General features: G+C 50.8%; 2 protein-coding genes and 1 long non-coding RNA gene across 9 annotated transcripts; 1 reads left to right on the plus strand and 2 right to left on the minus strand.

Annotated features, from left to right (window-relative positions):
- Positions 1-4,004: 4,004 nt before the first annotated feature.
- ZBP1 (Z-DNA binding protein 1) lies at positions 4,005-20,919 on the minus strand. 4 transcript variants are annotated; one of them, XM_054467522.2, is made up of 8 exons: positions 20,716-20,919; positions 16,685-16,909; positions 15,954-16,022; positions 15,329-15,502; positions 13,603-13,770; positions 12,127-12,330; positions 10,548-10,766; positions 4,005-5,145 (listed from the first exon to the last, which is right to left on the minus strand). In XM_054467522.2, exons 1-8 carry the CDS (start codon positions 20,747-20,749, stop codon positions 4,949-4,951), a joined length of 1,290 nt encoding a protein of 429 aa, XP_054323497.1. In that variant the 5' UTR covers positions 20,750-20,919; the 3' UTR covers positions 4,005-4,948. The 4 variants fall into 4 exon arrangements, with proteins under 4 accessions (XP_054323497.1, XP_054323498.1, XP_054323499.1 ...); XM_054467523.1 differs by having other exon boundaries at positions 13,603-13,767; positions 20,716-20,893; XM_063659509.1 differs by lacking the exon at positions 4,005-5,145 and adding an exon at positions 8,646-9,115.
- Positions 20,920-47,296: 26,377 nt separating this feature from the next.
- PMEPA1 (prostate transmembrane protein, androgen induced 1) lies at positions 47,297-110,636 on the minus strand. 4 transcript variants are annotated; one of them, XM_063659383.1, is made up of 4 exons: positions 110,489-110,636; positions 58,454-58,608; positions 51,951-52,004; positions 47,297-51,517 (listed from the first exon to the last, which is right to left on the minus strand). In XM_063659383.1, exons 2-4 carry the CDS (start codon positions 58,565-58,567, stop codon positions 50,972-50,974), a joined length of 714 nt encoding a protein of 237 aa, XP_063515453.1. In that variant the 5' UTR covers positions 58,568-58,608; positions 110,489-110,636; the 3' UTR covers positions 47,297-50,971. The 4 variants fall into 4 exon arrangements, with proteins under 4 accessions (XP_063515453.1, XP_063515452.1, XP_054323813.1 ...); XM_063659382.1 differs by lacking the exon at positions 110,489-110,636 and adding an exon at positions 109,621-109,795; XM_054467838.2 differs by lacking the exon at positions 110,489-110,636 and adding an exon at positions 108,635-109,177.
- On the plus strand, positions 109,370-111,946 carry LOC129021874 (uncharacterized). Its single transcript, XR_008496164.1, has 2 exons — positions 109,370-109,775; positions 110,098-111,946. It is a non-coding gene; the product is annotated as an uncharacterized LOC129021874 (long non-coding RNA).
- Positions 111,947-142,338: the final 30,392 nt, after the last annotated feature.

The following is a 142,338-nucleotide window of genomic DNA, read 5'->3' on the forward strand; positions in this document are numbered from 1 at the left end:
AAGTCCACACGTGTTTAGTACAGATGCAGTCATCTTGTTTTTCAGATATTTTCGATCCTCAGAACCCACACATACATAACCGACTGTATTTTTAAAAATCTTATTGGTTTCATTTTTCCCACTTGGAACTTTATTCCCACATTCACTCAGCCTTCCATTCCAGGCCAGACCCAGTGGCTTCATAGGTTTTCTGTGCAGTATCAGGCCTCAGATTCTCACAACTCCCCATGCAGGGTTTTTTTGTTTTTGTTTTTGTTTTTTTTTTTTTTTTTTTGAGCCTTCAGTGGCTGGGGCCCTGTGGAGAGAGCCTCATCAGAGAGCCGGAGAGAAAGAAGCCTGAAAGGAAGGCTTCAGCCTCTGGATCCAACCATTCCTGAATGTGAGTGTCCCTTGATTCCCCAGTTGCATGAGCAAATACATTCACCATTGTGCCTGAGCCTGGGGAGCTAGGCTTCGGCCATTCAAAGCCAAAATGCCCTTGAGTCCCTCTGTAGACTCTTCTTCCTGCTCTAAGCGTCCAATTTTGGTTGCCTGGTAAAATCCCACAAGTGAGGAGTCCTGTCTGGGGTCACCCAGAGAGGAGGAGAGCAGCTGGAATGAGAACATAGAATTGCATCTGTGAGCAGTTTGGTGGTTTCAGAAAATCATTTTCAACTCCTGGAGCAAGTTCCTCCTCCCCGCATCAAGCTCTGGGGGTTGCAAGCTCCGTTTGCACACACCATTGCAGAAGGGAGGGGCGGGTAGGCGGGCTAGCCACAGCACAGGCTGAGGGGTGGATGGACTTAATCATTCTCTGCTTTTAATGGTATCTAGTTAATTTCCTTCCCAAGGAGACTAACACTGACCTTCACCTCTGGCCCCCATTAACTGCTAGCAATGCTTTGTCAGCGTATTTATGACAAATTAATTACACAGGGAAAATCTTGCTGGGAAAATGAGTATTCTGGTTCAGGCTGGGGGTGGAAGCTGCATTCTGATTCCTCATTGACAGGGGGCCTGGTTATCCACAGAGTTTGGCCAAACTTTGAGGCAAGCAACTGATTTGCAGCTCCATGCAGAAGGAAGACACGCCCAGAAAGAGAGCCAAACCCCATTCTCATCCCCTCCTGCCTAGTGACTCATGTTTGCAAACTGGATACTCCATAAGAAAATACTCTGGGGATCCCAGATCAGCATGGTGGTTGAGATAACTTTGCCTACAGTATGGCTGAGCAGCTCCGGTCCATGGGACAAGATGCCCTATCCCCCAGAGTCAATCCAATGGCTGTACCGACCTTGTTGCCTAGATCTGCCCAGTCCTCCCTGTGGGCTGGTTTGTACAGCAGTGTCTGGTCCAAACTCCCAAGCGGCCATGGTCTGGTCACCACCTGCCACCCCAGCCAGCCTCCCTCCACTCTTCTTTGTGCTGGGCTCTCCGGCAATACCCAAACCACAGTGGTTCTCTGAATAACTCAGCTGGTTCGGATCTCCATGGCTTTACCCCAGCTGTGCCCCTGCCTAGAGCACCATTCCCACCCTACGCAGCCTCCTCCCTCTGCCTGGTCTTGAAAAATGGGCTCTCAAGAGTTTTCTCCTCCTCCAGGAAGTCTCCTGAACCCCTCTATGTTGTGTCTGGGCCCCTGTCCCACACTCCCATGATTCTCTGTGATTGTTCCTGCTCTGAACTCCCTGCCTGTGTGTGTCCCCCTCCTGGCTCACTGTGAGCAACTATCAATGACAGGGCTTTGTCTCCCACTCTCAGTAGCCCAAGGGCCCAGCACAGGGGTTAGCCTGCAGGATGTGGTCAGTGAAGGGCCTTGTCCAGCACACATTGACCCTGGAGGTATAAGAGTCAAAAGCCAGGGCCCCTGAGCCCAGTAAATTCCTCATTCGAAGCTGGGGAGTGCGGCGGACTTCTGAGGTTCTAGCCTGTCCAGCATCCCTTTCCTGGTAACTTTAGAAAACAGCTGATCCATCACCCTTAGGCCATGTGACTGGGGGTGGCTGCTCCCTATCCTGGTTCCAGAGATAAGCTATGTGATACCAGTTGGCCAATCACTGCATTCCATTCCTCTGGCCAATGACTGGTGGGGAATGGGCATACAATTAAAGCCATCTGTTGTGGCTTTTGCTGTCGGGAAAGTCATCCGTCTCCACTGGGTAGCTAAGCTAGTGGTGTGGGGGCCTGGAGCTGCCAGGGGCTGTCTTTAAAAACAGAGGAAAGCAGCAGGGAGGTGGAGAGAGGCTGAGTTCTAAGACATCACCTGAGCTCCTGGATCTAGACATTCCTGAAGCAGCTGTATGCCTGGACTTGTCTGTTAGAAGAGCCAGTGCATCCCCTTTTGTGCTGAAGCAGGTCTCAGCTTTCTGTCATCTACAACCAAATGAGTCTTGATGGACATAGAGCTAGACTAATGACAAGGCAATGTTAGGGCAGTGAAATATGGGTTTGATGTGGGGAACAGAGGAGGCTTCAGGAGCAGACAGGAGGCATCCAGCTAGCCTGGGAGCTCTGAAATCTCCCGGTAAGGTCATGCCTCAGGTTGAGTAGCAGTGAGCTAAGAGGAGTGGGTAGGGGAGGTGAGGGGGCAGATGCCCATAGGAAATGGAAATCCCAGTGGAGCCGGCTTCAGCACTAAGGGGACATCTTAGTTCTTCTAATGGGTAAGTGCAAGGATAGGTTCTGCTTCAGGAATGACTGGATCTAGGAGCTCAAACAATGTCTTACGAATCCCCTTCAAGGGATGAACTGTAAGTTCTATATATCAGTCTAGGTTCTGACCAATATGTCAAAGCATCCGCCCTAAAGATCCTCCCAGTCGAGTTGGGCAAGGAGATATGAATTTGTTCAATAACTGTTTTTACTGAGGCCCTGTGATGAGCCAGCCCCTCCCTGCCAAGGTAGACATTAGCCCCAGGGGGCATCAGCTTTTGGGTGTCAAATGCCAAGGCCAGTGAAGGAGACATAGCGGAGTGTGACAAACGCCCACCTGAGGACTGGGTGTGGCATTGGAGTTGGGGGCAGCAGAGTGCCTGTGTGTGTGCATGTGTGTGTACACGTGTGTGTGCCTGTGTGTGCATGTGTGTGTGTACACGTGTGTGTGCATGTGTGTGTGCACGTGTGTGTGCATGTGTGTGTGCCTATGTGCACATTAAAGGATGGACAGAGTCCTTGTTCCACAATCACCCTGCCCAGCTGATCACCACCTCCCTCTATCCCCCTACATCTTCCTCCCACCCCACCCCGTGGTTCAGGAAATGTTGCAGAATCCATAGCCCTTCTACGGGAACTTCGCCCCTAGTGGGGTGGTCCGGTCTGGTAAACAGCAAGCTGACATGGTTTGGCTGTGTCCCCACCCAAATCTCATCTTGAATTGTAGCTCCCATAATTCCCATGTGTTGTGGGAGGGACCCAGCAGGAGATAACTGAATCATGGAGATGGTTTCCCCCATACTGTTCTCGTGGTAGTGAAGTAAGTCTTATGAGATCTGATGGCTTGATAAGGGAAGCTGCTTTCTCTTGGCTTTCATTCCCTCTCTTGCCTGCTGCCATGTAAGACGTGCCTTTTGCCTTCCACCCTGATTGTAAGGCCTCTCACAATCAGGAACTGTGACTCCGCTAAACTTCTTTTTCCCTATAAATTACCCCGTCGTGGGTATACCTTTATCGGCAGCGTGAAAATGGGCTAATCCACAAGCACTCCCTGCTGATTGGCCAGAAGAGGTCACCTGACCCATGGGTCAGCCAATGTCTTCCACCAGGGCCTGGGGACCCAGCATCGGGGTGGGAAAGAATTTTCTCTTTGGGAGTCCAGCTAAAAAATCCTGAGAGATCAAGGCTGAGGAGAGAAGATTCTAGAAAGGTCGGGTGATAAGGAGGTCAGGTGGCCACGATGGGCCTTGAGGAAGTCAGACCTCAAGTGAGAAGAGAGTGGGGCAGTGTTTCAGTTGGCTCAGGCTGCTATAATAAAATGCCTCACCCTGGGTAATTTATAAGCAACAGGAATTTATTGCTTACAGTTTCGGGGTCTGGGAAGGCCAAGATTAAGGTGCCAGCAGAGTCAGTGTCTGATGAGGAATTGGTCTCGGCTTTAAGGATGGCATTTTGTTACTGCATCCTCACATGGCAGGCAAGCAGGACTAACAGACTCCCTCAAGCCCTTTCATGAGAGCGCTAATCCCACTCGCCCTCCTGACTCCATCCCCTCCAAAAGGCCCCACCTCTTCATACCACCGCACTGGGGATTATGGTTTGTTTATTTTTTATTTATTTATTTATTTATTTTGAGACGGAGTCTCGCTCTGTCGCCCAGGCTGGAGTGCGGTGGCGCGATCTCGGCTCACTGGAAGCTCCACCTCCCGGGTTCACGCCATTCTCCTGCCTCAGCCTCCGGAGTAGCTGGGACTACAGGCGCCCGCCACAACGCCCGGCTAATTTTTTGTATTTTTTTTTTTAGTAGAGACGGGGTTTCACCATGTTAGCCAGGACGGTCTGGATTTCCTGACCTCGCGATCCGCCTGCCTCGGCCTCCTAAAGTGCTGGGATTACAGGCGTGAGCCCCTGCACCCAGTTGGGATTGTTTTGATATGAATTTTGTTGGGACTCAAACATTCAAACCACAGCAGGTAGCCATGATGGAAGGTAACTCCAGGGAGGCGCCCCGAGCCCAGGAAAGAGTGGAGAGTCCCCTGGGCCCGGGGGACCGAGCCCCACTCCCGTCTACCCACCTCCTCTCGGCACACCAAAGGTTCCCCAAGGCAACTCCCTGTCATCTACTCCTGGCCATCAAAAGACCTGGCCTGAACCCATCCCCATGCCAGGTCCATTCCCCCAAAACTGACTCATGCAAGTTATGTCTGGAAGCAAGCAGGTCAAACAAGACGCTAAGGAATGCAGAGAGCAGCAGGCTAGTTTCCCTAGCATGCGCCCACCCCCAGCCTGTGTCCAAGCCCCACCTGAGGCTGTGCACTAAATCCCACCTCCCCACCAGCTCCCCTCGTGTGAGGCTTCATCCACACAGTGGCTGCCTTCTGCAGCTTTGTGACTCCTGCTTCCAAGAGTCATAGTTTCCAGCTTGGGGGTGAGCTTCGAGTGGCTGGGAGTGATGGACGGACCAATGTCTCGAGGAAAGTGACTTCTGGATTGTGTGTCTGCAGGACGAGGACCTAGGGAAGAGAAGATGGGGAATCAGCTTCATGGGCACGTGGCCTGGGCATTTCCACAGGGACCCGCTCTTGGAAAGATTTCGAGCTCAGCTTGAGCCTTTGTTGTTACTGTCTTTAGATTTGTACTAAGTGTTGAACAGGGAGCCCCACCTTTTCACTTTGCACTGGGCCCCCAGATCATGTAGCCAGTCGTGTCCTAGTTTCACAGCAGTGAGATGGAGGAGCAGAAATAACACCAGAAAGCCCCCATCCCAGGGCTCTCCCAGTCCTCCCAGGGACCCCAAAAGACGGCTCTACATGCTCTGGCACTGACAGTCTCCGATTAGCAATTTCCTCAAACAAAACAAAACAAAACAAAACAAAACAAAACAAAACAAAACAAAACAAAAACCATTCCAGGCCTTACACATCTCAGGATAATGTCCCGCCCGCCACTCGAGGAGGAAGTGACAGGCAGACCTCATTTTATCTCACTTTACCTTATTGTACTTTGGTTTATTACACTTCATAGATATTGCATTTATTTTTCACAAGTTGAAGGTTTGTGGCACCCTGTGTGAAGCGAGTCTATCAGTGCCAATTTTTCCAGCAGCGTATGCCCACTTCCTGTCTCTGTGTCGCATTTTGGTAATCCTCACAATATTTCACACTTTTTCATTTTGATTATATGTGTTATGGTGATCTGTGACCAGCGATCTTTGATGTTGCTATTATAATTGCTTTGCTTTGGGGTGCCACAAATATCACCTGTATAAGATGATGAAGTTAATTAATAAATCTGTGTGTTCTAACCTGTCACTGATCAGCCGTCTCCTCCTCTCTCTCCCTCTCCTCAGGCCTCTCTATTCCTTGAGACACAACAATATTGAAATTAGGAAAATTCATAACCCTACAATGGGCCGGGCGCCATGGGTCACGCCTGGAATCCCAACACTTTGGGAGGCTGAGGCGGGCGGATCACCTGAAGTTGGGAGTTCAAGACCAGCCTGACCTACATGGAGAAACCCCATCTCTACTAAAAACAAAGTTAGTCAGGCGTGGTGGTGCAGGTCTGTAATCACAGCTACCCAGGAGGCTGAGGCAAAAGAATCCCTTGAACCTGGGAGGTGGAGGTTGCAGTGAGCCAAGATTGTGCCATTGCACTCCAGCCTAGACAACAAGAGCAAAACTCCATCTCAAAAAAAAAAAAAAAAAAAAAACCCCAAATGGCCTCTATGTGCTAAAGTGGAAGGAAGAGTTGCACGTCTCTCACTTTAAATCAAAAGTGAGAAATGATTAAGCTTGGTGAGGGAGGCACGTCCAAAGCTAAGACAAGTTGAAAGCTAGGTCAAAAGTTAGCCAAATTGTGAAGGCAAAGGAAAAGGTCTTGAAGGATATTAAAAGTGCTACTTCAGCAAACACATGAGTGATGAGAAAGTGAACCAGACTAGTGGCTAGTGTGGAGAAAGTTTTAGTGGTCTGGTTAGAGGATCGAGCCAGCCACAACAATCTCTTAAGCCTAAGCCTCGTCTAGGGCAAGGCCCTTGCTCTATTCAATTCTAAAGGCTGAGAGAGGTGAGGAAGCTGCAGAAGAAAAGTTGGAAGTGAGCAGAGGTTGGTTCATGAGGTTTAAGGAAAGAAGCCATCCCCATAACATGCAAGTGCAAGGTGAAGCAGCAAGTGCTGATGGAGAAGCTGCAGCAGGTTACCTGGAAGCTCTAGCTAAGATCATTGATGAGCGTGACTACACAACAGAGCAGGTTCTCAATGTAGATGAAACAGCCTTCTATTGAAAAAAGATGTCATCTAGAACTTTCATAACTCGAAAGGAGATGTCAATGCCTGGCTTCAAAGCTTCAAAGGGGACAGGCTCTCTTGTTGGAGACTAATGTAACTGGTGACTTTCAGCTGAAGCCTCTCCTCAATTACCATTTTGGAAATTCTAGAGCCCTTAAGAACGATGCTAAATCGACTCTTCCTGTGTTCTATGAATGAAGCAACAAAGCTAGATGACAGCACCTGTTTATAGCATGGTTTACTGAATATTTTAAGCCTAGCCTTGAGACTTACTGCTTAGAAAAAAAAATATTCCTTTGAACATTTTACGGCTCATTGTCCATACCACAGGAGCTGGGTGTTCAGGATCCTGGGTTGAGGGCCAAAAAAAAATTTTTTTTGTTTTTACTGCTCATTGACAGTGCACCTGTTCATCCAAGGGCTCCGATGGAGATGTAAAAAAGAGTTAACATTGTTTTCATTGTTTTCATGCCTGCTAGCACAGCATCCATTCTGCAGCCCATGGATTAAGGAGTAACTTCAACATTCACTTCTTATTCTTCAATAAATACATTTTATAAGGGCATAAGTGCAATGCAGAGTGATTCCTCAGATGGATCTGGGCAAAGTAAGTTGAAAATCTTCTGGAAAAGATCACCAATCTACATGCCATTAAGAACATTTGTGATTCATGGGAGGAGGTCAAACTATCAACATTCACAGGAGTCTGGAAGAAGTTGATTCCAACTTTCATGAATGACTTTGAGGGGTTCAAGACTTCAGTGAAAGCAGCAACTGCAGATGTGGTGGAAATAGCAGGAAAACTCAAATTAGAAGTGGAGTATGAAGACGGGACTGAATTGCTACAATCTCATGAGAAAGCTTGAACAGATGAGTTGCTTCTTACGGATGAGCAAAGAAAGTGGTTTCTTGAGATGGCATCTATTCCTGGTGTAGATACTGCGAACATTGTTGAAATGACAACAAAGGATTTAGACTGTTTTATAAACCTAGTTGGTAAAGCAGCAGCAGGGTTGGGGAGTCTTGGTTCCAATTTTGAAAGAAGTTCTAGTATGAGTAAAATGCCATCAAACAGCATTGCATGCTACAGAGAAAGCTTTCATGAAAGGAAGAGTCCATTGCTGCAGTGAACTTCATTGTTGCCTTATTTTAAGAAATTGCCACAGCTGCCTCCACCTTCAGCAACCACCACCCTGATCAGTCAGCAGCCATCAACATCAAGGCAAGACCTCCACCAGCATAGAGATGATGACTGGCAGAAGACAGGTGATGGTTAGCATTTTTAGCAATAAAGTATTTTAAAATTAAGGTATGTACATTGTTTTTTAGATATAATGTGATTGAGTGCACACCTAATAGACTAGAGCATCGTGTGAATATAACATGTGTATGCACTGGGAAATCAAAAATTTGCATGACTTGCTTTATTGGGGTGGTCTGGAACTCACTCCTAATATCTCTGAGCTATGCCTGTTGATGTCTCTTGGGGACAAAGAGAGGTGGGTGGGTCAGGGCAAGGGGCAAAGATGTCATCAGCTCCTCTGCTGGGACCTCAGGGAAGAATGTTAGGATGTTGCAGGACAAATCTGGGAGTGTGGCCATTTTTTTTTTTTTGAGACAGAGTCTCACTCTGTCACCCAGGCTGGAGTGCAGTGGCATGATCTCGGCTCACGGCAAGCTCCACCTCCCAGGTTCACGCCATTCTCCTGCCTCAGCCTCCCGAGTAGCTGGGACTACAGGTGCTCACCACCACGCCTGGCTAATTTTTTGTATTTTTTAGTAGAGACGGGGTTTCACCATGTTAGCCAGGATGGGCTCGATCTCCTGACCTCGTGATCCACCGGCCTCGGCCTCCCAAAGTGCTAGGATTACAGGCGTGAGCCACCGCGCCCAGATATGTGGCTATTTTTTAAAAACATAGTGCTGTGTTCTTTCCGGAAAGAGGAGTCTTCAATGGTCTGGCTTGAGACCCACAGGGCTCTGCAGATGGCCTGTGCTGTGGGGTCCTAAGCCGGATCCCCATCTGGTGGCACATGCCCTCCCAGGGGTCCCCAGTGGCCTTGGAGGTTTCAGAGACTCCCTTTGCTGCTGGAAGGAAGTCCGTACTCCCAGATGCTCATGGCCTGAGTCCTGAGGAATGCGCTCCTGGTCCCTGTTCTGCAGGTGTCACAAGTGCATGGGGCTCCCAGGGGTCCTGGAGGGAGAGTTTGAAGACACGTGGGGCCAGGGTCTCCTCAGTATGCTGGGACAGCAAGGACATGGCCCTTGGAGTGAGGAGACCCTCTGGACTTCCAGGACATGCATCCCCTGGGCCTTCAGGCACTGGAGGGTGGATGCCGGCCAATCCTCCAGATGCCGTGAATCCATGTTTTCTACCCACTGGTGGGACTGGGTGTGATCCCTTATTCCAGATCCCAAAAGGGTAGGAGCGGAAATCCGCCTTCTAATTCTTTCTTCACATGGGAGGCAAAGATCCCATCCTGCCCCTCTCCTGCTCAAAGCCCCCCCATGGCTTCCCATTGCCTTAGCGTCGACTGCAGCCTGGAGCCAGGCCCTGGCTCTGCTCTCCACGCTCAGGTCACCCTCAAACCCCTGTGGGTTCCCACACCGTCATGTCCTCACCTCCAGGCCATTGTCCACACTGTTCCACACACCAGGTACACCTGCCCTGGCCCTCCCCACCTTGCGTGGACCTGCCCAACTCTCCAGCTGCCCCCACCCGAGGCCCCGAGCTCCCTTCTGCAGAGTTGGGATCGTCAGGCTCTGCAACCAGCCTGTGCAGCTTCCAGGGACCAAACGGTGGCTGGGACGGTGAACCGCACTGGTTTCCCCTCTCCCCTCTTCCTGTTGGCAGTGGAGCCCCCTCCCCTGAGTCTCTGCTGGGCTTAGACTGCCTTGACACAGGCGGCACTTCCCAGACCCCCCTGGTGAAGTGCAGGCCCTCAGAACAGCACAGATGCAGTGGGTGGGCTTGGTCAAAGACAACAGCGGCTCTCTGTACCCTCTCTCGCTCCTATGCTTGCTGGTGCTAAGTTCAACCCCACAGATGAGGACGGAGCCCAAGGGACGACTCAGCACTGAGGTAAAAGAAACCCTGGTCTGCTACCCTCGCCCGGACATGAGACTTGGGCTTCAAGCAGGCGGGGCCACCATGTGTGGCGTCTCCACTGCAGCAGGTCAGCCTGTGCCCTGATGCAGAACCTTATTTGCATGGCAACCCAGCACCTCTCTCGGGCCCAAAACAATCACCACAACAATGATGAGACAATAACACTCCTATCTCCTGAATGCTGGCAGGGTTGGTGTAGGGCTGAGCTCCGCCTTCAGATTTTACCCCAGTCTTGCAACCACTGTAGGAGTTGCTTCAGGCTATTCTTGCCATCCCACTTTAAAGCTAAGGAGACAGAGGCTCCTGGGTGAAATGACTTGGGTGGGTCCCTCCACTAGGGGGACGGAGCCTCCACGCTCTGACTCTAGAGCTGCTGCTCCTCGCTATGGGTGGGCACTGCCTCCAGGCTCCGGGAAACCAGAGATTAGCGAATGATCGATGAGAATGAATGAATGAATGAGTGGAAGGTGGGGAGAGAGAGAGAACACACAGGGGTCCACTCTGCCCCCTAGCTCACCTGCGTCCTCCCCTGGATCCCCCTCTCCAGACCCTGCGACTCCTCCTGGGCCAGCCACCCCTGGGCTGATAGACATTTTGTTGCTGTTGCCGATGGTGGCGTCCTCGAGAAAGCACGATTTCATGTGGATTCTCTGGGCAGCTTCCCCCTCGGGGTGAGCTCCTGGACTGGGCATTCTTGCTTCAAACGAAGCTTCTGGGCCGGCAGCAGTGGCAGAGACTGTGGGTCAAAGGGAGAGAGGCCTGGAGCCAGGAGCATCTGGACAGTGGCCGGGAACCCTGACCCCCAGCCTGGTTCACCCTCCTCCCCAGACCTCCCACCAGGGGCCCACACCATCTCAGGAGCACCGTCTGTGCCTGCCCGCCACACCTCCGCCCACCACACCTCCGCTCGTGCTGTTGTGCTGTCTGGGAAGCGTCTTTCTGCCCCACTGATCCCGCAGTAGGTCTGCCCCACTGATCCCGCCCAGCTGATCTGGACGTCAGTGTCTTCCTCTGGGATTCAGCTCCTCTCTCGTCTGCTGCCTGCTTCCCACTGCGCTGGAACACTGGCCCCCACTTTTGGTTGAAATCTTATGGGGGCTCCCAGCCTGGCCCCAGCTCCTGCCATCTGGCTCTGCCCTTTCCCACCCAAACTTCTGAAGAATCATCCACACTGAGTCCCGCCTCCTCCACTCCCGAGACACCTTCTGCTCCCTGGCTCCCAGAAACCACCCCCTCAAGGTTACAACGACCCCTCTCGCTGAACCCCACAGATGCTTCCCTGGCCTCACCAGCCTGGCCCCTCTCTGGAGACTCCTTTCCCGGGGCCTCTGCTTTCCTCCTTCCTCTCTAGCTTCTCTGCTGGTTCTTCTCCCCCAGCCCATCTCTGCATTCCCAGTGCGGGGGAGGCCTCTGCCAGGGGCCCTCTGGTCACTGCGGCCACAGCACATAGTACGGCACCTGTCTTCCATCCTCCCTAAACACCATTCCAGTCTCAAACCATCACCCTGCTCCAGCTGGCCCAGCCTCTGCTTCTCTGCTCATTTTACAAATGAGGAAACTGAGGTTTCCTGCAGTGGGTCGTAGGGGATGGAGATCCAGAGTGCTAGCTTTATTTTATTCATTTATTTATTGAGATGGAGTCTCACTCTGTCTCCCAGACTGGAGTGCAGTGGTGCGATCTCCATTTACTGCAACCTCCGCCTCCCAGGTTCAAGCAATTCTCCTACCTCAGCCTTCCGAGTGGCTAGGACTACAGGAGCACGCCACCATGCCTGGTTAATTTTTTTTTTTTTTTTTGGTATTTTTGGTAGAGACAGGGTTTCACCATATTGGTCAGGCTGGTCTCGAACTCCTGACCTCAGGTGATCCACCTGCTTTGGCTTCCCAAAGTGCTAAGATTACAGGTGTGAGCTCCCATGCCCAGCCTAGAGTGCTAGCTTTAAAAGCCCCACCTGCTCTACTCTGGTTCAGCTGCCTGGTGGAAGGAAAGGAATTTCCCATCATGCTTCTCTCCCCACAAAGATTCTGGCTCCAGTTCCTTCCAGTGAGGACCCACAGGGTGACAGGGTTGGGTCTGGCCTCTAGATCCCAGTTACCTGGGGGGCTGCCAGGGGGACTGTGGGCAGGGCCCTCGGACGGGACGCCGTGAAGCCTCATCTCGTTGCTGTGTCCCAGCTGCACCCGTCTGAGTATGGACCGCTCCATATGGATGTCCTGGGGCCCCCAGGGATCAACTAGGGTCCCCCGAGTTGAGGAATCACCTGGTGCCATTGAAGGGAGGTGGCGGGGACCGGTGGAACCTGGTAGGGGACAGTGGCACAGCCTCACCGGAGATGACTGCAGGCTTCTTCCTTTCCCTCCCCACCACACACAGGCCTGTCCTCTGAATTCTTCCTGGACACCATCGAACTGGGGGCCAAAGACTTCAGGCTCTGGCTTAGAGAGCAAGAGGACCTGGCGGAATAGCTCATTTTGGGGCTCCCTGAGTTCTCAGGACCGGGGCTGGTCCTGGGTGTTGCAGGGACACTCACAAACCCAAACAATGAGCTCCTCGTTCTGATTCCCAGTCACTCCCGAGCTTCCGACCTCATGAAGACAAAGTCTCCTTTGGTGCTTCCGACCTCATGAAGACAAAGTCTCCTTTGGTGCTAACACCAAAGGCTCAGAGCCTCCCGCAGTTTTAACTGCCAGGGACAACATTTGTTTTTATGGTGATTTTCATGGTTTCACTTAAAATAATACTATAAAATTGTTTTAAAATAACTTTTTAAAAAGATGCACTACTCAACAACATTAATTAAATAATCAGGCATGGGTATGGCCAGAATCGGGAAGGTGGGGCTCAGAGGATTAAAGCTAGGGAAACCATGATCTAGATTCTAGAACAAAGTTCCTCATTTCACAACTGGGGAAACTGAGGCTGACAGTGGGGAAAGGTTCTCCCAAGGTTACAGGGAGTGTCCCGACTTTGGGGCTGATGCTGTCACTCACAGGTGACAAGGCTGGGCTGACAGGTGGCTGTGTCCCCTCTTGCCACAGTGCCCTGCACAGGGTAAGTGCTCAAAGTGCAATGCCGCATTTCATCCAAATTAGGATGCCACAGGTGGTGAGATGCACCCCAGTTTCTAGCCTGTTAAAATGTGGGGGAAAGTAGCGTGTCTCAGAACAAATACTGTACTACAATAACCTCCTGTGTAGCATTCCGTGGAGGGAGAGGCAATTGAGTTGTTTCTCACGAAAAACACCAGACCCCATTGAAAATGAGGCATAAGGTCAGGCGCAACACAGAGATACCCCATCTTAATTTTAAAATTGTATTAGAAAAATAAAAATTAAATTAAATTTTAAAATGAGGTAGAAAGTATCAGAGTACAGGGAAATCAGGAGAGCTTTGATCCAGGTGTCCTCATTCTCAGGACGGCCATAAAGGTGGACTGTGGGGGTCTGGAAGCAACCCTTTCCCCTTGGAGGGCTGAATCCCCTCGCTCCCCATCCCTACCCTTTGCCCCCACCCAGTGGATCAGGTGGTCCCCCACTGAGGTCCCCTCCCCTGGCTCTCTTGGGTGACTCACCGTCCTCCCTGGAGACTATCTGACTTGTAATGATGTTCCCATGTCCAATCTGGATGGCTTCAGAGTTTGCAATGGAAATCTGGCTGTTCGGTCCATTCTGGCAGATCATGTTGATTGGATTGTGCTGGTACATAATTAAGGCCGACTTTGCTCTTCTTCCAGAATCTTCTGCAAAATAATATTCAACTCTATCCCTTCGCCCCTCTCTATGGGTCAGGGGTTCCCAATACCAGTCGGCAGCACCAAATTCTCCTGGGGAGCTTGTTACAATACCCTGGGCCTTCCGAGTCAGTAGGGCCAAGTGGGAGGCCAGAGCTGGGTGTTTAACAGACACCACAGGTACCTTAGAGGGAGCCTCACTTGAAAATAGCCACTGTGAGTCACCCTACCTGTGTCCTTTGCTGCCCCATGGCTGGGCCGCCATGATTGCTGGCTGGGAGGACCACAGAGGCCCCACACTGCTCTCACTGGGGGGCAGCCACAGCCCGGACCCCCGAGCACCTGCACCATTGCCCTTCTCCCTTGAGTAGTGGCCAAGAGACAGCAGCCCATCGGGCCAGATCGGTTGTGTTTGGCTCCCATGACATTTTCAATATTTGAATTTGTCACTAGTGTTTAAAATCTGGTGGCTGTCATGCATTATTCCTTCCTCACAGCAGCCCTAGGATGCTGAGACCCCTTCGGGCACCCATCGTGAGTAGCAGAGTCAGCCCTGCAGGGGTTGAGGCAGGCACCTGCCCAGACTGTGCAGGGCCTATCACCATCCTCTGGGGTCTCGGCTCCTGTGCCTTTGTGGGCCCTTCCCCCATACACAAATATTTAAATTACATTGTATAGCAAGGATAACCCAGGCTGGATTTTTTAATTTAATTTTATTTATTTATTTTTTTTAGGACAGAGTTTTGCTTTTGTTGCCCAGGCTGGAGTGCAATGGCGCGATCTCAGCTCGGTGCAACCTCTGCCTCCTAGGTTCAAGCTATTCTCTTACCTCAGCCTCCCGAGTAGCTGGGATTACAGGCGCCCGCCACCACGCCTGGCTAATTTTTGTATTTTTAGTAGAGACGGGGTTTCGCCATGTTGGCCAGACTGGTCACTCCTGACCTCAGGTGATCTGCCCGCCTCGGCCTCCCAAAGTGCTAGGATTACAGGGGTGAGCGACCATGCCTGGCCCATTTTTAGATATTCATTATTATTGTAGTATTCATTTCTTCTGATTTTAAATAAAATTAAAATTAAAACATTTTCAAGGACCCCTGAGAGTGCCATGCACCAATTGGATCTTGGCCCTGTGTGTGTTAGATCTCACGGGGAAGCTGACCCTGGGCTGATCCTGGGGCTCCACCCGGTAGGGGTCCAAGCCTAGTCTTGCCTTCTCTTCTGCCAACTTTTAAACCCCAACTTGGGCAAAGTGCTCAAAGAAAACTAATCCCAAATTCAGACTGATCCCTGCACCCTAGAGCTGAGAACATTGGGAATGGGCCGCCTCCATCCCATTCACTGGCCTTCTGCAACTGCAGCCCTTGGGCCACACCTCCAAAAAGCTGTCCCTGGTTAATACTGCCAGCACATCCCTTCCTCCTGGAAGCCCTTGCAGTGAATTGTCAGTAGGACCTCCAGAAGCTTCTAGCAGTTTCTGGTGAGCTGCTTAGCAGAGCACCCAGCAAAGACCAAGCGCTAGTGTCATGGTTTCCCTCTGCAGCCCAGATACAGGCAGCCGGGGGCCTACCTGGGCGGTAAATCGTCCATGCTTTGGACTGCTCATCCACATCCAGAAGGTGCCTGCTCTTCATCCTGTACAAGTCTCGGTTCACATCTTTTGCTGTCCTCATTCCCAGTGCCTGGGCGATGACCAGGGCCCTCTGGGGACCATTGTCTTTGAGAAACCTGTAGATGTCTTCCTCTGGGAGGCAGGATGGCCAGGTGGTTAGGGAGGAGTCCTAGGGTTTGCATCTGCCCCACCGCTTCCTAGCTGTGTGGCCCTGGACCCGGCCCCTCGAGGCCTGGTTTTCTCATCTGTAAAATGGGTGTCATGATAACGGGGTCATAATGACGCACTGCAGAGGTGCCCTGAGGGTGGGGGATGTGCACAGAGTGCTCTGCGTTGGGCCTGGCACGTGGCAGGTGCGTGGTGAGGGTCAGCTATTGTCTGACTGGAGAAATCACTGCTCAGCCATTCAGATTCTCCCGCTGTGAGGGCTGGGTCTTGGCTCTGAACACTGTATGGGAGCCGCCTGGTGGGTGGGACAGGGCCCCTGAACACTGGTGAGATCTTGTACCCTCAAGGAGGGCCTGGGGTTCCTGGGGAGTGGGATCCTGTGTCCTGAGAGCTGAAAGGACATGCAACAACTTACCCCGTTGTTGGCTGAACTGAGGGCCAGGGGTCTCTGGAATTCTAGCTGCATATTGCTGGGGCCTCTCGGCTGGAGAAAGAAAGATGGGTCAGAGGGGTGGGGGACAGAAGATAGCACCAGGCCTCCACCCCACAAAGGTGGGCAGCTCCCTAGGGATAAGTGGCAAGGCCGGTAGTTGCAAACTCAGACTCCAGAGTTAAACACACTTGACTTCAAATCCTGCCTGCGCCCTGGCAGCTGCGGCTTCCTGCTGATTAACTTCTCCGGGGCTCAGCCTCCTTTGCCTCCTGGGGTTGTGTGAGGGCTGGGTGAACCCCCAGACAGTGCCCGGCTAATCTTAAGTGCATGATAAATGGCAGCTCTTTCTGGCTGTGGGCTGTAAAGCTAGAAAAGGGGGGCGGGTGGGACTGCATGTGTTCTGTGATTAGGACCATTGCGTCGTTGCTGCCTCCATCATGATGATTTTCTATTATTTTTGTTAGTGTTCTGCCGAGTACTTCCTGTGTGCAGGGCTGGGCTGAGCCTGACACAGGGCCTCCTCTCAGCAACCCCTACCAAGCAGCCCTGCTGTGAGCTCCATCAACCAGAAAAAGAAACCAAGGCACAGAGAGGAAACCTGTGAGCTCCCATGTGGCAGAGCTCAGATTCGAACCCAGGCTCAAATCTGTGCTTGTCCATTGCCAGGATGCTCCCTGCAAGGGTCAGACCCGCCTCCCCAGGGTGGCAGTTACCAGGGCTGGACAAGGCCAGCTCTGCAGGACCCTCGCCTTCAGGATCAGTCCCGCCCAAGCGCCAGGTGGCGGGGGCTGTGAGGGAGACTTTCAGCTCCTTTTTCATTCGGTAGAGGACTTGGTTGAGCTCCCTCTTGGGCGCTTGGCATTCCTTCACCAGCTGGGCAAGTTTCACCGGGGAGCCAGCCTCTGTCAGCACCTGCAGGATCCTCTGTTCAAGGTGGCCTGGGAGAGCGAGCGGGGGACAGAGAGAGGAACTGAGTCTCCCGGGTCCCCACAGTTGAGCCCAGGCTGGAGGCTCCAGGAGGCACGTAGGCCCCTTTTTGAGAGGGGTCCAGGGCAGAGAAAAGGGCAAGGACCCCACTAGATGCCCCCTAAGAGCAGCAGGGCAGCTGCCCCTGCCCAGAGAGAGGCATGCAGGCTGATCAGAAACAGCCTTGGCTGGGCAGCCTGGCAGCCAGAGGAGGTGCCACCTCTCCTGTGCCCTCCCCGGGTGTGGGTTCCAGAGGGTAGTGGGGTTCCTCAGCTCTCAGGTGTCCTCAGGGCGGAGGGGAGTAGAGGGCAGAAGGACGGAGCCAGACGGAGCCAGGTCGCAGAGGACCTGGGAGCGCAAAGACAAGTCCTGCCTGGGACGCCTGCCTGGGTGTACCTGATGCCCATCGCCATCCTCCCTGGGAGTCCCCTCCTCTCAGCTCACCATCCATCCATGGCGCCACCATCCATCCAAGCCAGAGACCGACCAGACATCAGAAGCAGACCTTTCCCCCAGTGCCCAGTCGTGGAGCCCTGGAAATGCCATTCCTGGATTCTCTGGAATCCCCCCACTCCTCTCTTTTCTGCCAGCACCACCCCCTTCCTCTTCACCATCTCCTAGGTGCAGTGACAGGCTCCCCGTTGGCCCGCCAGCTCCAGTCAGGTACCCTCCAGATCTGGCTCTGCCAACCACCCAGCTTGGCCTGCGCCTGCCCCCAACTTCCCTCCAAGTGCTGGCCTGTCTGTGCTCCCTTCAGCCCCACTCACCCCAGCCCCTTTGTGCACACTGTTCCTGCTGCCAGGAACACCCTTCCCTCACGCCCCAACCTGTATAATGTCTACTCAACCTCCAGGCCTCCTCAGATGCCACTTCCTAGGGAAAGCCTGTCCCTGTGCCCCAGAGTGGCTGGGATGCTGCTTGTGTGTGGGTCCCCTGCAGAACATCCCCTAGTGTCCCCTGCTGTGCTTGCATGGCTCACTGTTGTACCTTCAGCATCTAGCACAGTGCTGGGCACACAGTAGGTGCTCAGGAAATGGCCGTTGAATGTGTGAGTGACTGAGTGAATGAATGAATGAATGAATGGGGCCAGGAGTGGTGGCTCACACTTATAATCCTAGCACATCAGGAGGCTGAGATGGGAGGACCCCTAGAGGCCAGGAGTTCTAGACCAGCCTGGGCAACATAGTGAGACCCCCATCTCTACAAAAAAAGAAAAAAATCAGGTAGGTACGACGGCACGTGCCTGTAGTCCCAGATGCTCAAGAGGCTAAAAGTGGGAGGATCGCTTGAATCTAGGAGGTTGCAGCTGCAGTGAGCTATGAATGCACCACTGCACTCCAGCCTGGGCAAGACCCCATCTCTGGGAAAAAAAAAAAAAAAAAAAAAGGACTGAATGAGTGAGTGTCTGTCTCTAGGGACAGACGTTTACCCAATAGACCCTGGGCAGGGCCCAAGTAGCTTCTCCTTGGCCAGTTGGCATGTGCTGCTGTTTCCTGGCCTGAGTTTAATGAGGACTAAGCAGGACCCCAAGAGGTTCGAGGAGGAATTCTCCAAATGGCCCCTGCTCCTCCTGAGGCAGCTCTTAAAAATCAAAACCATTAGCTCACACAATAATTAAAAGATCAAAGCCAGCTGCTCTGCCCGGAGATGAGGCTGGGGCAGACACAGGGTACGGGCAGCACCTGGCAGCCAGCAGCCTGGGAGAGCCACTGTGGGCGGGGGCCCCACCTGTCACCAGGAAGCTTCTGCTTCAAGGAACCCGAGGGCAGTGCATGGGAGAGTCCTTCTTGGAAAGACCTGAGTTCCCCTTCCAGGACAGTGACTCAGTCCTTTGTCGTCTGGGCTTTCTTTCCTGTTCAGAGGATTCTCCAGGTTTGCCCAGGGTTCCTTGGTCACAGCACTTGTAGGGGAGGGAAGAATCAGTTTGTGCCTCGCCCTGATGGTTACAACGCTGACAGGCTTGCCATGTGCAGGTGAAGAGCAATTAGAAGACCTGGGAATTCCCACTCCTGCCCCCACCAAACTCCCCCACCAGCAGCCAGCAGCACCTCCATGCACCTGACTTCACACCTGGCTTTGCCTTGTCTCGCAGAGTTTTTTGTTTTTTGTTTTTGAGACAGAATTTCGTTCTTGTTGCCTAGTCTGCGGTTGCAGTGGTGTGATCTCGGCTCACCGCGACCTCCACCTCCCGGATTCAAGCAATTCTCCTGCCTCAGCCTCTCAAGTAGCTGGAATTACAGGTGCGTGCCACTACACCTGGCTGATTTTTGTATTTTTAGTAGACAGGGTTTCCCTTGTTGGCCAGGCTGGTGTCAAACTCCTGGCCTTGGGTGATCCCCACAACTCGGCCTCCCAAAGTGCTGGGATTGCAGGCCTGAGCCACTGTGTCCGGCCGCAGAGTTTTGATTCTGGAAGGCTGACCTTAGGGAGCCACTACCTCGGCTCCACGGACCCCAGAGCAGATGGGGGTCAGAGGTGTGGATGCAGGACGAGCACGGGCCCTGGGCTGGCCTCGACCGCTGAGTCCCAGGCTACTGTGTCTGAAAATGGGAAATTGTAAAATGGAGCAGGTGTAGGCAACAATTTGGTCACAAAAGGAAAATCAACTGGGGAGGAAGACAAGAAAAGCCAGCAAAGGCTGAGTCCGGAACCTCTGTCAGCACCCGTGAGTCCCCAAAGGGGAAGCACCACAGGAACTCGGTGGCCAGCCCGGCTCCTGGGCCACGCCCTGACATTAGCCCTCCGGGGGCACACTCTGGGTTGTTTTTTTAAAATTCTGATGGCTGATTTCCTGGGTTTGAGCTCCTAGCCCTGCCAACTACTAGCTATGTGACCTCCCCCGCCCGGCTTCAGGTTCCCCTTCAGTGAAATGGAGACAATAATAACTACTTCAAAGATTGTGGTGAGGATTAAAAACAAAACAAACGCATCCCCCAAACCGCAAAACCACACTTCATCTACAGTCCACAGCGCTTAGTGGAGACCCTAGAGAACAGCAATTACTCGATACACTATTGGCTTTCATTGCAGCTCTTCCAGGAATAAAATGAATGAAATATTAGTTGAGGAAAGAATGCAACAAGGGGGAACAAAGGTGCACATGTATCTCATCAAAGCAAACCACTTTGTTCTCGATATGACTGTGACATGGGTGTTCAGACGCTAGCACCAGCGCTCGCCAGCTGTGCTACCCCGAGAGTGTCATTTCACCTCTCAGGGCCTCAGTTATTTATAGAATGGAAATGATATGGCACTTGTCCCTGCAGGCCATCAGGAAACGCTTGGAAAGCATGTTTTGAGGTGCCTGCGGCATAGTCAGCTGTCGAAGGAGGATGGCTATGCTGTCCCTTTCTATTTTTTTTTTTTTTTCTGAGATGGGATCTCACTCTGTCACCCAGGCTGGAGTGCAACGACGCCATCTCAGCTCACTACAACTTCTGCCTCCCGGGTTCAAGTGATTCTCCAGCCTCAGCATCCCGAGTAGCTGGGATCACAGGCATGCACCACCATGCCCGGTTAATTTTTGTATTTTTAGTAGAGATGGGGTTTCGCCATGTTGGCCAGGCTAGTGTCAAACTCCTGAGTTCAAACAGTCCACATACCTTGCCTCCCAAAGTGCTGGGATTACAGGTGTGAGCCACCACGCCCAGCTGGTCTACTATTCTTTAGGATACTGCCGTTGTCATCATGATCTAGACCCAGCAAAGCAGGAAGAAAGAGAAGTGGAAATCTCACCCCAGGAGCTACTGCTGGTCCTTGGAAGGAAGAAGTACTGTACCTTCTCTGTCCGGGTCAGCAGGAGCCTGGGCCATGCTGACAGCAGCTGCAAGGAGCCGGAGAGACTTGGCAGGTGGTGCAGGCTTCTGCACTGTGGCCTTGAGAGGGTGGGCTAGGTCGAGGCTGGGGCTTCTGAAGTGGCCGAGCCTGGTGCTTCTTGCAGCTCTGAACCCACAAGGAGAGAGATGACAGCTTCCACCGGGCATGTGTCAGCTGCTTACAGCCCGGAAATAGATGCCTAGCCAGGCCGGCCAGATTAGGTTTCAGGAGAAAAAGAAAATGAAACTTCTCTGTTTGTCTTTTGAAAGAAAAAAAAGTGGAAGCCGGGTGGATGAGCAAGACAGAGTTGGGGACCTGACTTGATGTTGACAGGGAGGAGCTGTAAACTTGGCAAGACCAGAGCGTCCTCCGAAGAGGCCTTTGAGACAGAGGACTTCCCTCACCTTCCCCGTTCCAGGCACAGCCCACCTGGACCTCTACATTTTAATTTTCTGAATCAGCATCAGAGAACTGAAAAAAATAAAAATAAAAAAAAGAGCATGCACCACCTGGAGGGGGGATGTCAGGGTGTGGCATCACTCTGATGATGTCAGGAGCTGGGGCTGGTTACCTGGTTTCTGTGTTTTTGTTTGTTTTTGAGACAGGGTTTCTGTCATCCAGGCTGGAGTGAAGTGGCGTGATCATGGCTCACGGCAGCCTTGACCTCCTGGACTCCAGCGATCCTCCCACCTCTCAGCCTCCCTAGTAGCTGGGACCACAGGCCTAGACCACCATGCCTAGCTAATTTTTGTATTTTATGTAGAGATGGGGTTTCATCATGTTGCCCAGGCTGGTCTCAAACTCCTGGGCTCAAGCGATCTGCCTGCCTTGGCCTCCCACAGTGCTGGGATTCCAGGCACGAGCCCCCACGCCCGGCCCCCCTGGTTCTTGTGGTACTTCCTCCTTGGGGACTCACAGGTGCTACAGAGGCACCGTCCCCAGCTCTCAGTGGCTTTTCTTGTCTTCTTCGCAGTTTATTTCCCTTGCCCACACTAGGGGCAGAACATTTAGGTGGGTGAATGCCCTGAGATTTTTCTTGTGTGTATCCATGTGAACCTCTTTAATGAACACCTACTATGCGTTTTCCAATCCCAAGTACTCCTCCAACCCATCTACAGGGTAGGGGCCAGTTCTGTCTTCTTCTCAGGGGGGAAACTGAGGCTAGAAAGGCAAGATCACTTGTCCAAGGCCACACAGAGTCCATGACAGAGCTTGTCCTGTCCATTCCCCGATTGTGTTTCCTGATCTGTAACACCCAGAAGTCATTGGTGAATCACCCTTAGTGCACAGATGGCATGGTGTTCCCCGCCTCATCATAAAACTTGCTTATTAATTCCAGAGTCAGATGCCTGGGGTCAGCATCTGAGAACCGGCAGCCGAGTGGTTCGGAATGCAAGCCTGAGGTCAGCATGCTTGGGTCCAAACCTGGCTCCGCCATTTACCGGCTGTGTGACCTCAGACAAATTATTTAACCCCTCTGTGCCTCAGTTTCCCCATGTGTAAAAGGACTTAATCAAAGGACCTAGCTCATGGGGTCGAGGTGAGGACTTAAGGGGCTAATCCAGCCCAGCTGTCGGGCTAGAGCCCCAGAGCCATCTGTAGTCACGGGCACCGTGGTCACCTCACAGGAATGCTTCTGGGAGAGGACCCATTGCTCACATCATTCTCAAAAGGGCCAGTGACCTCAGAAAAACTCAGAGCCACTGTTCTCTTCCAGATCACAGAAGGAGTTGCTGAGGCCCACAGAGGTGAATGCTGTGTACAAGGCCCTCCAGCTTTTGGCAGCCAAGGGGGTTGAGAGCTCAGCCCTGAAAGTCCCTGGACTTGGGGTCTGTGTCTCATCCGCAGAGGGCTGGGAGGGCTAGAGAAGTCTGTGCTCCTTGCAGACCCCATTTATGCATTAGGAGCAGCTTAGCAGCAAATACAAATGGAAAGGGGGTCTGGAGGTTTATCCTGAAGCTATCTGTCTTTGCAGAGCGAGCACCTGGAGCCCAGGTCCTCGGCCCTGCCTGCATGTTAAGGGTTTGAAGAAAAAAAAAGTCTCAACGCCCAGGCCAGCCCAGACTAATCAACTCCAACCTCTGGGGCTGGGGCCCGAGGGCGAGATTTTTTACACTCCTGGGTGACTTTTCCTGCTTCCAGGTGGAGGACCAGTAAGTCTGGGGCAAGTCAATAACAGCAAACTGCAGGATGCTTTTATTCTCCTTTAATGTAAAAGCGAAAACTGCGGGTATCACCCTATGAAATAACAGTAGTGCTCTTTAAATGGGGGGTAGGTGGGGTGCTGAGGAAGATGATGAAGGTGCCCTCCGGGAGGGGCTCCGGCTGAGCCCGGCAAGGCTGAGTCCCTTGGGTGTCTGGGGTGCCACGCCTGAACTGGCCACCAGGTGATGCCGCTCACCAACCTGGGCTTGAGCCCCCCTTGGCTTCAAGTTCCCTCTGATCTGCAGGGAGGAGCTCCCACCCCAACCCATGGTTGGACTCCAGACTTGACGGCTCACGGCTCCAAGACATGCCCACCCCTGCCACTGCCTTGTCCTGCATCATCTTTTATCCTTCCTGTCTCTTCAGTCACTCGTCATGGTTTCTTCACTCATCGTTCCTGGAAGGAGTCAGATTCCAGCTGTTTCTCTGTGAAGCCTCCAGGCAGTTCTTTGTGCTCCTCCGGGCTGGCCTCCCGGTGTTGGTCTTGACACAGCCCACCACTCCCCTGTGGGGAAACCGTCTCTCCCCCTGTCTCCAGGGCCCATGCTAGCTTCTCTCCTTCCTTCCCTGGCCTCTGCAGCTCAGGCTTTGACCCCAGGTTGCTGGTGGGCTTGCAGGTCAGGTTGAGGGATGTTAGCTTGGTCTTGGGTGCCAGCCTTCCTTCTAGCAAGATGGCTTCTGCTGCAGGGAGGAGGCTGGTGCCCCTCACGGCTGGTCTCCATCCAGACTGTGCTTGGATGACCCCTTTCTGTCCCCGTGGCCACATCCTGAAGGCACATGGAGCCCCTCTGGGCCTGAGCCATTTTTAGGAGTCTATAGCAGGGACCACCGTGCCAGCAGAGACCAAGCGCCTCGGGAAGTTCCCTGGACAAGGATTCTGTCTTGTCTGCTCTCCAGGGCAGGTTCTCCTTCCCAGCTGTGTGGCACTACCTCTCTGAGCCATGGTTTCTTTAACTATAAAGCAGAGATACTAAGAAAAAGCATTTTTGACACTTAGTATGTGCTCACAACATTTGCATAAGTTAGAAAATGTGATGCATCTCCACAGTATCTCTTTAGACACCAAACAAACAAAAGGGAGCAATAGACAAAGAGAAAAAAGAAAACATTTCACGCGGGTGGGTTCCACCTTTCTTTATATTCCATGGTACATCTGGAGATGAAGCCAGGAACCTGCTATGTGCTTGTCACCCACTGAGTGGGAGTCTTACTTTTAAATACTTAGATTGTCTTTATTTCTCTTCTCTATTTAAGAGCTGTTTCAGTTGAGTTTGAACCTAAGGATTATCTTTAAGCCTAAATACCAGTGGCTAAAACAATAGAGTTATGTCTTTTTCTGGAAAGAGTTGTAGGCATTCCAGGTTTAGTGTGGTGACCCGGGGTCCTTCTACATTGTTGGTCTGCCATTTGTGGCCTTCATTCTCAAGTTTGCCTTACATTTTAGAATGGCTGCTCAAGCTCCAGCCATTACATCTGCATTCCTTCCAGCAGGAAGTAGGAAAGGGAACAAGGGCAGATAGCTCCCTTTAAGCACGCATCTTAGAAGTTGCACACACATTCCACTAATACCCCATTGGTCAGTCTTCTGGCTCTTATCTGTAAGGGAGGCCTGGAAAGATGGTCTGTATTGTGGGTCACCATGTGCTCAGCTAAAATTGGGGTTCTATGACTTTAAAATGGGGGACAGTAGATATTGGCAGAGACCTAGCTATCTCTGCCATTTCAAGGTTCCATGGTGTCCCCAAGGAAGGAGCAAAGATACCTCCCCTGTGCCTTCAGGTGTGTCCATTCACAGGGTTTATTTATTCAGCAGTTGCTGTGCCTCCTTACTCTGCCTGGAAAGGGCCTCAAAGGCCGCAAGACTTCCAAGATGGCACCGCTGCCTGCTGGAGTCCACATCTCCTTTTGCCTTGGAAGGCGCACTCCCTGTTCATGGCTTGTGTTTTTCTGGAAACTATTAGAGCTCTCCGCCCAAACTAGATGATAATTACATGTTACTGATCTTGAGTCTTTAAATTTTTCTCTCTTTCTTTTAAAAGAGAGATATTTTTACTGCACATTGTGTTGACAAAATCCAAGTCTCCTTTCTACCAGGCAGCCCGGATTTTATTTTCAGATTTCCTCTGTGAATTCATGCAGGGGGAGGAGGTGGAAAGGTACTGAATGTGAATAATAACATGTCTTTGGTCAGGGACAAGGGTCAGAGAACCAGGGGTGGCTGAAGAGGGGAATGGATATTGCCCAAGGTCACAAAGTCATCCTCCTGGGGTGGAATGAAGACTGAGTAAAACTGATGTGTCCAGGAAAGCAGGCTTTCATTGCAGTCCCTAGAGGAGTCTGCCCTGGCCCTGTTCTCTGCTTTTCAAGGCAGAGCTGTTGATGGGGCCTCCATTGTTTTTCTGTGTCCATTGGAGTTGAAGAGACCTGGGGTTCTGGTCCTGGCACCCACCTTTTTAACTCTGTGCCTTGAGCAAGTTATTGCTCTGTCTGAGCCTCAGTTTATGTCTTTGTAAAGGGGGTCATAGAAGTACTTACCTTCTGGGGTTGTTGCACAGGTTAAATGTGATCGTGTACCTGTAGGTCCTAGTAGAGCACTGGGCACACAGTATGTGCTCAATAAACAGGAGCTAGTCGTGTTATCACCATGTAATGCTCAGCTGTCCCTCTCTCTGGTAATAAAGCAATCCTATTCACTCATCTGATCATTTGCCAAATACTTTCTCATGCCTTCCTTTTATCGGGCCACAAGCTGGGCCCTGCAGGGCATGGGAGAAATGTCTCTGTCTTTGTCTGTTTTCTGCTGCTATAACAGAACATCACAGCCTAGGTAATTTATAAACAATAGGATTTTATTTGGCTCATGGTTCTGGAGGCTGGGAAGTCCAAGAGCATGACACCAGCCTCTGGCAAGGGACTTCATGATGTATTATCTAATGGCAGAAGGCAGAAGACAGAAGGCAGAAGGGCATACAAGCCTATGAGACAGAGAGGAAAGGAGCTGAACTCCCAAGATAACCAAACTACACTGGCAAAAAATAGCATTTGTCCATTCGTGAGGGCAGAGCTCTCCTGACCTAATCACTTCTTAAAGGTCTTACCTTTTAATATCATCACAATGGCAATTAAATTTCCACATGAGTTTTGCAGGGGACATTCTAACAATAGCAGTTCCATTTGCTGATTCCTGCCTCCATTTCCCACTCTGGCTGCAGAAGAGGCCACAGTGCCTGGTCCTAGGATGAACAGGGTGGCTCAGACCAAGTCCTAGGGCCCCAGCACTGACTGGTAAAGGCAACCTGAGCAGGGGGCAACAGCACCTGCTCTCAAGTACATATGAGGTCAGGGAAGTGGGCATGGCCAGGGCATGGACAGTCTTGGTAGAAAACTGAGATTTTTACCCAGGAGGCAAGGGAAGGGCCAGGGGAAGATTTTCATCGAAGGCAAGTGGAAGATTTGGAAAGGTGGCCCTGGTTGCTGGGAGAACAGGTGACAGGAAGTGGGGAAGGGGCGAGGGAAGGCAGCCACTTCATATTTAACTTTTATTATAATCAAAAGATCTTAAAAATCATTTTGCTTCCAAAATTATTTGCCTTCAAAAAATTCACTTAATTACAATTGGCCACAATTTACCAAGTATTATTCTTGGGAATTCTAGCAAAATGAGGAAAATTTCACCACCTATAAATTCTTTTCAAATATAATGCAGTGTCACGAAATTTTTATGAGAACTAAATGGAACAATTAATGAACTTGCCATAATGTTAGTTTTCTAGATGTTTAATTAAACATTTATTGATGTTAATTTTGCAGTGGGGTTTTTTTTTCTTCCATATTTTTGGGCACAGACATTTTCAGAGGCTCTTGAAATGTCTGTCGGTCTGATGTTCTAAGACTTTCACACCTAAAAGGCAAGATGGAGAAATGGAAGGACACACATCCAAGGGACAGGTCCCTGGCCTCCCAGAATAGTGGACAGGGTGTGAATGTGATGGTGGCGTTGGGTTTTGCTGAGTGTGGGACACAAGACAGGGCAAGGGGAGATGCGTTTACATGTTAATGTGTAACTTCTTTTCATTTAAAATGGGTATCCTCCTTTGAAATTTGACCCAAAGACGGCCCCTAAAAGACTTGGTAACCCAACAGCAACCTACATTTATTTGGAGCTTACTGTGTACTCAATTTCCAGTGCCTTACACTATTTCATTGACTTCTTATAGCAATGCTATATGGTAGGTAATTAAGATTAAATCTGCATTTCACAGACAAGGAAACTGAGACATGGAGAAATTACCTAGTTGACTGGCCAAGATCATAGAGCTAGTGAGCATTAAAGATGGGATTGCTATGAGACCCTAGAAGCCAAGCTCTTAGCAATTCTAATATTGCTAGGAACAAATCTGTTGTTATAATTCTGCAAAGATAAGAAGATGTGCTTTCTATGCCAGTCAACTCTGCTATCTAGCATGGCTTTTGAGGTCTGTCAGAAAAAATAAGTTGCAATGTCATTGTTTCCTAAGGTTTCTTTGACTGAATGTGCCCAAGGGAACAGGACACTATGCCAAGTACTCAGGGGCATAGAAAGCTGACCAGCTAGAAGAAGAGAGTCTAATATTTAAGATTTTTTCCTCATTATGATTTTTAAAATATTGACTACATGTTGAAACAATATTTGATATATTGGGTTAAAAAATCATTAAAATTTTTAAAAATAGAACAAGGTGACTATATGTGCACACTGATCTCATATATGCAGCTCCAGACACACACATAGCCTCTCTGTGCTTTCTCCTCCCTGAGCCCTTCTCCTCCAAGGTTTTCTGACTTTCTCACTTTACTGACCACTGCTTTCTAGTTTGTCTGAGGCTGAGCACTCCCAGAAGCACACTCTGAAGGAGAGCTTTGAGTGCAAGTTGGTTATTTGAGAGGTGGTCTCAGGAAATTCTGGGAGGTGGGTGCGGAGGTGAGCCCAGGAAGGATGGAGAGCAGTCAAGGATGTGCCATCTGCTGATGACTTCTGCGGGCAGCTGGAGCTCAATCCTGCTGGACAATGCTGGGAGAGCACGTGCCTCAGGGTGATCTACCCATGGGGCGAGGGAACTGGGGTATTGATCCACCCACTCCCATCATCACTCAGTGAGGTTGCCCCTGGCGGGGGGTGTGAATTCCCTGGCACTCTTGGCCTGCTGCATGGGGGCCAGAAGAAACTCCAGGCAAGGCACAGATGCCTTCAGCTGGAAGCTGGACCCATGTGGACAGAAATGCAAAGGGCCAAGTGGATGTGGGTGGGATACCAACTACACCTGTGACAGATTTCTGCGTAAGTTATTCCTTATGGCTGCTGAGGCCTGGAGTGGTTAAGTAGTATGCTGGGGTTGAATAGCTGGAAAGGGGCAGTGGAGAGGATTTGAATTCAGATTGTATGCCGCAGAGCTGGAGTCCCTGACCTCAGGCTTTGCAGCTTCCTCTGCCTTTGCCGACTCCTATGAAGGGCAGGCAGGACTCTAACTCTGTGAATTTTAAAAATTCATTTTTAAACTCACTCACTCAATCAAGTTAGAAGCTTTTAAAGACAAATTTAATAAGTTTGAACTCAATAAAAGCCTTTTAATAAGTTGAACGTCATGATTTCAGCCCTCTGCTCACAGAATTATTAGGCAAGATGGTGAGGGGGACGGGAGGGGCAGGAAGGGAAGTGGGGGGTGAGGGTGAGAAGGGGAAGTTAGAGGAAGTGGGCGAACACACACAAACAGGCACACACACAGATGTATGTTTCTTTTTAAAATTCATTTGCACATTTAAATGGATGGTTTGTTTCAAATTGTTTGATTGTGAAGCTTTTATAATATTTTGTTTTATTTTTAGAAACAGTTCTTTTACTTCAGAACAACTGTACAAAGTGCTAAAGAAAATGCATTGCTGACTTGGCACGGGTTTGCTGTGTGTTCTGCCTCCTCGCTGGCTCACACATTCTTCCTCACACTGAACGTTCCGTCTAGGCCTGCGACTGAGACAGGAAGCCAGACACACACGCTGAACTAATTTCAACAAATATCAACTTAAAACCAACTTGAAGTCGTTGGAAATGGACGGACTGATTCAGACACGGCTGCCTTCCCCAGCTTCATGCACAGGAAACTGCACTGTCTACACAATGCAAGAGTGTTGCCATAGCTAGAAAAGTCTTCCTGTTTTTCATGATTAATCCATTTACTTGTCCAGTGCTGTGAAATCTGTTCTTGCTAGCTGCCCAGCACCCAACCCCTTTTTCTGGTAAAATCACCTCAATTTTCCTTTGAAAACCTCCTCTCCCCTTCTCAATCCACGTGGAGCTGACTCTGCCTCCTAGGTTCAGGGCAGGGGATGGGACTCAAGCCTGGCCAATTAGAGCATTCCATTTTTGTGGCTGCAGTGACTGGTCCAGAGATGGACATGTGACCTAATCCAAGCCAATGAGCTTCAATTCTGAGAGTTTTGCGGGAAGGTCTGGGGACTAATTTCTTCGGGGTGGATTTAGAAGTGTAAGGAAATGAGCCTAGAGAAAAGACAGTGCCAGGAGGGGAGAATTTGAACAGTAATCAGTAGCGACAACAGCAGTTTGATGGTGGAGACGAACTCCTCCCTAACGCCACCGTGAGCATGTCTAGATCCGGTAGCGTATAATCTAGCCCAGCTCTAGACTGTGGCTTTTCAATTATATGAGCCAACAATGTCCTTTTCTGCTAAAAGGTCTCATTTAGGTGTAGGTCACTTACTATAGAAAGATTTAACTGATACATAAACTTATTTTAATTTTGTTTTAACAGAAAACCAAAATGTTGAATCAACTGGTTCAAGATCACTGGGTGAAGGTCTAGGGATGAAAAGCATTTTTGAGAGAGTGTAGTCAGTCCAGAGAATGCCTGTGTCCCAACCTTGCCATGTGGTTTCGGCTTGTTCATCCTCAGTGATGGGCCATTCGCTGTGTGTGTAGCAGTGCTAATAATCAGAGTTCCTTTCTTTTATCCTAGAGATAATATTACATTGTTCAAAGATGTACGCATGAGATGTTCATCACAGGATTGTTTACGAAGGCGAAGGAGGCACAAACAGCCTAGATATCCAAACAAAAGGGATCAGTTCAATGAATTAGGAAGTCTGTACGGTGAAATGCTCTGAAGCTATGAAAAATGGGATCTAGAATTGTATTTATTGATATGGAAAAGTGTTCACAGTATATTGGGAAAAAAATGTTTATAAATTGTATGATTCCATTTTAAAATGTCTGTGATTATCCATAACCCAGAAAAATACTGAGAGTATGGAGTATGTCTCCGAGATACATAGGTGATGTGTATTCTAGATTTTCTTTCTTTCTATAATAAAAATGGATTACCTGTGTTTCTTAGTCAGCTTGGGCTGTCATAACAAAATACCATGGCCCGAGTGGTTTCAGCAATAGAAGTTTCTTTTCTCACAGTTCTGAAGGCTAGAAATTCAGGAGCAGGGAGTCACCATGGTCGGGTTCCGGTGAGAGCTCTCTTCCTGGCTTGCAAATGGCTGCCTTCTCATTGTGTCATTGAGAGAGAGAAAGAGAGAGAGAGAGAGACCAACTAAGCTCTCTGGTGTCTTTTCTCAGGGCACTGATCTCAGGGCACATGATGGCCACATCCTTATAGTCATATCTAAACCTAATCACCTTCCAAAGGCCTTATCTCCAGCTACCATCCCACTGGCGCTAGGGCATCTACTTACCAATTTGGAGAGGACACAACTCAGTCCATAGCACTGTGTAATAAAAATAATAGCAAAAATCAATTATTTACATTGCATGGGACTTTGCAATGCAATGAACAATATCAGCATGGTCACAATGTAAACGCCATTTACTGAGTTTCAGATTTAGGAACATCTCACGGATAAAGCACAGATGATTTCATTATGTGGCAGGGCAGAATCCAGATGTCATTGGTGTTGAAGAGTTGGACATAACAATGAAGAGGCCAGAGGAGACAGTGAGGCAGTGAGCTGGAGGCCAGGGTGGGGTTCCGGATTCTGCACTGGCACCATGGGGAGTGTAGAGCCGCATCCCCTTATGTGGAACAAGAAATAGAGTCTAGATGAGGCAGGGAAGTGAAATTTTTCCCCTGAAGTTTTGGAAAATTGACACTATAAAACAAACTGAGAGTAGACAGATTAACTGGAAAAAAGGAATACAAATGTGTTAGGTGCACTGTGTGCACAGGAGTCGTACAAAATATGAAAACTCAAAGAAATGTCCAGATGGCTGATGCTTTTATAGCATCGTGAGCTTACAGAAAGAATAGTTTGGCGCATGGAACACACGTTATAGTGGCAATGCAGGTTATGAGGAGAGAAGGGGAGGAAAGGCATGGAGCAAAGACAGTCTTGTTTTGCAGATGAAACTTCACCTCAGAAAGAATAGATGGTAGCCGGTAGGAATGTTTCTCTGTCAGAACTTTAAAGGTGTCAAATTCTCAGTTAATTTTTTTTTAGATGTGGACAAGATGGGCTTAGACAGAGCCTGTTCACATCTGTTGTTTACTTCACTGTATTTCCTCTGCAGATGCAGATCTCCCCTACGAAAGACATCTTTGCAGGGCTAGCCTTAGGTTCACAGGACCTCTGAATAGCCATCTAGAAATATGTCAGATAGATATATTTTGGGGTGAAATATTTTTGGTTTCCTTTAATAACAGGCATGTTTAGGAAACCCAATCTAGCAACAAGAAATACACATCCTTCTCCAGGGCAAGTGAAAAATTCTTCAAGATAGACCATATATGGCAATTATTTCTTTAACATGACACTGAAATTTTAAAAGGAACCAAAGGAAAAAAATAGCTAAATTGGACTTCATGAAAATGAAAAACTTTTATACTTTTAAAGAACATTATCAAAAAGATGAAAAACAACATAAGGAATGGGAGAAAAATTTTGCAAACCATATATCAGATAGAGATACACTATCTAGAGTATATAAATAAGTATTACAACTTAACACTGAGAAGACAAATTGCCCAAGTAAAACATGGGCAAAGCATTGAAAAGGCATTTCTCCAAAGAAGATGTACAAATGATAAATAAGCACACAAAAGGATTCAGAGCATCATTCATCGTTAGGGAAATACAAATCAAAACCTCAGTGAGACACCACTCTGTACCCACTAAGGTGGCCATTAAGAAAGGAAAAGGAAAATAACAAATGTTGGTGAGGAATTGGAGAAATTGCAACCTTTATAAATTGCCAGTGGGATATAAAATGGTGCAGCCACTGAAGAAAACAGTTTGTTTCTTCCTCCAAGAGTTAAACATAAAACTACTGTATGACCCAGCAATTAATTCCACTCCCAGGTCTATATCCAAGAGGAATGAAAACATATGTCCACACAAAAACTTGCACAAGAATATTCATAGTGGTATGATTTGTAGCAGCCAAAAAGTAGAAACTACCCAAATGTCAATCAACTGGTGGATAAACAAAATATGGTACATCTATACAATGGAATATTATTCAATAACAACAAAAAGGGATGAAGCACTGATTCATGCTACAACATGGATGAACCTTGAAAATATGCTGAGTGAGTGAAGCCAAACACAAAAGACCACATATCATATGATGCCACTTAGATGAACTGTCCAGACAGGCAAATCTACAGAGATGGAAAATTGATTAGGGGTTTCTAGGGGATGGCAAAAGAGGGAAATGAGGGAACAACTTTTAACGGGAATAGGATTTCACTTTGGAGCAATGAAAGTGTTCTGGAATTAGATAATGATAATGGTTGCACAATTTTGTGAATATGCTAAAAGAACTCTGAATTGTACATTTCACAAAGGTAAATGTTATGGAATGTGAATTGTGTCTCAATTTTTTTAATTAAAAATAAAAGAAAGAAAGATGGCCAGGCATGCTGGCTCATGCTTGTAATCCCAGCACATTAGGAGGCCAAGGCAGGAGGATCACTTGAGGTCAGGAGTTCAGGACTATCCTGGGCAACATAATGAGACCCTGTCTTTACTAAAAAATAAAAACTAAAAAATAGGCAGGTGTAGTGGTGCGTGCCTGTAGTCCCAGCTACTTGGGAGGTGGAGGTGGGAAGATTGCTTGTGCCCAGGAGTTGAGGCTGCAGTGAGCTATGATTGCACCACTGCGCTCCAGCATGGGCAACCCGGTAATTGTGTGCACCCAGCTTCATAACTGTGGTCATCTGAAATACTGTGACAAACAACTGAAGTCTTTGATGAGGTTGTTCAAAAACCACAGTGGATTACCACTACACCTGCAGATCCTGTCTCAAAAAAGAAAGAAAGGAAGAAGAAAGAAAGTGTTGCAGGAGAACTTCCATTTTCAGCTCTGACATGCTAACAACTTAGAAGTCATCACTCTTAACCCTTACAACAAGAAAATCTGAACACACTGAAAATCAATAACTTTTCTTTGACTCCTCAGAAAACTGAGGTCAGAGGGCAAACAGCCACCCTAAAATATGCAGAGATGACTGAATCCAGTGACTCCCTGCTGATATCTGTTTACCTGGGGAAGAAGCTTTTGGAATAAATTGGTAGAAACACTTAACTGGTAATTTTGGTGAATTGTCAGAGGATGAATGTGTGCTGGCAGAAAGTTAATCCTGGCAGCTGCAGTCTTAGGGGGCCCCCACATTTTCATGGGTTTTACCTCTAGGAATCCCTCCAGGTTTTTAGAGTAAAGAAGTGAGAAGGATCCCCAGCTGGGCTGGCAATGGAAGGGAAAGAGTAGCCATTGCAATTCACCCAGAGTGTCCTCCACAAAAATGTCCTGCTCTCCAGGGAAAAAGACTCCACCGGAGTGCTCAGCCTTCCTGCCTTACCTAAGCAAGGAGAGAAAAAGCTAAGCAACACTTGTGAAGGTCACGGCCCAGGAACAGCAGCACACTAAGTAACTCAGATTCAATCATAAGATTATAAAATACTTATCTTCCCCATGCTATAGCACCACACCAATAGGGCTTCAGGAAAATAGGAGATTTCACCCGGAAGAGCAGGAAGACACAGGCTGTCTTTGAGGAGGAATACTTAGGAGAGCCCTAAGTGAACAGGGATAATGAAAACAAGGACACTAGAGGAATTTGAAGTCTCTGGCACTACAGCTACAGAAAACATTAAATACAGCCCAACTCCTGGACAGAATAACATAAAACCTCACACTTAAGGCCTCTATACCTCAATTCTTACTACCCAATACTTGATGTCTGGTTTTCAATAAAAAATTACCACACATGCTGAAATGCAAGAAAAAACATAATCTGAAGAGACAAAACAAGTATCAGAACCAGATTTAGCAATGACACAGATTTTGGAATTATCAGGCAGAAAATTAAAATAACTATGATTAATATGGTAAGGGTTCTAATGGGAAAAAAAGTAGTTAGGCAATGTAAGCAGAGAATAAAAATTCTAAGAAAGATGCAAAAGGAAATACTGGAAATAAAAAACACCATTAACTGAAATAATGAATGTCTTTGATGGGCTCATCAATAGAATGAATCCAGCAAAGGAAAGGAAGAGCTTGAAAATACATCAAGAGAAACTTCCCAATTGGAAAAGCAAAGAGCAAAAAGAATGGAAGAAAACAGAATAGAAAATCCAATAACTGTGGGACAATTTCGAAACATTTAATATATGGGTAACTGGAATACCAGAAGGAGATGAAAGAGAAAACATACCAGAGGAGATACTTGAAGCAATAATGGCTGGGAATTCTCCAAAATTAATGACAGACACCAACTATTTGATCTTGGGAGTTCACAGAACATCAAGCAGGATAATCACCAAAACATCTACCTAGATATATTCAAAGTGACAAAAAACAAAGATAAAGAGAAAACAATGAAAGAAGCCAGAAGGGAAAAAAGCCCCATCTTACCTATATAGGAACAAGAAAAATAATTACATCAGACTTCTTTTCAGAAACCATTCAAGCAAAAACAAAAACAAAAAAACAAAAAAAATTAGTGGACTAAAATAGTTAAAGTGTCAAAAGAAAACAACTACCAACTTAGAATTGTATGTTCAGTTAAAATATCCTTCAAAATTAAGAGAAATAAAGACATTCCCATATAAACAAAAACTGGAGAAATTATTGCCAATAGACCTGCTTTGCAAGAAATATTAAGTTCTTCAGGGAGAAGAAAAATGATGCAGGTCAGAAACTCAGATTTACATAAAAAAATGGAATGGCACTCAATAAAGTACAAGTGGAGATAAAATTAAATTTTATGCTTCTTATTTTGACGATTTAATAAATAATTGTTCAAAATAACAATAGAAACAATGTGTTCATTGATAATAACTTTACAGAAATGTTGTAAAGAACAGGAGGGAGGAATTGGAACTCTGTGCTGTGGACCGAATGTTTATGTTCCCCTAAAATTCTTATGCTGAACTTCTAATTCATAATGTGATAATATTTAAAGATGAGACTTTTGGGAGGTAATTAAGAGTTAGACTAGGTCACGAGGGTGGGACTCTCATAATGGGATTAGTGGCCTTATAACAAGAGGAAGATTTCTCTCTTTCTCCCTCCCTCTCTGCTCTCTCTGTCTTTCTTCGTCCCTCTGTCACTCCCTACCTCCCCACACACATGCACTGAGAAAAGTCCATGTGAAGCCACAGCAAGAAGGTAAGCATCTGCAACCCAAAGAGAAAGCCCTCACCAGGAACCCAATCAGCTGGCATTTTGATCTTAAACTTCCTAACTTCCAGAACTGTGAGAAAATAAATTTCTGTTGCTTAAGCCAGCGAGTCTATGGCATTTTGTTATGGCAGTCTGAGCAGACTGCTATAAAGACACTCTGTTACAAAATACATGCACTCTACATGAAGCAGTCCATTTTTAGAAACTGGACTAAGAATAATTGTAAATGTATATTGAAAACTCTAGAGCAACCACTAAATTTTTAAAAATGAAATATTGATTTGTTAAGAGAGGGGAGAAAAATGGAATCATATAATGCTCCACTAAAGCCAAAGACATCAGACATCAGAAAAACAGGAAGACAAAAAATGAAATAAGGAATAAGTACAACAAAGAGAAACAGCTACAAACATGGCAGATATTAGTCGAAATACATCAATAATCACTTTAAATGTGAATGAGCTAAATATACCAGTTAAAAGACAGAGTGCCAGAATAGATTTTTTAAAAACAATATCCTTTTATATATTGTCTACAGAAACCCACTTTAAATAAAAAACTTGAACAGGTTAAGAGTAAAAGAATAGACAGAGATATACTATACTAACACAAATCAAAAGAAAGTTGGAGTAGCTATGTTAACTTCACAAAGGCAGACTTCAAAACAAGGAAAGTTATCAGGAATAAAGAGGGACGTTACATAATAATAAAAGGGGTAGTTTTCCAAGGAGACACAACAATCCTAAACATGTATGAACCCCACACAGAACATAAAAATATTCAGGACAAAAACTGATAGAAATGCAATAAGAAGTAGAAAAACCTACTCCTACAGTTGGACTCTTCAACACCTCTCTTTAGTAATTGATAGATCAAGAAGGCAGAAAATCGGTAGGAATAAAATTGATCTGAACAGCAGTGTCAATCAACATGATGTAATTGACATTTATAGAATACTCCGTCTGACAGCAAATTACAACATTCTTCTCAAGCTTACATAAAACTTTCACCAAAATAGACCAAATTCTGGGCCATAAAACACATTTTAACACATTTAAAATAATATAGGAATCATATATAGTATGTTCTCAGACCACAACGGATTTAAACTATATCAATAGTTATCAATGTCTGGATGTAAACAACATTGATTTGGATCATAATTCCAAAAGACACAATCCTGAATGCCATAATCCCAAATGTTGAAATCCTCAAAGATAAAAATCTCTAAAGTCTAAATCTCTAAAGTCTCAAATCCCGAAAATCACAATCACAGGATGGTTGCATCATGTCAGGCAGAACTATTACCTTGTTATTGTCTTTATTTAAAAATTAAGTATGGCTTATGGAGATGTGTATATGGAGCCAAATTGACCAGGGGTGAAATTTTAGACTTAATTTTAGGTGTTGATTTGACTAGATTGAGAAATAGTAGATTTACTAGAATCCTAGTAAAGCATTATTTTGGGTGTTGCTGTTTGATTGCCAGTATGTTTTCTGCCAAATCTGGGGTTTGTATGTAAGTGCATGTGAAATGGGTTTTTGCATGCCCAAAACAACACAGAAGTATGGCACAGAAGATAGGAAAATATAATCAGGAATGCTTATGTCAGTGTCTATTAAGTCACAGAATTTCAAAAAAAGTGGCACCATACAGAAAGTGGATGTGAACATCTTTTTGAGGACAGTCATGTGCTAAAAGGAAAAAAGCAGCTATTCATCATGATGTAAGACTTCAAAACATAGTTAATGACCATGAAAGCCAGCCAGCTCTTATGGACTATTCCTATGGAATTACTCATAATCTATACCTGAGATACCTTTTACTTACATCAATTTTTTTAGGTTTTTAGGTTTTTCTCCTTTTTTTTGAGATAGGGTCTCACTCTGCCACCCAGGCTGGAGTGCAGTGGTGTGACTCCACTGCAGCCTTGATCTCTCTGGCTCAAGCAATTCTCCTACCTCAGCCTCCAGAGCAGCTGGGAATACAGCCACACACCACTATGCCTGGTTAATTTTTTAATTTTTTTTTGTAGAGATGGAGTCTCCCTATGTTGCCCAGGCTGGTCTTGATCTCCTGGGCTCAAGCACTCCTCCCACCTCCACTTCTTAAAGTGCTGGGATTACAGGCATGAGTCACTGTGCCCAGCACTTTCTTTTTTCAAGTTTTTTTTTTCATTATTTTAAATTGTCAGCATCCATTTTTACAATTCATTATGCTATGTATTTCATGTTTGAATCATTTCCAATACTGAAAATATAAATTGTATAGAGACTTTTAGGGAGCTGTAATTCATTTTACGCATTTTTTACAAATTTGACCCCATGAAAGTGCACTATCGCAATGTTGACTTTGTGTGTAAGCATTGTGCATGTATGGAAAAATGTTGAAACTGTCTCAATAAACGAAGAGATGTCCTTTTTGTACGTCTGCATTTGTGAAAGATAACATTTCTTGAGATCTTGGCTCTTTGGGAAACTATATGCAGTGGTAATCAATTGCGGGTTTTTAACAATCTCATCAGACTTAGATGGTTTGTCACAGTATTGCAGACAACCACAGTTAGAAAGCTGGTTGCGTACAATTACCAACCATAGTGATACACGTTTATACGTTCCCTTTTTGACCTATTTCTTTACGCAGTTTGTCTGCTTATAACTGTTATACCCATGTGGCTGTCTTTAGTATACCTGCTTGCAAAAATATGTGTTATTATTGCCTATTTTATTGTGTAAAGTGGCCTCTGAAGTGTTCTGTTATGTTTTTATGTTTCTCAAATAATTTCCTCTTTAAAATTTCTTCTTTAAAATGTCTTTTAAATAAATTTTTTTTCAGAATTATATTTTTGAAATTTTGATCTTTTGGGATTGTAAATTTTGGGATTTCAGACTTCGGTGACTTTTATCTTTTAAGATTTCAACATTCGGGACTGTGTCTTTGGGATTATGATTGGCTCTCAAATAACACATTCCTAAATAACCAATGAGTCAAAGAAGAAATGACAAGGAAAATTAGAATATACTTTGAGGTAAATAAAGCATGAAACATACCAAAACTTATAAGCTGCAGCTAAAGCAGCACTTAGAGAAAACTTTTAGCACTAAAATGTAAAGATCAGCAAAGAAGAAAGATCTCAAATGAACAACCGAAGTCAACACCTGAAGAAACTGGAAAAAGGAGAATAATTTAAGCCTAAAGCAAATAGATGTGAAAATAAAAATCGTAAAACAATTTTTAAAAAATCAACAAAACCAGATGCTGGTTCATTAAAAAAATCAATAAAGTTAATAAACCTCTAGCTAGGCTAATCAAGAAAAAAGAGAGAAGACATAAACTACCAGTATCTGAAATAAAAGAGGAGTCATCATTACTGATTCCATGGACATTGAAAGGATAATAAAAAATATCAAAAATTGTTGGGCGTGGTGGCTCACACCTGCAATCTCAGCACTTTGAGAGGCTGAGAAGGTGGATCACTTGAAGCCAGGAGTTTGAAACCAGCCTGGCCAACACAATGAAACCCCATCTTTACTAAAAATACAAAAATTAGCTGGCTATGGTGGTGCATGCCTGTAGTCCCAGCTAAGAGGGAGGCTGAGGCCCAAGACTCGCTTGAACCCGGGAATTGGAGGGTGCAGTGAGCTGAGATTGTGCCACTCTACTCCAGCCTGGGCAACAGAGCAAGACTCTGTCTCAGACAAACAAACAAAGAAATTAAAAAAAAAACAAAAAACAAATTATAAACCTACAAATTTGGTGACTTAGGTGAAACAGACCAATTCCTTGAAAGATAGAAACTGCAAAAAACTCACAAAAGAATAAATAATCTGAATACCTATGTCAACAAATAAACTAATTTATAATTAATAACCTTCCAATAAAGCATCAGGCTCAGATGGTTTTCTTTGGTGAATTTTGCCAAACATTTAAGGAAGAAATGATACAAATTTTCTACAATCTCTTCCAGAAAATAGAAACAGAGGAAACATTATGTAAATCATTCTATGAGGCTAGAATTACCCTATTAACAAAAATTTATAAAAACTTCACAAGAAATAAAAACTATGAAACAATATCTTTTTTGAACATAGGGCAAAAATCCTTAACTAAATAATGGCAAATTGAATCCAACCATGTATAAAAAGAATTATACACCATGACCCACTGGTATGCAAGACTGGTTTAACACTCAGAAAACCCAACATCATCCACGCTAACAGGCTAAAGAGGAAAAATCATATGATCATATCAGCGATACAGAAAAAGTATTTGACAAAATCCATTATCCATTCTTGATAAAAGGTAGTAGGAATAAAGATGCAATAGACAGACTGTGTATCCCCAAACGTATATGTAGAAATCTTAACTCTTAAGGTGATGGCATAAGATGGGAGCAGGAGGAAAGAGCTTTCATGATTGGAATTAGTGCCCTTATAAAAAAAGATTTCAGAGAGATCTCTCATTCCTTCCACCATATGAGTTCCCAGCAAAATGACAGCTGTCTATGCACCAGGAAGCCCTCCCCAGACACTGAATCTACCATGGCTTTGATCTTGGGCTTTCCAGCCTCCAGAACAGTAAGAAATACAGTTGTGTTGTTTTTAAGCCACCTAGTCTATGGCATTAATGTCATAGCAGCCCAAGTCAACTGAGACAAGAGGAGAACTGCTTCAGCTTAATAAAGAGCAGCTATACAAAGAACTTACCGTTAACAGTATACTTAATGGTGAGAAGCTGGATAACTTCCCTGCTAAAATTAGGAAGAAGGCGAGGATAAACTTCTCACTAGCTCTGTTCAGTATCATTCAACATTGTACTGAAAGGCCTAGGTAACTACATAGGACAATAAGAAAATAAAAGGAAATAAAATGTGTACAGATACAGAAGAAATAAATAAAACTGTTTTTGTTCATAGATGACATTATTGTCTACATAGAAAATCCTAAAGAATCAACAACAACAACAACAACAAAAAGTACCTGCAACTAATAAGTAATAATAACAATGTCTTAGGGTATCAGGTTAATACAAAAGTTAATTACTTTCCTATATACCAGTAATGAACAATTAAAATTTGAAGTTAAAAATTAATATCACTCAAAACAGCACCAATCAAAAATGAAATACTTAGGTATAAATCTAGCAATATATAAGATCTATATGTCTAAAACTACAAAATCCTAATAAAAGAAATAACAGATCTAAATAAATGGATAGTCTGTGCTCATGAACTGGAAGATTCAATATTATTAATGAGTCAATTTTTCCCAACCTGATTCATAGAGTCAATAGAATCCCAATAAAAATCCCAGCAAACTATTTTGTAGATATTGACAAACTGATTCAAAATTTTATATTGAAAGGCAAAATATCTAAAATAGCCAAGACAATAATGAAGAAAAGAAAAAAGTTGGAGGGCTCACACTAACTTATCTGAAGACTTACTATAAAGCTGTATCCATCAAGATAGCATGGTATTGGCAAAAAAGTGGACAAATTGATTAGTGGAACAGAATAAAGGTCCAGAAAGAGACTACACAAATATAGTCAACTGATCTTTGATGAAGCAGCAAAGGAAATTCAATGTAGAGAGGAAAGTCCTTTTTAACAATTGGTCTTTTTAACAATTTTAACAATTGGAACACTTGGATATCATGTGCAAAAACATCAACCTAGACACAATGCTTAGGCTTTCCCAAAAATTCACTCAAAATGGAAATGGATCCTGGACCTAAAACACAAAACCATAAAACCTTGAGAAAGAAACATGGGTAGAAAATCTAGGGGACCTTTGGCTTGGTGGTGAGCTATCAGATATAACCCTAAAAGCATGATCCATGAAAGAAAAAATTGATAGTTATTGATAAATTGGACTTTATTAGAATAAAAAAATCCTGATCTGTGAAAGACAATGTTAAGAGAATAAAAAGACAAGTCACAGATTGGGAGAAAATATTTGCAAAACTTATATCAGATAAAGGACTTGTATCAAAAATATACAAAGAACTTGTGAAACTCAACAATAAGGAAACAAACAACCCCATTTAAAAATGGGCCAAAGATCTGAACAGATACCTCAACACAGAAGATATACAGATAGCAAATAAGCATATGAAAAGATGCTCAAAATCATTTGCCACTAGGGAATTTCAAATTAAAACAACAATAAGTTACCATCACACATCTATTAAAATAACTAAAATAAAAAGAAAACCTGACAATACCAATGCTGGCCAAAATATGGAGCAACAGGCATTCTCATTCTTGCTGGTGAGAATGCAAAATGGTACAGCTACTTTGGAAGATAGTTTGGTAGCTTCTGACAAGGCTAAACATAGTCTTACTATGTAATCTAGCAATTGTGGTACTAGGTATTTACCCAGAGGATCTGAAACTTATGACCACAAAAAAACCTGCATATGAACATTTTAGCAACTCTGTCTGGAATTGCAAACTAGTGATTATGAAACAACAAAAATGTCCTTCAATAGGGGAATGGATAAACAGAACATGGTATATTGATACAATAGAATACTATCAGCAATGAAAGCAAATGAGCTATCAAGGCACAAAAAGACATGGATGAATCATAAATGAATACTGCTAAGTGAAAGAAGCTAGTCTGAAAATGTTACATATTGTATGCTTCAATTACATGACATTCTGTAAAAGGCAAAATTATAGTGATAGTACAAAGATAAATGGTTGCCAGGGGATTAGGGGGATGGTAAAGGGGAGAAGAGATTCATTAGGCGAAAAATGGGAGATGTTTAGGCCAGTGAAACTATTCCATAACGATGAGGTAGGACGCAGGACTTGACTCCAGAAGTGGGGCTCAGACACTAGGCCAACCTGAGGACTAGCTAAAACAAGGATGGGGTTGAAGCAGCTTTCCATGAGACACACCACCAGTGTGCCATGTCAGTTTACCATCACCATGGCAACACCTGGGATTTACTGCCCCTTTCCATGACAATGACCTAACAACCCAAAAGTTACCACCCTTTTCCTAGAGATTTCTGTGTAAACCACCCCTTAGTCTACATGTAACTAAAAGTAGGACAAGTACGACTGCAGAACTGCCCTGAACTGCTACTGTCAGCACACTGCCTACAGGGTGGCCTTGCTCTGCAGGACCAGTCACGGGGCTGTAACACTTTTAGAACTCTAACAATGCTGCTTCAACAAAGCTGTTTTCATCTACCCTACCACTGACTCACCTTTGGATTCTTTCCTGGGTGAAGCCAATAACCCTTGCAGGCTAAGCCCCACTTTGGGGTTTGCCTGCCCTACATCAGTGATACTGTAATGGTAGATTTATGACACCGCACTTGTCAAAATCCATAGAACTTTGCAGAACAAAGAATGAACCTTAATGTATGTAATTTTTTTAAAGATTAGGAGGTTGAGGGAATCTCAGGGTGAAATGCAGAATGTGACCGAACAATCTAACTGCATTACAAATGTAGGAAACAACCTCACTGAAAGGGAAAGGGTGCTAACCCAAGTAACTTTGGAAATGAGTGGAGTCTGTAAGACTAAAGACAAAAGGAACTGTACATAAAAACTGGATGCTAGTTGATAAAATTATTTCCTATGAGGATACCAGTTAACAATTCTGATACTGCTACCTAAGTACACAGGAATTGGATAACTAAATAAATGGATGATGAGTGATGGGACCCATGTTTCTCACTGCTGGGGTGAGAGATTGCAGATAAGTAAGGGGAGAAGGCTAGACTAATTCATGTGGTGACAGATTAGGATTGGAGATAGCAGTATGAATTCATGTTTAGTTTAATTTAAATACAGATGGTTACATATACAAATATTTATAAATATATGTCTATACATGGACTACTATACACACATATATTTCCTTACTAAGTCAGCTGAAAGGGCCTAGAAACAATGGGACCCATAATAGCATGAACACCTAGAGTTTGGAATGTCCTAGAGACTTGTTGAATGGCTTTGTCCAAAATGCTGATAGCGATATGGACAATAAAGTCCAGACTGAGGTGGTCACAGATGGAGATAAGGAACTTGCTGGGAGGTGAAGAAAAGGTGACTCTTGTTATGTTTTAGCAAAGAGACTGGCAGCATTTTGCCCCTGCCCTAGAGATTTGTGGAACTTTGAACTTGAGAGAGATGATTTAGGGTATCTGGCAGAAGAAATTTCTAAGCAGCAAAGCAGTCAAGAGGTGACTTGGGTGCTGTTAAAGGCATTCAGTTTTAAAAGGGAAACAAAGCATAAAAGTTTGGAAAATTTGCAGCCTGACAATGCGATATAAAAGAAAATCCCATTTTCTGAGGACAAATTCAAGCTTGTCACAGAATTTGCATAAGTAATGAGGAGCTGAATGTTAATCACCAAGGCAATGGTGATGGCAGCCCTTCTCATTATAGGCCCAGAGGCTTAGGAGAAAAAAACAGTTTAGTGGGCCAGCCCCAGGGTCCCTCTGTTGGGTGCAGTCTAGGGACTTGGTGCCCTGCATCCCAGCTGCTCCAGCCGTGACTAAAAGGGGACAAGGTACAGGTTGGGCTGTTGCTTCAGAGGGTGGAAGTCCCAAGCTTTGGCAGCTTCCACAGAGTGTTGAGCCTGTGGGTGCACAGAAGTCAAGAATTGAGATTTCAGAGGATCTATGGAAATACCTGGATGTCCAGGCAGAAGTTTGCTGCAAGGGTGGGGCACTTATGGAGAGCCTCTGCTAGGGCAGTGCAGAAGGGAAATGTGAGGTCAGAGCCCTCACACAGAGTCCCTATTAGGGTACTGCCTAGTGGAGCTGTGAGAAGAGGGCCACCATCCTCCAGAACTGAGAATGGTCAATCCACTGACAGCTTGCATTGTGCACCTAGAAAAGCCACTCAACACCAGCCTGCCCATGAAAGCAGCTGGGAAGGAGGCTGTACCCTGCAAAGCCACAGGGGTGGAGCTGCCCAAGGCTGTGGGAGCCCACCTCTTGCATCAGCGTGACCTGGATGTGAGACATGGAGTCAAAGGAGATCATTTTGGAGCTTTAGGATTTGACTGCTCCGCTGGATTTTGTACTTGCATGAGGCCTGTAGCCCCTTTGTTTAGATCAATTTCTCCCATTTGGAACAGCTGTATTTATCCAATGCCTGTACCCCCATTGTATCTAGGAAGTAACTAACTTGCTTTTGATGTTATAGGCTCATAGGCAGAAGGGAATTGCCTTGTCTTTGATGAGACTTTGGACTGTGGACTTTTGAGTTAATGCTGAAATGAGTTAAGAATTTGGGGGACTGTTGGGAAGGCATGATTTGTGTTGAAATGTAAAAAAGGATATGAGATTTGGGAGGGATCGGGGCAGAATGGTATGGTTTGGCTGTGTACCCACCCAAATCTCATCTTGAATTGTATCTCCTACAATTACTACATGTCATGGGAAGAATCTGGTGGGAGGAAATTGAATCATGGGGGTGGGTCTTTCCCATGCTGTTCTTGTGATAGTGAATAAGTCTTACAAGATCTGATGGTTTTAAAAATGGAAGTTTTCCTGCACAAGCTCTCTTCTTTTGTCGGCTGCCATGTGAGATATGCCTTTCACCTTCTGCCATGATTGTGAGGCCTCCCCAGCCACCTGGAACTGTAAGTCCAATAAACCTCTTTCTTTTGTAAATTGCCCAGTCTCTGGTATGTCTTTATCAGCAGTGCGAAAACAAACGAATACAGCAGAGATCAGAAAACTTTGGCAAAGGGTCAGATTGTAAATATTTTAGGCTTTGTATGTCATATGGCCTGTGTGGCAACTACTCAACTCTACCATTGCAGCACAGAAGCAGCCATAGGTGACCTGTAATTAAACTGGCGTGGCTGATTTTTAATAAAACTTAATTTACAAAAACAGGCAGCTGGAGATTTGGTGTATGGGCCAATGTTTGGTGACCCCTGGTCTAGAGAGACAATGCAAACAGCCCAGGAACCCAGCAGGGCCCTGACACTCCTTAGAGCATCTTGCTATAGAAATAATGCATTTCCTGGTCACTGAAATCCCTGCTTGCTTATTTTTTGTTACTTGCAGCCAGAATCCCCCAGACAGATACAAGTGTGCCAGCTCCTGTGCCCACTCCTCCCGTTTCCTACTGGCTGCACTGGTGTGAGTGGGGGAGGCCAGGGGTGGACAGGCAGCTGGAAGGTGCACATCTGTCTGCCCATGTCTGACTGTCTGTCCATGGGAAGATTTTGAGGAAATTGGGTGAGGAGACAGCTTGGGTGGGATAGAGCATCCCAACTCTTCCAAGCCGGTGACAAGAAGGCCAGCTGACTTGTCTGCCTTGGTTTCCATGTCTGAAGAATGGGGTGTTGTGAGAATGGAAGCAGTTGTGGAGTGCAGGCCTGGTCCCTCCTGGGAGCACGTGTTTATCCCCCATGGACAATGGACATGAGTCTGGCCCTGACCTCAGGCAGTGCAGTGACCTTGGGGAGGAGCCATGAACGCCACAGGCAGTGCAGTGACTGCCTCGGTAGAGCCGGCACAGAGAAGCTGGGGGCATCCTGGAAGGCTTCCTGGAGAAGGTGCTGTCTGAACTGGGTCTGGGTCTGAATGATGTCAGGGCAATGTGGGGTTTGAGAGAAGGGGATCCCAGGCAGAAGGGGCAGCACTGAGCACAGCCGCAGGGAGAAAACGGGGTGTGTGTGGGAAGAAAACGGTGCACGTTGCTGGAACATCTGGGAGATGCCAGAGAGAATGGGAAGGCTCTGCAGGGCCTTGTGAGCCTCGAGGGAGGTCAAGGCTGCAGTGAGCTATGATCATACTACTACACTCCAGCCTAGGTGACAAGGTGAGATCCCCGTCTCTAAAACAATTTTTTTTTTACAAGTAATGCATGGATTTTTGACAGCAAGGGGGTTCAGTGCCTTGAACCCCTTGTTCAAGGGCCAAGTGTAGAAAAATAAATGAGACAGTTTCTGTAGTCGGTACTGCAGGTGCCCCCAGGTCCCGCTGGAACCCTTTAGGGAGTCTGTACAGCCCTCCCCCTGTCTCCATGAGCATTGCTAGTGGCTGGTTTCTGGGAGGACAGTTCTGCAGCTTCTGAGACTCACTCCTCCATTTTGTGCACCAGGAGCCAGAGGGGTCTGGGACTCTACCTTTCCAGGGTCCAGAACCCCCACAGGTCCCCTTGGGATCAAGTTGAGGCTGGAACTCTGTCCACAAGTGTCTCCCTTGCTCAGGTTCTCCCCTTCCTTGATCCTCTTCCCTGACTCCCTTAGCGGAAGCCCCCTGGGAGCACATCCTTAAAACGTCCTTAATCCCTTGCACACAAGGCTACTTCTCAGGGTTACTTCTGGAAGAACCCTACCTAAGACAGTTTTTTTTTTCTTGCAGACCTTATCAGAGCTTTCGTCATGCTATGGTGAGTAATGATTTCCCGAGGGAGGAAAAGTATGCAGTGTTTTGCAAAATTGTTCAACAACGACCACCCCTTTTACCAGAAACTGCCTGAGCTAGTGTTTTCATGGGGCTCCCTGAATGCTGCCTGAACTAATAAAACAGAAAGGTTGAACGAATTGTTCAAGGTTACCCAGCAGCTCCGAGGGATCACTTCACCTCCATTAAATGCACCCGGGGTTGTTGTAGAAAGGGGTGGGAAGTGAGAAGAGCTACATTTGGCCAAAGAAGTGAAAAAGCCTCGTTCCAAAGAATTGTAAAATTTATTGTATAAGTATTGCAGCTTTTCAGAATGTCATCATTGCCACTAATGATTACTGATACACAACAAGCAGTTTCTTCAGGCCTGTGGATTGGTATCCAAATACAGAGTCTTACGCAGCGGGGACGTGGGTGCGCGCCCCGCATGCCACGGAAAGCTTACATAAGTTTAACTTGAACAGAGCTTGGGAAATGGGGCTGCAAAGGAGAGCAGTTCCCACGCCAGGAACCAACGTGAAAGCATTGGAATCAGCACAACAGTCGTGGAATCAGGCAGGCAGGGGAGGACGGGCTGTGTCCTTCTGAGCTCTATAGTACAGCAAGATTTCAAGCAGTTTCCAGAAAAACAAAAACAACAACATTTTCTTTCCTTATCGACGGGATATTTTATGGTTCTGGAAGCTTCGTGTTGCACATAGGAAAAAAAATTTCTCTGAAACGTACAATTCATAGGGACTACCAATGAGGACAGGGAATGAACCCAGCTCTCTCCAAGCCCTGATTTTAGCTACATATGGGGTCCCTTTTCATTCTTTGCAAAACACTGGGCTTTTTGAGAACACGGATGGTTCTTAGCACAATTCGAGAAATCTGTCTGCGTAGAACCGGGCTTTGCAGGGGAGATAATTTTCCTCCTCTGGAGGAAAGGTGGTGATTGACAGGCAGGGGGACAGTGACAAGGCTAGAGAAAGCCGCGCTCGGCCTTCTCTGAACCGGGATGAAACGGCAGACCCCTGAAACGAAGCTTGTCCCCCTCCAACCAGCCACTTCTGAGAACCCCCATCTAACTTCCTACTGGAAAAGAGGGCCTTCTCAGGGGCAGTCCAAGAGTTTTCAAAGATAACGTGACAACTACCATCTAGAGGAAAGGGTGCACCCTCAGCAGAGAAGCCTAGAGCTTAACTCTGGTCGTTTCCAGAGACAACCTGCTGGCTGTCTTGGGATGCACCCAGCCTTTGAGAGGCCACTACCCCATGAACTTCTGCCATCCACTGGGCATGAAGCCGAGGACACTGGGCTTCAACACTGGGTTGTCATGAGAGGGACAGGCTCTGTCCTCAAGCCGGCTGAGGGCAGCAACCACTCTCCTCTCTTTTCTCACGCAAAGCCATTCCCACAAATCCAGACCATACCATGAAGCAACGGGACCCAAACAGTTTGGCTCAAGAGGATATGAGGACTGTCTCAGCCTGGCTTTGGGCTGACACCATGCATACACACAAGGTCCACTTCTAGGTTTTCAGCCTAGATGGGAGTCGTGCACAAACCTTGGCAAAAAAGGTTGGAGGAGCAGGAGGAGTAACCTCACCAAGCTAGGCACCTCCCTGGTGGAGAGAGGGTGAGGACGCGCGAGGATGATGGGGTGTCTGAAAAGCAGGAGCCCTTGGTGGACCCTGGGAGGGGATACCAGTCCCAGGTGAGTGAGGCACTGTCCGGGAACGTCCTCACCGAGCGACAGGAGTGTCACTGCTTCTTCAGTAAGGCACTAGAGACGCGTCACATAAAGGAAAGATACGTTTCAATCATCTTTACAAGTGCGTCCTTGTACCTTTCAGGATAACCTGTATTGATTTCTCTGCAGGACCTTTTCAAAGAATCCTCTTCAGGAGAGAAACAAATTCTAGGCTGACGACTTCATGGAGAGGCAGGTTCTGCTGTTGCCAATGAACGAGAACTTTCTACTAGGCTGGCGGCACACAGAGCCCACGTCTGTCAGCTGCCACCTTCTTAAAGCACACGTTTCACATGCATGGAACTCGAGTGGCTAGAACTTCAAAACCGTGCTCAGGTTTTTGTTTTGGAAGTTATAAAAAAAAGTTGCTCACAAACAATAGTTATTGCCTTTCATATCTTTCTTTTATGTTAGTCTAATAGTCAGCATTCTGCCCAAAATGGGAAGCCACTCCCATGGGAAGGGAGGGGGTAGCAGCTGGGAGTCTGCTCTTCCAGCTGGGGGCCCTCCCACCCCCATGGGGAGGAAACACGTCGAGCTCCAGCCACTGGCCCCGGTGGGTCCCAAAGCCCCACCCTTCATGCTCTCCTCTGGTCACCTCTATTTCCGCTCACGTGCCCCTTCCTGTCCTTCACCTGCACGTCACCAGCAGGTCCCGCCAACCCCAAATCTATCTGGTGAAAACCTGGAGAACAAGAGCGGAGTCTAACAGAGATGTAAATGAAAACACAGATCAACAGACACATCAGAAGTGAAGCGTTGTTTCCGCGGGGAAAGGAGATGGAAAGGGGAACAGAGAAGGTGAAGAATTCTGCGCCCGAAGCTCGGGTTGGTGTTTACTCAACTGCTTTACTCATTTTAACCCTTTCACCTATCCTGGGAGAAACCCAGGCTTGTCACCTTTTCATGTTGGGTTGTCTGTTTATTGGCCTTTCAAGTAAGAATTGATCCGTGAAGGGAAACAGACAGGAGGAGGTCAGATTGCGAATACCTGGGCCTTCCGAGGGTCCAGTGCAGCAGTTACTGCACCTGCCTTCACCGGTGAACCTTTAGCCAGCTGAACAACCACCAAAGGGCCCTGCAGAGACAAGTCATCGAGCCCTCTGGCGTGTCCCTGGTAGCCCGGGCACCAGCCACTGCGGCTTGTGAGGGGCACCATGCTCCACCCCACGGGGACCTTCACAGTTGGAAAAAAGAAGAGGAAAAACTAATTCCTTCAGTAACAGTTTATTTTCATTTTTGGGAAAGGCAAAACCACTATCTGGAACTCGGTGCCTCCGTGGTTAACTTTCCTATTTTGCTTGTGATTTAAAGGCTGTTCTGGGTCAGGGGGGAAAAATGTGTCTCCTTCGGTAGGGAATGTACAACGTGGTGATAACCTGTCACTAGGCAGAAGCATCCACTCTGCAGGGACAGTGGCCCCTCAGGAAAGCCCGCCGCTCCCAGCCAAGGCCTCTCTGCAGACTCCACGGGGGCTCACCCTCTGCCGTCAGGCGACTCTGAAATTCCGACATTTCTCCCTTAAAGTTTCAACAGACACAAGAGAAGTTTCCATCAAGCAAGCACTGACATATTTATATTAAAAAATAGTGCAAAATCTCAACATTTATATAAATAACTCTAAACCCCTGCTTTGTAATTTTTTTCTTTACAAGGTAATACACACTTTCTGACTTGGCACTCAAAAATTGCCATTTTTTCCTCTTCTAGTTCAGAAAACAACTTTTTTTTTAATAGGCCTCTTCTAATACAAAAATACTCCTGCCCTCGCACATACAGTTTCTCTTATCTTATATATATTTATATATATAATATTGCAGATCTTTAAACAAAGGTTTTGTGCAAATATGTCTTTAAAGTTAAGTGAAATTATCATAAACAAAAGAAAATAAGCATTCACGCACGCAGCTCAACTAGAAACAAGAAAGACTACTGTAGAAATTTTTTTTCTCTTTTGCCTTCAAGACACACAGCTCAACAAAGAAACGTGTTTTTTTTTTTTCTTTTTTCTCTTTTTTGCAAGCTCTCTTAGCTTGTGCATTCAGACCAGACATCACATGTAAATATTTATACATAGGGAGGTGGGAGGGGAGGGCCACACGATGCGTTGCTGCACCCCCCGCCTTCCTCTCACTCCTCTTCTAAGAAGCGCGGAGTGTTCTGCCTTTTCACCTACGCAGCCCCAGCCCGGCCCCGCTGGGGACCCTAGAGAGGGTGTCCTTTCTGTTTATCCTTCTCTTTGCTCCAGATGGCTGCACTCTCTAGGGGCGCGATGTGTGTGTGGTGGAGCCGGGTCCCCTCCAGCAAGGAGGGCGGCCCATTGCTCTGCTGGTGCTGGAAGGAGGACCCCGGGTAGTGGCCGATGACTTCGCTGTAGGTGGGCGGCGGCCCCTCCATGCGCCCGCCGCTGCCGTAGCACGTGGCGCTGATGCCCGAGTTACTGCTGGGGGGGCAGGGGCCGCCCAGCCTGGCACTATCCATCAGGTCACTGTCGAAGATGGTTCTGTTTGGGGGTGCGCGCACCGACTCCCGGTTCAGTTCCAGTTGCTGCTCGGGGTCCCGAAGCTGGAGGGTGCAGGGGCCCTGATAGGGTGGGGGCTCCTCCCCGTCCGACAGCGAGATGGTGGGGGGCAGGTCGATCTCGTGCTGCAGGTACGGATAGGTGGGCTGGAAGCGGTGGAAGCGGTCCCGCTGGGCGAAGGGCGGCACGGCCAGGCGGTCGGTGGGCCGAGGCGGGGCGTAGACCTGCGGCTGGAGGAAGCAGAGCGGGAGTGAGGGAGGGCGGCTGTCTGAGGTGGGTCGTCCAGATGCGATCCTGAGACTGGAGTTCTGCTGCATGGGACTCGGCTCTCTGGGGAAAGGGAGAGGGCGGCAGGGCTGGCGGAGGCAGGAGCCCAGAGCCTGATCCCGCGGGGGCCCTGGCTTGGGGGCAGCACTGCAGAGCTGCATCGCCCTCCTCGAAACGGTGGCAGCGTCCGTGCTCCCATGTGCAGAGAGCAGAGAGCTGGGCTGCTCCCTCAGGGGCAGGGAGCAGATGATCTCCGGCAAGGAGGATCCCAGCAGCAAGGGCACTGCAGAGGAGGGCGGAGGGGTGAGCCTTTAGCAGCTCACACTCTTCCAGCCGCAGCGGGAGCAGCTCAGGGTGGGGTGGGGGTGTTGGAGGGGAGGCCGAGGGAGGTCTCACCTCTGGGATTCCGTTGCCTGACACTGTGCTCTCCGAGGGCCACAGGCATCCTTCCTGCATAGGAGGAAACGTACAAGCAGGGTCAGTGGGCTGGGCAGGAGGGACAGCAAAGGCTCAACCCAGATTCGACTCTTAGGCCTTTACCCTGGAATCAGCTCTTGAACCCACCCACCTCTCTGCGGCCGCACCAGCTTCCCCAGCCCCTGGCCCTGGACGCTTTTCCAGGACGTGACCACAATAACCTCCTCACTGATCCCTGAGGTGCCCACTCCTGTACCCTGAAAATCCAGCCTGACACTTTCCAAAACATACACCCACTCGTGGGGCCCCCTTCTCAAAGCTGGCTGTAGCTTCCCGTGAGCCTTAGTGGCTTCTCACCAGGCTGAGCATGGCTTCAGCCCCTCACCCCTGGCCCCACTCCCCTGGGCCTGGGCCCCCTGCTGGCTGTGTGACCTGCGGCAAGTTACTTAATTTCAATGCTGCAGTTTCTGTACCTGAATTATAGTTCTTGAGATTACAGTACTTGCCTCATTGAGTTGCTCAAGCACTTGCTGAATCTGAACGTAAAAACCACCCGGAGCCCATGTGGCACTCAGGTAGCATGTGAATGTGCTGGGTGTCACCTCTACACTTCCACCAGCCACGCTGACCGGCCCCATGGGGCCTCAACAAGCTCAGCCCGAGCCCCAGGTCCTTTGCACGGCAGGCCAGGCTGCAAGGCCGGCTCCTGTCCACTTTCAGTTCCAGCGTCCCCTGCAGACCCTTGGAGACCAGCATCTAAAGGGCCTCTCCCGTGAACCTTGTCATCTGTTGATTCCCTTTCCAGCTCCTGTCCTATCTTAATCATTGCTTCTATGCATTTATTTCTTTACAGTCTTTCTCTCCCTCGATCTAGTGAGCCCAGTTCACAGGTGAAAAACAGGAGAGTTGAGGAAAGTGCCCAAGGCGGCTGCTCTGCCATAAAAGAGTGATTCAATCTCTGGCAAAGGAGGTGTGTGGTTCCACTGCAGCGCCAAGCTCTGGTCTGGGTGCAGGGGCACAGCTGCCACTTCATGAAGCTTATGCCATCTGCTCTGAGATTACAGCAGGGGCCTGGACCTTCTCCCAGGAAAATGAGACCCCATGCCAGGACCAGTTCCTCTGAGTTTCCCCAAATGCCATGACGGTGAGCCCTGGGCCTGGGGAAAGGGATGTCTGTTACTTTTATAGCTTCATTGAAATATAACTGATATGCAAATAAATGGACATATTCAAAGCATACAGTTTGGTAAGTTCGGGCATATATTTATACCAAGAACCTCTCACCACAATCAAGATAATGAGTATGTCCATCACCTCAAAAGTTCCCTTGGGGCAGGTTTTTTGAGGGTTCCCAGGTAGGATACCGCTCACCTGCAGCCTGGGTAGGAACGGCCAGAGGGCGGTAATTTCCCATATGGCCACTAGGAGGCTCTGTGGCACTCAAAACTGTCCCATCAGGACCGCTCCTACCCCTTAAGGAGGTCTTATCCTGCCTTGTCTCCTGATTTAGCGAATGGCTCTGACATTCTTCAAAGCTGCAAAGCCAGATCCACGGGATCATTCCTGATAGCTCCTCTCCCCACCACCCTTGTTCCACCCACCCTTGATCCCCTCTCACTTCTCCCTCTATTAGACAGTTCTATCCACCTCTCTCCCCAGCATCTATACCTAGTGGACAGCAAAGTCCTATGGAACCAGGGCCTCCACGTGCAGACAGTCCATCTGCAGCCTGCAAAAATGCAGATTCTGTAGCAGGAGGGCTGGCGAGGCTGCGTGTCTCATAATCTCCCAGAGGCTGCGAGTGCCGCTGGTCTTTGAGGTCCTTGAGGGGTCTCCCAGGGTCTCCTCCACTCTTGCCCTTCCCCAGCGCCCTTCCTCCTCACAGAAGTGGGAACATCTCCCTCACACCCCCCACCCCACACCCTGCCACTCCTCTGCTTAAACCCTCTGGGCCCCCCGCTGCCTCCAGGAGAGAAAGTTCCAACCCCTTACCGAGACCCATGCCCCTGTAGATGTCCACGGCCGTAGTATAGCTGTTTCCTTTAACGAGTTTTCCTATCTGTATAGCGGGCTGATGACAGCGCCTGCAATGCACCATACAGTGTGTTCTGCAGCGTGCCCAGTGAACACAGACTCTCACGTCTTGCCTTTGGATCTGAGCCCATCCTGGGCCTGGACCAATGGCCCCTCCTTCCTCCCTTTCCTGAAGAACTTTGACCTGCCCCTCAAGCCTCTGCCAAGGCGTGCTAATCCTGGAGCTCTCCGTTAGCCCCCCAGGCGGGTCAGGCACTTCCTTCCATCTCCTCCAGTCCCCTCCTGCACCACAGCCTTTGTCTGTCTGCCCCTGGTGGCCTATTCATGGGTCTCACTCGCCCTGCAGGAGCTGCTACTGTTTCCCCAGTGCCAGGCGCCGGTGTGCTATGCAATCAGGGAGTGCTCAGGTTACTACTCAAGTGTGGAAGTTGCTGGGTGACCCGTGCAAGTCATCTTTGTGGAATTAGGTCCCAAAGTGACCTGAGAAGTGGGGGGAGGGGGGCCCAGCTTCAGAATTGTCTGGAACCTTCCCCAGCCTCTGGCTATGTCTGGCTGTCACCCCCAGGTGGAGGACAACGACAAGTTCCAATCCTACAGCCACTGCTGACCAGCCCCCTGCTCCCAGCAGCCTTCAACCACTCCCAGGCTCCCAGGGCTCAGGGTGGACTCCTCTTCTTTGAAGTGGGTGCACCCAGTCCACCTGCGCCTTCCCCATTTAGATGCTTCTAGACCAAGGGTCTGAAAACTGTTTCCATAAAGAGCCAGAGAGTAAAATATTTTCTGCTTTGCGGGCCGGCGGGTCTCTGTCATACCACTGAACCCCGCGGCTACAGCCAAGCGCAGCTATGGGCAAAACGCACTCGAAAACACTTCATTCACACTCGGAGAAGACCTCATTGACAAAACCAGGCAGCCGCAGTGAGCTGATGCTCAGGCAGCTCCTCCCAGACCCCTCCAGAATCTTAACATCACGAGGCCAGAATGCAGCTCCCCATTCTTCCCCTGGAGTCCCCAGGCACAATCTTCCCATCCCAGGGGATGGGATGGCCTTCTATCAAACTGCGAGGACTCAGAGATGTTTCTAAAGAATAAAAGATGATTCTGGCCAGGACACGGCCCAGCACAAGGGGCCTGGGGGAATTCGGTATCTCCTGAGGCCATGGGAGTGGACGCTAGGTCTTTGGCTCCCGCTGCTGGCAGATTGTCGCGCATTGGCCTGGCCACAGTCTTGTCCCTGCCCCTGGGAAATGGGCCCTTGGTGGGCTGGGTTCTCTCAGGAGCAGGAGACCCACACTGAGGACTGATTTGGGGATAAAGAGGACAAAGGGTCACCCCATCCAAGGCCTGAGTTCCTAGTCTAAGCAGGCCTTGGGCACAAAGACTGGGATTGCCTTTCTGGGTAAACCTGAGGTCTGTGCCGCTTGGTGGCTGAGAGGTCACTGTAGTGACGTTCTGCAACATGTCTCAAATACCCTCGGAGCAGCGCCAGGGTGGAAGTGCCATCCCTGGCTGAGGGGCTTGCCTGCACTGGAGCCCCACCCTCAGAGGGCAGATCCTTGCCCAGTGTCACACAACAAGGAGGGGACACGGCCGGGACCAGACCTCAGAGCTCAGGGTCTTACCTGAGATGGTGAGGCAGGTGGGTGAGGCACGAGCTCTTGTCTCCATACAGGCAAGAGGGGACCCCCAGGGTCACCCTGAAAAGGGGCCATGGTCGGATGGCCATGCCAGGGGCAGAGCATGGGTGGGCTGGGGGGATGTAGACTGGGCCTGGGACAGATAGGAGCTGTATGTGGATCTCTATGGAAGGCCGTGGGGCCCAGGGACTCCTGTCTGGCAGGGGGTCCCCAGGGGAGCTGCCACATTCTGCTTTAGGCCTAGTGAGGCTCCACGTTTACCCAGCCAGGCATCCCGGGCGGCTGTGCAGGCGGCTGGGTAGACAGTGGGAGGAGACTTTCTATTGGCCGCAGGTGTGACGGAATCCAACTCCTTCCTGGCAGCAGGATCCCAGGTGCCGTCTCCCGCTCCACAACAGTGAAGCCCCTGCAGTCGGCCTCTGGGTACAGTACACTCTCCACTAACTGCATCCTCCCCATGACCACGGGCCACACAGGCCTAGCTTCAACCCACTGTGGAGATGCACACACTGAGGCTCTGAGGGGCAAGGTGAGCCCAGCCTGGAGTGTGTGCCCCTCCAAGGCTGGTGCCTTCTGGAATGTCCAGGCACCTTCACTCTCCCCAACATTTGAGGGAGGATGGAATAGGCTGTGGGCTCTTCACACCGGCAGTGACAAGCAGTGTGGCCTCCGGCAAATGTTCCACCTCTCTCATCCCCCATTTCTCCTCTGGAAAGTGGGGTGAACCCCTGAAGTCCCTGACGGCATCCCTGGGCAGACGTAACCAGTGCTTGTTGCTGGAGTGGTAGCAACAGCAAATAAACACGTCGGGGCTTGAGAGCAGCAGGTCTACAGCACGCCCTCTGGACAGCGTGCTGGGACGCACAGTGGGCCCCAGGTCTGGGGAGCCCGGTATTCGCATCAGAGGTCCCAGGGCTGATGCTCCTTGCCCTGGCAACCTGGTGACGCACTGAGGCTGGGGCCTGACGCAAGCAGAGGTGTCCAGACCTGCCAGGGACAGGCCTGCTGGCTAGGGACCATGGCCAACAGGCTTCTCAGCTGACTTGGCTCAGCCCAGGGACTCTGGGCACCACCACCAACCCCAGGTGTCCCCAGAAGTGGGGAGGCCACACCCAGTGCTGCCTGTTCTGTGAGTCCTCCCCACACCTAGTGAGCCCCGGCTCAGAGACGCGCCGCAGCCCCGGGGCTGGCCACGTGCCACCTCCTCTCTGCAGTTCCCAGCCTGCTCTTTAAACAGCCGCTTCCTGCCCCACGTTGTTGAGTTACACATCCTGGGTGCAGAGATGGAAGCCATTAAGAAATTAACTCTGCGCCGCCCTTTGGTCCACATGCTGAAGGATACCGAACGGCAGGGCTTCAGGCGGCCGACGTGGAGCCAGGAGTTCACCATCAGAGGCGGGCAAGTTCCCACCGACCCGGATCTGCCCTGTTTGCCCCTGACTTTGTGGAGACTCAAAGGGGAAATTCTTGTGGTTTCCAGAATACCCACCAATGCTCACAACTCTGAGAGATCAATACCCAGGACTGTAATGGAGAGCAGGGTCCCTCCTGCAGGGCTCTGTTCTCCTCACACTCCCGCGCCCACTTCACCTGGTCCTGCACAGCTCGGCCTCAAGAGCAGCTCGCCCCAACTTCCCGGCCACGGCCCTTGGCTTCCTTCATCCGTGGACCTGCTCCTGTCTGCGCCCATCCAACTCACCAGCAGCACCCCCTAGGACTGGCTCACAGCCACTTCCCAAATGCAGGGGGAATTTTGCATACCCCGTGTGTGTGCTGGGTAGAGATCTGTCGGGTGGATGGATGGATGGATGGAAGTGCTTTTACAGCCAGTAATGGCCAGACCCGTGCTCTGTGCTAAAGCCCTGAATCTCCGGGGAGGTGGACGCGACTGTCAGCCCATTTTACACATGGAGGATCTGAAGCCCCATTTTGGGGATCAGGGACAGGTCTGAGGGCACGTAGCTGGTACTGGTGGAGATGGGATTAAACTCAGGCCCCGGGACCTGGTGTCCTGTTGCCTATATGGCTTTCCATGGCATTGTGACCACATGACCAGATGTCAGCATAGCACGGGCACGAGGGCAGGGCCACCACCTCCCTTCCGTCTGGGTCAGGGCTGCAAGACTGCAGGCACCTTTCCCACCACTACCCCGGTGAGTAAGAGCCAAATGCTGGCCCCTCGTCTCCACCATCCTGTTGCATCAGGCCTCTGTGTGGACCCAGAATGCGCTCCTGTGCTGCCTGCCCCAGGTGCCTCCCTGCTTTTAGCCTCATCCCTCTAGCTCTGTCTCCACTCAGCCCCGAGAGATGTGGGTCAAGACGGGGGTCAGCTTGCGCTGCTTGTGAGCCCAGCCCTGCCTCCCCAGCCAAGGGTTCCTCGAAGAGGCTCCCCTAGGCCCTAGTGGTCGCATCTCCTGCATGGCGCTATACCACCGGGCATCTCCTCATCTCCCTCCTGGAACGTCAGCTCCATGACAGCAAGGACCTGTGTGCTGCCCTCTCCCCAGGGCCTGCACAGAGACTGCGACCCGAGGCTGCTCGAGAGTCAGCTGAGTGCGTGAGTGGATCACGAAGCCTCTTCCCAGCCCAGCTCTTCATTCCCCACCTTCCTCCAGCAACTCTGACGCCCGCCTGGCGGGTGCTTTCCTCCCATTTCAGAGGAGGAAGCTGCTATCAGGTGGGCTCCTCAGCCCGTCTTCCTGCCCTGAATCTGTTTCCTGCAAACGCTGCCATTGGATCCCGTCCGAGTTTTTACAAGGGGTGTCCCACTGCCGCACCCTCAGGCCACAGACAGGATGGCGGGGCACTTACTGAGGACAGGGCATCTTCTCTCCTCCGCCCCTGGCTGTGCCGGCTGATGAAGGACCGTGCAGACAGCTTGTAGTGGCTCAGCAGGCACGTGATCACCACCACCATCACCATCATCACCACCACGATGATGATGATCTGAACAAACTCCAGCTCCGCTGTGGAGACAAAGAGGGACACGTGAGACCCTGGACACCTGCAGGCCACTGTGCTCAGGGCTCAGCCCTTTTGAGCTTTTTCACCCACCTAGGGGGACGAGAGTGCAACCCAGACTCAGGAAAGCCCCCACCACTCTCCTGGCAAGATCACAGGCGATGCCTGGGGCTGGGGTACGTGCAGGGAAGCTGCTCTCATGGGGGAGGAGCGGGTACTGCTGGCTGGGAGAGCATCTCAAAGGTGTCCTGGGACCCAGACACCCCCTCTGTAGGGACTGACCGGAAGGAGGTAACGGGACAGGCAGGAGGAAGGCCCTGCTCTCTGCTCTCAGAGCCTCCTGGAGCCGTTCTGCAGATGCACAGCGTGATCTGACCGGCAGAAAGGGAGCCCTGTGCACTGGCTCCTGTCGCTGGGCAAAGGCTCAGGCAGATGGTCACAGACCCTTCAGCTGTCTTGGGGGCCCAGGGAGGGAGCAGTTGGGCGGAGAAGGGGACCCCTGAGTGTGGAGAGAGGAAGTTGGCACCGAGTTTGGGGGTGGAGCTTTGTGGAATTAAACAAAGAGGAGCTACATGTGAATATGTGTACACAAACCTATGCACACCTAACACTCCTACACATATGTCAACACCCCAACACACACACCCCAACACCCCTACACATACAACACCAACACAAATGCCCCAACACTCCTACACACACAACACTCCTAAGTACGCGTCAACACCAACACACACCCAACACTCCTACACAAATAACACCCCAACACGTACCCCTAACACTCCTACACACACAACACCCCAACACTCCTACACACACGTCAACAACACTACATACTCCAACACTCCTACACACGTCAACACCAACACACGACCCAACACTCCTACACACATATCAACACCCCAACACACACCCTTCAACAGTCCCACACCCAAGTCAACATCCCAACACACACTTCCCAACAGACACAAACACACACAGACACAGAGCACCACACATACCCACACACACACATCTATCCCAGGACTCACAAACACATGCCACGCTCAACAGGAGGGGGTGTCAGGACCCTCCTCTTGGTGAAAAGGCCTCAGAAAACCCACATTCCAGATGGCTGCGGATGTTGCCATTCGCATTTTCTAAGGTTGGGTTTTTTGTGTGTGGTTTTTTTTTTTTTTTTTTTTTTTGGTTTTTGATTTGTTTTTCCCCTAGAAGGCGGAAAAACCCTCAAGTGCTGGAATAGGAAGAAGGTTATTTTGATCCTGCCTGAGCCGGGCAGTTTCTGCTGACTCAAGCGGGTCTGTGCTGAAACGGCCTCAGCAGCTGGCCGAGCACGGTGCCAGCAGAGCCCCCAGCAATGGGCAAGACGCCGGATCCCTTGGAGGTGACACGGCAGAGTGGGCACCAGCCGGCAGCATCCGGGGCCAAAGCTCCTCCAGCTTCGCCCTGCCCAGGACACCCTGCCCAAGGTGTGCAGGAATGTGACTCCCCAGACCCCGGCTGGCATGGGGGCAAGGAGGACTCCCCAGGGCTCCCTGGCACTAACAAGCAATTAGCCAGGCTCCCTGGGGGCCCCGGTTCAAGCCCAGTGCCACTGACTCGGTTCCTCCTCCTCCCAGGACCGAGGAACCAAAGCCAGGGGAGGGGGATCAGGGTGGGCAGGTGTCAGGTGGGAACTGGAGAAAAAACAGGCCGTGCAGAGCCGATGCCAGGCGCTCGGGCCATCAGACGGCCCAGGCAAGCACAATCCAAACCTGGGGGGGCCAGCCATCTCCTGCCACCAGCCTCGCTCTCCCCAAGGCAGGAAAGCAGCCCATCCTAGGTGGAATGTCACTGTCTGTGAAGCGGCAGACGCCTCTCCATACAGAAGCACTCCCACATCTGTGTCCACTGCCACCCCTTCTTCCCCACCAGGTTTTCCAGAACTTCCCCGTCTCGGGAACTTCATGCATCTGTGCAACCGCTCAGTGCGCCACTGTCTATACTGCTATTGAGCCAGTGTTTCTCAGCTGGGGCCGCGTCTGCACCCAGGGAACACGTGGCGATGTCTGGAGCCACTTTTGGTTGTCACAACTGGGGGGTGCTCCTGTCATGGAGTGGGTGGAGGCCAGGGGCTGTGGTAACCACCCTGCGCTGACAGGACTGTCCCCCATGACAAAGAATGATCCACGACAGGACTGTCCCCCATGACAAAGAATGATCCGATCCAGTCGGTCGTTCTGTGGGCTGAGCACACCTAAGAACAGGCGTTTTTATTATTATCCCCGTTTCATGGGTGAGGAGACACAGGCTCAGAGGGAAAGTGATTGCCTCAAGAAGTCCAAGACCCTAGAGCTGGCGGGTCCTCCCACTAGGCGGCCGGCCTCTGCACCAGGAAATTCAATCTGAGCCTAGGCCTGGGCTGGGGTTCCTGGGCGAGATGCATCCCCATCTCACCCTGGTGGGGCCAGGAGGAAGAGGATGAACTAACCAAGGGCTTTGGTGGGGCTTTCCCAAGCCCCGAGAAGGCTGGGGCTCTGCCTGCTGGGAACTCAGGCCCCAAGCCCTGGGCCGCCTGTGGGACACCCGCATGTTCCTGGCCAGGAGAGATCAGGCTTCAGACCCAGGTCGCTGTGGCCGCACCTCCTGTCTCCCCAGACAGGCAGGTCCAGGGCCGGGGCAGCCTGGCCTGTTTCTGTAGGGCCCAGGTCCGTCTGTCAGCACTCGGGATAAAGCCGCATTCAGGGTACACACAGGGCTGGCTTTGTGTAACACCCACGCCCCCCCACCCCCGGGGCCTGCAATTCCCTGCCCCCCCAACCCTGTGCACTCTTCACCCCAGTCCCCCCCTCCCCAGCTGTCTCCAGGGGCCCAGCCCACACCAGCCCTGGAGGCAGGGAGGTGTGTGGCTGTCTTTGTCCCTGTCCCGGGCCCTGGCAGCCCGCAGGACCCAGACAGCAGCGAGACAGTGGCTGGGGCTGCAGGGCTGGTGGGATGCAGTGGCAATGGAGGAGGCCCCTGCAGACTGAATGGGTGTGGACAAACCCTCACGGCCCTCCTGGCCCCGCCAGCCTCAGCCCCAGGGGCAGGAGGATCTGACTTTTGGATGTCTGTGTCCACAGAGTGAGAAAAACGCTCCCAGAAATGAGCACCGGGCTCAGGAGGGCATAAAAGCGTCACGCTGGTTCCTGGGCCACCAACCCCCATTGGGTCACAGGCCCAGGAAAATTCACATGGGGGAGGAGAGGGAAAAACTCTCCAGAAAAGAGAAACTACAACTGACTGCTGGCTAGACTTGGTGAGCCAAGGGCCTGGGTCCAGGATTAGGGAGAGGGAGATTTGCAAGGGTTGCCGAGACTACGGCTCAGGAGCACCCTGGAGAGGAGCAGGGTGGTGGCAGGGAAGCACAGTGGCTCCCTCAGAGGGCCCGGGTCCCAGCCTGGCTCTTGGGGGCCCTCTCTGAGTCCATTGCAGTCTCCCTGTGTCAGTGGGGGGACAGTGGGCAGCAGGATGTTCGGGGCACATGTGCTCAGCGTGTAGTGCTCCCTGGAGGTGGACCCAGACACGGGATGCTCACTTCCATCCTGGTTCCACCAGAACGAGGGTGGCCCAAACCCATCCACCCTCAAACAGACATGACCTGCTCTGGAATCGCAGAGGGAGCATCTAACGGAAGACCCTGGAGGGCTCCCTGTAAGGTGGGCACTAAGGCTTTTGGTGCAGGGCACGGAGGGAGGGGCAGAGGGGGACACAGGCAGAGGGTGTAGGTGAGCAGAGGCCGGAAGCCAGACCCTCCTGGATGCCCCTGGACATGCCCAGACCTGGAGGTGTTGAGGGGGGCAAGAGAGGTGCCCCAGCCAGCAGCCGGGTCACCCCCACCCATCAGGGCTGAGTATTCTGGCCAAGGAGGCCCCGAAATCTCCATCCAGCTCCAGTCAAGCCCCACCGACGTGGATGCTGTGTGGGAGGAAGGCTGGTCAGGCACAGCAGGATCAGGGCCCACAAACAGGTCCAACGAAGACCACCCTTGGGCATGGGGTGAGGGGGCACCTTCCACACACTTTCACACCCATGGTGCTGCTTCCAGGAGACGCTCAGCTTTAGAGGACAGGAACGCATTCTCTGGGGAGTGGATCATGCAGTGCCTGCTGGCGAGGTCAGTCACAAACCAGAGACCCAAGGGCATGCGCACCGACCATCCCTGGCCCCAGCCGTGTTCCCACCTGGCATCACAGGAGCAGGGCTGTGGGCAGCCACCCTCTCCACAGGCCTGGTCCCGGGACTCATCTGGCCTGGGGCAGCCACGCCCTGACACTGTCAGTCCCCACCCCACACCGCCCCGGGGATGCCTGAGACTCAGCATGCGGGCCTCTACGGCGCACGTCAGGGCCCACTCAGGCCAAGTTCATCAAGCATGGGCTCTCTCCCCACACTAAGTCCCACACATCCCTCTGGGCAGGCACCGTGAATCCACCAGCAAAGACCCCTTGGGGGAGAGAAAGGTGCCTCCCCGCAAGGGCCTCGGAGTCAAGTTCAAAACATGATGTGTGTATGAAGCAGCACCAATATAAACATGGCTCTCCACCTGCGGCAGCTCACAGAATCCTCTTGCGTGCCTGTATTTGTTCCAAGGAGCACAGGGAGGCTGGTGGGGCCCATTCCCAGTCGAAGCTTGAGAGCTGGACTCTCAGGATCAGATGCCTCGCGGGCAAGGGAAGGAACCCCAGCAGGACTGCCAACACGAGGTGGAAGGAGAGGAGGCCCAGCGCGGCCACATCCCTCCCTCTCTCCAGAGGACCCTGGAGCTGGCTGTGAAGCTGTGGTCCTTTAAGGCTGGAACCTCATTTAAGAGTTTTAAAAGGGCCAAGCAGGCCACACCCAAGGCATGTGCAGGGCGGGCGGCTTCAGGACTTCTGGCCAAGAGTTGGGCCCCAGGTCACTTAGTGACTACTGGCAGATATGGAGCCACACCAATCCTGCCTCAGTTTCCCTAATCTGACAGACTGCCCCTTTACCAAGGCATGGACAAAGACATCCCAGATCAAATGCCCAGTATGACACCTGCAGGGGTGGGTCCTACCACTGTCCCTGACCTAGGCACAACTCTGTTGTGACCACAGGACTCATTGCCAAGCAGTCATAAACCACAGGGGACAGAACAGGAGAGGGCACACCCAAACTCACTGTAGTCACTGTAAGTATTGTCATGATTCTAACACATGACCCGGGGCCACTGAGCTGAGCCTCCCCAATTTAGGTAACATCACCATGCCCATTTTGCAGATGAAGAAACTGAGGCTTAGGGAGAGGTAGCCCTAGATGATGCAACTAGGAGCAGGGTTGAGACTTGAACCCAGAGCTGCCATATAGGAACTCAAAAGGGAGAAGGGTTTCATTCTCCTGCTAAATTTTCCTGGCTTGCCCACGGCATTAGTCCGCCCACCCCCTGCCCCGGGAATCTGAGGATGTGGTTCTGATGTTCTCGTCCAGTCCTCGTGCATCCATTGTCTGTGTGATGCTGTGTGCATCTACCTCTTTGAGAAGAAGTTACCTCATCTGTAAAAAAAAAAAAACCAACCAGAGGCGGGGTGAAATAATGGATGCGAGAGCTCAGAACGGGACAGAACACAGCACACTCAACTGTCACCATTGTCACAATTACTGACACTCCTCTGGGGACAAAAAGCATCCCTTGTTGCCATGATGCTCCCTAGAAATGCTGAGGTTTGCTGGGCTGCAGAGTACAAGCCTGCTTAGCCAGGTGTTCCCTGACTGGCTTCTGTCCCCAAGGTGGGAGATTTGAGCTCAAGTCAGTCCCAAAGGTCACCCAGGATGGTGGCTGGACCCAAGGCCCCCCAGGGGCTAACATGCACTGGATCCCATGTTTATATTGGTGCCGCTTCATACACACATCATGTTTTGAACTTGACTCTGAGTCCTTGCGGGGAGGCACCTTTCTCTCCCCCAAGGGCCCGCCGTGGGAACACAAGCCGCTGGGAAGGAGAAACATCTCCTCGCTCTCATTTCATTCTGGGCATCAAGCCTGTGCTCGTCACTTGGAGGGCCGGGGGGTTCCTGCCATTTTTCTTCGTAATTTTTCCCTTGGGGAGGGTGATGAATGCAGCAGGCTCTCAGGGGTGACCAAGCCCATCTTCCAAACGCAAAATAAGGTCACTCTAATTTAATTTAGTGTCCTCTTTCCTTGTGAATAATTTCACATTAACAGGTTCGTGCGCCTCGTTGGAGAGGCCCCATCCTCCTTTTTGTGGTCTCCTCCAGAGACAGTCACAGTCCCTCTGGGAGGTGCGGGCACAGCTCTGCCCTGTCCTGTTCGTCCTACACTGGCAAGAGAGGAACCATGAGCAGGCCACTCCCTAGATGCCACGCAGGAGGGCCGAACCCTTTATGCACATCGTCTGATTGAATTCTCACCGTCATTCTGTGAGGTCAGTACTCATAGGACCCCCACTTTGCAGATGAAGAGACTGAGGCTGGGAGAGGTGAGGCGACCGCCAAAGACCACACAGTCCAGGGCTCAGAACTGAGTTCCTCTGACCCCAAAGCCTGACCGTTTGCCTGACCCCCAGCAGTCCTGAGTGTGATTATCCCAGAATGTCAGAAACAGCGGGAGATTGGGCCAAGGGCTTGTGTTGAATGTGACTGATCTTGGGGTCAGTGACAAGTGCCTGGCGTGTCGCCCCCAACGCAGTCCATGAAGCTGGTATTTATGGCCTGTGGTACCCACCTCCGAGCCAGCGCAGAGCAAAATCCAGACGGTGAGGAAGGAAGCGGGTGCCAGGAGTTCTGGGCACCTGCCATGGCATAACACAGACGCTGACAGCTGCCCTCTCCTCTGCCACTTCCTGTGTGCCAAGCCCCTCACCACAAAAGACTTCACCCTGTCTCTGAGTTTTTCATGACAAGCCCCGAGGGGCAGCATCGGCCCAATGACAGGGGAGGGGACGAACCTGGAAATAGTTTCCAAACTCCGAAGCAGATTTGTGACACGGGAATGATACACACGATGGCACGTGTGCGATACAGAAATATAATCGCATTAAATGACCTTGCAGTGGACACCCACAGGGTCCAGAGCTGGAAGGCCTGTAAGGGACACGGGCCAGTGGAGTGAAGCTGGTGGCTCCCACCTCCAGCTGTGTCTTCGGTGCAGTCAAGGAGACGATGGTCAGGTGCCTGCATTTGGGATCCAAGAGGACCCCACCTTTCAGTTAGAGCTCAGGTAAGGCAAAGACACAATTCTTTCCCATCCAAGTTTCTGGACCTCTGTTCTTGGGGGCAGAGCCTGGACCTGAACTGAGGGCAGAGCAGGGGCCTTAGGGTTTGGATCCCTGTTCGGACGTTTCGTGTCTGTAAATGGGGCGAGGGTCGCTGGAAAATTTGTTAATGTGCAAGAAGAACCCACCCAGCCCACGGGGGCACTGAGAGGGGGAGGTGCGGCGGCGACTGAGTTTCTCAGAAATAACATGGACAACAATGGGGTGCTGGGGCTCATTTCTCTCTCTTCAGCTGGGGAGCTGGGAGCAGAGTCTACCTGGCTCCTGCCGGCCCCATGGAGGTTTCCAGATCAGACAACCCCCCTCCACTGCCACCCCCACAGTCTGTCCCAGGGGAGGGGCAGCTGGCGTCCTTCCTGGTTAACAAGCAGCCAGTGCATGGGGCCCTGTCTGGCCTCCTGGCCGCACACCGAGGAATTAGGAATTGGCGCTGTCTGAAATTTATGAAAATCTAATCTTGTTAGGCCTGCCTGGATGAGACCCGCCTGGCGGGGCCTCATTGTCATTCTGCAGAGCCCCTGCGGCCCTGGGGTTCCAGCCACTTCATTTACTGCCCCCTCCCCTACCCACCCCCACTACATTTGAATAGGAACCCAGCTCCCTGCCCTCCGACCCCAGCCCCCCGAATTTTAAGAACAATCAAACCAGCCGTCAAAGGAATAACTTTCTGATCCCTCCTGGTGCCATTTCAAACACCCCCGACGGCACGTCTATTTCTTAGGGTAAGACCTTTTATGGGTAAAAAAATTTGCTCTGTCTTTCTCTTGAGGTTTGGGGGGCGGGCGGCAAATCTAGGCCGGTTTTCTCATTTTTAAAACCAGACTGCACTGCTTTCAGAGTGCTTGCTTTGTGGCAAGCACATGGCTGAGCACCTGGCACCTGGACAGGTGAACCTGGGACACTGTCCCATGTCGGGGAGGGATGTTGAGAGGGGACAAGTCACGTGGTCAGCAAGGGTGGGGACTGGGGCCCACATCAGGGCCTTCGCTGGCTCCCTGCCCTGCAGTTCTTGGTAGAATCTTAGGTTAACAGCATGCAGCTTGCACCCAGTGGTCCTGGGCTCAAGTCCTTGCATTGCCATTTGCTGTGACCTTAAGTAAATCTCCCGGTACCCTCATCTGAGAAGAAAATGGAGAGATAACTAAGTCCCCTGTACACAAGGTTGTAGCAAGAACTACCCCAGTTAACTTCCCGGATGGAACCTCTTGAGTCAAGAACTCCAAGCTCTGGGATAGGCTCCTCCTACGCCTGTCCCCTCTCCCCACAAGACATGAGCTGCAGGCATCCAAACTCACAGTGGGTGGAGAAGGTTCCCTTAAGCAGGCCCCGGTCCAGCACCATCACTTACGTGCAGTGTAGGCTGGAGCACCTCTGCAGAGTGAAACAGCAAACTCTGGACATTTTCAGGTGTGAACCTTTGCTCCAGCATATCGACAGCTGGGTGCTGATCACCCATTTCCAGTTCCCCTGGGCTCCTCCCCCATGTGCTCTGTTCCAGCCACTTGTTTTCTGTTCTATAAAAGCACCATGCATGACCCACCTCAGGACCCTGGCACGTGCCGTTCCTCCTGCCTAGAATGATTTTTCCTCAATATCTGCATGGCTTGCTCCCTTCATTGCCTTGATCCCGGCCCCCAGGTCCCTGCCTCGGACTAAAACAGCCCTCTGCCCTCCAGCCTCCAGGACCCCCATCCCTGTGCCTGCTTTACTGATCTCTGCAGCCCTGATCTGGAAGCTGTATATGACCCACCCAACACTGCACTCTGCCTCTCCCCTCTGGAATATCAGTGGCACAGAGTGAACTCATTCTCCATGGTGTCCTCAGCACCTAGAATGGTGCCTTCTCCAAGGCAGGCACGCAATGACTACACTGAATAAAAAAGCACATTTATTTATTTATTTATTTATTTATTTATTTATTTATTTTTGAGACAGAGTCTCACTCTGTCACCTAGGCTGGAGTGCAGTGGCGCAATCTTGACTCACTGCAACCTCGACCTCTTGGTCAAGCAATTCTTGTGCCTCAGTCTCCCAAGTAGCTGGGACTACAGGCACCCGCCAGCACGCCCAGCTAATTTTTGTATTTTTGGTACAGACGAGGTTTCACCATGTTGAACAGGCTGGTCTCGAACTCCTGACCTCAAGGGATCCACCCACCTCGGCCTCCAAAAGTGCTGGGATTACAGGCGTAAGCCACCGCACCCAGCTGCAGCACATTTATTCTGATGTACACAGATGAGTGTGCAAGAAGGCCCCCTGCAGGTTTGCACAAAAGGTCACAATCAACTGGGAACCACTGAAATGTCCCTGGCAGGGATGACACCACCCCGGGAAGCACAGCCACCGGTCAGTCTGTGTCCTCACAGGATGAGCCCAAACTAGGTTAGAAAAGAACAACAAATATATTTTTAAAAATACAGGTGAAATCTTCTGATACACATCTATATTTATGAATGACTGTCCATGTCTGCACAGACCAGGGACCAGCAGGGCACGCGTGAAACTGCCAGCTGTGGGTCCCTCGAGGAGGGACCACAGACAGCACGGGACATCCCCTTCCGTGTAATACACTTCTGCAATGTCAGCATTTTGGGGCACATATAATTATATTTATAGTAAAAGAGGGAAAAAAAAAAGATTTGAGAAGCATCTGTCAATATCCAAAACAGACAGCTGCTCCCATAATGAGGCTTCCCAGGTGGTCTCTGCGGAGGTGCTGTCACCTGGGCTGACAAGGGCTGCTGCGGGAAGGGCTCGGAATTAGGGTGGGAAGGCCCAACAGTCTCTGCCTGACCCTAGGAGCACAGATACTGCACTGGGAATGGACGGGGCAGGGAGGGGCACCTGACCGCCCCTCCATGTGCCCTGGCTGAGGGCCCCAAGGTGGCATCCAGGCACCAGACAGACATCTCAGCTTCCTGGGCCTTCCCTCTCCTGGCCTGGAGGTAGGGTAGGGGTGGGGTGAGGGGGGCAGTACATGGAGCCAGGCATGCAGGCTGCCCTGTGACACCCACTGGTCCACTCTCTCTCCTTCACTGGGCCGCTCCAAGGAGGAAGGTGTCTTCTCTGGGCCTCCATGGTGCGGCACAGCAAATGGGCTGGCAGATGATGGTTCTGAGGGTGCTGTCTCACCACCCTGCCTGAAGCCCCAGGATCTGCACTCACGCCCACTGTCTAGAGACCATTTCCACCTTTTCTTCACCTGGTCCACTCACCACAATCTTTCCTCCCTCCTTCCAACCTCCCTCCCTCCTAGGTGCCAGGATGAAGGCTGACACGCCTGACAAGCCTCCACCCTCAGGTCGCATGCACAGCTGCAATGCCCTGTTGGCCTTGGTCTTCCCCTTCCAGGCTCCCACACTAACTCCCACTCGGCCCCCTGCCCTATGGACTGAGCCTCTCAGGCTGGGTGTGCCTGACTCAGCGTTGTATTCCGTCCCCAGCCAGCACAGACCCAAGAGATTTCAGAGATCAATGAAAGGCACATACCTGGCCTCTGTGTGCTTCTCTTTTCACTGCTACCCTGTTCTAGTCTGCAAAGGGCCACTCAGATTAGGGGTGGCCTGCCTTGTTATACCACCCAGAGAGAACTGTGCAGAACCCCATTCATTTCTGAAGCTTCGGGAGTTCCTGAGCAACACAGAGAAACACGTTCTTGCCCACCGTCCCCTCAACCCCCAACCAGGGTCCCGAGTCATCACGCAGGAGGTGGACCTGGAGGAGGATGCAGCTGCGGCCATGGGTGAGCCCTGGGTCTGAAAGTGCATTCAGGGAACAGGAAAGTAAACGGTCTCTAGAATCATTTTAGAACCTGATGATTTTAGAATACTCCTCCAATAAGAAAAGACAAAGCTGTGCCTTTTATCCTTCTTGCTATTATCCAAATGGAAAGAACTAATGGGATTTTTGTTTCTATTGTCACTGACATCGAACACCTTTAAACATCCACTGTCAGCAAAATATCAATCACCGTTTGAGTTATTGGCAGAACGGAGTGAACTCACAGTGAGCGAGCAGTCAGTGGACATGTCGGAGATGCATAACATCCGAAAGTTATTTAAAATAAACCAAATGTGTTTGTTAATTGAGGAGAGTGGACGACAAATGGGGAACGGGTGGGCGTGGGTGAGTGAGTCCGTGGTGGTGTTGATAGCCACAGCCTTCCTGGAGGATATTGAGCAGTGCCTGTCAACATTACACATGCACTTTGTCCTTTCAACCCTGCAAGTTCAACTTCCAGAATCATATCCAATGGAAAAATTCACAGAAGGGCCCAAAACATATATATAGATATACACAAAATGAATATATATATACACACACATATATATCCTCGTTCATATATATATATTGCATGGAGTGTTTTTTAAATGATCAACCAGAGACCATCTAAATGCCACCAAACACACCTTGGTACATCACATTATGGGATAATGAGGCCATTAAAACAGATGACATAAATCTACGCTGAGCTCTGAGCAGGGGAAACTGAGCTTGGAGCTAGATCATCTCTATTGTGGGGCCGCTCTATGCAGCAGGGTGTTCAACAGCAACCTGGGCTCTACCCACTAGAGGCTAGAAGCACCATCACCTCCCCATTGCGACACTCAAAAATGTCTCCAGGGATTGCCAAAGGCCCCCTGTGGGACAAGTCACCACTGGCTAAGAACTGCTGGTCCACTGTCTGGCTCCCAGGAATTGAATCCAATTCAGTCTGATAATGGATGGATGCTGGCAATTATTGTGGGGCAGAAATAATGAAACTGGAATGGTAAATAAAATATGGATCCATTTTTATAGCAAAAATGAGGATAAAAAATTAAATTGTTCATGTGACTTCTTCTAGATGAGGGGGCTATCCCTTTTACTTTTTTGTATTCGTAAATTGTTTGCATTTTTATAAGACGCATAACACTTTTAATTTTTTAAATCTTAATAACATACCAGAAAGACTCACACGCGCATGTGTGTGCCTGCATGCACTCACATGTGTGTTTCCAACCGGCCAACAGTGACGCATGTATGCCCTCGCCACTCGGCAAGCACCTCGTGCTCCTTGGTAACCAGCAGATGTTTCTCTCAATTACTGATTTTCAAGAGCCTGGTGTTTCCTGACATGAGCCAGGATGGCGGGCGGCGCCCGGGGGAGGGGAAGTGAACCGGGGCTCCGTTTCCAAGCCTCTTGGACAAAAAGCGAAGCCCTGGATCAGGAAGCACAATGCGGCTGGTATTTAGCCGCTTCTCAATAGTGCCTCATTCAATCCCCGGGGCCTCATTGATGCCCGCCGCGTGCTGGAGAGCCTCTGAGGGTCAGCCGGCGACGGGCACCGTCTGGAGGGGTCTCGGCGCTAACCCGGGGTGGCTCTGCCTTTCGGGAGCAAGAGGGGCCCAGCTATTCTTGGTCTCCCCTGGGGCAGAGGCAGGGAGGTGGGCGGATGGGCAAGGTCAGGCGTCAGAGAGGCTGGAGGAAGCAGTGAGGGTCTGGGCAGGCCCCTTGCACCATTGGGCTCCCAGGAGTTGAATCCAATTCAGTAAACACTCAGCGGAGTAGCTTAGTGGTTAAAAGGAACCCTGGCGCTGTCGTGCCTGGATCCAACCCCCAGCTCTCCCCATAGCCAAACACAGGACATCAGGAAGTGATTTGTTCACTCTCTGTGCCTCGGTTTCCACATCTGGAAAGGCGGAATACCACTAGCACCCACGCATGGTTGCTGTGTGGATGCAGTGGAGTGAAGAGCCATTAAGCACAATGAACGGCACCTGGTGCGTACTTAGGTGAGCAGTATCAGCTGCCAGTAAGAGAGCTGCTTGCTGGGCCCAACATGCCGGTTCTCCTGGGCCCCACCCCGACTTCATCACCAATTGCCCCTGACTGTGGTCCGTGCCTCTCGGCCGCCCTGGGAGCAGAAGGCCTGCCTTCTTGGGGCCACACCTTTGCCCGGGCTGGCCCACCTGCCTGGGGTGCCTGCCCTCCTCCTGCTGCCCATTCTCGGTGGCCTGCGTCTACCCCATTTCCAATGGCCCAGCCCTTGCAGCCACTTCCTTCTCTGGCTGTCTCTGGCAGTTTTAAACTCTCCCATGTGGTGGTTAATTTTGTAAATACCACCCAAGACATCTGCTATGACTTCTAAGAAAATGTCTAAGTCATGACTTAGCCTTTCCTCGGTCTATGTCTTGCTGCCATCGTTGGTCTGGCCACTCTGTCAGATGCAATCGCCTGGTCCTGCAGCCTCCTCAAAGCCGGCATGAGCCTGGCATGCAGGAACCCTCCAGTCCAGTCTCTAACTGGTAGACTCCTCTTTAACCCTCAAAGCCCAGGGCTGGTTGCCTGAGAACTGCCACATCCTGCATAGTAGTAATAACTACTGTGGTGTCAAGCGCAGGCCACCTCCACGTGGAACTCCCAGCTACAAGGAAGAGAGTGTCCATCACGAGTGTTCCTTTACCAGTGTCCCTGGCAGCTGGTCCACAGGCAGCAAAGAGACCCACAGCCAGTCAACACATGATCAGCCAAGCTAATACCTCCAGAGCAGTACAGAGGCTCACGGTGTGAACCTGGATGTGGCACACACCTGCACCCCAGTCCAGATCCTGCTACCTGCCACCTGAGTGCTACCCTCCCCTCTCTGGGCTTGTTTTCCCACCTTCAGACCCCATGAGCAAATGAGGCCTCACTCATGCAACCAACATGGGAGTTCCATAGTAAATCCCTCTCCCAAAGCCTGACAAGTGGTAGCCACTATCGGGTTGTTGCTAATAGTAACATTATAGAGGTGGCCATTCCCACCTCCCTTCCCAAACCCTCTGTTTGGAGCAGAAAGCAAAGGACCTTGTGTTATAGACCTCTGTGCCCCTCCAACATATGTTGAAGCCCTGACCCCTGGTGTGGCTGCATTTGAAGATGGAGCCTCTAGGGAAGTAATTAAGGTTAAAAGAGGTCATAAGGGTGGGCCCTGATCCAACAGGATTAGTGACCTGATAAGAAGAGACAGCATAGAGCTCGTTCTCTCCCCCCCACCTCCATGTGCTGGCACCAAGGAACGGCCATGTGAGGACGCAGCCAGGAGGTGGCCATCTACAAGCCACAAAGCAGTTCTCACCAGAACCCAAACTTGCTGGTCCCTTGATCTTGGACTTCCCAACCTCCAGAACTGCAGGAAAACAAATGTCTACTATCTAAGCCACACAGTCCGGGGTTATTTTATTACAGCGGCCTGAGTAGAATAATACACCTTGTTTAGACAAACAGAGGGGGCTGAATGGAGGGAAATGAGCTGCAAGGTGAGGAGACAGGACCCCTGCCCTGGATGATGGACTTGCAGAATCCCAGATGCACCACTTTGGGACAGAATATCAGCAACCTGCCCTCTGTCTCCATGCAGGGACGCCCAGGGGGGTGTCTGATTTTATTTTCCACGAAAGACATTTTCTTCTGTCATCTAAATCTATCCTCAGGCCCTTTCCCTTCCTATTCCCTCACTGCGGCAGCGCATATATTTATCATGCCCCTGCTATATGCCAGGCCCTGCACAAGCACTGAGAATTCACGATGATTGAGGCCAGGCCCCAGGAGCGAGGGCACGCAAATCCTACTGTGATCCGTCCTCTCTGGAGCAGAGCAATTTGATCCTGTACCCCAGAAATCAGGCCGGACTTATATCTGGACAGACTAATGCGGACATACGAGGAATAGCTTGGAATCTTCTAAAGCCGTTCTGACCACAGTGAACATGTAGTAGGTACAGTGAGCTCCTGCTGTGTTTCATGCCCTGTATGAAGGGGTTTCTGTCATCTCATTTAATTTTCTCAGCAGCTTCCCAGAAAGTACGCTTGTCTTATTATCATCCCATCTTTGGGATAAGGAATCTGAGGCTCAGAGAGGGCACCTCAGGAGGGGTGCCCACCCCCCACCCGCCCCGCCCAGAAAAGTCACAGAAGTTCAGGTGGCAGGGCCAGACTTTCCCTGTGCCTGGGACACGGAGCCCGGTGCTGTGATAGCTGTTCTCACCAGTCACAAGAGTGGACAACAAACTCAAAACAAAGTACCCACCCCGAAAAGCAGCCTCCAGCAGCCCCGACCCCTCCACCGGGAGCCATGCCTTCACCTCCTCCGACCTCTTGGAAGCAGCAAAAGGCAAAGGCCTGAGTCCGTCAGGAGCCCGACTGAGCTGGAAGGTCACTGCCATCATGACCCACGTGTCCCCCGACCATGCCAACTTGCTGACCCTGGCCTGGCGCTTGGCTCATCACCTTCATGTGGGGCTCAGAGGCCCAGGAAGACCCCTGGCCCACAGGCGGGGCATTCCTTGCTGCGAGTGTTTTCTGGTTTGGGGGAGGAGGGTCTAGGAAATGCTGCTGGCCACACTGACAGTCGGCCCCTGAATGGATTGCTGGGCCCAGCGGCAGCCCGAGGAGGGAAGGAGATCAGGTAGGAAGGGCGACCTCGCTAGAGAGGGGGCTCCAGGGCAGCAAACATGTGTCCAAGGGTGTCTGCATGTCTGCCTCCCACCTTTGATTGTTTGGGGGTGTGTCCTTTCCTCTGGGGCATCTGTCTGTCTGTCTGTCTCCGGTGTGTGACTGTCTGGGGTCTAAATCCGTTGAGTCTTTCCCTGTGTCTCCATCTGTATGAGTCTCTTCCTCTTTCTTTTTCAGGCAACATGAAAAACAGATTCCAAGAAGGAAGTTCTAAGCCTCCCAGACATCAGCCGCCTCTCCCTGTCCCCGCCCCACGGGCGAGGCTATTCCAGCCCTTGCTATCACTTCCTTTCGAAGCAGCATCTTCCAGAAGCAGAAAATCCCAAATTCTGGGAAGACGAGGCTCTGACCAACTGTTCTGCGAAGGGAGCAGGGGAAGCTTCCGGAGGTGTCTTTTCTCTGAGTGTCGAGATGGGGACACAGCAAAGCTGTGGAAGGCAGGCAGCCTGGCTCTGGATTCGAATCCAGATGCAGCCACCTGCTGTATGTGTGGTGACCTGGCCCCTTGCCTCAGCTTCTTCACAGTAAGGCACAAATCAACAACAGTACTGGCCTCACAGGACTGCTTAAGGGTGAACTCAACAGGGACATAAGTACCAGCTCTCTGAATGCTAGCTGGTACACAGCAAGTGCATAATAAATGGTGATCATCATGACATGGCAAAGCATGCATGCTGACCGGGCAAGCATGGTGAATGCGTCAAGGATGTCAGGCGCACGTTTATTAACGATCTGGAGTGGCTGATACTGAGCAGGTAAATTCAATTTATAGAATCACAACTGGTACGGAAAGAGGAAGAAAGAGAAATGGTGAGAAAACTCAAGAAACCAGAAACATCCATCAGAAGACAGACCTAGATGGGAGCTCATGGTCCAGCTGCAGAGGCTCAAGGGGCTGACTGGCTGGGGATCAGCTCTCCTGCCCTCAAGGGGCAGAGCTGCGGGAGAGCCACTCGGAGCTGGACCCCGCCACGAGGAGAGGCCTCCCTGCACTGCTAAGCACCCACACAGGGACCCTGTGGTCCAAGGAGGAGGAGAGAGAACTTTGGCGCTCATCCCTCAAGAGCAGAAGGTTTGTCCACGTGGCCTCCTTGTCTCCCTACTTCCTCTTTTGCAAACACACCCCCAGCCTATTCTGCACCCTGCAGCCAGAGCAATCTTTAAAAAAAATCAAGTCTCTGACTTCCCACACTATGCTCAGGTTAAAACCCTGCGAGGCCCACCTCACCTCACCACTGCACTTCCCATCTCCTTCCTCGCTCACCATGCCCCAGCCAGCCTGGCCTTTTGCCTGCTCCCACCCCAAGGCCTTTGCACATGCAGTTTTGTCTGTGGGAAGACTTGCCCTGGGTCTGTCATCCCACATGCGCTCTCACCTCTTCTCCTACTCTGCATCGCCTGGTGGCCTGTCTTGGTCACGAGGGGCAGTGCAGGGTATGGTCAGGAGCATGGATTATTCTGGCTATGGGAGCAGCTATGTGAGGTCTCTGCTTCCTTGTCTGTACCATGGAGTGAACTATGGCCCCGTCTCATAGGGTTGTTTGAGGATCGTAAAGAACCCAGAAAGCACCTGGTGTGTAGGAAGCACTGAGTACGTGTTGACTGCTATGAGAAACCATCTTCTTTCTAAGTGCTTGCTTATTCATTGTGAAGTGCACCTCACCAGCAAGAAAGCGCCTCGATGACCCTTATTTATCCTGGTGCTGTATCCATGAGGGCCAACACCATACCTGACATACTAAGTGGCCCTCGATTAACACGTGAAAGACAAAGGAATCTATGCACAATGTCCATTCCCCAGCACTCACATCTTTCCACCAAAGCCAGAGACCAGAGGAGGGCATGGATGTGAATGGAAACTGAAGGGTCTTTCAAAAACTAAACCTGCAACTCCCATCCGACCCAGCAATTGCACTCCTGGGCAAATTTATCCCAGAGAAATGAAGACTTAATGTTCACACAAAAACCTGTGCATGAGTGTTCACAGCAGCTTTACTTTTCATAGCAAAAAAAAAAAAAAAAAAAAACAACAAAAAAAAACTGGAAGCAATCCAGATGTCCCTCAAGAGGTGAATGGTTAAACTAACCATGGTGCATTCATACCTTGGAACACTATGCAGCAACAAGAAGGAATGAACCTACGGCAACGTGGAGATGTCTTCAGAGAATTACGTTAAGTGAAAAAAGCCAGTCTCAAAAGGCTACATAGTGTATGACTCCATTTCTATAACACGCTTAAAACGACAATATTACAGAAATGGAGAAGAGATTAGTGGTTTCATGGGTAAGGGGGTGGATACAGGGTAGAATGAGATGTTCTTGTGATGGGACTGTTGTGTCTTGACTGGTGGTTACACAAATCTACGGATACAATAAAATTGCAGTGAACGAAACACACACACAGACACACACTTGAATGAGTGCGTGTAAAACTGGGGAAATGTAAGGTTGATGGTTTGTGACAAATGTCAACTGCTGGCTTTGGCACTGTACTACAGTTATGTAAGACAGTACCATTGGGGGAAGCTGGAGGATATCTACATAGAACCTCTCTGTATTATTTTTTGCAACCGCATGCTAACAAACAATTGTCTCAAAATAAAAAGTTTTCTGAAAACAAGTGAACGGTCTGGGAGTGCCCTGTCCCTTGGCATCACTAGAATCGCCCTGGCAGAGGCTGAGGCCAGCAGCCTTAAGCGGTCCTTAGGGCCTGGCCCAGGCCTGGCACTGGGGGAGGGGGTTAGTTTCCTGCAAAGGGAGGGTAAGAGCCGAAACAGAAGCCGCTTCCCTCTCTCGCAGCCTCCCTCGCCTCCCGCTCACAGCATCTGCCATCTGGCTGCTGCAGCCACACGAAACCATCTCTCGGCTGTCATCTCTCCACTTGCAGGTCTGGCTCCCAGGTTTGAAGATTAAATTCTAAACACGTCATTTAAAATTTAGAAACGAGGAAAGGAGATTTTAAGTAACCTGGAAGCATTGGCTCCTATTGTCTGCCCCAAGTAATAAGCACGGAATCTCCAACCTCTGTCTTAAAGGTGACAAGAGCCAGGGGAGGGAGGGCAGCTTGGGATTCCCCGACGTAAAGTGTCACTGCCTCCCCAATACAATCAAATACTTCCAAAAGGATGTCCCAAACTACCACTATATCCCCAAGAGAAAGTACCACTGTAAAGTATCAATGTATTGCTCAGGAAGAACTGCAAACTTCTCTGCCAGTGAGCACTTCAGGTACAGAAGGGCCAGGAACTGCAGGGATCTCTGAACAACACGAGTGTCTTTGAAGAAGAGTCCTCCTCTGTCTTCTCCAGAACATGGAACAGAACTAGAGCAGGTTTGTGATAATGAGCATCTAGGAGGGGGGACCTCCTTAAATGATCTGGTTAGGGACAGCCTTTCGGAAGAGGTGGCTTTTCAGCAGAGACCTTAAATAGGAGGAGAGCTGGGGAAAAACACTCCTGGCCGAACAATGGCAAGTGCAAATGCCCTGAGGTAGGAACTTTCGTCTCATTCAAGGGCAAGAAACCCTACCTCCTGGGGCATAGCATGAAGATGCAATGAGGAGCTAGCTGCTTTGGGGCTTGGCAAAGCTGCACTGAGACTTCCTGCAGGTGGCCGTGTGTGTGTTGGGGCAAAGGCAGCATAGACAACGTGAACTTGAAACGATTCAGGTATCATTTTCCAGTGTGACTCTCCAAACATGGCACACATCAGAACTGCTGGGGAAACTCCTTTCAGACAACGCGGGAGCTGTGTTCAACAGGCTGAAATCGACATCGTTCAGTGGTGGGTTCCGGGACCCGCAGGGAATGGACTTAGAAGCGCCCACTACAGATGAACAGATTCCAACCAGGCGCTCGCTTCCTTAGTGGAGGAACCACTTGTTCAATTATGAAGCCCAGGATGTAAAAGCAACTGCCAGAGCCACATAGGTGAATTTGTTACGGTGGAAGGGGGTGGTCACCCGGCACTGTGAGTGGCTCAGAGATCCCTAAGTGATCAGAATTGTGAACGACCCAGGGGAAAACCTTGGGAAAAAACTCACCCTCTTAGATACTGAGTTTCCAGGGAAGGAGAGTGGCTTAGAAGCCCCTAAAATGGGTCAGATGAGAAAAGGATGGGGCCAGAGAGGGGGAGGGAGTTGCCCAGAGACACAGAGCAACTGTGCAAAGCCGGCTAGAGCCAGAGCCTGCGCCTTCCAGTTCCTTGGGAACAGGCTGTCCACGCAGGCATCCCTGGTAGGAGTGAGGGTCACAATGGCTGTGACCTTGGCCATCTTTGCAAGGTGAGCCTAGCTTGTGGCAGGGAGTCTGGCTTGCACTGCAAGCCCCAGGGAACCGTGGGGGGATGAGTGGATGGTAAAAACGACTTCTGCCCGTCAGACACTCAGACACACCAGCGGGGAGAGCTGCAGCCACTCCAGCTTTAGCCGGGTTGTGCTAAGAGCTTTAAGTGCGTTATATCATTCAAAGCTCCCAAGGAGCCGCTTTGAGGAGTCCCGTCATCACCCGCATTCCGCAGATGAAGGGACTGGGACCTCAAGGGCAGCTGCTAGGGCTAAGGTGTGGTTCTTATACCGGAGATGATTTTGCCTCAGGGGACATCTGGCCATGTCTGGAAACATTTGTGGTGGCCACAACTGGGAGGGGGTGTTACTGGCATCCAGTGGGTGAGGGGAAGTAGCTAAACATCCACCCTGCCACACACAGGAAGGTCCCCCACGGAAAAGAATTATTGAGCCCAAACGTCAGCACCAAGGTCGAGAAACTCTGGATTAAATCAGATGATAGTGAATATCTAAGGCACAGTGCCGGGTGCCTAGTGCTTGCTCAATAAACATTAGCTAGGCAACAGCTGATTCCTAATTAGGCCTCAATGTGAAGACAGCAGCAGGGACTTAAATCACACACAACCGGTTTAAAGAATAACAACAACTTAGTCAAAAAAAATCTGCTTTGAAAGCAAACGCTTAGGAAAGGGCACTTGTTCATTTCACACTTGGATTGTACATTTCTGAAGGTTGGAGTCGCAACTACCTTGATCACCGATCAACACACGCTGGCACCAACCACCACGCTAGACACACAGGACGCGCTTCGTAAATGCTTGTGAAACGAATACATGGGTGAGGGAAAGTGGCGGAGAGCAGTCTGCGTGAGGACGTAAGCACTGCTTCACAGGTCCTTCTCTGGAAGCAGGAGAATGCAAATCATCCCACCGGTCGGGGCCGGGTCAGTGAGGAAGGGAGGGAAGGAGTTCTGAGAATGTCAATCTGCAGGAAAATTGGAGTCTCGGACAACTTCTAGGCTCCACCTTTTGCACGAACGGCAGTCACTAAGCGTCTTTTTACCCGAACGCATACGAAACCCTAAGCTAAAGGGCCTCTAAGAAACCAAGGGCCTTCATTCAGTCTTTATAAAGACCTGGAATGGCCCTGGGTGGCCTCCGAATTGCAGAGCTCTGCTCTGACTGGCTGGAAGCTCCCAACAGTGATCTCTATTGCTGGTTGTTCAGGTGATGGGATTTCCAGGCGCCCCAGGGCCTGGGAGTCCCCATTCATCAACCCTGGGTGCTACCAGGGACGGGGCCCATTGTGATTCGTGAGGCCTGCCTGAGTGCTAGTGGGGCAGGTGTGAGGCAGGCACCCATGTTCCTTCCTGACATCTCCAGCACGCTCCATCCACTTGCGTGGAATCATGGCGGTAGGGAAAGAGAAACACCCCTCCATCACTACCACTGGGAACCCCCGTCCCTCCAAACCTGCCACCTGCCTGAGTTCCTGAGGGCACCCTCACCCTGCATGGGCCTCCTTCCTGCCAGGGAGGGAGCCCTTTGCGAGGCAACCAGGGGTTGCCCCGAAGCCAGTCCCACTTCTACATCTGTGGGTGACAGCGAGAGACCTCTTTAGGGTGTCCCCTGCCTGAGACGACCGTGAGGATGGTGCGGCGCTGCCTCTTACAAGGGTGGTCCCAGCATCGAGAAGGGAACGGCCCTCCCAGACCTTTCACTGCTTAAAATAACCAACTTTTTAATTTAGCAACCATTGTCGTTTCACATTCAATTTTGTAAGCAATAATAGAGCTCTCCATATACCCTCCACCACTTCCCCTACTGGCAGCACCTTACAAAACTCGATTCTCTGTGGTTTTCCCAGAATCAGAACTTGTGTACTTGTCACCCCCTCATTTTACAGAAGAAGGAACTGAAATCTGGGCAGTCCCCCCTCAAGGTGACACAGGCAGCTGGGAACTGGACATGGCCACCACACCTAGCTTAGCAGACCCCACCCTCCCAGCTTCTCCTCTCTGCCTGAGGTACTCCCCCCAAGATCTTCCCACCACTGACTCCTTCTCATCCCTCAATTCTCAGCACAAGGTCAGCCCTGCTGAGAGACCCTCTCAGACCAATAAAGCGGCCCCCAGGCACAGTCATGTGATGCTGTCACATCTCCTCCTCCATTTAGTATCTGACTCTGTTTCCCGTCTGCACCAGACGAGTAGCTCCCTGAGGGCAGGCTCAGGCCTGTTCCATTCACCAGGTCCTCCCATCTCCAGTGGCACAGGGAAGGAGCTCACCTACTGGATAAATGAATAGGCGATGGGTGATTCGCCCAAATACCGGGTCTTCCTCCTTCCTTAGGTCACTATTACACACAGACAGACACAGCTACCTTTGATGGGAGGTGACGGCGTAGCAAAGGCTCCCAGTGGGAATGAAGGCTTGAGCTGAGTGTGAATGGTGCTCAGAGGAGGGGACCAGCTCCACCAGCGGTTCCCTGTGTGACCTTGGGCAAGCTGTGCTCTGAGCCTCGGTGGTTTCATCCATAAAATGGGGAAATGACAGCCCGCTGCCCTTGCACACCTAAGCACAAAGTCACTGGTAACTAGAGGCCCAGGTCCTGGGTCTCCCTGGAGTGTCGGGGTCCTAGGCGCCAGCCTGGAGGAGTTTCAAAGTCAGCCTTCAACTGCCCTCCCAGTAAAGAGGCTGCTGAATGCTATAGAGCAGGCTCCCGTGGCCACCGCCCCACACCTGGAAGACGAAAGGACACGAGATGGAGAGGCACAGCTGCGTCGCTGGCTGTGACCCACACTCCTCCAGTTTTTGATTTAAAAAAAAAAATCCCTGAAACAGCACCCACTCCCTATCAAGTCTGTGTCCCCATCGCCAGCAGAAACCAACTCCTCCTGGAGGAAGGAAAGTTCAATGGATGAGCTATAAATATTTCTGCTAGATGCTGCCTGGGAGCTGGGCTTTCTGCATGAGCAGGCCCCGCTGAAAAGGAAGGCGGCTCGCCAGATTTGTTTCGAATTATGAAAATAGATGTTGTCTCCCCACCACATCTGTTTTGCCTGACAAATGAGCAGCAGCTCGCCTCCTAAATAAGGCAGCACACCAAGACGGTCTTGAAACTCCGGCTTCTCCAACTCTTCAGAAAAGGAGAAGAAGAAGAAGAAAAAAAAGAGTCCAGGCCTCCCAGGTTTGAGCTCTAAAAGCCAGACCTTTTTCAATGTCATCTCTCACGCCGCAATCTCCTGGGGCATTTACGCCACGCTCATCCTTAAGCTCAGATCTCCCTGAGCAGGTAGAGGCTGCTCACGTTGGAGGGCACGGATATCCCCCACTGCTTTTTAAAAAGAAAAAGAAGGCCAGGAGACACGCGATCAATTATAAAAAGTGCAAAGAAAGAAAAGCTCCCTAAACTCAAGCCAAGGGTGCATTTTTGATGGGCTGAGAAAGGCCAGTTTTTGGAGGGAAACATCAATACTGCTGCCATTCAGTTCTCTATGCCATGCTGGCCTGGTGACTGGGTTAATATAATCATTTTCCTTTAATTACTCCAGGACAGACCCAATTACAGCGCAGACGCATCTGCCAGCCTGAGGATCCAATATTTAATAGCCCATCCTTCAGGAACATTCCTGCTTGGGAGCTTCCTGGAGCGAGCAGCCCTGCATGCATTACGAACTTGCATTACTATACTAACTTGGTGGTGGTGTTCTGGCGTGTGTGTGTGTGTGTGTGTGTGTGTGTGTGTTTCTTTTAAAAGTCTCTTCCCCTGAAAATACTTCATGTTGATATTTCTTCTTAAAGATGCTGTAATTATGAGAGAGCAGAAAGAACCCCCGAATGGCTGTATAACTTGAAATATTACAAGCTCAGTCACCCCACTTCCCCAATCCGCGGGGAAATTTACAGGCTTCCAGGCTGCCACCAAGAGGGAAGGACTAGAGCCCAGCAGCTCTCAGAGTTCTCGGAGTTCTCGGCCTCCGAAGCACATTGTCCAGCCACCTGCCCAAAGCCCATCATAAACCCATGCGGGGCACGATGGGAGTAGCTGCTCAACAGACCACTCCTGCCTGTGGGCTGCCTGTTTTGGGGGTAGAAATAAAAAGATCTAGCCAACAAACCCGGAGTGTTATGGGACGTCCTTCTCTATCTCCTACAGACGAAATGTCCCACCGCGCCCCACCCTCCGCCCCGCAACACCGCAGTCAAGTAGGCTGATAGGTTAGACTCGCTTCATCTGGAAGAAATGAGATGCAGTTTAGGGATCCCAGGAGACATCTGGTCAGCTGCCCACGCCTGACTCCCCCTCCCCACCTTTTGTGCCCCTACCAAGTAAAAACCGGAGGGCAGATTGATGACTGGGGAGGGGAGGCGGGTGGAAATTTATAGCTTTGCAGCAGGTCACTGGTAATGACAATAGTTTTCAGGGGTGGGGGTGGGGGAGTTAGGGGTCTAGCTAGGAGAGGGGCAGGGTGACTTCTCTCCACCCTGCAGCCCTCGCTCCAGAAGGGGACTCGGAAGCCTGCTTCCCTCCTGGCCTGAACATGTAGCGGGCCTGGAAGTCAACTGAATTTCCCAAGTCCACTGGGCTGTGTTGCTGCCTAAGAAGGAGGGGGGCTCTGAGAACCGCCCCCACCACCCACTGCAGAGTCTGAGGGAGCCAAAGTGGGCCCACTTTCTGGTTGCTGGCAGGACAATGCCTATTTGGCCTCTGCACTGGTTCCTGTGGGGTGGGTGATGGGTGACTGGGGGGCCCAGGAGACCCTCCACCCCCACAGCTTGCCCCTTTTTCACTTCGGTAACAATGACCTAGTCGCTATGGCAATGAGGTTAATTAATGCATCTATTTGGCAGAACTAAAACCTCGGACGCATTCAAGTAGGCCTGATATTTTCATCCTTAAGAAGCCAACCTCTGGTGTTTTATTTGTCTAGGCATGTAGGCATGCCACAAAACAAAACACTGCCACAAAAGGAGGAGCTGTAAGAAGAAATGGGGGAAGTTGTGGGGAGGAGCTGGGAGGGGGGGTCTCTGCCCACCCCTCAGAGAGAAGAAAACCTGGAATGTCACTTTTCCTTTTTTGATGATGGTACAAAATTAGCACAGTCAAGCAAATGTGTTATAAACACAAAGATGCTGCCAGGAGGCAAAGTGCCTTAATTTAAGGAGAGGAAGAACGGCTGAGGGGTTTTAGAAAGGGGGTTGGGTGGTCAAATGGTTGGAGGGGGTGCCGTCTGCAACCCTCCCAAGTACTGTAACCAGAGGGAAAAGCCATTTCCCCCGAGAACGTGCATCTGCAGAACGTCTAGACAGTCATAAAGAGGACAATTAAAAAAAGAAAAAAGCTGCAAGCCGCAGTCACTCTCCTCGCCAGGGTACCCACCCGGCTGCAACCTCCAGCTAACTGCCCGAGCAGGTGAAAAATTATAAAAGCAAGAAAAGCCAGTGTGGGCTAGGAGGAGGCTGGGGAGTCTGGGCCGAAAACAGTTTATGAGCAAGTGTTTTGAAATCCCGCTTTAAATAAGCCGGTAAATGAATTCAACCTTGTCAGATCTCTCTCCCCTCACGCAGACCAAATATTCCGCTGGCGTGCTGTCTAGACACAGATAACAAAGGACTTTTTACAGCGCGCAGAGACGCGCTGACAAAGTAGCCATTTAAAGATGCAGTATTGCTTTCTCGGCCTAAAACGATTTGTCAGATGGACTTAAATGAAAATGCTAAGTTATCGGTCTGGTTTGGGGTCTGCTGGTGGACTGGCTGGGGGGAGGGGGCTGGCTGCTCCAGAGAACTAGAAACCATCATCTGTGATTGGGCTGCCCTCCAGGTCGCTCTTAAAATAGGACTGTACGTGGCCGCCCGGCAAATAATTCTGGCTCTTCTTGTTCTAGGAAGGCGCCTGCTAAGATGTCTCTAACACCTAGTAGCAGCAATTTTGTTGTAGCACTGTTCACTTAAAGGGGGGGTGTGTGGCAAAAAAAAGGTTACATGAAAATGCATGGGGGAGAACTTGTTTCCACCTGCTCCGGGTGGACCAGAACCAAGAGGAGAGGAATGTGGTCTCACCTCCAACTTTGCATTTTAGCCCTTATTATACAAAGGGTCGCTGTAAAATGAGTCACCCTCCCTTCCCAGGAAAGAAAGACAGGGTTGGAGGTGAGCTGGCTGCAAGGGTGTGGCCCGGGGACACACTCAGGGTGACATCCAAACACCCTCTAAACTGGGGAGTGGGCCTCCATGCAGCCAAGGTTCCAAGGGTGGGTTCCAAGGGAGGAAGAACGGCATCTAGGAGCTCCCAGAGCCTCAACACAGGCTGTGTGCTGACCTCTCCTCCAGGTTACACTCCGGGGCAGCCGGACAGGGGTGGCTCTCCTAAATGGGGGAACTAGTTTCTTCCCCTGGGACCGTCAGCTTCCAATCTAGAGAAAGACCTGCTGCCTGCCAGATGCCCGGTGAGGGCTCATTCACTCCACCGACCTTTCTCTGATGGGGTGCCGGCCAAACGGTCACTTCCTCCCGATGCCTGCCCTGCTCCTGGCAGCTTCTATATGAGACTGGTCTGCTCTCCTTCCTCTGTCTCTCCTCCCTGCCCTTCCTTCCTTCCTTCTTCTCTCTCAAATGTTGTAAAGCCCAGACGCTGGAACCAGACAAAGCCCATCTCCACCACCTTCAGGCTGTGTGGTCCAAGGGAAGTCACCTCCCTGAGCCTCAGTTTACCCAGCTGTGAAATGGGGTCTCAACCACCTGTCCTAAAGAGCTGTTGTGAGGATTAAATGCCCTGGTGCATTTAACCCACTAACCAGCCACTAACACGGCATCCACTGGCCTCTTTCAACAGCGAGGCCCTGGGCAGGCCCCTTCCCCCTCTCTGGGCCTCGAGGCCCTCACCTGTGAGGTGGGGTGACCAGAAGTACCTGCCTCAATCCCATGCAATGAGGAGGAGATGACAGTGCACACCAAAGAGTGGAGCTTAGTGCTGGACCCGCGGCGAACACCCCACAAACAAAACCACGGTCAGGCTGAAGATCCCCACCAAAAACAGCTGTCTACACTAAGCCCGTGGGGAGGACAGTGCACCAGGGAGATACACCCAGAGGACCTCTCTAGCTGGCCCTTACAGCAGTCCCCCAAAAGGGTGATGGGCTATGTCAGAGGACTGCAGAGTTTTCCCCCATTTCTGTTTTTGGTTTCCGCACTCTCATTTTTAATAATTGCTTTTAAACGACTGTTCCTAATCTTCGCTCCTCTTGCAGCAAGCAGCCCACGAGCTCTGCCGTCTGTGGGCACAGCCTCTGGTTCTGCCCCAGACATGGATGTGTAGGTTCTAGAAGGGATCTGCCAACGCGGAGGAATGAGTTCAAGACGTGGAGCAATGTTCTTTTTCCGTTAAGGGGTTCAACTGAGCGACTTCCTTCTTCTCCAGGTGATCTCCTGTGCCTGGGGCTGGTCCAAGGCTCCGCAAAATAGCACATCAGTGAAGTGACCCAGAAGCCACAGACTCAGCCATTTAACAGAGGGACCCCAAGGCCAGAGGGGACATGACTTGCCCAGAGCAACCCAACCAGGTCAGGAAAGAACCCAGGTGCTTTTTGCACCTGGGGCTGGTCCAAGGCTCCGCAAAATAGCACATCAGTGAAGTGACCCAGAAGCCACTGACTCAGCCATTTAACAGAGGGACCCCAAGGCCAGAGGGGACATGACTTGCCCAGAGCAACCCAACCAGGTCAGGAAAGAACCCAGGTGCTTTTTGCACGTGTGACTTCCCCTACACATACCTACAGCCACTCCCTGGTCTGGCAATCACGGCAGACATTACTAATCAATTGCCACATTCCTTCTCAAAGAGCCCAGCCCTGCCTCCAGGGGCTTCCTCTCCCCACTGCACCAGGAAGGCTCTATCACATCAGGCAAATACAACTTTTTTGGCCAACTCTTCCCCAAACATAGTCATGGGGTGGTTGACCTGAAAAGAAAGGATAAAATATTCAGAGGAAAGATGAGAAATCCAGCAGGACAAGATCGGGGCATTTGGGGAGCAACTGACACAGCTGGGCTCCAGGAGTCACCAGAAATATCCACAGCAATGTCCGGCCTCTGCACCTGTGCTACAGGGCCCTGCTCAGCCTGCCCTTCTCAACTCCAAGCTGACCCAAGCTTGCCCAAACTCATTTCCAGCCCACAAGGGCCTCCAGCAGGGCTCCTGAGCCGTGAGCTCTCTCTAGTCTATGGATTCCCTGTCAAGGGAAGGAAGTCTGACCCTGCATCTAGATCGGGCCTTGACATTGCACCCACCCTGGGTTCGGTGTCTTTCCCTCTTCCCCTCTCACTGTGAGCACCACAAGCTCAGGCCAGGTGGTTCAGGCCTCTCTGCTACCTCTGCCCTCACTTCGGGACAGCCTCAGCTCAGCCTCCATCTAGGGACAGCCTCAGCTCAGCCCTCACCTCGGGACGGCCTCAGCTCAGCCTCCATCTAGGGACAGCCTCAGCTCAGCCTCCATCTCGGGACGGCCTCAGCTCAGCCTCCATCTCAGGACGGCCTCAGCTCAGCCTCCACCTCAGGTTGGCCTCAGCTCTGCCCTCACCTCGGGACGGCCTCAGCTCAGCCTCCACCTCAGGACGGCCTCAGCTCAGCCTCTACCTCAGGACGGCCTCTGCTCAGCCTCTACACCTCAGGACGGCCTCAGCTCAGCCTCCACCAGCTTTGAATTCCCCAGGGGAGCAGGCACCTGGGTGTTCCTCCCCATTCCAAGATTTCTCCGTTTTCCTCCTCAGGTCAGTGCAACCACTTTCTATTTAGCCTCATGTGAGTATTTATTCAGGGAGCAAGTTGGAGAGGGGGGTGTCTGGGGCCTGGATTGAGTTAAATCAGGGTTCCTCAACCTCCACCTGCCTGACCTTAGGAAGGAGACACTTCTTTGTGGGGTGGAGTGGGGTGGGCTGTTCTGTTCTGGGCATGGCAGGCTGTTGAGTTGCATCCCTGGCCTCTACCTACTAGATGCCTACGGGGTAGGCACTTCCTCCATGCCCCAGGTTGTGACAACCAAAAAGTCTCCAGACACTGCCAATGTCCCTAGGGGGCAGTTGAGAACCCCAGAGTTAGAGTATCAGGAAGCTATAAAGAACGGCCGGCAGCAAGGGCTGAATGACGAACACATCATCATCCTCAGCACCCAGTGGTCGACCTCACTCTGCCAGGCAGGGAACTATGTGCCAGGCAGAGCTTCACATTCATTCTCCCTAAGGAATCACGGCAAATGCTCACATCCCATTTGACAGATGAGGCGACTGAGGCTAAAAGAGGTACAGGCCTTGGATAGGCAAACACTAAGCCTAGAGCCAGGGAACCAAACTGCAGATTCTGCCTGTCTCCTGGGTCAGTACTTGGAGCTTCTTGTCACTAACGGCCATGAGGACAAGGTAGCTTCGGGGATGTTCTGGCCTGCCCTCCCCTTTACGGGGCACCCAGGCCTGGTGAGCACGCCCTGAGTGGGTGGGGGTGGGAATGCTGCGTCTTTCCCCAGGGGTTTCTTTGGCTCAGACCTGGCTGAGCGCTGCCTCCGGGCCTTCGATCCCCGCTGGCAGCCCGCCCCAGACTTATTGGCACAGGCTGTGGGGTTTTATTTAGACGGTGTCAGCTAAACAGCTCTGGGCGCATGGGCCCGAGTGGGCGTCAGCTTGATTGGGTTTCAAAACGCGTTTCTGTTTGGGAGCTGCCTCTATCATTAGAAATTGGTGCACGTTTTGTTGGTAGGTTTGGTCACTCGCTGGGCAGGCGGAGGGAGAACTGGCCGCCTCCTTTGAAGCCAGTTTTCTCTCACCCACTACCCACCCCCTCTCTTCTGTCTCGGCCCAAATCCCACTTTCTGGGGCCCTCCCCCAACCCCTGACCCTTCGGAACAAAGGGAGCATGAGTGTCTAGACCGCCAGTCTGAACGTGAGAAGGGGGTATTGTGTGACCAGGACAGAGGCCTGGCCTTCCCAGGCAGAAAGGTCGGCTGGGGAGTGGGGCGAGGTGAGGGGTGACTCTGGCCTGGTCCACCTCTGTGGCACCAGACGCCGCCCCGTTCCTCCTGGGGAGTCCAGCATCGGACCCAGCACCAGGAATCGGACCTAGGTCAGTGCCAAGATGGGACAGTCTCCAAATGAAACTCAGGGAATCCTCTCTGCCCATTGCTAAAGGAACTAGTTCAAGGAGAGTCCTCACAACTGTGCCCACATAAATAGCTGTTTCTCAGGATGATCAGCTTAGAAGCTTCGAGTACATTCCCGGTTCGGGGGACAAGGGGACCCAGGGGCTGCCCTGCATCTGCCTCCCAAGACCATGGGTAGATGCTCCTGCCTCCTACTCATCCTCTCTGGGTCTCAGGGACCTGTTGTAAAACGAGAGGCTGTGGCCTTTCAGACGTGTTTGACCACAGAAACCTTTGATTGTGAATCAAAGTCTGATTCAGCAGCTCTATATATTGGAGGGACGCAGACGCGGCGCTGCTCGGGCTGACGTGGGTCCCAGGGGCCAGTGGCTGCATCGCCCGGCAGCAGCTGAGGTCCATGGGGCACTTACTGTGTGCGGGGCGTTTGCTGAGCTTCTCCCAACACCCGATGCACTCCTCACCTCAGCTCCGCGAGGTAGGAACTGTCAGTGTCACCCCATTTAATGGATAAGAAGGACGAGGCTCTTAGGTGAAGGCACAGCCAGCCAGATCTAACCCTCCCACCTGCCTGGCTTTCAGCCCGGGGGCCTCCATGTGGAACCCTCCCTGCCTTTGCCAGCTGGGCTGCCAGGGAGTCCAGAGAGGTTCCCATGCAAACCTCTGACCTCACCTCCTAGGGAAGAGACGCTGGGCAGTGGCTTGGGGCACAGACCACCCAGTGGGGCCAGGCCCAGTGCCTGCACCCATCCCCACAACTGCCACCCGCCCTGCATCAGCGCTACACATGCAAATGCTCCTGAGAATATCCCCCAGAGAAGAAACTTACCTCCATGTGCTGGAATTGCAGGCATTTTGACTTTTCGCCTGTCATTTATCAAATTCTTTGAATTTTTCGTTAAATAAGGAGTGTATATCACTTTTTACAATCAGAAGAGCCATGCTATTTTTATTGTGAAGCAAAAAAGAAGGATTAATTAACTGTAGCAGGAGGCGGGGTCTCCATTGCTATGTCGGGTGTAGAGGGTCATGCGCAAACAGGTGGCAGGGGCCTGGAGAGCAGGCGCACACCCCAGCCTGCGCTTCTCCTGCTTGGGCTCTGTCCTGGGAAACACTCAGTGGGGATGAAGATCTGGCTTCTTCTGAGTTTTGTAAGTGACAAGCCCGGCCCACCCCCACCTGCCGGAAGTCTGGGGTGGAACCTGGCCGTCTACTGCTCACCCACCAGTTGGTGAGGATCCAGGGGCCGGGGGTTCTGGAACTTGCACCTCCTGGGAGAAAATGTGTGAGCATGCAGGTTCCTGCACTCGCCCCATTTCAGCTCACATCCGAGGGAAAAACTACTGCACTTGATAAATGCTGATGCCTCTATACCCCGAGGCCTGGGGATCCCGCTTACAAGACTACCAGAGAAGTGGGGTTAGAGAAAGCTGGTCCTGGTGCCTCCTCCTTGTCCCTACCGGCCCCTCAGTCTTTTCCTACGGGACTTCTGAAAAGCTATTCTACAGTCATTGGTTTTCTGGCCGATTTCCTGTCTGCCACGCTAGAGCTGGCCTGTCTTTTTCACAGCTGTGTGCGTCCAAAACACTAGGCCCACCACACAGTAGGTGCTCAATAAATGTGTCAGATGAGTTCATGAATGGTGTGAAATATTGAGTAAAATTACCCATTAGTGAGGTTCCTAATTGTGCAAAATGGCAAATGCCACCCAGCCTTCTGGTGTCCCCTCCTATTAACATGGCATGAGGGGAGCCACCTTCTCCCCAACTCTTCCAAGTCCCTCCAGCAAAGGGGGCTGTGCTAGGGGTTCTTGTGCAGGCTCTGAAGGAGGAGGAACAGAACGAGGACCAGTCAAGGCCCCAGACTGACTGAGAGTCGAATCACAGTCTCTGGGCCGGTCTAGGAGGGCGAAGGTGTCCAGGCTACAGCAGCCCCAGGGACAGGCACCACCGGCACCGCTCCTCTCCCCTGAGCTGATGCCAGCTCCTACTCCCCAAAACTCCTTTCCTGCTTCCTCAGGGATGGGGTAGGGAGAACGTTTTCCCCCGAAGAAAATCATTACTCTGCTGTTGAGGGTTACACAGGTCACAGCAAAGGTGGGAATAGGACAGGGGAGGCAGGACCCTCACGCTCACTCTCACCCCTCTCAGAGGAAGAAGCTGCGAGCTAAGGCTGGGTGCACCATCTCCCATTCCAGACTGTGTCCATTTCATGCTCACAGAGGAGCTCAGACCCACCTCACTGGTGCCCGCAGCCCTCGTTCCAAAGCCACCCCCGCTGTGTGGTCTTGAACAACTACCTCCATCTGCAGAGATGGGGAACAGAACCCTGGGTGTGCCTGGGAGGGGCTGCTTCCTGAAACCTCCCCCTGGGCAGAACTCCTACTCACACTGCAGGCCTCATTCTCACATCTCCTACCCCGATGAGCCTCCCAACTTTTCACATCCCACCACCCTCTTCTCCCTTTTCACGGGTAGGTCCCAGGGCTTACGGATCCACCACTCCCCCAATACTGGCTACGTCTTACTAACAGAACAGGCTGCGTTTCTCGAGCATTTACAAAGCACCCAGGACTGAGCTGAGCCCTTGCCACAAACTGTCTCATTTAATTCTTACCATGCCCCATGTGTAGTGGGTGCTTATTACAATCCCCATTTTACAGATGCTCATAGAGGAGATGCAACCCCGAGGACACTCTTATGTGCTGACCACTCACTCCCTGTGGACGGTGTGTGGCCTCCCTGGACTTGGGCAGCTGCAAGCACCAAGGCACAGCCCACCAGGTGTGGGAAGAGTCATGGGGGCAGGTGAGCAATGGGCTGTCAGGGCTGGTGGCAGGAACTCACAGGGCGGCCCAGACAGGGGAGCGAAGCTCCCACCTCATGACCAGGGTGCCCAGTACTCCTGAGCCCGGTCCCCCTGAAACCCCTCCCTACCAGGCCACTGCTCCTTCCAAGGGCCCAGGTCTGTACCTGGCCTGCAGCTGGCGGGTCACGAGCACAGCCACTTTTGGCCCCAGGAGGATTCAATTCCTCGAGGGCTGAGGCTGCCAGATGCAGAGGAGGCCAAGTGGCTGTCCCACCCCATGCCAGCCGGGTGCCACAGGCAGGGCGGCTTCTGGAAGCCATGGTCACCTGGAGCCTGAGGAACCTCCATCCACCTCCTCTTGCCTGGATACTCTTCATTGTGGAGAGAAAAGGCAGAGATCCAGGCCAGGCTAAGTGGGAGGGTTCTGTTCTACAGGACAGCACTCAGCAATGTCTCAGGGAGCAGGGGGGCTGCCTAAGTGCTGCTGGTAATAGGACTATTTTCCATATTTCACAACTCATCATCATCAACTGTTTATATCTCAATCCCTGCTGTGGGTCAAGGTGTCCCAGGCAGTGGTCAAACCGAAACCTAATCAGAATTAACCTGGCAGAATCAGGGCATAAGGAAACATGGCAAAACCCAGACAAGTCCCGAAGTGGCAAAACCACGATGTTCACGCTTATGTTGTGAGCAGGCCGGGGGTGGCCACCTCGCTCGGCGTTCCTGCCCAGCAGCCAGGAGCTGTGTCTGAAGCCCGCCTACCCCACGCCTCCCAGGGCCAGGATCTCACATTCCAGCCGACCTGCAGTACCTCTGCGGGCTGCAATAAAAATTCCTAGACAGGTAGTCAGGTAGGAGGCAGGCCCACAGATGAGCAGAGAGACCAGGCCCAGAGTGCCAGGTGCCCTCCCTGCCCCACACAAGTCAGAGCCAGTGGGCTCAGGAGCTGCCTCCTCGACCTTTCCCCCTAGTTCTTGTAGGATGAGACCCAAGCCCAGGATCCGAGACCTGCGTCCAGAAGGTCTGCCAAACCGCAAGCCAGACAGGCGGCAGAAACTCCCCAACACCTCCCAGCCCCGGGACTTTTCCTAGCGGTAAAAGTTGAAGGTGGGGGCCAGCAGACGGTGGGGGCCAGCAGATGGCAGGTGTAACTGCAAGGCCTGGGGCTGGGACACACCTGAGCCCTTTTCTTCACTTGCTTCCAATTGTCTTTCCCTCTCCCCAGAGCTAAAAATGTACATGAGGAGGCTAAATAATAAATCACAGACCTATTCTGCAGAATATCCACCCATTTCAGACATCATAGAACAATTAAATTAAGGAGATTTTTTTTTCCATTACAAAAAGAGAACATCGAGATCTTGGTTAAAATGCACAGAAATCAGGATGCCACACAGCTGCGACCTGGGGCAGGATACAGACACTCTGAGTCTCAGCAGGCTCTTCTGCAAGCCTTGTGAGGAAGTGTTGGGTGGTGACGGGGCACCAAAGAAGTACTCAGTGAAGTGCTGGCTTCTCCATCATCAGCAGCAGGCTGAGATTCAGGCTGGAGCCCCATCACCAGCTGGGAGCATCTCTGAGCTTCCTTTGCAGGTGAGGACTGGAGGTCCTTCTCTGTCCACACCTCTCCACCTCCCAGCCCTGCAGCAGGGCCACAGCCTGGACCACAGAACTCCATCTCCCACTTTCCTGAGGGCAACATGACCCTGTGACCTTGATCTCATTAGAATCAAGTTGACCCTGACCTTCAAATAGCTGGGTGACCTCAAAAGGCCAAAGAGCAAAGTGCTTCCATCCTGCAGGAGGAGCTGCGGATCTGTAACTGCTGATTAAAGACCCACGAGGGGTTTGGGAGACAGCTCCCAAATGACACTCTCAGCCTTCCCGATTTTTGCCATACTCAAGTACCCCATTAAAGGAATTAAAATTCTTCAGTATTTTTCTTTTCAACTGAAATAAAATATTCAATTGGTTTACTTATTACTTAACCCGATATTAAGCAATAATACTCATGAAATCGACAATGTGCTTGTTATATTTTTCCTAACATACATTCACGTGAGTACGGAACTACTAAATTTTAAATGCCCATCCACGTGCCATCTCCAATTTTCTCATGCGCTACCGTTTGCTTTGGGTTTATAGATTTCTTGGAACTGACATGGGGGGTGGCTGGGACACAGGTGGGTGCAATGGGCTGGACATCCAGCGGAGCCAATTACGAGTCATGCACTCTTGGGCAATTGACTTCTGCCCTCTGAGCCTCAGTCTCCTTATCTGTAAAACAGATCTAGTAGCTCTCGCAGGGTTGCATGTGGCACTGTGCCTGGCACACGGTAGGCACTCAGGAAATAAGGGGAGGGGGGTCCACGTTGCCCTCACAACAGGAGGAAGTCAGGACTGCTTCCCAGCACTTCTATCTCTAGATGAAAAACAGGCCTGAGAGCCACAAAGCTGGTAAGTGAGGCTGCCGTGACTGTGACCTGGCATCCCGGTGCCACAGCCACACTGCTCTTTTCTTCTTCTTCTTCAGAGCATGCTAGAGTCAAGGGGAGAGGGACCACTGCCTGTCAGCCCATCTCACTCCAATGAGGCCCTTCAAACACCCACCTCAGCAGCCATGCCCCAAGCCCAGGACACAAAGCTCCACACTAAGGTCCACGCTGTCTGGGAGGAAGGCAGCCTTGGCGTTCGGCGCCTCTGAGTAACCACCTCCCCAAGACATGATTCATACCTGTCTGGGGTCACCCACATCCTCGTTCCCTGCAAAGGAATGCAGGCCAGGTGAGGAGGGCAGGCGGTGGCTCTGGGCTGGAGCCCAGCAGGGCTGGCATCAGCGGCTGATGGGCCAACCCAGCCCCAGAGCTGCTGGAGTCTGTCCAGTCTCCAAGGCTCTGCCACCACCCTGGGCCCCCTGGCTGGGGCTGGGGCTGGGACAGACGCCCAGGTCTCTGGTACCCGTTATGGGCCCAGATTCAGGTTACAAAATGTTTTCCCCACTGAGGCACCTGGCATTTCACCTCTAGAGAATCGGACCCCCAGCCCAGCTTGGGCCTTTCACAATCCGTCTGCTCCGCTTAAAACTGCAGGCCTGGCTGGGTGCAGTGGCTCACACCTGTAATCTTTGGGAGGCTGAAGCGGGAAGATCACTTGAGGTCAGAAGTTCGAGACCAGCCTGGCCAACATGGTGAAAACCCGTCTCCCAAAGTACTAGAATTACAGGCGTGAGCCCCTGTGCCTGGTGTAGCAGTACTCCTCTGATTAGCACCAGAAGGATTTTGTGGCTGAAAAGTGGCCTGAGTTTCCTCCTTCCCCTCACCAGACCTCAACTTACCCATCTGCAAGCTTGGGGCTGAGGGCAGCTTAGCGGGCTTAACTCTGCCACACCCTGGAATTACCTGGAGAGTTTTAGGAAACCCAGATGGCCCGGCCTCATCCCAGAAGTAGTGGGTCTGGGGTGCCGCCACAGCCCCTCAGGTGGTGTTAATGTGTGGCCAGGACTGAGAACCACTGCATTTTGAAGAAGGCTAGAGAGGGTCCCTCCAGTCCAGATGTTCTCTGGACTCTCTCCTTACCCCTCCTGGGGAGCTCAGATCCTGCCCAAGCACCCCACTGGTCACAGGGACCACTTTCTCCCTTCAGCTGCAACCTGTTACTGACAATTTCTGCTCCCTCCTGCTCTGAGCCCCAGGGATCGCTGCTGGCACCCTTCCAAGGAGGGAAGTGTGTGGAGGATGGGAGGAGAGGAGGAAGGAGCAGAGACCCCCAATCAGCCCATCCCTTAAACCAAGTGACAGGCGGTTCTGAGGCTCAGGGGAAGGTGGGCTCGTCCCTGCCTAGACGAATGAGGCACAGGCTTCAGGAAGAATGAGGTATGAGCCTGGGCGCCCCTGGGGCTCCAGGAATGCCAGGAAAACCTTGTGTCTAGAACTCTCCCCTTCGAGCATGGGCTGGCCAATAGTCCTGCTTCTCTGTGACTCTCCCTCCCACCCCAGGCCAAGACACTGCAGCCCAAGTTCAAATCCTGCTCTGCGCTGTGCTGGGCAATCCCTGGCAGGTACTTAGCTCCGCCTCCTCCACGCGATGGGGTTGCCATGAGGATTAATGAGACAGGGTGTGCCAAGTGCTCAGTGAGCACCTGCCACTGTCAGTAGGAATCGCTAGGGTTCAAAAAGCCACGATGTCACAGGCAAGAACCCAGAAAAACAATCAAGGAGACAAAGCTGTTGGGTGTTAGGTTCATTCCCTAAATACTGTCTGCCTCCCAGATTCTCCCCTTTCTTGTCTTTGTTCCTGAACCCCACCCTCAACTCCGCTGAGTCTATTCTGGGAAAAGGATCCAGAGCTCATTCTCACTAGAGTGAAAGGGAATGCTGCGAAGTGCTCAGAGCAGAGCTCAAGACTTTTGTGGAGAGAGGCTGGCAAGAGAAAATGGAGGCCTCTGTGCACATTTCCGTTTACACCCCTGATTTTTAAAAAAGAAAAATGACATATTGTCAAGGAACCAAGGAGTAATGCTTAATCTGGGCAGTCATGCTCTTCGGGGAGCCTTGCTCTTGGAGTCACCCTTGGATGCTGCTTCACTGAAGTGTGGGAGGTCCCGCTGCATGGTAGCTGAAGTGTGGGGCTGAGCCATCCACAGATGGGGAACGTCCTTAGAACTCAAGGAAGGAACTGCCTTGGGACTCACACAGGGTGACAAGGAGGAGCAGATGGGAGTTGGTCCTGGTGGCTGCATGCACAAGGATTTCTGCAGCCCCACTAGTCTTTCAGTCAGCCATTTGCCTGCACAACTTCCAGTTTTCCCCATAAGGATCATCCACAACCCGATGGCCAACAGGTGTCGTCACTCAAGCCCTCTCTGAACCCCGACTGGGAGCAGACATTGGGAGAACCACCTCGGTGAGGATCTGAGCCCAGCAAGGATGGAGGGTGCAGTGTCTGTTATGGGCAGCAAGTGGGGATGCTGGATCCAATGCCGTGCACTCAACATCCCTCATCTATACTACTAGGCAGCCCAATAAATACTGGCTGGATTCTACAGGGTTACTGGCAAATTTCTCCTCCAGTGAACTTTCTCATAGCCTTCCAACCAGCAGCTAGACAGACACCAATGACATGCTTTGCACTTGGCCCTAAGCTAGGAGCTGGAGATTCAAAACTACCTGAGACAGACCCTTGTTCCCCGACGCAGAGTGGAGGATGCAGTGCAGCTATGCAGATGGGGAGCCAACCAGAGGAAAGTACTGCAGGAAGAAATATTCCCCTTGCAGGCAGAGCCTAGATTTATACGGACAGTTGGAATTTGGACTCATAATTACACCTCTGGGCCACGTGGCAAGCAACTCTGATTACCCTCTAGACGGGAGCACAGTGACAATTTAGGGCCAAAGCAGCTAATAAAATTAGGCAAAATAAGTGGCACCATGTGTAAGTTCACACAGTTTGGAGAATAATGCAAAGAACTAACAACCGCAAACATCTAATAATTGTGATTGTTAGAGAAATGAGTGGGGAATGGGGCAGAGGCTCCCTTACACGTGAGCCTAAACATTTAAACATTTGTTTCATGGTAGGTCCAGCTGATACATTTTTTAAAGAGGCAACATTCTCTGCATCTGTGGCTTATGACTTGAAACGTCCCTCCAGGTCTGGGGCGGGGGCATCCCTCCCGTGTCAGCCTGCTCAGAGATCAAGATCCATAAACACAGGGAGAGATACACCCGAGATAGGAGTGCATTGAGCTGCGATCTATCCTAAAGATCAACAGCAGCAAATGGAGTGGTGTTTAAAGGCTGGTGGTGTTATTTCATTGGTTATATTCACCCATGTAATTGACACCCTCTCCATCATCTCAATACACCTGCCTCTTTCTCCCATATCATAAATAGATTAGAAAACCAGTTTCCTCCTATGGCCGTGACCCTATTGGCTTCTAAGCTCAGCCCCATATGAATCAGCCCTGGCTCACCATGATGGCATCTGGAATGACTCAATAATGAGGAGGCACAGACACCAATAAATGAATCACACCTTCCGCAAGACCAAACCTTTGGCTTTTACAGACACCAATTACAAAGTAGAAAGAAAAGAACAAAGAAATTACTCAGGGTGTTTGCGCAAAGTTGATTCAGAGGTTTATAGAATTATTACCGACTAAATTGTTTTTAGGAAGGCAGTTAGAGCCCTGGCCAGCTACAGACATCAGCTCAGCCCGGTGAGGGGAATCTACGGAACTGGCGGGGCGGGCACCAAGTTCCCGCAGGGTTCCCAGACCTATGCAAAGCTCCCCGGCTTCACTTTCCACCTTCTTCTGGAAAGCTGTTCCGGACCTTGCAGAAATCCTAAGAAGTCAGCATGTACATATAGATACACACACGCACAGACTTGGCAAGTCTCTGTATTAACTTTTATCTTTTATTCCTTAAATGTAGCAGCCATAAGAGGACATCGAGATTCTCCCTTCTCTGGGAGTCTGAAGCACATCACTGACCACAACCAAACTCTCACGCCATCTCTCAACTGACATCCACGAGGTGTTTCAGATCGAAGCTCTGTTACCTGCTGTATAACTCAGGGGAATGAAGAAGGGTGTTTGCTGTGGCCCCATGCAAATTCTGAGCCTCCCTAAAGGAAGTATGGTCTCTGGGATGAATCACCCCACAGGGCTCAAACCGAATCTTGTTGTCTGGGCATCTGACAACAAGATTATGGGACAGCTTGTGCAGTCTGTGGGTGTTGCCCACATCAAGGATGTGCAAGCCTAGTGGGCAGCTTGATGCAAGAGGGAGCCAACCTGAGCTCCGCCCAGCTCACACTCTCGGTCAGCCGTTCCGCTTACCGCCAATCCCTACTTACCATCAGCACCAACACCCTCGTGGCCATTTATTGAGCATCTATTAGGAATTAGCCCTGTGATAGGTGCTTAAAAGACAATTTATTTAATCACCTCCGTGCAGTAATCATAAATCCTAGTTTATAAATGAGGCAGCCAAGATCAGGGAGAGTAAGGAGCTGACCAAAGACTCCACATCTAGAAAGGGGCTGAGCTATGTTAAAGAGCCCCAGGACCCCTCCACAGTCTCTCTCCCTGCGCAACTACAAGGTGCCAGGACTGCCCCACAGGCCAAGCAAGGCATGTGGGGTGCACGGCAGTCTCTCGGGATTTGGTCTAGATGAGCAGAGGGGTAACTAGGCAACTGAGACCACTGGTGCTGAAAACCTCCTGGGGGAAAGAGCAGTTTGCATTGCTCAAAATTTCTGAAAAACTGATTCAGCTTCCCACTCTCTTGCTGCTGAGGACACAGCTTGGAAAATCTGATTTCACCTGCCTGGGGGAACTCAGGGCAAAGCTGGGAGAAGGTCAGGCTCACCTGAGCTCACCCAGTGACACAACTGTGGGAGGTGGGATGCCCATGGTGGACTCCAACAAGGGACCTCAGAGAAGCCTCCCGGCCTCAGCGGTTGGAACTCACATGTTTCGACAGTCCATGTTTTACATATATCATACATAAAATACAAATGTATATTGTACACACTTGAAGATATGTGGCTCTAAATATAAAAACACACCTTTTTATATTCTTAACCACTGACACTCAGGCAAATTCATGGCTAGATTTGTCACTTTCATGCTACCAAAGCCAGTGATGGAACTGGCCCCTCCTGGAGACCTTAAGGACCAGCAGAGACTCTTCCACTCCTGATGCTGATGCGACCTGCATACTGGGAATCCATGACAACCTGTCAATGACAATAGAGGCTGACAGCTGCTACTGACAGACCCCTCCACAGGCCCATGCTTTACAGAACATGTTCAAGGGAACAGGGAAACTGAGGCACACAATAACTCCACTTCCACCAACTGTCAAAATGTTTATTGATCTATTTGGTGCCAAGATCGTGCAACTTGTATCAACACAAATAAGCACTTGGCACAGCCACCTCCTCTGAAACCCCAAAAGCCTATAGTGGGGGCAAATGATATAGGACAGCTTCTTAAGACTTAAAAGGCAAAGTGACATCTCGAACCTGCGTGACTGCTAGGTGGTTCTAGCTGTGGCCGTCCAGCCCGAGGGGAGGCTAGCACCACTGCTAAGGAGGATGGGGAGGTGTTTCTTGCTGATGGTGAAGAGTTGGTTCATGGAGGTCACAATCAATCTTTATCCACCATCCAGATCCCGGAGCCTCTGGGAATTTTCAACTTGTTACCAATAATTAAAATTCTCTTTTCTGCCAGTAGAGCCATTTCCCAAGCCCACTGAAACAATAACAAATGATTTTAGTTAAAAGACATCAAAAAAAGGGGCCGGGCATGGTGGCTCACACCTGTAATCTCAGCACTTTGGGAGGCCGAGGCGGGCAGATCACCCGAGGTCAGGAGTTTGAGACCAGCCTGGCCAACATGGCAAAACCCTGTCTCTACTAAAAATACAAAAAATTGGCCAGGTGTGATGACTCATGCCTGTAGTCCCAGTTACTTGGGAGACTGAGGCAGGAGAACCACTTGAACCCGGGAGGTAGAGGTTGCAGTGAGCTGAGATCGCACCACTGCACTCCAGCCTGGGTGACAGAGCAAGACCCCATTTCAGAAAAAAAGAAAAGAAAAGAAAAAAGAAGACATCAAAAAAAAAAAAAAAGAAGAAGAAGAAGAAAATCAGACTATACTTCGAATCTTTCTGACATCCTTATTAGTTTATGGCAGGCACTGATTCCAAGCCACCTTTCTTCCTATCCCCATTCCCATTAACAACAGGTACATATTAGAATGTGCTGGAGCATTAGGAATAGCTGATCACCACCTGATACCACCAAAGTTGAGTCACAATAGCTGCTTAGCTCAGTTCAACATGTGGCATCTCAACATCACCTCTGAGCAAATTCCACCTTCCTCCGTGAGGACAATAACCCCCAAACACTCCCAGTCTGCAGCAAGTGTGTGCCAAGAAGAATCACCCTAGGAATTCTCCTTCTGGGGGCCTGCAGCAAGCCCTGGCAATGCATTTTTGCCATTTGATGGCCTTTGTAGGACTAAAGCCATCACTGTGAAACCCTGACCACCCAGGGCAACTGGAGCAGGTGCAGGGGAGGTGGGTCTGCATTGACTTCTGTACCTGCCCCTTAGCTCTAGAAGAGAAGGCAGGTATGAAACTCGGGCACAAATAGTGTCCCAAATAGTGGAAACTTTGGAGCATTCAAAATCACATTTTGTGCCAGAGGTGCTTTTCAGGTAACGGTCTTGACAACCCCATAGAACAGATGTCATTCTTCCTTCCACTTCACAGAGGGTCAACTGGAGACTCAGGAGGATACCACGCTCACCCCCAGAATGAAGGTCTTCAAAACCTGTATCTTGACCACAAGAATTCGGAATCTCTTGAAAGTTCACCTGCCCACTTCCTCCCTTCATCCAACGCACATGAGACTCCTACCAGGTTTGGGGACACAACCAACAACAACCCCTCGGTGCTTGGTGCCTGGAGGGAAAGCAGACATGGCACAGCTAATGACACAAAGATTCGATTACTGCCATGACAAATGTGACATGAGGAAGGCCAGGGTGCTCCTGGGCCCCAAACAGGACACCAGGCTGGGGGTCTCCCTAGGCGAGCCCCTGAAGGTGTGTCTGAGTATGGCCTCTCAGCTTCCCTTCTGAAATGACTCGTGTTTTTTCACCTGTCTGCCTACAAGAGCGGCAGCTCGCAGAGGGCAGGAATTTGTCTGTGTCGTTCCCTGACGTTCTGCGGCCCTGGGAACAGCACAGGAGGTCAGAGGTGCATGGCAAATGGTGCTGAACGCTGAGCCCCTGCGGAGGCTGTGTCTAGTGATGTCCCCTATCAAGTCTACATTTGATTCCCTGGGAACATTCCCCAGCTACTCCCCAAACCCTGCCACGACATCTGTTGGTGTTGGTATGTCAGAGATGCACAGAGAGCTGGAGACAGAGACACCAGCTCCTCATGCAGCCTGACAAGGCACGTGTGTTTTGGGGAGACATTTCCAATGAATGTCAGCCGTGTCTTGCCAGAGTAGAATGGACCCAATTGCTCTGAGAGGTGGCCAATTCGTATGTGTTCTTCCCTAACAAATGGTCCAATATGGGCTTGCAGTCTTGGGAGTCTAAAATACCACTGCAATGGCCAATCTTGCAAAGAAAGCCCTGGGGCTCAGGAGGTCGGTGTGGTGGAAAAGAAAGCCTGGGAGTGTGGACTGCAAGGTCAGGGAGCTTGCGTTTGAATCCCAATGGAGCATCAGTTCCTGGCTGTGTGACCTCGAGAAAGTATCTTACACACTCTGATCCCATTTTTGTATCTGCAAATTGGTGCAATAGCTCTCTCAGGGTTGTTTTGAACACTGAGAAAAATGCGTCACTAATACCTGGCACATAATAATCTCTTCACATTCAACTAGGAGAAAGAGCAGAAGCAAAAAAAATCCATCAGTAACCCAGGAACAGAAAAGAGAAGCCATTCTGTGGCTCTCGGATAGTCTGGGGACGCCCCAAGCTCTTCCAGGCCCACCCCAGGGTGCTGAAGCTCCTGCCCTGGCTGGTAAGTCATTCTGGGATTTTTCCCGGTTTGGTGACAAACAGTTCTGCCAGTGCCTGCCTGACAAGACCCTGACGAGACCCCTGAGGTGTCAAGGTTTGGCTTTGTAGTGTCATCCAATGGGAAAATGAGGTTGACTGTCAGTACTCGGCACTGTCACAGCTTCACAGAGGGGTGCAGCCCACCCTGGGGAGAAGGCAGGAAGGAGTGCGTGGAGCAGAAGTGAAACTGAAGACCGGCCCCTCCCTGGCCCTGCCCCTGCTGCACCTGTTGATGGGGGTGGGGGACATCAGGGCCTTTCTTTTAATGGTTTGCCCCCACATACGCTCACCTGTTAAAAATTTCAATTGATTCTCAAAAAGGGGAGCCCCAAACCATCAGAAGCTTCTGGGCTTTCTGCTCCCAGGTTAGGCTGTCTTAGGAATTGGAGCCAGTGGGGCATCTGGACGTCAGGGCGGTGTTGACCTCACGGCCCCAGTTTTATGCCTTGCCTTGTACCCCCTCTTCCAGCCTCTGTCCACCAAGCCTGGCAGTGGATTAAGGGAACCCTGCTGGCAGACCCAAAGAGACCGTCTGGGGCCTCCTGGGCCAGCAACGGGCATGCTGGGGTCGTTGCCAGCCAGGTCTGCGGTGGGCCTGGCAAGGACAAGGAGTATGACACAGATAGTCAATTACCTCCATATTCAAAGCCATGGGCCCCAGATGGGCCTGTGGATTCCAACCTTCCCAGCCAGTCCGAGGATGGGCAACCTTTTTCTGGTGAAGGCCTTCTCATCACTAGGCACTCTGTTAGAGAGTGACCGCTAGGGAACCAGGCAGAATGGACCATCAAGTCCAATCCGCCCCACCATCATCGCTCACCTCTACGAACACACAGCTGCTCCAGACACCAGGCCACACACAGCCAGAATCTCTCGGCACCCTCAGCACAGCGGCTATTATCACCCCACTTTACAGAACCATCAGGTGACAGTGAAGGGGGACACAAAGGGGACGCAGCCAGCAAGTTTTGACGCCTCCATCCCTCTGGCCCTCGGTCTCACGCCTAACCCACCCACAGCAGGGCGGGTCACTTGATGGAACAGATGGGGTCTGCCAGCAGGTTCTGTGGGGCTTCTTGGTGACAGGGGAGACAAAAGGAACTGCCAGCACTTAAAACCCAGGAGTTTTATGTCAACATTTAACCATTCGGCTGCCCTGGAATGGAAAGATCTGGCCACTCAGGGCCCATGTGGCAATGGTGGGCTGAGCAGCGGCCACAGTGCCTTTAAACTGGACTCTTGCCCCTGGTTCCGTGGAGCCCACCCCAAAGACAACTGAGTTTGCTTCCCTGAACCACGCTCCCCCAGCTTCGGGAGCCCCGGGCACAGCATGGTACCATTCTTGTCACTCCAGAGGGTGCATGAAGAGCAGGTCCGCCTCCCGCACAGCTCCCGCACGTGCCCCGACCATGCGTGTGTTACGCAACACTTTGTAAAAAGCAAAAAATGGGCCCTAGGCTTCAATCTCCTTCTCTCAGCATGTGCACCGTACAGAACCCGAGGCTGGCAGCAGCACAGCCTCCGAAATTCACCGTGTAAGAGTTCCTTCTCTTTGGGCAGGATCCCAGACACCAGGGTGCCTGCAAACTTGGTCTCTGGATGCTAACACCTGAAGAGAGAAGGCCACACCGATCCTCAGGTTTGGACCCTGCCACCAGCACCCTCCTCCAAACATTTTCTGGCTTTTAAACTATTGACCGGACTATAAACATTTAAACCCCCTGGCCCTGGTCCAAGATGGGAGTGGAGATGGTGGGGGCAGGCATGTGGGCACACCTGACCCCGTGGCTCTGGGGCAATTTGGTGGCGGGTGCATCTCGCAGCATGGAGGCTGCCTTGGGGCTCCTGTCTACAACTCTGCTGTAGACACTTCCAACCTCCACAGACCTCCCAACGGCCTCCCTTCTCCTGGGCAGCGGCACACATGGGTCCACCTTCCTTCTTTTACGGAGAGAGTGCGTACCTTCGCACCTCTTACAGGGGAGAACGTGCACTCTTCCTCCTTTTCTTCTTACATGCCCAGAAGTTTTAACCATTCCCAACCCAAAGAGAAGAGGGCAGGAAAGACAGATGGGGTAGAAGCTGTGTGTGCCTATGTATGAATGTGTGTGCGCACGTGTGTGTGTCTGCACGTGTGCGCATGCAAGCACCCACTCACAGGCGCGTGTGTGTTTGTACAGGAACAATTAGTTATTTTGTGCTTTGACAAACGCTAAACTCACCTCGACCCTGGGTCACACTGGGCAGTGTAGCTGGCTTAACCCAGACCTCCTGGGAAGCTGCGGCCAACTGTCTGACCTAAGATTCGGGTCACAGAACTCAGCTCCCTTAATAACTCCCTTATTGCACCACAACCTAAAACCCAGACAGTCAGAAAACCTCTGGGTGAAAAGTCTCAGGGTTTAGCAGGCCCACAGGGGAGAACAGCTGGTGTTAGACATCTATATTTTAACCCCAATCCAAAACATCAGCTTTCACTAACGCCAGGGTCTCTCCTTAGAAACGTAAATCCAAGATGAAAACGGGAAAACTTCATCTCAAGAGGAAGCCCCTATCTTTCCGTCATGGCACACAACAGGCACTCAGTAAAAGCTGAGTGGATGAGTGGCTGCGGAGTGGCCACAGGCCTTCACAGGGACGGATGTCTGGCGGGAATTAAGGGTCTCCTGGCAACGCAGATGCTGCCCTCTGGCCCTCAAGCCCCTTAGGAGAAACCACTAACTGACTAAACAGTGGTCTCAGTAAGGGGCATTGGACCATGTCTGAAGACATTTCTGGCTGTCAAACCTGGGAGAGGGGTGCTGGTATCTAGTGGGTGTAGGCCAGGGGTGCTACTAACACCTTACAGAGCACAAGACGGCCTTTCCTGCCTCCCAACAAAGAATTACCGTGCTCAGAATGTCACAGTGCCAAGGCACTGTCTCTACACCCTCACTTGATTCAAGCAAGTGTCAAATAGCATGTGCCAGGCAAGCCCAGGGAAACCTGGGTGTCCTGTGAGTTTCTGATATTTTCTCATATTTGTTTGGAACAGGTTGGAGAAGAAGAATCAGAGGCTCGGTGACTCTGGCCAGTGGGTGATGTTAAAAAGACAGCTGCCACCGTAGATACCACCAGAGATGGGCCCAAGGCAGGGGCACCTCCCAGGACCCTCAGGAAACGCCTCCCGCGTGAGCAGACGCCGGATGGCCCCAGGTTCGGTCTTTCCCGAGAGCTAACTTAGCATCCATCTGGGCCCCAGAAGTTTGAGGCAATAGCCAGAGGAGAAAGACCGGGGGTAATCTCTGAGACGCAGCAGAACTGAAATGAGGTAGATGAGGTTGCCAGGAAAACCAGGTGCCAGGAGTCCTTTCCTCAAAAGTAGCCGCGTCAAGCTCCAGGCTGTCATCTGCGAGGCTGTCACTCGTGCTGCCTGCTTTTAATCCCAGGACCCTTGGCTTTTTAAAAGAAAGGGTTTTCCCATGGGTATGTTTTGGGAACACTGAATTCCCATCAGACAGCAGCCTCATCCCTCGACTCTCAGAAAAAATGGGGCCCCAGGAGTGTCCTGTTACAGTCAAGCCCACTCCATTCAGCATCCTGAGAGCAGACACCGCTCCTGGGGTACAAAGGGGCTCTGACAATTTCCCCCAGCCCCCAATTTCAAGGAGGACCTGCTTTGGGGCCCAAGTTCCAAATTCAAGAGGCGTGGGTGTGCAGTTCAAGAGAAACCACCGTGGCCTGGGGCTGGTGTGGGTTTTGGACCTTGGGCAAAACGTTCCACGGTGGACTTTCCTCATCTATAAGCTAGGGATGTGAACCCCGAGCTTGCGTAGGCTCCTCTCAGGTCTGAAATTTGGGGTAGCTGAAGACCACACAGGGGAACCGGCAGTGGGTGGGAAGCCCGGTCTAGCCTGGAGACCTCCAGCCAGGCTCAGCAGGGGAAAGACCTTATCTCGAAAGACTATAGAATTCTAGATTTCATCCACCACGGTCTCATTCTTCAGATGAAGACAGTGAGGCCCATCGTGGCTTAAGGACCTAGCAAGGTCAATTTCCTTCTGCCAAAAGAAGGTATCTTACAGGATAGGAGCCACGTGGACACTGCCTCAAAGCCCAACTCCAAACCATCCATCAAGTTCTAGTTGCAAACAACTCCCAGCATGTACTAGATGAAAAACAGCAGCCACTACTAGTTAAAAGAAAAACCAAGTACTAGCTTCTTTCCTTTCTTTTTTCCTTCCCTCCTTCCTTCCTATCTTTTGGTGTAAAGAAACTCCAGGAGACACCAGGCCTTACCACTTCCTCACCCTAGTCTCTCGGGGAAATCTGATGAAAACAAACTGTTACAGTATACCTGCATTTTAAAGACTGGTTGGTTCCCTCCGTGCCCTGCAGCTTTCTTCCAATAAGTAGGGGGCTGTGTATACACAGAACACAGGACTAACTGGGGCACCCAGGGGCCAGCTGGAACAGGCTAGGGTTCCAGGTATTAACCCCAAGGGTCCCAATCACTCAAAGGCTGCTGGGGGCGGTGGGGCAAAGTGCAGAGGGCGGTGACAAGGCATTTAACAACAGGCCTTGATGTCAGGTCAAAAACATTATGGACTGATGAGCTTAAGAAAGGACAGAAATAAGAACAATGCTTTTTTTTTTTTTTTCTTTAAGTCCTGAACCATAAAGAGAGACAAGAGCAAAATGATGCACTGTGCCCAGCCCTTGGAATAAGGGTGACACAAGGATGTGTGCCCCTCGAGCAGGAGGTCCTCAAGGCAGCTTTACAGAGCGAAAGGCAAAAAGTGAGGCAACGAGGGCACTGAAGCAGCAATCCATCTAAGGCAAGACTCTCCAAACGTGTGCGAACGTATTTTAATAACATCCTCGTGCATTTCATTAGCCTCCTGAGTTCACAAAGGGCCTCTGGGAAGGCAAGTCGGTTCCGCAAACGCTGGCTCTGGGCAGGTCCTCCTGGCACCTCGCTGGTCTGGCACAGGCCAGCTAGGGTGGGGTAGGGGGAGAGCTTTCCATTCCAGGTTGGGAGGGAGTGTGGAGAGGTGGATGAATGGAAGGACCCACCACCAAAGCCCGGCCAGCCTGGTTATTTTTACCACTTGAAGCTCACTGTATAGGCTCAGGGGCCACAAACTGGCAGCCGCCTGCGGACACTTGCTTATGTGCCGCCCAGACACTGCCTTCATTCCACGGCGGCTGCTTCTCAGCTCCGGGCCCCAGCTAGGGGCAGCCTGGCCCCGGCAGGGAAGGGCTGTGTGCCCCTTCCCCTGGCGTGCTTCTTCAGGGTGGGGATGGGGAAACTAAAGCTCAGGGAAGCAAAAGGTCCCCGAAAAGGTGGGCTGGGGGACAAGGTGTAGGCTAGAAGCTAGAAGCCAGAACCCGGCAGCTAGTGGTTCAATTCTCCACTCAACCAAATGTCCACCTAGGTGGGCTGTGCGTGCAGGAGGTAGAGACTTACTTATCTGAACTTTTGGGTGCCCAGGCGGCTGCGTTAGCCACAAGGTTCAAAACCCCACTCCCCACCGTTGGTCCACTGACCCCTTTTAGGGCCAGGCAGTCCCAAACACAAACAGCCCCAAACTTTGACTCCTTTGTAACCATGGTCTCAGCCAGACTGAACCAAGCTGTCCAGACAGAGGCTATTTATAGGTGCGTCGGGGACACAGACACTGGCACAATGACACACACACATTCAAGATCCACGCTGGGCCAGACGCGCCAGCGCTGAGCCCTGGATTCAGACACCTGGACACACACGGTCCCCAGATCCGGCCCAACCAGACCAGACCCGCAGAAAGACTCACACGCTCAAGAAAGGCACCCCGGCGCGGACACGGGAAAAACATAGAGAGAGAGGCAGGAAGACTCGGTGACACGCACTCTTGGGCAAGACCGCGACTCAGACCCCCAGACACCCCGAGAGACGCCGAAGACCCAGACAGAGCCACGCAGCCACGCACACTCCACAGACGCACGGACATCCACTCAGAGCCCGAGACACAGCGCCGCGAACACTCCAGACACACGCCCGGAGCCCCAGACACCTCGCAGACCAGACAGTGTCTCACACGCCCCTCCACCCCCGCCCAAAGTTGATAAAGAGCCGGCCTAATTGCTCCATCGCGACTGCCCTTAGGGAAATAAAATGGAAACTTCACGGATCCGCCCGCCCCAGCCCTCCCGCGCCGTGCGCCGCCGCTGAGCCCCGGGTCCGAGTCCGGGCGGGCGGGGCGCGGACAGCGGGGGCCGTGCCAGGATCGCAGCGCCGCGGGACAAAGCCGGGCCGGCCGCCAGCTGCCGCGAGCCGGGAGGGCGCGCCCGGGGCGCGGCGGGCGCTGCCGGGCGCAAGGCGTTCGGTCCGAGGGGGCGCGCAGGGCCCGGACCACCGCCCGCAGCTGTGCCCCGACATAGGGTCCGAGCCCGACGGAGTCTCCGGGGAGGGGGGCGTGGGGTCACTCACTGATCTCCATGCTCTGGAACAAAGAGCGTTTGCAGTTGCACGTGCAGGAGACATTGGGCTGCCCGGCGGCGGCGGCGGCGGTGCTGTTGACCCCCATCAAGCGGTGCATGGACGGCGCGGCGGGGCGGCGCGGGGCGCGGGGGGCGCGGGGGCGGCCGGGGGGGGCTCCGGCCGGCGCCCGGAGCTGGGGCCCCGCATGCAGGAGGCGCGCGGCGGGGGAGGCGCGCCCCGGCTCGCCGGGCTCGGGTCGCCGCCAAGTTCCCGGGGCGCCGCGGGGCTCAGTGCGCGGGACCGCGCTCCTCTGCGCCCCCCCGGCCGCCCCTCGGCAGCCCCGGGGGCGTCGGCAGTGCCCGCGGGTGGCGTCCGGAAAATGGGCTGGCAGCGGGGCGCGCGCTGCCGCCGGGGCTGAGCCTCTGCCGCTAGCTTTCCCCAGCCGAGCGCCTCCGCCGCCGCCGCCGCCGCCGCCGCCTCCTCCTCATTCAAGTCCAAGGAGATCGGGTTTCGCTCCGAGACCGCGGTCGGAGGCAGGCAGACGGTCTGACGTCAGCGCTAGACGGGGCTGCCGGTTCCCACCGCGCGGGGGCCGGGGAGGGGGCGCGCGCTGCGCCAATCCCCGCCGAGGTTCCCCCGCACCCCCTCCCCGAGCCGGGGGGCGGGGTGACTGGAAACGGGGCGGGCTCTTAAAGGGCCAGAGCTAGGCGGCCCACGTAGACCCGGCACCCGCGCAACGGAGGAGGGGCGCTGTGCCGTCTCCCCAACGGCGGTCAGCTTGGACCGCCTGCCCGGCGCACGCCCGGGGCGGGGGAGCCGAACTCGGTGCCAGCCGCACCCGGGCGGGTTGCTGGTGCGCCCTCCCCTCGCCCCCGTCCCGGGGGTCCTTGACCCAGGCTCTTGGGGCTAGCCTATCTTGTGAGGAGCACAAGGTCCCTGGGGGCTCAGGGAAGAGAAATTGGAGAAAGGGGGAGGAAGCCCCCAAGATAGATCACCCATTGCCTGATTTCGCAGGAGACTGTCCGCCTTCAGTTCTCCAGCAGCTCGGGGATCATGGCCCACTGAACCCCCAAGCGCTTTCACCCGAACCCAGGGAGGACGACCAGGAAAGACGGGAACTCGCGTAGACACGCCCGGAAGCCCTTGTCATGTAAATAGCTGTCGGGGACTGGTATATTGTCGCCGCCCCAGCCGGCGGGACCTGGGGCGAATCCACACCCATTGTCTGCTGCCCGAGGGGCCACCGGCTGGGGGGCGCGGCTCCGGAGTTCAAAAGGGGTATGAGCGGGAGGGTTGTACTTTTATTTCATTAAGTTTTAATTACAGGAGTGCTACAAGAACACATCCTTCTGGTTTAAAAAGATATTAAAATATTACATAAGAGACCTCCCCTCCCTGGCCCACCTCCAGCCTCTTAAGAATTTAGTGTGTCGCCTTTTAGACACTTTCTCAAAGCTTCACTTTTTTAACAGGCACTTAAGGAGCACCTACCTGTGCCAGAAACTCTCCAAATATTAACTCAACCTGACACCGACTCAGTGTGGCCGAATATTACTCTCCCCATTTTACAGAGCGGGAAGATTGTCAAGGAAGTCGCTTGTTGAAATTCACACAGTGGTGGAGCCTGTGTTCCAACCCAGGACCCTGGGGTAGCTGCCTCCCCCTCTCCCACATAGTCCTGATTCTTTAAATACCCACATATTCTTGTAACGCCTGGAGTTTCAGTAATTAGCAGGGACTTAGTGTGTGTTCAGAGAAAAAAAAAAGCTTTTAAAAATTATTGTTACGGTGTTTGTAACAGTTTGGATAGAGAAGGAAAAGCTGGAATTTGGGAAGTGAAGGTGGCCTCCGGGGAGAACTTACCTAGACCAGAGCGAATTCATCCTGAAGAACTCAGGGAAAGCCGGTGCAGGTCGTGGGTTCCCGCTCTCCCTGCATAGGCACCGTGGTGCTGCCAGAGCTCCCCCAGAAAGACCAGGAGGCTTGTTCTGGAGAAGTCAAGCCCAGGGATGTGGCTCAGGCTGGTCCAGGCTCTTTGGAGGAGTCCAAGCGTGCCCAGCCCAGGGGGAGGTTCAGAGGCACTGACCGTCTTCTGTTTGGGAGGAGAAGCTCACTCTTGGAGCCATAGCCAGCACTAGGTCAGGACCCAGGCCCCGGCCCAGGAGTGGGGCAATACCCAGGGTCTACCCCAGATGGCACCCTGCTGTGAACTGGGCGCCCTCAGCCCCCGCCTTGAAGAAGGGGCAATACCACCAGCGTGTCTTTTATCGGGAAGATATTGCTGCAGTTTGGCCCCTGCAACTTAAGAGAAAAGCTGAGGGGTCCCCAAGCGTCCCTTGGGGTACCACTGCAAATACTGAGTGGGCCTGGAGATGACCTGGGTCCCATTCACTTCCTAGGGTGAAGGAGGTCATCATTACCACCCCTGCTTTCAGCCATTTCTTCATTCATTCAATCAACAAACTCTGGCTGAGCTGCAACCCTGAGCCGGAGAATTCAGCCACGCCAGACGCAGCCCCTGCCCTCCGGGAAGTCTCGGGAGACCTGGCTAGTCTGGCTGGGAGAAGTCACACCTTGATTGTCTTGGAAGTGAGATGGCGTTTACACAATGGAGGCTGCACTGCCAGCAGGCAAAGATAACCAGTTAATTCAGTGGCTTAAAGAAACCAAACCTACCCACAACGCTTGACCTCCCATTCATCCGTCTGCGACACCGGCAGTGGCTACCGTTTATTGAGTGCTGATGGTGTCACCTGGGATTGACTTAGTGGTCTCTGGTGCTAGTTCCAAAGTTGATTCTGTCTGGAGAGCTTAATGCAGTGTTCAGACCTCAGGGTCCGAACCTGAGGGTCACCCAAAGATGAGTGGGACATAGCTGTGTGACCTCGGCTGAGTGCTTTCACCTCTCCAACCTCAGTTTCCTCTTCTGCAAAATGGGGTGGCTTCATGGCACCTTCACGTGGTGTGATAGCGAGGAATGAAGGGATCGATGCCTTGCAAGTAGAGGAGAGGGGACCGGATACATCTTAGTTGTTATGTTATTTAATCATCTTGGCAACCCTGGGAGGGAGGAACCACTATCATTTTATTTTCCATTTTGCAGATGAAGAGAATGATGATTCCAGCACAGACAGGGCCCCTGACGGGGCAGTAGGAAAGGAGAATTGCTTTGGAAGGAGCATAGGCTGGACTGCCAGCACTCATAGGAGGCTTCGTGTGTGCCCAGGACTGCGAGAATTAAATGCAGGACACCCGGTTCAGTTTGAATTTCAGATAAACTATGAATAATGTTTAGTATAAGTATATCTCAATTTAACTGGATAGCTTGTATTTTTCTTTGCGAAATCTGATAACCCTAGATGTGCCAGGGACTGTGATGCTGGCAATTTGGGCATGAAGGGCAGAGCCCACTGTCAGGCACAGGCAGAGAAGGTTCACAACTCCCCGATTCTACCCAGGAGAAGTGGGCAGAGCCAAGGTGTTAATGAGCTGAGGAGGAAGGGCTCACTGCTGGGAGTGGGAGTGGGGAGGGGGCACTACGATTGGGCAGGCCCGAGTTCCTGGGAAGAAGGCCACAAGTCAGAGGCAAAAAAAAAAAAAAGGTTTTGTTCACTCATTCAACAAACATTCTGCTCCTATTCAGTGTGAAGCTCTGTGCTGGGTACTGGGCACAGGGCTGGGAAGAAAACAAACTCCCTGACCTCGTGTGACATTGTGGGGGACAAAGGGACTAAAGACACACACACACGTGCAAACTCATAGCTCAATGAGGTCAGGAGGTCATTTCAGACATGGTGATGAATGACAGGCCAAAGGCCAGAGTTAGGGTGAGATCAAGGAAGCCCTCCCTAAGGAGGTGGCATCTCATTCCACCTGTAGTTACCAACCACCCACAGGTGCAGCCCCAGCCATACTGAGGCTCACAGGTGAGGCTGACATCACATGTGTAAAAAGATGAGTCCAGGTGATAATTTCAGAGAGAGACGAGACCTGGGAAGAATATAAAGGGAGAGGGTTTGGAGGCGACTTGAGCCCAAAGGGTTGGGCCTCCTCTCTGGGGAGATGTGGGCTGGGCATGTAGAGGACAGTGGAGAGGGGGTGCCAGGCCAGTGGGGGCATCAGGAACTGGGAGACTCTCATGGTCCCAGCAGGTTTGGAGTTTGGGACACGCTTCCCAGCCTGGCTGTGGCCATGGGGTTGTGAAATGGGTGTGTGAAGCAAATGGATTGTGAAACAGGTGACTGCAGAGACAGGCCTTTCTGGGACTCCAGACAGCGTGTGCCACCATCCGCCCTGCCCATGGGTTGAATCCTCAGCAGGGGGGATTTTCCAGAGGAAACATCTTGTTTCAGCAGGTTAAGGGGCTTTGCTCCCAGCGGCGCCGTGCATCTGTGCTATGCCAGACTTGTGTGCAGAGCCAGCTTCGTGGGAATGTGACCCCCCTGCACTCGCCAGGGCCCCATGCTCTGAAGGGTCGGGGGTTTACTGTATTATTTTACTTTAGTTTTTTATTTAGTTTAATTCTCTACTGTTGACATCTTGAAATTCCTAATAGTTAGCAATTTCTGAACACGGGGGCCTGCAAACCTGTAACCAGTCCTGCTCAGATGCCAGGTCCACACTGGCAGCCAGTTGGGACCCCGTGGAAGTCAGTGTGGGTTTTGGCCACAGCCAAGGGTGGCTGGCAGTGTTCTGACTGTGCCCACTGGCCGAGGGTGGCTGGCTACTGTGGAAAGTGCCTGGCTGAGCCAACAAAGGTCCTGCTTGGGGAGCCGGTCGAGGGGACAAGGCAGAGGCCCTCCTCAGGGCCAGCCATGCCCCTGTCTGCCTGCCACCCCCTGGCCTGCCTGGACGGAGCTGCCTCTGCAGAATTAGTCTTGGGAAACCTTAAGCAGCTCAGTGACCTCCCCTCCCAACTTAGCACCTTGGAAACGCCGTCCAGCAGGGTCATTTTCTTCCTCAGGTTGGGGTTAATTGGGGCTGTCAACTTTCACAAGTTAGCAACTTTGGATTTCATTTTTTTTGTCTTGTTTTACTTTTAAACACTAGTAAGAGCCAATGTTTATTGGGCACTGCCCATGTGCCGTGCCGGGCCCTCTTCTAACCACTTCACATTCTTCCACTTAGTCATTCCACAAATATGCATTGGGATCCTACGGTGAGCCAGAAATGAGCTCACTGGATCCCCACGACAACCCTCTGAGGTCCAAGCTAATATTATTCCCATTTGACAGATGGGGACACTGAGGCTCAGGGACCCAAGGATGAGGTGGAGCTGGGATGTGAATCAGGTACTTGGGCCCCAAAGCCCATGGGCTGGCCTCAGCAAATGATGCCTTCTGCACCCCGTCTCCCTCCTCACTGCCTCTCACTGGGTCCTCCCTGGCCGTCCCACTGGACTCGGTTGGCGCTGTCCCCCTGGCCGTCCCACTGGACTCAGTTGGCGCTGTCCCCCTGGCCGTCCCACTGGACTCGGTTGGCGCTGTCCCCCTTGGCTCCACGGAGGCTCCCAGTGATCCACCATTTGCCTCGCCACTGGTGGTGTTTGTTCATAAAACCTCATCTCCGACCATGAGGGGCAGCTGACTCTGCAGCGGAGTGAGGCTGGAGCGGCTGGGTTGGTGAGAGAGGCCACTGCAGCACCTGCTCTGGGTCTGGCGTGGGCAGCCTTGGCAGCTGCTTCAGCTTACTGAACCTGCATCCCCTCCACCACTGAACAGGGAGGAGCGGGATTTCACAGTGAGGGAGAGGCAGTGTGGGGCGGCCTCAGCACAGGGCCCAGCTGCCCCTGGACTCGGTGTCTGTGAGTTCACCATCCCCTCCACTGCTCCAGGGGGCAGGCCAGTCTGGCATCCAGTGCCTTGATTGGAGTCTGGCCTGCAGTGGGTGCTTGGCAAACCTCTGTGGACTAAATGCAGGAGGGAAATCTACCCACAAACACATCCAAATCCCATTTTTGGCCGCCTTCATGACTGGCTAACAAGTCTTCCTGCTCACTCACCCTCTCCACCTCCAAGTATCCTCTTGCAGCTGAGTATCCAGAAGCCAGTCACCTGGGCTAGCACCTACCGAGAAGAGCAAGGAGTGTTTGCATGGTATCGACCAGAACCAGAAGTCTCAGCCAGAAAGACATGTTGTGCATGTGTGGTCTCCACTGTGAGCTTGTGGGTGTGTGTTGCATGTATATGCGGGACGTACATGTGCATATTCATGCTGTGGGGTGTGCCTGTGTGTGTGGTATGTGTCGTCTGTGTTGAGGGTTTGAGGGTGCATGTTGTATTGTACATATGTGTGGGGTACCCATGTGAGTATTTGTGCTATGAGGGTACGTGTGTGTTGTGCGTGCATCTGCGCATGTGTGTGCGCATTTTCTTGGTTGCGTTGTGTGTGTTTAGGCGCTGATACAGGACCTTCGATGCTGTACAAATATACAGGAGCTTCACTGCTGGACAAATGTCAGATGGTTGAGTTCTCCAACAGCAATCCAAAGATGCTCGGCTAAATTGGCTGCAGATGACACCCCCACCTCCACCCCGGGGTGCCATCCCATTCTCTTCTGTCCAATTTTTCAGTTCTACCAGGGAACTGGATTCTTCCCGAGAAGAGAGGGCTTTGGAAGCCAGGCAGGGAGACAAGGGTGGGCAGAAGGAGAGGACAGACAGGAACATTAGAGCCAATTTTGTCTTCTGAAAGATAGGTAAACTGAGGCCAAGAGAGGGCCATAACTTGAAGAAGATTCAAGGTGCCAGTGAAAGGCAGAGCTGAGCTGGGATCCATCCAGTGCCTGACAGCAGCCCAGGCCCCGCAGGGTCTTTGGTTACCTTAAATAGCTTAATATACAGACTTTTCTACCACAGGTTGAGCTTGAGAGGGGAATGGAAGATTCCAGATGTTTAACTCATGTCTGAAACACTTTCAGAAAGAACTATTAGTCATTCAAGCTGATTTCATGGACCAGAAATACTCAACCAAAAGTGTTCTGCATCTCTGTTGTCAAGAATGACACATTGTACTGTTGTTAGGAGTAATTAATAATATAAAACTGTGCTTCTCAATGACACCAGAGCAGTTTAGGGGAGGCTGGCCCTTGGTGTTCTGCTGCTGGGTTTGAGGGGAAGCAGGTAGAGTGGTCTGGGTGTGACAGCAACAGCCATGCTGATCACAGAGGACTCGGACATGACCGTGTCTGCCAGGCTCGGTGCAGTGCTAATGCCGGGCACCTCACCTGGCACAGAGACAATTCCACACCTTGTGCCAGGCGCTGCAACAAGCCGTGGGGCTGCACGGTGACTAGTGCAGGCCAGCTCTGCCTCCACGGTATCCCCTCTGATGGGCTTACCCACTCATCTGCCCATTTCCCCAAAACCTGAATTCTACATGCTGAAAACTGTGGGGTCAGGCAAGTATATGTTACCACTTCTGTGTGACGTTGCTGGAGAAAGTGAATGAACCACTCCGGGCCTTAGTTTCTTCATCTTAAAAGTGGAGCTCTGACAGGTATCCATTCATAGGGCCACTGGAAGATTACATGGGGAACTCATGCAGGGCACTCAGCACAGGGCCTGGCTTGGAGCAAGTTCTTGAAAAAGTTAACTACAGTAGTCCCCCTCTCCGCCCACCCCATGCATGGCTTCCCTTTCCAGGGTTTCAGTTACCCATGGTCAGCCGAGGTCCAAAAATACTGGGTACAGTACAGTAAGCTATTTTGAGAGTGTGTGAGAGAGGGAGGGACCACATCCACACAATTTTTATTACATTATATTGTTGTAATTGTTCTATTTTATTGTTAACTGTTGTTGTCAATCTGTTACTAGGCCTAATTTATAAATTAAACCTTATTGTAGTATCCACGTGTATGAAAAAATAGAGTATATAGGGTTCGGTGCTATCTGAGGTTTCAGGCATCCACTGGGAGTCTCAGAACATACCCCCACGGATAGGAGGGGAGATTGATTAACACTGTGCGCTGTGCATTCCAGAGGCTCCCTGTCCCGGACAAAATACAAACAGACCCTACTAAATCTCTCTTCTTCCCTTTGGAGAACTTATCCCAAATTATAATTTTGTGTATGTGAATTTGTGAGTGGCTTCGTTCAGTGTCTCTCCCCAGCCAGACTGTGTCCTGTGTGTCCCCAGTGTCTGGTCTAGGGACAAATGCTGAGATGTCTGCAAGGCATCCAGAACGCCAGGCAGGCACTGTGGGAACCCAGAGGAACAGGGCACGATGGTGCCCAACAGTCCCCGGGAAAACACTCTGTGCCCTTCACCTACATCTCCGTGCCAGGGTTGGAGACAGGGTCCTGTCCCATCTGCACAGGGAGCCCTCAGGCCGGGTGAATCTGTCGTCAGTTTGGGGCTTGGGAATCGGTGTCCAAGAGCTGGCTTCAAAGGCAATGAAACTGGCATTGCATCTTTGCAGGCAGCACAGGCTACATCTGTCTTATTCTCCGTGTCCACAGCCCCTAGCAGTGACTGGCATGTGGTCACGCCCAATAAATATTTGCTGAATGAATGAACGCAAAACAATTTGCAATGTAGACTAGTCCCTTAAAGTATGTGTATCTGCAACTGGTAAGTCCATTTCTACCACGTATCTTAAGGAAATAATCAGAGAAGTGAACAGAGTTCTAAGGAGAAGAACGTTGATCCTATCTTCATTTGTAAAAGCAAAAGTGCAATGAAATTAAAAACAAATAGAAGATGCGTAAATAAAAGCCAGTGATCATAAAACTGTTCAAAACCATGTTTTCAAAAATTATCTGATAATATAAAGTCCCATATAAACTAAATTTAAAAATAGGCTGCAGAACCGATCTCAACTTTGTACAAAAATATTATTAGAAAAAGGATTGAAATGATATTTGCCAAAATATTAACAGTGGTCAGCTTTGTGTAATGGATTAAATGCAATGTATTCTCATATTGTTTGCTATATTTTCTACGATGAGCATTCATTTAGAAAAATTTTTTAAAATTTTTACTTGATAGTGCCTCTGAAGCAACTCTCAAGTCCTACCTCCTGCGGCTCCTTTAACAGCAGTCAAGACATCGAAGAGGCGGGGGGCGGGGGGGGGGAGGGGGGGGGGTGCCAGACAGGCTGACGTCATGGGCAGCCCGAAATGACACAGCGAACGGGCCAATCCCAAGTTTGGATTCCTGGAGAAGCACATCTATTGGATACAAGTGCTGGCGGCCTCGGCCAATGGTGGGAGAGGGGCCGGAGCCCGGCGGCTGCTTGGGTTTTAAATCCACGTGGTGGCTGCGGGGCGGGGCGCGGGGCCTCGGTGTTTAAAGGCTTTGGGTCCGCCAGGGCTGCAGCTGCGGCTCCGAAGCGCTTGTTCTTTTCTGTGAAAGGCGATTCTTCCACCACCTCTTAGGATCTTGGACAAGTCACTCAGCCTCGCTGAGCCTGTTTGCATCAGTAGGGTTTTGTGAGGCTCCAGCCCTTCAGCAGACATTTGCTGAGCATCTACTGTGTGCCCGGCAGGGCCTTCTTAGATCAGGTATAAGGCAGGAGGGAAGTGTTGGGAGTCCCAGGCCTGCTGCCTCTGTAACCATGGGCAGGTGGCTCAACATTACCTCCCTTTCTTCCCCACTGCTCTGCCCCATCCTGGCTTTTATTGTATCTCCTCTAAGAGGGTGTGAACTCTACGGGGAGGTACCCATGTGCCTTGAGGAAGGTCTGCCCCAGTTTATATTCCAATAGGTACTTTTTGAATAATTATTGCAAAGACTAGTTCTCAGCACAGAGCTTAACACATAGGAGGTGTTTGATAAATGGCAATTGTTCATGCAGTAAAGAACAATAGCAGGCCAGCTGCGGTGGCTCACACCTGTAATCTTAGCACTTTGGGAGTCTGAGGCAGGATTATTGCTTAAGCCCAGGAGTTTGAGACCCCTGGGCAACGGTAGTGGGACCTCATCTCTTAAAAAAAAGAAAAAAATAAAAGAAAAAGAAAGAAAGACAGAAATATATTAGCCAGGTGTCTTGGTGCATGCCAGTATTCCCAGTTAATTGGGAGGCTGAGGCAGGAGGATGGCTTGAGCCCAGGAGTTTGAGGCTGCAGTGAGCTGTGATTGTGCCACTGCACTCCAGCCTGGGCAACAGAACGAGATTCTGTCTCCAACAGCAGCAGCAGCAAAGAAGAACAGACAGCACTGATGAAATGCCTATTATGTGTAAAGTGGTGTTCTGGGCATTTCACATGTATTACGTGCAATTTAATATTAACAAAATTACAAGTCTTATATAACAATATTCACAAAAAAAACCCCACAAATTAGGCACCATTATTATTCCTATTTTGCTGATGTGGAAACCAAGGCAGAGAGAGGCGAGGTAACTTTTCTAAGGTCGCGTGGCTAGGAGGTGGTGGGGCTTGATTCAAATCCAGGTCTGTCTACTCCTGGGACCCTTGTTCTTAACCCCTGCGCTATCCCAGTACTTGTCTAGTACTCAGCCTTTTTTTTCCAAGAACGTTCTAAGTTAGGCCTGTGTTAGTGGGAAGTGGGAGAGGAGGGGATAGGAATCAGGTGGGTGAGGCAGAGCCAGGTGAGCTGGGGTCCTGCCCCCTATGGCATGGCCCAGCCTTATGGGGTGGCACTGGGCGGGAAGGGGGGCAGTGAGACAGACAGCCATTGGGGCCACATGTCCCGTAAACAGGCTACCTGCTTGCCAGGCCCTGTGCTGAGCTGGTGGGGGGCGGTGCGGGGCAGTGCTGGGCAGTGCTGGACACCCTCCCTGCCCTCATGGGGCTGTCAGTCTAAACCAGCTACCACTAATGGTGACCTGCGTGCAGCCTGCAGGAGGGGTTTTGGTTTTGCCTGCAATGATATTCAAACACTTTTTAAACATGAATTGCCTCGGTCCCCACGCCTCCCTAGCGTCACACATGTCAGCTTTACTCATGTCTCCCACCAGCTCCTGAATGCCCTGAGCAGTTTTGTTCCCTGGTCTCCCCATGCTAGCAGCCCTCAGGGGGGCCCTCTGTGGTTGGCACACAGTGATTGCCCTGGTTTTCTTTGCTTTGCCTTCTGTCTGTGTTTGAAATCCTGGAATCACCACCTTGAGCTCTGAAGCCCTGCGGCTCTGAGGCTACAAGCCTCTCCACGGGCCCCGGATGTGCAGCCTGCAGCTTGAATCTCTGAGGACTCTGGTGGTGGATGCCAACTCCGAGTAAGTCAGATTTGGTTTCAAGTCCCAGCATCACTGCTAACCGGATGAGTGACGCAGGGCAAGCTAATACAATCTGTGGAGTCTCAGTTTTTCTCCTCTGCGAAATGGGGATAATAGCTCCCTCTTCATCCGGTTATGGTGAAGGGTAAGTGAGTTGATGCAGGCTGAACGCTTGGCACAGAGTGACACTCTTCCTTTGGAGGCAGCTCATTTAGAGCCATTGTCACTGGCAGGAAGTCCTTCCATACACATCAGGCTGAGGTCTGCCTGCTTTATGACTTCCATAATTCATTTTCCTAATAGCATAAACGTGCTTCTCTTTCCATAGAACGGCCCTTCAGTACCTAAGGACCATGCTAAACATCACAGTGTTCTATTCAAGCTCTCCTACATCATTTGCGGAGCCCAGTGCAAACTAAAAATGCCAGGCTCCATGTTCAAAAATTAGCAAGAACTTCAGGATGGTGACAGCAGAACTCAGAGCCCCTTTTGAGGGCAGAGCCCCATGTGGCTTCACATTGTATCCCTTGAAGCTGGCCCTGTTCTCACTGGGGGCCCATGGTCTGGCAGCATCCTCCAGTACCACAAGACGGGGTCTTTCCGGAGCTGAGCAGGGCAAGGCCAGGTTCTAGCTGGACCCAGGGAAGGCCACCTGTAGGTGTAGCCTCTATCTCTACAGCTCACGGTGGGAATCTGGCTCACAGGACCCAGCCTGCCACCCTCCAGGGAGCCGTGGAGATTTCAGGATTTCTCCTCTGCGAAATGGGGATAACAGCTCCCTCTTCATCCGGTTATAGTGAGGGGTAAGTGCGTTGATGTAGGTTGAATGCTTGGGCAGAGTAGCGCTTTTTTGTTGTTGTTGACAGCACATATATTGAGAGCAAAGCACACAAATCCAAAGTCGATTGTTTGATGACTTTTCACGTTGAATATACCTGGGTCACCACCTCCCAGATCAAGATCGAGAGCATTCCCGTCACTCCAGAAAGTTTCCAGTTACTGCCCACCTTGTTTCCAGTTACTGCCCACCTCATTTCTAGTTACTGCCCACCTCGTTTCTAGTTACTGCCCACTTGCGTCCCTGCTGAAGAGATAACCACGATTCTGACTTCTTTGATGGTAGATTTCTTTAGTTCATTCTTGACTTTCTATTGTTTTATTTTTATTTTTGTATTTTTAGAGACAGGGTCTCACTTTGTCACCCAGGCTAGAGTACAGTGGTGTGATCATGGCTTACTTTAGCCTCCATCTCCCCTGGGCTCAAGTGATCCTCCCACCCCAGCCTCTCAAGTAGCTGGGACTACAGGTGCGTGCCACCACGCCCAACTAATTTTTTAATTTTTTGTAGAGACGAGGTCTTGCTATGTTGCCCAGGCTGGTCTTGAACTCCTGGGTTCAAGCTCCCACCATGTCCTTCCAAATGCTGGGATTATAGGCCTGAATCAAGGCACCCGGGCTTGACATTCTGTAAACGGAATCCTGCGGTATGTATTCTTTTGGGTCTGACTTCTTCACTCACGGTTAGGCATGCTAGGTTCACCCTTGCTGCTTTGTTCTTTTTCATGGCTCTGCAGTTCTCCTTTGTGTGCAGACACCGTGGTTTGTCCCTTCTCTTGTCATGGGCATGGGTTGTTCCCAGCTATTGGCTCTTGCAGGTGGGGCCGCTGTGGACATTCTTACCGTTGTCTCTTGGCTTGCTTCCTGCACACTTGTTCTCCTTTCTCTGGGGTCCTTTGCCAGGAGTGGTAATGCTGGCAGAGGGTGGGCTTGTGTTTAGCTTTAGTAGATATTCCTGATCAGTCTTCCAAGATGGTCGTACCGACGCCCATTCATTGCCACCCGCAGTGGACGGAGACTTCCTGGTATTCCACATCCTCCCCAGCACTTGGTTTGCTGCTCTTATTAATGTAGCCATTCTGATCAGCATCACCCTTGGATTTTGCAGCTGACCTAAGGAGGCTGAGTGCCAAGACCCGAATTTGCTGCTCCTCACTGACCACCGGCAGAGCTTCTTAGCCTGTGGCCTTCACCCTCAGCCCCTGGGTGCCCCTTACCCTTGGAGATACTTGCAAATCTGACAAGCATGGGTTCTGTGACTTCATCTGAGTGACTGATGAGCACCCAGAAGAGGACAGACCCCACTGCAGAGAAAGCCGGGGCTTCCTCTTAGACAAGCCCCTCCCAGTCATCGCGTCTTTCACTCATGTCTTCTCCCAACAAAAGCGTGGAACAGGAAAGTATCTGCTCTTCACAGCGTCACATGCTCTATTTAAAAACAACTTTTGGGAGGAGAGGAGGGAGCAGAACAGATGTTTGGCCATGTTAAATTTACACAGTGATTGTAGGTTGCAGCCTCCTGCCTGAAAGATTAAAATATGAAAAAAATGCATCTCAGAAACACAACAATAACAACCCCAGCCCCTGTGGCGCACTCACTACAGGGAGGCACTATGCTGGGGGCTTTGGAGCTGGAGCGGCTCCATGTCAACTCCTCAGCAACTCTTGGAGGTTGGTGTTATCACACCATTTTACAGATAAGCTACGACCTCCAAGCCTCAGTTTCCTTATCTGTAAAATGAGAGGGAGGCAGAGGGAGATTCAACATGTGCGGAGAGATTCAACACACACAGAGGAGAAGGCCGTGGGAAGACAAGCAGAGACGGGGTAGAGGCAGAGAGCAGGCAGAGGAAGGCAGAGACAGAGACAAGGATGGAGAGGGAGAGGTAGAGACTGGGGTAGGAGGGAGGCAGAGACTGGAAGCAGAGACCAGGCAGGGGGAGAAAGAAACCTGGGAGGAGGCAGAGACTAGAGGCAGTGACCCAGAGGAGGCAGAGACTGGAGTGATGCAGCCGTGAGCCAAGGGACACGGGCACACGGGCAGCCATCAGGAGCTGGCAGAGGCAGGTAGGACCCCGGTGGGGCCTCTGGAGGGAGCCTGGCCCTGCTGACACTTTAATTTTGGTCCTGCAATAACTGATTTTGAACTTTTGTCCTCTAGAACTGTGGGAGGATCAATGCTGCTTGAAGCCACCAGTTTCTGGGAATTTGTCACAGCAGCCCAGGAAACTCATGCAGAAGGTTTGGAGATTGGTCTTTCCGATGTCTAGGGTGCATGGTGCCCATTTCAACACTCTCTGCCCTCAGTGGCACATTTGGGCCACGTTGACTTGGGCAATTGTGAGGGAGATGCAAAGGTGAGCCAAAAATACCTAGTCCCTGCCTTTGGGGGGACTTAAAACGACAGCAGCTCCTTCTGTTGCAGTCCAAGAGGCCAGAAGTCCAGAATCACGATGCCAGTGGGGCCGGCCCCTCTAGGGGCTCCAGGGAGAATCTCCAGTGTTTCTCTCATGGCCTGGTGGCTGCTGGCTCCTCTGGCGATGTGTGGCATGTGGATGCGTCAGAGAGATCGGCAGGCAGATCTCTGCCTCTGTCTGTGCACGGTCTTCCTCTCCGTGTGTGACTCTCTGTGTCTTCACTTGGGCTTCTCACAGGGACACCAGTCGCTGGATTTAGGGTGCACTCAAATCCAGTATGACCCTTGCGAACTCACGACATTCGAAAAGACTCTTTTTCCAAATATGGTCACATCTGAGGTCCCACGTGGATATGAAATTTGGGGGTGTGCAACCCAGCACCATCCCTTTTGTTTTGTTTTGTTTTGTTTTGTTTTTGAGACAGTCTTGCTCTGTCACCCAGGCTGGAGTGCAGTGGCGCGATTTTGGCTCACTGCAACCTCCGCCTCCCAGGTTCATGCCATTCTCCTGCCTCAGCCTCCCGAGTAGCTGGGACTACAGGCGCCCACCACTGCGCCCGGCTAATTTTTTGTATTTTTAGTAGAGACGGGGTTTCACCATGTTAGCCAGGATTGTCTCGATCTCCTGACCTCATGATCCACCCTCCTCGGCCTCCCAAAGTGCTGGGACTACAGGCGTGAGCCAGCGAGCCTGGCCCAGCACCATCCCTTTTTGCAGGAGTCACCCTCTTTGGTTTCTGAAATGGGGACACACATTACAGTGGAAACGAGCACTTGGGGCTCCCTGTCTCGGAAAAGTTGTTGAATCAACGCACGTTGATTGCTTCAGCAATCTAGGAAATACTATGTTAGTTTTCTTCAAACAATGCCAGTATGGCCACAGCGCCCCCCAGAATTCTACTATTCATTCACTCACTCATTTACCTCATTTACTCATTCATTCATTCATTCATTCATTCAGTGTTCAGTCCCTGATGATTTGGTTATGACCAAAGCAGACACAATCGCTGACTTAAGGGAGCATGTGTTCTGGTGCAGGAACTGATGCTGAGGTCCCCCTGACACTTTGCTTATCCTTCTGACAGCAAAAGTTGTCAAGAAAACAGATAGAAACAAAAAATGCCCACTCTGGACTGAATTGTAAATCTTATTCCTTTCTCCTCACCCAAAGCCCAGCAAAGCAATTTAAAATTCCAAACCTGTGACCACTGGACAAGATCACCTTTCTCCCACTGAGAAGCAGATCAGCGTTGGCTCATGCCAAGTCTGGGAGACAGACAAGGCCTCCTTTCAACATCGTGCCTCCAGGGGAACCAGGCCAAGTATTGGCCCTCCAGAGACAGCTGCAGCCCTTGGAGGCCTCCCCACTGAGTCCACACCCCTGGCCCAGGGCACTCAGGCTAGCTGACCGGCCCTGCCCCCTGGCCAGCCTCATTTCCTCCTGTTCTCTTGCTTGGTGCCCCTAGCAGCAGTCTTGCACCTGGCCACTGCTTCTCACGCCAGGGCCTTTGCCTTTGCTGTTCCCCTGCCTGGCATGGTCTCGTCATTCAGGGCTCAGCCTGAATGTCACCTCCTCCTGGAAGCCTTCCCCTCATCTCGTTATGTCCTACCCCACTACCCTATTTCTTTCCCTTGGGTCACCAGTAAGAACCTGGGTTGAGCGTGTGCAGCCGTCTCATTGTCTTTGTCTCACTAAACTGTAAACCCTTTGACAATAGGGATCTGTCTGGTTTGTTTGACGTGTAACCCCAGCTTCCAGCCTAGCACAGAGAAAGCTCCATGGAGACACTGACTGTCAGATGACTGCAGACCTCCCCACAAAGAGGAGGGAAGCTGGCCTCCAAGGAGACGCATCCCACGGGGCAGTGGTCTCTGGCCAGGGTGGGTCATTACGCCGTTGGTTCATAGTGCCATTTGCTTTGGCCCCTTTTAGTGGCATCCCAGAGTTCAAAGTGACCAGGCAGCTAGTGTGGGGAGACGGGACACAGCTGTCCAAGGTCAGGGGGTCTGTATGTGCCTCTCCGGCAGGGAACAGCCTCAGCCGTCAGAAGCCAGGTTCCAGCATTTAGGATGCAGCCAACAGCCAAAGTGCTTTCTTGGTTTTATATATAAGGGCTTTTTTTGGTACCATAAGGGCAGGTGGACAGGGCTGCCTTTGCTTCCTGGAGGGTCTGGTTCCTTTCGGGGAAGGTCTCAGTTGGCCAGTGGAGAAACAGCACTGAGTCGGCCCATGTGGCCAGCTGGCATCCCTGTGCTCATGGCCAAGGACAAGCTGTTACTCTGTTCTGCGGGTCTTGAAGTCATTTGGTCAAGTGGACTTCGGAAGGAGAGAGAGAGAAGGGCAGACAGCATCCATGGAGACACAGAGAATGGAAAGAGAATGGGATCTGCAGTCTGATGGGCTGGCATATCTCAGCAGCAGCAACAACACAATAATATGGAATTCAGTCCAGGCGCAGTGGTTCCCGCCTGTAATCCTAGCACTTTCGGAGACCGAGGTGGGCAGATTGCTTGAGCCCAGGAGTTTGAAACCAGCCTGGGCAACATGGTGAAACGCCATCTCTACACGAAATACAAAAATTAGCTGGGCATGTTGGCATGTGCCTGTAGTCCCAGCTACTTGGGAGGCTGAGACAGGAGGATTGCTTGAGCCCAGGAGGTGGAGGCTGCAGTGAGCCGTGTTTATACTACCACACTCCAGCCTGGGCGACAAAGTGAGACCCTGTCTCAAAATAATACTAAATACTGAGTTCATCTTGCATTCCTCCTACACGCTGAGCACTGCTCAGGCATTCACCTAAATTACTTCACACAGTACTCATGAGAACCCTATGAGGTAGGTCTCAGTACTGTCCCTTTTTACAGACGTGGAAGTGGATGCCCAGAGAGGGTCACTTGCTCCCTTTTTTTTTCTTTTTTCTTATTTTTTTTGAGACAGTGTCTGGCTCTGTTGCCCAGGCTGGAGTGCAGTGGCATGAGCTCTGCTCACTGCAGCCTCCACCTCCCAGGTTCAAGCGATTCTTGTGCCTCAGCCTCCCCAGTAGCTGGGACTATAGGCACGCACCCCCACACCTGGCTAATTTTTGTATTTTTAGTAGAGACAGAGTTTTGCCATGTTGGCCAGGCTGGTCTCGAATTCCTGACCTCAAGTGATCCACCCGCCTTAGCCTCCCGAAGTGCTGGGATTACAGGCATGAGCCACCTCAGCCAGCTGTCAGTTGCTCACTTGGTGAAGTCAGGATTCTAATTCAGGCTGTTGGAGTTTGAAACTGAAGCTCCTCTCCATTAATGGAAGAACCCAGATTTGGGAGTTTCCCGGAAGACCCACCTGGGGTGGGAGGAGAATTGACTGGAGCAACACCAACAATGCCCACAGTAACAACCCCAGGGACACTGATAGCCTGGCCGTGGGAGCAGCTGCTTATGAGCCTGGCCCGGAGCCGGGCCCTGGATAAAGAGCTTCATGTACTTCATTCCACACTCCCAGCAACTTCCCACAGCCAGCACGTCACGGGTGCTTGGGAAGTGTTACTTGCATATTTGTTGACTCAATCACTGAACAACTCTAGGCGGCCGTTAATTTTATCGCGTTTTGCAGAGGAGAGCACTGAGATTCAAAAGAGCCAATCTGCCTGGTGACTGCCCCGCTCAGTGCTGAGGACCACTTCTGGTCTGGGATGACGTTTCCATCAGGCAGCTGTGAAATTAGGCCAAGCGGAAGATGTTGTGAACTTTTTGCAAAAAGAAGTATTATTTCTGTTATGTTGATGTTAAAGATTCTCCCATGAAATGATTTTGATTGCAGAAAGTAACTTTAAAATGTTATTATTACTAACCTATGGTGGTCTCTTGCCATCCCCTTCTGAAAAGTCATGCCAGTTGGTGAATTCTGGACATGTGGGAGCCACTTCTCAAGGTCACAGCATCCAGGTACCTGGAACGTGAGCCCAGGTCTGGGTGATCGCACAGCTCTGCCACATGATCAGCTCCATAAACTAAAGGTAGGGGGTTTCGCCTTTCTTAGCCTTATCAGGAAAGCAAGGTATTACAAGAACCTGCCCTGGCACATTACGGAGAATCCAGGAAGAAGTGAGGATTCCGATCTCATTTCCCGGCACACGGTAGATGCAGGTTTTGCCCTAATGCAACCCCAGGGTCCCCCATGCCTGAGGGCAGGCTTAGAAATGTCATAAATCAACCCAGAGAAGAGAAATTAAGAGGGAGAGGCAAGCATGTTTGTGGGGGAAAAAATGCCTGTGGGGTGGAAGACTACAGTGATAAATGAAGAAGCAGAGGACTTTGATTTCTGGTAACAACAACAAAAACTAAAGAAAATGTTGATGTACACTCACAGTTTGTCGGTGGAATGTCCCAATGCTGAAAGTAAGTAGGAATATAAGGGAACACTGGGATTGGCACGGGGGAAAATACCTCCAGGCTGGGGGAAGTGATCCAGTGGCTTGCAAAGGTGGAAGAGGCAAGTCCAGCCAAGGCCAGGGGTTGGGGGAAGTTGCTTGGAGGATCCCTGCGTCTGACCACAGCTTCACTCTTGAAACTTGATCATCTCAGCTGCCTCAGTAGGTCTGGTTTCCTGAAAGCCAGGACCACTTAGCAGAGGTCCTTGGGCAAATCACTTCACCTCTCTGGGCTCAGTTGGCTCCTCTGTAAAATGGGTGGAAACATACAAATGCTGTCATGGAGTAAAGCCCTTGGAGCAGTGCAAGGCACCAGGCAGCCACTCGGCTCTGCTTCCTGTCCCTTGTAGGAAGGAGGCAAACCCCCAGTCCCTGTGAGTCCCTCCCCAGCACCTGCACACAGGGTTGGGCAAACAGTCAGTGGGGAGAGACAGGACCATCCTGGAAGGTGAGGGGAACTTCAGACAGCAATTTCTAGAATCCAACTTCTCCTCTGGGTTCAGTCTTGGGTTGGCAGCTGCCAGGCACTTCCGGGAAAGGCAAATAACAGAATTGCTGGTGTTGAGAGGTGAAATAATACAGTCCCAACAGTGCACGCACATGCTTTGTAAGTCAAGAGATTTTGATATGCTTCCGGCTGTATCCCCAGGATACACACCACTATGCACTGTGCCTGGTGCATAGCAGATGCTTAATTAACATAACTTGAGTCAAAAATTGAATATGGTTCTCAAGGGTGGCAAAGTACAGCCTGTGAGCCACATCCAGCCTGGTGCCTGTCTTTGTACTACCTGCCAGCTACGAGTGGCCTTTACATTTTTAAATGGTTGGAAAAAGGCAAAAGAATAATATTCTGTGGCACATGAAAACTGTATGCAATTCAAAGTTCTGTGCTCATAAATCAATTATTTTGGGGAATGCAAACAGACTCATTTGTTCACATATGGTCTATAGTGGCATTTGAGCTACAAGCGTAAAGGTGACTAGTTGTGACAGAGACCTTTCAGCCCACCCAGCCTAAGATATTCACTCTCTAGCCCTTTAAGAAAAAGTTTGTGGCTGGGCACAGTGGCTCACACCTGTCATCTCAATGCTTTGGCAAGCCAAGATGGGAGGATTGCTTGAAGCCAGAAGTTCAAGACCAGCCTGGGCAACAAAGCCAGAGTCCATCTTTACAAAAAAATAAAATAAAATAAATTAGCCAGGTGTGGTGGTACACACCCGTAGTCCCAACTACTTGGGAGGCTGAGGTGGGAGGACTGCTTAAGTTCAGGAGTTTGAGGCCACAATGAGCTATGGTTATATGACGGCATTCCAGCCTGGGCAACAGAGCAAGTCCCTGTCTCGAGAAAAAAGGTAAAGGTTTGCCAACCCCTGATCTAGACCAATTGGTCTCAACTTTGGCAATGTGTCGGAATCACCTGAGAGCTTTAAAACTCCTGATGCACAGGCTTCAGCCTCAGAGATTCTGACTTAACTGGTCAAGAGTGCAGCTGGGAAGGAAGATTCTAACTGGCAGCCCGGGCTGAGAACACTCCCTAAGTGCTGGCTGTTAATTAGGACTCCTCTTTTTGGTTGTTAGTACCTTCCAAGCATGAACAGGGCATCAGAGCACCATGGGGAGAGCAGCGCCAGGCTCCTTCCAGAGATCCCTGAGCCCAAACTTGCAGACTCTCAGGCTTGTGGGGCCAGGCAGGAACAAACATGGGGGAGTGGGCAGGTAACTGAGCATGGCCCGTCTCAGGTTCTCTGTCTCCCTCTGCTCCCGGCAGGTGGGCTCAGGAGGGTGTAGATGCAGGGCTGTGTCTCCTCTATGGGCCAGCAGCATCTCTACATGTTTCGTGGCACCTGGTACCATGTGCTGAGCACTGGCTGTCATGCACATCTATGTTGGTGGTGTTAGAAGCAGCTCCCAGGTATTGAATGCTCCCTCTGCGCCCAACAACTCTGTGCCACTCTATAATGGGGGGAGTGTCTTTCCTTTTGCTGAAGAACTTTTCTGAGGCTTGAGGAGGGTAAATCACATTCCCACAGCTGCCTAGTTACTGCCAGGCCAGGGTTTGAAGTCAGACCCGTCGGGCTCCAGAGGCCACTCTCTGAGTCCCTGTGCGCTCCTGCCAATGGGAGGAAGAGAGAGCTAAGCCGTCTCTCTCCTGGGAGGCTGGGGCGTCTGGTTTCTTAAGTGATGAGCACCGCAGCAGTGGTGGCGGCACCGTCCTGTGGCTTCTTTCTCACAAATCTTTTATTTTTGGCCTGAGACAGCTAATGCGTGGCCAACGTATCCTAGGAAACCAGGATGCTTGGAGCAAGCTGTACCAAATCTCCATGCTAAAACCATCAGATGGCTAATTTGGGCCTCTCTAGTTATTTATTTAATTATTTTTAGATGCCTGTGTATCATTTTACACACTTTCCTGACAAATGCAAGCGTCAGGCACACGCGTGCAGGGCATTGGACCATGTGCCTGTTCCTGTGTGCATGCGCTCGCTGTTCCTCTCATTGGTGAGCCTCCCGGGGCTTGCGGGTGAGGCAGGATCTACCCAGGCCTCCCCCTCCTGCCTCCTTCTCACCCTTCAGTGGCACATCCCAAATGTCAAGCCCTGAGGTCTAGCTCTGGGTCATGGTTTCTCAATGTTGGCACTGTTGGCATTTGGAGCCAGGGAACACTGTCCTGTGGGGCTGTCCGAAATCAGACCTGCAGCAGTGTCTCTGGCCTCTACCTCCCAGGTCCTAGTAGCCGTCTCCCCCATCCCCCATACCTTACCCCTCACCCCCTGTTGCGACAATCAAAAATGTCTCCAGGTATCACCACATGTCTGCTGGGGTTTGAGTTGCCTGATAAAATACAGGACACCCAGTTAAATCTGAATTTCAGATAAACAGGGAATTATTTTTTAGTATAAGTATGTCCCAAACATACATATAAATATAGCATAAGAATGTCCTATGCAATATTTGGGACATACTTATACTAAAAAAAAATTCATTGTTTATTGAAATTCAAGTTTAACTGGGTGTCCTGTATTTTATTTGATAAATCTGCCAATCCTAACTAGGGGGCAACATTGTTCCCAGTTGGGAACCACTGCGCTAGAGCCTGGGTTCTTCACCACAATGCCTCAGTTTCCTCACCTGTACAATGGGTATGATATTAGTTCTGACCCTGTCAGCATGTCCAGGCTCTAACACAGCCGAGACAGGAGGGGAAGCGTGTGACATGCTCAGTGAAGGTCAGGACATGCTGTGGGGGCCTCAGTGATGCACCTGGGCCTCTTTCAGCCTCCCTGTTCTTCTCCCTACTTTCTTCTGCTCTTTGTCCTGGATCTCCCGTGGGTGACTTGACCAGGGAAACACAGAGGCACCCTAAGAATGGGCAGCAGAGGACAGACCCTACAATCTAAGTACGTGTTTAGAAAGAAACCCTTTCTCACAGGGAGTGTATTAGTCCGTTCTTGCATTGCTATAAAGAACTACCTGAGACTGGCTAATTTATGAAGAAAAGAGATTTAATTGGCTTACAGTTCTGCAGGCTGTACAGGATGCATAGTTGGGGAGGCCTCAGGAAACTTACAATCACAGTGGAAGGGCAAAGGGGAAGCAGGCACCTTTTTCACATGGCAGCAGGAGAGAGAGCACGGGTGTGAAGGGGGCAGTGCCACACACTTTCAAACACCCAGATCTTGTGAGAACTCACTATCACGAGAACAGCAAAGGGGAAAGGCATCCCCATGATCCAGTCATCTCCCACCAGGTCCCGCCTCCAACACTCACTCCAACACTGGCTCACAATTCAACATGGGATTTGGGTGGGGACACAGAGCCAAACCGTATCAGGAAACTAGCATCTACTGCACAGAATTCCTTGTGCCTAGTTCTGTGCTAAGAACTGGGAACAGTGGTGCTAAAACAGATCCAGGCCCTGCCTTCCACAAGCTCCCAGGCTCCTGGGTCCCTCTGACACCTCCCTCCTTCCCCGCACCCCCCACGTCTCATCCATTGGCAAATCCTGGAGCTCTACTTCTGTTTTAAAAATAGCTCTATTGAGGCATCTTTGGCATACAATCAACTGTACCATTTGGTAACTTTTGATCTATGTATGCACTGTGAACCCTCAACACCATCCACATGCTGAATATCTCTGTCACTCCCGGTGAGCTCTCTCTCCCGCCCCTTCTCCCCCAAGCAACCACTGATCTTCTCAGTCACTATAAATGACTTTGTATTTCCTCGAGTTTTATATATAAATGGAATCATACAGTATGTACTTTTTTGGGTCTGGCTTCTTTCCTTCACATAATTATTTTGAGATGTGTGCACGTTGTTGTGTGTATCAGCAGTTCATAGATTTTTATTTCTGAGTAGTAGTCTGTGGCATGGATATACCCCGGTTTGTTTATCCATTCACTTGTTGATAAATCTACCTCTTTTTTACAATGCAATTATGCATTGAAGTATAACATGCATACAGCAAAGTGCATAAAACATTCATGATAGTTTGATAGAAAAATAAGATCTAGTGTTTGATGGGTCAGAAGGGGACTGGAGTTCACAATACTCTACTGTATATTTCAAAACAGCTAGAAGAGAATAATTTGAATGTTTCTAGCATAAAAAAAGACAAATATTTAAGGTGATGGATATTGTAAGCAGACTGATTTAACCTTGACTAATGATACGAATGTATTAAATTATATGTACTGAAAAAAATGATATGTGACCAGATGAGTGAATTTTCATGAAGTGCACACCCTCATCCGTGTAACTATAGCACCCAGATTAAGAAACAAGACATGGCCAGACCCCAGAATCCCCCCTGAGCCCCTCCCTGTCCCTGCCTTCCATTCCCCTCTGTGTTCTGACACACAGATCACACTGAGGGTTCTTGAACTTCATCTGAATGGATCACACAATACATTATTCTTTTGTGCCTGGCTTCCTCCACTCTACGTTAGGACTGTGAGATTCATTCTCGGTGTTATGTACACCGGTAGTGTGTTCCTTTTTACAGCTGAGTAATATTCCACCGTGTGAATACACCACAGTTTGTTTCTCCAGTCCCCTGTTGCGGGACACTTGGGCTGTTTCCAGTAGTTGGCCATTTCAGATAATGCGCCTGCGGACATTGCTGCCATAGCTTTTGTGCCTGTGTTTTCATTTCTGTTGGGCTGTGCCCAGGAGTGGAGGTGCTGGGTCCTAGGGTGTGCATAGGGTCAGCTTTACTAGATATTCTTCCTCTTAAATTCCTTGTAAGACCATTCACTCTCCAGCTGTCCACCACTATCCTAGCCCCAGAAGCTGCCATTTGCACCTGGGTGACTTCAGCAGCCTTTGAACAGGTCCCTGTTTACCCCTCCCCAATCCACTCTCCACATGGAAGCCAGAGTGAGCGTTCAAAATGGCAATTTAGGTTATGTTGTTGCCCTGTCTTCTCATGGGCCTGAAGCCCATGAGGCCCTGCCTCGTCCCACCCCTGACTGCCCGCATGAGTTTCTTCTGGCTGCTGTGACAGATTGCCGTGAACTTCATGGTTTAAAGCAGCACACATTTTTCTAAGTTCAGGAGCTCAGATGTCTACAACAGGCAGCAGGACCCATCACTTTGAGGGGCTCTAGGGGATAATCTGTGTCCTTGCCCTTTTTCAGGCTCTAGAGGTCACCTGCATTCCTCTGCTGCAGGCCCCTTCCTCTGGGGCTTCCACCCTCCAATCTCCTCTCTCACTGTTGTTCTCCTTCAGCTGTCTTATAAGGACCCCTGTGCTTGCGCTGGGGCCCTGTCTAGTCCAGGATAATTTCCTACCTCCAGGTCCTTCACTTCATTACATCTGCCTGGTCCCTTTGCCTTGTAAAGTTGCATATTCACAGGTTCTGCAGATTAGGACGTGGACGTGGGGGAGCCACTGCCTCTCTGCCCACCGCCCTCTCATCCTTCTCTGGATACACTGGCCTCCCTGCTGCCCCATCTCAAGGAACAAGCCTTCTTCCCCTTCAGCTTTGGCAGACGGCCCTGGCTTTTGCACACCTGCTCTCCCTCTGTTCATGTTTTCCACTTGTCTGCCAGTGCATTGTCACTTGTCTGCCACTGCATTATCCAGCATGACCTTGTTCACTTACCTGTTCGAACATTTCTGCATCCCCATCCTACTCCTCCCTAACCCCCGTCGGTCCCTGGAGCAGGGGCCTTGGCTGTTTGGTTCCCCGCTGTGGCTCTGGCTCCTAGGCGTTGCATGACTCATGGAAGGTCCACATTTGTTGCCTGCCTAGGGCCTCCCGCAGTGCCTAGCACTCTACTCATGCTTCCTGGGTCAACTCTAACAGCAACCCTCTGCTGTGAGTGCTAGTAACAGGCATCAATTTGCAGGTGAAGAAACCACAGCATAAACAGGTGAAGTGACTTGTTTGAGGTCACACAGCGTTTAAGTGGCAAAACCAGGATTCATGCCCAGGCAGGTGGGCTCCAGAGGGCTTGAGGGTCTTGGGCCACCTTGTGGGCAGGGCTTTGTCTCCTTGTAGCTGTTCTTCTGTTCACAGCAAAGGCAACCTCATCCCTTCGAGCCCAGACAGTCATGCCCTTTGGGATGTGTGCACTCCAGAACAGGGTCTGTGCTTGACTTACGCATAATGAAAGCTCCTCTAAGGGAAGTCCCCCTGGGTCTGCCCCATGGGGAGCCCGGGCCTCTTAAGGAGCCACCTGACACTCCTAAAATGGACTTTTCAAGGTCCCATCTAAAGCCCAGTGTGCTTCTCCTCCCGGGCAGTCCTGCAGGAAAGTAGCTTTTCATCAGACAAGGAGGCCTGCTCTGGGCTGGGGGCCCCCTCCCCAGCCCACTCAACTCCCTTCCACATCCCCCAACCCCCTCCCACTCAACCGAACACCAGATCTCCTCCCCTCCCTCTCAGGCTCCTGTGTTACCTGAATAGCCTGTGGGTGGGTCTCCGTATTGCCCCATAGTCAGATGCAAACACGAAGTCGAAGTGCCATTAACTTGGTGGATGAGTCAATTTTCACACTGCCGATAAAGACATTCCCCAGACTGGGTAATTTATAAAGAAAAAGAGGTTTAATGGACTCACAGGGCCACGTGGCTGGGGAGGCCTCACAATCATCGTGGAAGGCGAAAGGCACTCCTTATATGGCAGTGTCAAGAGAGAAAATGAGCAAGCAAAAGGGGTTTCCCCTTATAAAACCATCGGATCTCGTAAGACTTGTTCACTACCACGAGAACAGTATGGGGGAAACCGTCCACATGATCCAATTATCTCCTGCCGTGTCCTTCCCACAACATGTGGGAATTATGAGAGCTACAATTCTAGATGAGATTTGGGTGGGGACACAGCTAAACCGTATCACTTGGTCATCCAAGGTCACGTGGCTGGAAGGAGGGTGGGGGGCAGAATCCCAGCCTAGATTGCCCTGACTTCACAGGCTGATCTCATTGTTTATTTATTTATCCAACAAATGGTGAGCACCTACTGTGTGCTGAGCAGTGTTTTGGAAGCTGGCGATAGAGCATGGAATGAAACAACCAAAGTCCTTTTCTTCGAAGAGCTGGTATTCTTGAGCAGCAGAAAATAAATTCAAAGGTTCTTTACCACGAGGTTGAGCCTGGTGAGACAGAACACTCACACAAGAAGTCAGGCAGAGCAGACATCACTCACAGATAGGCAGCAAGAACAGGCAGAAACCTAGGACCTAGCAAGCCAGCTGCTCACGGCTCAGGAAAGCTGCTGAAGGCGGAAGGCGTTTCATCTGTGCATGCTCCACCTTGGACTACAGCCTAGGGACCCTGAAAGCACCCTGCCTCAGGTTTCACACCCTGGGTGACACTGTGATTGCTGAGTTCCAGCATCGAGGGACACCCTGATCTATGAGGAATGAGGATATATGCAGCCCGGGCTGTTCTAGACAGCTCCTTCTAATCTCAGGACATTGGATTTGTGGCATATTCTACAGTGAACCCGGGTACCAGCACTGATCCCCTCTCCCCTCCTCCCAGGGAATATTTTTGGTTGTCCATTCTCATTCATTTCTACTTCTTAAACTGTTCGGAACCGCAGGTCAGGTTCTGAGAACACCATGGGGAGGAGGTGGGAGAGCTGTGTTAGCCAAGACCATGTAAGGCTCTGTCCTCCTGCAGTAAACAAATAAGCCCATCTTATTGACACACACACACACCCACTACACCCTCTCCTTAGGGACACACACACACACCCACTACACCCTCTCCTTAGGGACACACACACGAAGCCTCTTTCTTTGTAATAATTACAGCAAAAATACCATGGCTGGTGCTCACTGGCCTGGCTTGTGTCACATGCTCATCCCTGAACGAATCACTGTGGCTGTGGGGATGGAGCCAAGCTTAGGTCACACTCCGCCCCCGAAGCAAGATAAACTGTCAAACCCACCTGGACCACAGGGATTGAGCATGCTGATGGGGGTGGGGTGAGAAGAAAATCCAGGTGCTCTTACTGGAAGGGAAAGGGATGATGGTAGGCAAGAGGTCCAGTAGCCTTGGCATGTCTGTGGGTTGATGACTCCTCCAAACTCTTCTCCAGCCCAAACCCACCCTTGAGTCCCGGACCCACAGTTCCAACTCCCCCCCGGCCACATTTGTTTGAAAGTCCTATGGTCACCTTGAACGCAGTGTCTTCCTCCCCACAGCAGCTCCCTCTGTGGTATTACTTGCTCACGGCAGAAACCTGAGCGCCTGCGCTGATCCCCTCTCCCCTCCTCCCAGGGAATATTTTTAGTTGTTTGTTCCCATTCATTCTACTTCTTAAACTGTTCAGAACCACAGGTCACGTCTCACCTGCACCAAAGCATGCAAGAAAATGTTTTCCTGCTGCTCTTGGAACAAAGCCCTGTCCAGCAAATTTCACACAGGCTGTGGGCTCTGAGCCCTGGCATCCGGGTGATTTCGGATCCTGCCTAAACGCCCTTGCTCTCAGCCCTCTGGCCACACTGACCCATGTGGGCAGCACTTAACAGGTGTCTGGCACAGATGTCTGAACGACATCTGGAATGTCCCTTTGTCTCTTGTTTCTCCCTTTCTCTCAGCTTTTATGAGTGCTACCCTGCTGCATGGAATATTGCCTCATAACTAACCTAGCTAAGTCCTTCTCATCCTGCAGGCCTCAGTTTGCCCATCGCTTCTTCCAGGAAGCTTCTGCCCATCTTCCAGGCTAGGTGTGTGTGCTCCTCCCACAAGCCCTCGTACTTCACCTTAACATTGGTGCTGAGCAGATGGCATCATTTCTGTCTAATCCCTTTTCTTCTTCCCTCCCTTCTTCCTTCCTTTCCTCCCTCCATGCTTTCTTCCTTCCTTCTTTTCCTTCCTTTTTGCCTATCTTCTGCCTCCTTGTCCCCTACTGGGCCATAATCCCCTTAAGGGATAAGACTGTATCTTACTTACCTTTATAATGGGGTGCCAAGAACTGCAGAATCATAGGCCCTCGACTAAGCTCTTCCAAAGGAGTGGGCTTATTCCTGTTAGATGGGACAGCATCAAGGAGAAGTGGGTCCAGCCCTCCACTGTTCTCTGCTGGGAGTCCTGGAGGATTTGGGGTACGTTCTGGCCCAGGAGACTTGAGATGTAGGAAAGCTTCGATTTAGAGACAGGGATATGGTGCTGAACCTTAGGGGTTGCAAAAGAAGTACTTGGAAATTGGCTTTGTCTTTACCAACTTGACCCTGGAAAGTTGTTTCCAGGGAGCCCCCTGGGTTTGCTGCCCAAGATCTTTTCAGCAGAAAGTTGGGATATGCTCAGGCTTCTGACCTCAGAGAACATTTTTTCCATAAGGTCTAACATAGGGTGGCCAGATAAAATACAAGACACCAAGTTAAATTTGAATTTCTAATAAACAATGAATAATTTATTAGCATAAATATGTGCCAAATATTGCATGGGACATACTTATACTGTTGATTGATGATTCACTGTTTAACGAACAAACAAACTTAACTGGGCATCCTGTATTTTTATTTGCTAAATCTGGTGCATTTCTATCAGGTGGAGCTGAGTTGGATGAACAAACTAATGAGTTTGTATTAGTTATCTACTGCCCTGTAACAGATTACCATAAACTCAGCAGCATAATACAACACGTGGATTATTCTGCAGCCTCTGTGGGCCAGGAATCTGGGCACAGCGTGGCTGAGCTCTCTGCTTCAGGCCCTCCCCAGGCTGAAATCAAGGTATTGACTAGGGCTGTGGTCTTATCTGAAATCAAGGTGTGGGATTGGAAAGGAATCAGCTTCTAAGCTCTTGCAGGCTGTTGCCGGAATTTATTCCTTTATGGCTGGAGGACTCATGGTAGTTTACTTTTTCAAAGCTAATAAAGAGAGTAAGATTCCAGAGTGAGTGCTGGTGGATGGTTGGGGGGGGGGGGGTGTGTCTCATGACATGACGTCATCATTGGAGTGACACCCATCAGCTTTGCCGTGTTGTGGAGGTTTGCAGCAAGCCACAAATCCCACCCACAATCCAGGGGTGGGGATTATATGAGTATGGCCACCGGGAGCTAGGGATCCTAGGGACACCTCAAAGTCTGTCCTACACAGTTTTGTTTCCCACCACTTCACTTTTGCCCACGCAGTTACTCATGCCAGGGATATAATTTCCTTTTCTGAGTGGACACCAGATGTTATCCTTCAAGGCCCCCTTAAGAGTTTGGGCTTCTGAGCCAGACTTCTCTGCCTCACTTGGGCAGGTTTTGCCTCTCTGCATCTCTGTTGTCCCATCTGGAAGCTGGAGAGTAACAGTGCCCATCTCCTAAGATGGTTTGTTGATTGTGACAATTCAGGAAGAATGCTCAGCTCAGGGACAGGGAGCACTCAGTAGACACAAGAGCCCCACAAGCTCTGCCCCAGGCAGTGCCCAGGAACTGCCCACGGTCAGCCTTTAGTGAGTTTCACAGCTGTCATTAGACCCCAGCAGCAGGCAAAGCCAATGCAAAGTGGAAACACTGGTGGATGATGTGCTGGGTGATTTTTCTTAACAACAGAAATAAACACATTTCGAAGTTGGTTTTATTTTTGGTGTCAGTGAAGGTGGGCAGTCAAAATGACTTCATGCCAAGTGCTTCCTGTGTGCCAGGCCCTCCCTCGGCACAAGGACACAGCAGTAAACACTGGGTGTTGAGGGCTAAGTCTGGCGTGGCTGATCTGTGGAATTGGACTGTGGAACTCTGAGATGTTCTAAGGTCCAGGCCCTGCCTCATAGATGCCCTTCATTGGTCTGGAGTAGCCATTTTCCAACTTTGGCAAGCTTCTGAACCAGCGGGGGCATCTTGCTCAAAATCACATGAAGATTCAGCAGGTCTAGGGTGGGGCCTGAGGTTCTGCATCTCTGAGCAACTCCCTGATGCTACTGGACCATGGGAGTTACAGTGGAATTGGAGGTGTTGATATTTATTAGGCTACCCCAGCAGTGATGGTCTTGAAATAAATCCATAGGTTCTTTGATACTCCTCCCTCTAAGGGGTAAAGCTGACTCCCCCCACTGCCAGCCCTTGGAGTGTGAGCTGGACTTCATGCTCACTTCTGAAGAGTAGAATATGCTGGAAGTGACGGTGTGTTTCTTCTGAGACTTAAGTCCTAAAAGGCACGGGGGCTTCTATCTTGCTCTCTCTTGGATCACTTGCTCTGGGGGAACCAGATGTCATCTTGCAAGAGCGCTCAAGTAGCCTACGGAGAGGCAAGGAATGAAGGCTGGGAACGTGCCCATGGCAGGACCTAAGGCCTGCTGCCAACATCCAGTGAGGAGCTGAGGCCTTCAGCCAACAGCCACACAGTGAGTCCTCTTGGAAGCAGATCCTCCATGTGGTCAAGTCTTCAATGGCCACAGCCCTGGCTGCCATCTTGACTGCAATGTCAGGGGAGACTCTGAGCCAGCTCCATCAAACTGAGCCACTCTTGATTTCCTGACCCACAGATGCTGTGAGATAACAAATGCTCATTGGTTTAAGCTGCTAAGTCTTGGGTATAACTAATACACCAAGTGATCTGAATGTGCAGCTGGGTAAAAGAACTGTTGTAATGGAAGGGACAGACAGTCGTCAAGCAGTTATTGAAGTCAGTGGTTCTTAAGCCTGAGTGTGCCTTGGAATCAGCTGGAGGGCTTGTTAAAACACAGATTCCGACTGGGCGCAGTGGCTCATGCCTGTAATCCCAGCACTTTGGGAGGCCGAGGCCGGCAGATCACGAGGTCAGGAGCTCAAGACCAGCCTGGCCAATATGGTGGAACCCTGTCTCTACTAAAAATATAAAAAATTAGCCAGGCGTGGTGGCATGCGCCTGTAGCCCCAGCTACGTGGGAGGCTGAGGCAGGAGAATCACTTGAACCTCGGAGGTGGAGGTTGCGCTGAGCCGAGATTGCGCCACTGCACTCCAGCCTGGGCGACCGAGCGAGACTCCATCTCAAACAAGAACAACAAAAAAACCCACCAGATTCCTGGGGTGAGGACTGCCGCTGAATAAGTAGCTTCCTACTGGGCCAGGTTTACTGCCCACCCATCTTCTCTCTCCCTGCTCACTCCCCACTCACCTCTAAAGCACCCCCTTGTCTCAATAAATGGGGGAACCATCCCCGAAACCTTTCTGACCTAACCTTGGTCAACTTGATGCTCCATTACTAGGGAGATGGTCGAATAAATAGCAATACCTCCAAGCTCCAGAATATTGTGCAGCAGCAATAAAAAAGGGTTTGGTTTCTATCTGTGGATCTAGAGAGGCGCCCATGATTTATCTTGAAGTACAGAAAGCAAGTTGCACATTTCTCAAAATGAAAATAGCTAAATTGTTTTTTACATCTCCACCCGCCCCCAATTATAAAAGCAATACATGCTCATGGCAAAAAATAGAGAAAACAGAAAAGTATAAGGAGAAAGAAAGTGGAAAGGATCCAGAATCTTACTGCCCAGAAACACTACTTTTAACGTTTTGATGCATTTTCTTCCAGTCTCATTTCTATGCATATTTGCACACATGGGTGTATATATATATGTATATGTATATGTATATGTATATATATATATATTTAAATTTATATTGAAGCAAAAATAGAATCACACTACGAATGCTGTTTAGTAGATTGCTTTTTTTCCACTTAACTATCACAGCTTTCCATGCTAATGAATATAGATTTATCATCTTTCATGGTAGCAGAGCATTTGAGTTTGAATACAGCGCACGTTATTTGAGCAATCCCCTGTGGATGGACATTTAGGCTGTTTCTGGATTTTCATGACTGTGTAAACAATGCTACTGAGGACAATGCTCCACTGTACCTTACCCGCTGGGTACTTGCCTGATCCTCGCCTTGGGATCAGTTCCCGAGTGTGGAATCACTGCGTCAAAGGTTGCGCACAGGTGGCTGTCTTCATAACGATTCTAAGTGTGGGTTCTGGAGCCAAGGGTTTGGGGGTGAGTCTGGGCCCTGCCCCTCTGTTTTTACAACTGTTTTTATCTGGGGCACATTCCTTAACCTCCTGGTGCCTCAGTCTCTTCCTCTCTAAAATGGGAATAACAATTGGATGTCGTTCCTGGAGCTGCTGGAAGGAGCCAATGAGATGGAAAGTGACTAGGGCTCAGGACGGGCGCCAGCCGGCTCCTGGGTGAAGACAGAGGGCCAGTTGGGAAGGTGCCTTGGGGTGGGGACCTTGGTACCTGCTGGCAAGCGGAGAATACGGATAACGTAATGCTGGCTAATTGTGTGTTTTTCCTGCACAAGGCACTGTTCGGAACCCTTTGCTAACTCACCTCATCCTTACATAAGCTCCTGAGTTAGGCACTGTCATCTCATTTACAGATGAAGAAGATGAAACACAGAGAGGTCAGTGTCATGGCTTGGAGGAGGTGGATCTGGGATCCAAGCCTGGCGGTGAAGCTCTAGAGCCTTCATCCCTACCACAATGCTGGGGGGCAATGATGGAGAAGAAAGAATCGCTGGGGTCAGAGAGATGGGATTCAAATCCCGGCTCTGCCTCCTCACAGAAGGATGAGATGTTGAGTGGTTGAGTGAGCATTCTGTGAGAGAAAGGGGAGGTGGGGGATGAGATAGGCAATAAACAGCAAACGTGTGTGGTAACTGCAGACTCTGGTGCCACTGGGAAGGATATGGACAAGAGAGTAACAGGAGAGATTGGCAGGTCTGCATGATCCTCCCTGAGAACCTGACCACTGAGCTAAGATGAGGAAGACAAAATGAGGAGTTACCTCTGGAGAGGAGCTGGGTGTGGGGAACATTCTGGCATGTGCAAGGGCCCTGGGGTGGGCGAGACCTTGGTGAGTTTGAGAAACTGGAAGGAGACCCGTTCTGGGGCCACTGGAGGAAGGAGGAAAGTTGTTCTCTTGGCAACCCACTTGATTGCAGAGGAAACTGAGGCACAGAGAGATAAGTGGTTTGCCAAGTCCATGGGGCTGGTAAGCGCAGAGCAGTGCTTTTGATGCAGGTGGTCAGACGCCTGAGCCTGGGCCCTTCATGAGGCATGTGAGTCATGCTCACTGGCTTTCTGAATATTCAAGAGAAGCTGAAATGCTGATTTTTGTGTGAAATGTCCTTATGTTTAAATTTTGGTAACCACTTAAAACATAAAGTAAAATAAATCCTATGGAGATATGACCCAACAGCCATGACCTAGTGTGTTCTGATGTCACCTCTCTGTCCCTTTATCTAACAACCTCTGTCCTTTATCTAACAATGCACACGATGCCAGTCCCTACCTCGTAGGATTGCCAGAGCCTGTTAAGAGTTATGTGAGCGAGAGCTCCAGGAGGAGGCCTGTGTCTGTCAGCCCAAGGCTGAGGTTCCACTCATGAAACATGGTTCCTATTTCCTCACTCCCCACCATCTCTGGCAATAGCCTAGGC

Source organism: Pongo pygmaeus, chromosome 21, assembly GCF_028885625.2.
Source record: "Pongo pygmaeus isolate AG05252 chromosome 21, NHGRI_mPonPyg2-v2.0_pri, whole genome shotgun sequence".
In the NCBI taxonomy this organism is placed as follows: domain Eukaryota; kingdom Metazoa; phylum Chordata; class Mammalia; order Primates; family Hominidae; genus Pongo; species Pongo pygmaeus.

Bases quoted from the DNA above. Each gene is read 5' to 3' on its own strand.
- ZBP1 (XM_054467522.2), bottom strand. From the start codon at position 20,749: ATGGCCCAGGCTCCTGCTGACCCGGACAGAGAAG. The intron at 15,503-15,953 runs GTAAGTTGTTGC...CCTGCCTCCCAG, and splicing joins TCAGTTCAGCCAACAACGGG to AGGAAGACATCTACAGGTTT. The intron at 5,146-10,547 runs GTGAGCTAGGGG...TCTCTTCCCTAG, and splicing joins GGATCCAGGGGAGGACGCAG to GTCCTCGTCCTGCAGACACA.
- PMEPA1 (XM_054467838.2), bottom strand. From the start codon at position 108,743: ATGCACCGCTTGATGGGGGTCAACAGCACCGCCGCCGCCGCCGCCGGG. The intron at 58,609-108,634 runs GTGAGTGACCCC...TTGTCTCCACAG, and splicing joins GTTCCAGAGCATGGAGATCA to CGGAGCTGGAGTTTGTTCAG. The intron at 51,518-51,950 runs GTGAGACCTCCC...TGCTTCCTCCAG, and splicing joins CAGGCAACGGAATCCCAGAG to CCGCAGGTCTACGCCCCGCC.